This window comes from Aquarana catesbeiana, linkage group LG04 (assembly GCF_042186555.1).
Source record: "Aquarana catesbeiana isolate 2022-GZ linkage group LG04, ASM4218655v1, whole genome shotgun sequence".
NCBI lineage: Eukaryota > Metazoa > Chordata > Amphibia > Anura > Ranidae > Aquarana > Aquarana catesbeiana.
Genome location: NC_133327.1, coordinates 8,967,305 through 9,092,653, shown reverse-complemented (window position 1 = coordinate 9,092,653; position 125,349 = coordinate 8,967,305). Strand labels below are relative to the sequence as shown.

The 125,349-nt window shown below is 43.9% G+C and overlaps 1 protein-coding gene across 7 annotated transcripts; it reads left to right on the top strand.

The window, feature by feature from the left end:
- Nucleotides 1-22,354: 22,354 nt before the first annotated feature.
- LOC141139029 (uncharacterized) lies at nucleotides 22,355-95,533 on the top strand. Of its 7 annotated transcripts, XM_073624800.1 has the most exons (24): nucleotides 22,355-22,526; nucleotides 26,090-26,236; nucleotides 40,729-40,905; nucleotides 41,079-41,240; nucleotides 41,782-41,928; nucleotides 46,164-46,340; nucleotides 51,635-51,781; nucleotides 55,218-55,379; nucleotides 55,747-55,893; nucleotides 59,426-59,587; nucleotides 60,129-60,275; nucleotides 63,710-63,871; nucleotides 64,413-64,559; nucleotides 68,086-68,247; nucleotides 68,789-68,935; nucleotides 73,427-73,603; nucleotides 73,795-73,956; nucleotides 74,496-74,642; nucleotides 77,291-77,467; nucleotides 84,216-84,377; nucleotides 85,036-85,182; nucleotides 87,452-87,628; nucleotides 94,707-94,787; nucleotides 95,401-95,533. In XM_073624800.1, the coding sequence occupies exons 1-23, from the start codon at nucleotides 22,430-22,432 to the stop codon at nucleotides 94,757-94,759; spliced, it is 3,492 nt and encodes a 1,163-aa protein (XP_073480901.1). In that variant the 5' UTR covers nucleotides 22,355-22,429; the 3' UTR covers nucleotides 94,760-94,787; nucleotides 95,401-95,533. The 7 variants fall into 7 exon arrangements, with proteins under 7 accessions (XP_073480901.1, XP_073480902.1, XP_073480903.1 ...); XM_073624801.1 differs by lacking the exon at nucleotides 26,090-26,236; XM_073624802.1 differs by lacking the exon at nucleotides 41,079-41,240.
- The last annotated feature ends 29,816 nt before the right edge of the window (nucleotides 95,534-125,349 follow it).

Genomic DNA, 125,349 nt, shown 5'->3' with positions numbered 1-125,349 from the left:
AGAAAATTAAAAAAACAAACCAAGACATGTTTTATAGTTTATTAGAACATTTTGCAAACAGGTAATTTTTCTCCTTCACTGATATACGCTGATGAGGCTGCACTGATGGGCACTGATGGGCTGCACTGATAGGCACAGATAAGGTGGCACTGATAGGCACAGATAAGGCGGCACTGATAAGACAGGACTAATGAGGCGGTACTGATGGGCCCTGATGGGTGGCACCGATGGGCACTGATAGGTGTCACTGATAAATGGCACTGACAGGTGGCACTGATAGGTGGCACTGATGGGCACTGGTATGTGGCACCGATGGGCACTGATAGGTGTCACTGATAAATGGCACTGATGGGCACTGACAGGTGGCACTGATGGGCACTGGTAGGTGGCACTGATGGGCACTGGTAGGTGGCATTGATAGGCAGCACTGGTGATGAGGCACTGATTGGTGACATTTATAGGTGGCACTGATAGGTGGCACTGTGGGCACTGATAGGTGACACTGTGGCCACTGATGGGTGGTACTTTGGGCACTGGTAGGCGGTGCTGGTGGGCACTGGTAGGCGGCACTGTTGTGCACTGGTAGGTGGCACAGGTTGGTACAGATGACTGCAGAGGCTCTCTACGATAGGGACCGATGTCCCTCTCACAGCCGCCAGTGATCGGCTTTCTTTCTTTTCTCCTCACCCTGTCAGTGTGAGGAGAAAAAATAGCCGATTACCGGCTCTGTTTACATCACATGATCAGCTGTCATTGGCTGACAGCTGATCACACGGTAAGGAGTCGGGATCAGGATAGATTCGCTGATCACAGAGCGTGCCGTGAGAGCCCTGCAGGGCATCAGGGTGCGCAGGCCGCTCGAGCATGGGAGGACGTCTATTGATGTCCTCCCCGCAAAGTAGGTCCACGCTGTAGCCGTCATTCGGCTATAGCGCGGGTGGGAACAGGTTAATGATAAAGAAAGGGAAGATTTAATTCATTTTACTTTATTTATTTATATTATTTATTTTCTGTTTGTTTTTGTGAAGGATTGCATTAAAATGAACCTGTGATCTGCAACTTTATTGTAGCTCTAACAATAAGCTTTATCCTCTCCTTTCCCTCTCTCCTCCACTCCACCCATCTGGAGAGAAGAGAGTTAAAGTAGAATTCCAGGGTAGAACCAACCAAGCCCAAAACCCACACCCAGAGCGATCCGGCCTGGAAATGCGATTTCCACAGCGGCCGGTTCCAGGGGAAAAGGAGGGGAAGCCAACAACGGATGCAATACCTAGGAAGCAACGTCACCCACAGGCTTACTGTGAGGCATCTGATCCCCTTGAAGCTGGCGCTAGCCGAGACTAGAAATCCAACCACATGACCTGACCAGAACACCCCCAAAACAAGCAAGCACAAGCATCCTCCCTCCACAGGGTAGCCAGCACAGGTACCAGAAGGGGGACGGGGGCAGGGTAGTTTTAAGTCTAGCCAGCCCCAGCTTGGAATCTCAACCCTGCACTAGCCCTGTATAGGGTCCAAGTCATGTAAGCTAACACAGGGCAGCAAACTCCCTTCACAGCCTTGTGTTTAAGTCCAACTCTGGGGGAAAAAAAGTGTTCCCATGCAGTGGGGCTGTGCTCCCAATGCATGAGTTAACGGCTTTTTTTGTCCAGGAGTGACCAGAAAGTTTACACTCACCTGATCCTCCACTCCAGCGGCAAACTTGCTCCCCTACAATCCAGCGGTGGACTGTTCCTGACGTCCTGAGCAGGTCTATAAATGTGGCAATGTCAGGAACAGTCTACCACATAAGACCAAGGGGAGGCAGGAGCCACAAGAACCCTTTTGTGCTGGGAGGATTGGGGGATCAGGCAAGTATATCTCCGCTATCCAATATCCTATAAAAAAAAATGAACAGACACATAATTACATAGTTAGCCTGGTTGAAAAAAAGACAAAAGTCCATCCAGTTCAACAAACAGAAAGAAAAAAAAAAACACACACACAAACATAAACCCTCAATATATATACTCCTATACCCCCAGCCAGTGCAGGCAAACTGCATGGAAAAAAAAATGCCTGGAGTTCCACTTTAAAACTCTAGGTGCTGAGCAATGACCGAGCACCAGCACAATCCAATGGCAGGAAAGGGAGGTACATGCCCTTTGCTCTTCTCAGCCAGATGGAGAGGCAGTAGAAAGGGAAGAGTATGAGCAGCTGGTAGGTCTGCCAGTAAAGGAAATCTATGGTTCCAGCATACACTTTCATTAAATAACATCAGCATTGTAAAATCAATACAAACAATAGTAATATTAGACAATCCAATATAAGCTTACCTGAAAATTCTGCTGCTTGTCTCCTTGCTGTCTCTTTCCACAACTTCCTGGATTGTTTGTAGGCTTTGCAGCTTCTCCTCTGTTGTTTACTTCCTAAGGACTACATATCCCATGGTACCTTGCTGCCTACAAACTGAATCCTGTACTGACTCCACCCTCTGGAACTCCTCCCCTCAGCTCCTGAAGTACAGCAGGCAGGCTCTGTGTAACACAGCACAGCCCACTCACATGGCAAAGTGATAATGTGTCACAGAATCCAAGGGAGTAAATGCTGGAGAGCTTCACAAAGTAAGTTTAGAAACTTTCAGGTTCTTCAGAATAAAAGACGTAGGCTAGAAACAGTAGCAGTGCAATGTGGAAATTAAAATTAGATTATACATTTTTGACCAGAGATATCCTTTATAGTGAACGTGTTGCCTTTCCTGCATTTGCAAATCAAAGGTTCACTTCAGAGATGGGGGGGCAAATTTAACCCTCACATGGCTCTAAAATAAAATTGTATTAAGAGTGCGCTTTCAAAAAATAAAAGTTACCTCCTAAAATAAAAAATACAGTTTCTCAATCGTTTTTCCAGATTTGCCGAGTGTAATCTTGGGCAGCATGCATGTCGGTGCGATTATATTCACACCAACTCTCATTGCCTTTGTCCTGGTAGGAACTGGCTTCAATGGATTTGGTATTCCATTTGAAACACTACATGGTCAGTGAGATTATACCTGCTGTGCTTTGTTACATGTAAGTACTCGACTGTTATGCCCCGTACACAGGGTCGGATTTTCCGACGGAAAATGTGTGATAGGACCTTGTTGTCGTAAATTCCGACCATGTGTAGGCTCCATCACACATTTTCCATCGGATTTTCCGACAAAGTTTGAGAGCAGGCTATAAAATTTTCCGACAACAAAATAAGTCGGAAATTCCGATCGTGTGTACACAAATCCGACGGACAAAGTGCCACGCATGCTCAGAATAAATAAAGAGATGAAAGCTATTGGCCACTGCCCCGTTTATAGTCCCGACGTATGTGTTTTACGTCACCGCGTTCAGAATGATCGGATTTTCCGACAACTTTGTGTGACCGTGTGTATGCAAGACAAGTTTGAGCCGGGGGCATTAGTATAATGCTCATCTGAATAGAGCAGAAATAAGCCAGACAAGCAGTAGATGAGCAGAGTGTACAAAATATGAATTGAATACTATGTAGCAACCAAGTAAAAGATTGGGCATTCCAGCATTTAAGATCTGCATGGATTGTATCCAAAAATGGTGGAAAGTTTTCTTTAAAGATATCCAAAACTAACAATATAATGTAAACCCTCAAGTACTTATGTTTAGTGGTGGCCTGTAAACAGGAGGTTAGCCCGGATACGTCGAAGCCTATCCGGAGGAATGTTAACATTCACCGCTTCCGACTTTCTGACATTAATCTTAAAATTTGACAAAACAGCATATTGGCAAAGTTCCTCCAGGAGGATCAGCAGCGTGGTTTCAGGTTGGGTGATGAAGGACGTGAGATTGTCGGCGTAAGCCACAAATTTGTGAGCATTCCCGCTGCAGACCAAACCAGTAATGTCTGGGTTAGCCCTTATACGACACAGAAGGGGTTTCAAGGTCAGAATAAAAATGAACAGGGAAAGGGGGCAGCTCTGCTGTGTTCCATTACTAAGACTGAAGGAAGGCGAAAGCACCTCAATAACTTTAACTGCCACCAAAAGGCTAGAGTACAAGGCGTCAATCCATTTACATGTATGTTTGCCCAAGCCCAGATAGCGGACCGTATCTTTCTAAAAAACTCCCAATCGACCTGGTTGAAGGCCTTCTCCTCGTCTGCCGAAATCAGCAGGGTGGGAATGGCCCCTGACCGGGCCCAGTGAAGGACATACAGAACTCTAGTGGTGTTATCCTTGGCCATGCAAGTCGGCAGAAAACCCACCTGATCCCCATGAATAAGATGCTGCAAATGAGGTAACAAACGGTTAGCCAAGATTTGGTAAAAAATTTTAAGTCAATATTCAACAGGAAAATCGGGTGATAAGTTGCACAGAGCAACACATCTTTCCTTGCTTTGGGAATAAGAGACACATGAGTGTGCAAAGCATCATTGGGTTAAGTCATGCCTTCGAGGATAGAGTTATAGGTGCGAACAAAACAAGGTATAAACAGGTATGGTATGGTGCAGTAATACAGGAGAGAAAACCAGCCAGGGCCAGAGACCTGATTGGGCTTTATTCCTTTCATAACCTGATACACTTCTACCCCCGAAATTGGGGATTCCATCGCCTCTCAAGCTTCCATGGACAATTGCAACATTCCAGATTAAACGTGAAAACGCCTCTATCCCCACCTGCTGGGCCGCCAACCCGGATGGATGCAAACTGGACGACAAGTTATACAATTTGCTATAAATCTCACAGAAGATCTCACAGTCGCTATCTCTTGCGATTTGTACAGCCTATCCCCCGGAGGCGGCAGGATACACTGAATATATGACTGGGCATGATCACCCATAAGTGCTCTCGCCAAACGAAGTCCCACCTTGCTCCCGAATTCATAGTAAAATATTCTCTTACAAAGCAATTTTGATTATGCCTCATCCGTCAGCAGACACTGTAATTTACCTTTTAAATCCATCGCAAGGAATCGATTGTGCACCATCTGTAAGGCTCTGACTTAATCCACCAAAGAGTCTATCTCAGCCTGCTTTTCCTTTTTGCATTTAGCCCCTAATCTGATAAGTGTACCCAGAATCAAACACTTGTGAGCTTCCCACAAAACCATGGGAGACAGCTCTGAAGAATCGTTGATTGCAAAATATTCCCACAAATCTCTCCGCAGATCTGGTACATACTGCGGATTTTGGATAAGACTATAATTGAACTTTCAGATCCCACCTGGCTGCACCCGGTCCCCCAGGACTAAATCCAAAGCCACAGGCCTGTGGTCAAAGACAAGCATTGGATCGATGTCTGCACGCTAAACAAACAAAACTGCTGATTGGTGTTCAAGGAAGTAATCCAGACGTGTCATGAGGAAGGGAATAGAAGGTAAAATCTTTTGTGTCATTGTGCAAAATCCTCCAAAAATCCACCAACTTCAGAGACACCAAGAGTTTCTTAAAACACCAAAGGGAAGTGTACAACATGTGAGAAGAGCCTCGGGACATCTAGTAAAGGATCTGGGGCCAAACTGAAGCTACCAGACACAATCCACAAGCCCTCCACAAAATTCAAGAGCTTTTCGAAACAGGCCTCTAGGAAACTGAGCTGACCAGAGTTGGGTGCATAAATATTAGCCAGCATGACTTTATATCCAGCTATACTGCCCTTCAGGATAAGGGAACCTGCCTAAATCAGACAGGGAGTCCACAAAAGTCCATGGGACCAATCTGGAAAGAAGAATACTGACACCCCAAGACTTATGCCCTGTAAACACGATAGGATTTTCCGACAACAAATGTTGGATGTGAGCTAGTTGTCGGAAAGTCAGACCGTGTGCATGCTCCATAGAACATTTGTTGTCGGAATATCTGCCAACAAATGTTTGAGAGCAGGTTCTCAAATTTTCCAACAACAAAACTTGTTGTCGGAAATTCTAAGCGTGTGTACACATTTCTGACGCACAAAAGTCCACGCATGCTTGGATTCAAGCAGAAGAGTCGCACTGGCTATTGAACCTAATTTTTCTCAGCTCGTCGTACGTGTTGTAGGACGCGTTGTTGACGTTCTGAATTTCCGACAACATTTGTGTGACCGTGTGTATGCAAGACAAGTTTGAGCCAACATCTTTCGGAAAAAAATCCACGGTTTTGTTTTTGGAAAATCCTATCCTGTGTACAGAGCATAAGAGTCAGGACCGCAACCATGGTAGACCGCTGGGAAGTAAAAGTTGGACAGCCGTGGAATTTTGGAAACGGAAAAATGCTTTTCCTGTAAGAATATAATCTAGGCATGTTTTCCACCAAAACCTGGGAATGCTTTTTAGGGGTATGTAAGCCCCCACATTCAGGGAGAACACTACCTCCGGCAGAGTGTCACAGGAAATTAGGCCAAACCATAGGGAGTGCCCCGATGCACACCTGACAAAAAAAAAAAGGGGGGGGGGAAGAAAAATGAAGAGAAAAACAGAGAACAGAGAAAGTGAGTGAGAAACACAGAAAAAGGTTTCTAAAAAAAAAGGGGGGGGGGGTTGGAGAAGCCAGGAACAATCTATCTCAAAAACCCTCACACCATCCACCCAAATACTTACAGATGGGAGCAAGGCCTACGTGGGGATAAAGTGGAGACCACGGAGGGAAAAGGGGGCTTTTTTTGTGCTCCATAAAACACAAAAACAGTCAGAAAAGAGGAGATCTTGACCGCATGCCAGGAGGAGGAGACCAATGGGGGAGGATCCATGTAGAAAGAACAAGGAACTCACGCTGGCATCCTCACCCAGCGACAGGCAGAGAAAACAGACATAGACAATGGCATGAGGAAACCCCAATGAGCTGGGCTAAAACAGCAAAAACAGTAGCTACAACAGACAAATAAAGCGTCATTGGGTACCCCGGAAGTAGAGGAATGAGGCTGGGCAGCCACCACACAGGACAGAAATGAGAGAAATTGGTGAAATCGCCACACGATGCAATGCCCAAAGTCCAGGGCAAGATAAAACAAAGAGTATAAGTAGTCTGTGTGGACAGCAGACACAGAGCCCCCCTCCACCCTCGAGTACCAAATAGCACATGGAGTTGGATGGGCACCCGCAGGCCAAAACCAAGCAGGCCTGCACAGGCATAACAGATAACACTGTGAACAAGGATTGCACAAGCCAGCGTTTAAATAAAAAAGCACATTTGCTGGCCAGGCATCCAGGTAATGGAGGCACTGTAAGCAAAAATATCCAAGAACTATAGACTCCCAGGTGTGTGGACCACCCCCAAGACCAAGCTACACTCAACGGCCCTAAATATACACAGGCCATAGAGATACATCTGAAAAGTAGATCAATAATTAGTGCAACAACGTCTGATAATATAAAATGATGATGACGTGTAGAGGCCATCCCTGGCCCAAACTAGTGGAACGATAAAGTCAAAACAAGAAAGAAAAGGAAAAGCTAAAAGAAAAGGAAAAGCGATAATAGGTATGAAGAATCCACAGCCTGAAATATCATATCTGTCCCTGTCTGTGTAGTAGGAAACACATTATGCAAACTTACAAATGGAGGTCAATTCCATACGTCCTTCCATGTTGACAGGTCTGACAGGTCTTCTTTATGAAGAGCTTTGGGGTCTATGAGACCTCAGATGTCTCCTCTGGTCTCCAAAGGAGCAGATTAAACTGAGATTAGTTTGATCTGATGCTTCACAAGCCGTGCCCCCTGGACCCCACTTCTGTACCCCCATCATACCTCTGACACTCACATCCCCCCTCCCCTCTGTATTCCCCCCATATCATACACCCTTATGATCCCCCAGCCAGGAGAACACAGACAGACCTTAGAGGGCGGAGCTCACACTAATCATCACTCTACTGCCCCCTACAGGAACTCTTTGGCTTGTGTTGCAAGTCCAGTGCTTGCCTGGGGAAGAAGCCCCGTCCCACTCCTAGCTTTTGGCCTGCACTACCACATTCACTAGGTGGCGAGGGTGGTCCTGGTCTGTGTTGACTGTCCATGTGCCCAGGGACTTGATCCAGTAATAGCAGATCACACATTTTCTGCAAGTTGATTTACTAAAGTCACTGTGCATTCTATAGGTGCAGTTTCTCCAGAGCTTAAAAAAATGAGGGGAAGCTTCACTTTGCAAAGAATATCCAATCACATGCAAAGAAAAAAGAAAAAAAAACAAAACAGCATTTTTACTTGCACATGATTGAATGATGGAAGTCAGCAAACCTTCCCCTCATTGACTAAACTCTGGAGCAAATTTCCTTGCACAGTCTTTTAGCCTTTAGTAAATCCACCCCATTGCCTACTAACAGCTGGCGCTTACCTTGTGATGGCCACAGAGATACAACTAGATCATTGACTGATTATGGAACTGCAAGAGTTAAATCAGATGAACTTCGATGGCCAATCTTTATTTTTTAACCAAAATAGTTTCCGCACCCCCCTGAGCACTAACATACATCCACTCGCGACTGTACACATGCCGCAGGTGCGATGCTGCATTTAGCGGCAAAACCTAAACAGCGACCCGAGCATGATTAGACCCCAAGTGTCTAGCACAGGGGTCTCAAACTGGCGGCCCTCCAGCTGTTATGAAACTACATGTCCCATGAGGCATTACAAGGCTGACAGTTACAAGCATGACTCCCACAGGCAGAGGCACGATGGGGCTTGTAGTTTTGCAACAGCTGAAGGGCCGCCAGTTTGAGACCCCTGGTACTCTAGCAGGTGACAGGCCTCTTATGTGATCACAGACCCAGAAGCCTGCTTTATACAGCTAAAGAAGGGTACTGCTGGGCTGACATGATGGTTCATTCCTAGTGCGGGAGGAACGGCTGGAGAGACGGGGATTACCTGCATCATATGCCTTTGGACGCCTGAGTAGCAGATATACCATGAGCGAGTTTGACCTTCCATAATTAGAGGGTCTACCATGTGGGTAAGAGCACATCTTGACTAAACGTTGGTGACGTAATTTGGTGGAGGATTCACCGGATACCATTGCTGTGAACTGCATCACTCATTTTTGGATCGAATTTGATCATTTAGATCACTTGTTGGACTTTTGTTCTTTTCTTAATTTTTTCAACACTTAATCAGCGCAACTTTTTCTTTGTTCCAATTATTTATGTTGTGTTATATCTCACATTTCAATGTTGCTGCTTTTTTATTCATGTTATTGACATTTTTTGTTGAGTTTTCACACGAGCGCAGTATCATCCTTTTGTTTGTTTTGCTCCAAAATCTATATAATTTTTTTATTACCTTTTTACCAGGTGACACGTAGGATCTTCTTTCTCTTTACCTTTGGTGGACGGTTCTCAATGGTGAAAAATGAAAGGCCTCAACATAGGAAAGCACAATCCGCTATCACCAGGCGCAGTATTGTATGAGCCCTGTAACTTAAAGTGGAACTGATTTTATTATTTTTTTATTTTATTTATTTTCTGTGTGATTTTGCCAAAGGATAGCATTAAAATGAACCTGTGATTTGCAGACCCAACTTTAATTGTAGCTCTAACAATAACTTTATCCTCACCTTTCCCTCTCTCCTCCACCTTCACCCAGCTGGAGAGAAGAGAGTTAAAGCGGAACTAAACCCTCCTATCCTTTTCAGCCAAGGAAGCCGCCATCTTGGCCTCTGTTTGATCTGTGTAGGTGTGGCGCTGTTCTTATGTTCTGGGGTGTGGCTCCCAACTCACTCTCTAATTAGTACTTTATATGTTTTAACAGACATGAGTGCATTAATTATAAAGTGATTGGTGCCAAAACATAACTCATATGCATAATGTGCAAACAGTGCAATCATAAAAGAGTGACTAGTGCTGAGAATCAATTGATATACACGATCATTAAGTAAAAATCCAAAGTGACAAGTGTTCTTCAATCATATGTGACCTCAGTGCTTGAAATAAATATGTACAGTCCTTGGAAAGTAAATATATGCAGTCATTAAAAATATATATGAAGTCCTTAAAGGTGTATAAATATTCCAAAAGTGACAGGTGCTCTTCAATCATATATCCCTTATGCTGGTGCTCCTTATAGTGCCCCTAGAGGTAATGCACTCACCAGAAATACTCACCCCTCAGAGAGGTATTGCGCATTCACAGTATTTGCCACTGTGCAGCAGTATCCAGATCCATGGCTTGGTTTGCTCTTAATATGTGTGTAGCACCCTGGTGTTTAGGCAGGGTTGCTCCTAAATTTACCTGCCAGGTATAGCTACCTTGGCTAATTGTTGAGGATCAAGTGATTTCACTCTAAGTCTGTAATTGCTGCAATTCTCTCTTTTGCCACTAGGTGGCCGGGCACTTGGTGGCATTAGATAAGACAAGGGCACTGCATGGTCAGATTATGGGTATATGGGTTATCTCAGCTAATGGACAGCGGTTTTCTTGAATCCCTTGGCCTGCTGGGAGAACCTATATATTTGGGTGAAGTCAGGTGATCGGTATCCTGTGCCACCTGGATGGCTGTCTGGGTGGACGTGTGTTGTATTACCTGGGCTGCTAGGCCGGAGATTGGAAATATGCCGGGGGCGTTTGTCTGCTAGGCTGTCTGAGGGCCTATCCAGAAGCAAGAGAGCAGTGTAGGGTTGGATTGTGGCTTGCAGTCCAACCAGAAGTGACAGTTCTCCTGGCCGGAGAACCTGTAGTGGTCGGAGGTAGAGGGGAAGCTGACACCACTAAGGGACCATCCACCTTATTACCAGGGACCACAGTGAGTAACTGAAGCAAGTACTGGAGCAGCATTCTCACCAACCCGGGGATGGTGAAGAATCGGGAAACATCAGTGGGTATCAAGCCAGGGACCCAGCCAGCGGAGGAGACGCTTGCAGAGCAGCCTTGTGTGTCAAGCCAAGGACCGAGCAGGCCAGCGGGGGTGAAGCCTGAGGGGTATCTTGAGTGCCAAGTTAGGACCCAGCAGAGAAGCGGGGGTGACGCTTGAGGAAGATACTACCATGAAGATTGGAAGAGCTCAAGGGATTCAGTGGCAGAGGATCATCTAGTCTATGGAAAAGGAAGCGTAGCGCTTAAAAAATAAAAAATTCATAATAAAGTCCATCAAAAAACGTTCGATCGATCAGCATAAAGTCCATTTAAAATGTCTTCATATATGGAAGGTAAGAAAGACCATCACCATCACCCAATAGTACTGACTCTTACCATCAGTGTATAGGGTATACACTTTTAAATGTACCGAATAGCGGCACAATCGATCCTTCCCGCAAAAACACTATTTCACTCCACATGTGGTTAAAGCTGCTCCAACTCATGTAAGATCATTAAGGGTAAGGAAATCACTCCACATCCAGAAAAGACCTACTACAGGCAAGCTCCAGCATCCACATATATGTAAAAATAGAAAGGAACGCTAATTGCGCAATGATCGATACAAGACAATTTATTGAAAATAAAATAAAAATGGATCCACTCACATTTAATGTAGGTAAAACAGGCATGTAGAAACGTCCAGCGTTTCAAAACACTAAGGTGGCCGCCACGTCACCGCCCGCGATCTGCATCTCGCGTCCCAATCATCTAGTCTAGTGAGAGAGACAGGGAGCTCAGTGGGGTGAAGAACTACAAGGAGTGATTGTAGTGGAAGTGAAGGAAATGTTACACTTTGTGTTAGAAACTGTTAACTGCTTGCCGCCCGCCCACCGTCAAATGAGGGCGGGGCAGTGTGGTGCGGCTCTCGTTCTGGGACGCCTTCATATGACGGCATCCCAGAGCAGCCGCTCTCGCGTGCCCGCAAGCAAACAAGGGAGTGCCAGTAATCGGCGTTCCTCGCCTCACACTGACAGAGTGTGTGGCGAGGAGAGCCGATCAGCGGCATCTCCAAGCGGGGGGACATCTAGGAATGTAATCATCAGTGCCCTGATTACAATATTGCAAAATAGTGTCACAAGTCAGTGCCCACCATTGCCCACCAATGCCAGCTATCAGTGCCCACCAGTGGCAGCAATCAGTGCCCACCACTGCCTACCAATCAGTGACCATTAGCGATGCCAGTCAGTGCTGGTAATCAGTGCCGCCTATCAGTGCTGCCCATCAATGCCCATCACTGCTTTCAATCAATGCCCATCAGTAATGCCCATCAGTGTTGCCCATCAGTGCCACCCATCAATGCCCATCAGTACCACCTATCCGTGCCCACTATCAGTGCCCACCAGTGCCGCCTATCAGTGCCCACCGGTGCCGCCTATCAGTGCCCACCAGTGCTGCCTATTAGTGCCCATCAGTGCCACCTAACAGTGCCCATCAGTGACGCCTATCAGTGCTCATCAGTGCCACATATCAGTGCGCATAAGTGCGGCATATTAGTGCCTCCTCATCAGTGCCACCAAATCAGTGCCCATAAGTGCCACCTCATCAGTGCCCATAAGTGCCACCTCATCAATGCCAACCAGTTCAGCCCATCAGTGCCCATCAGTGCCGCCTCATCAGCGCACATCAGTGAAGATGAAAAATTACTTAGTTACAAAATTTAGTGACAGAAAAAAAGTAAAAAACCTTTTTTTTTTTAATTTTTGGTCTTTTTTTTGTAAAAAAATAAAAAACCCAGCAGTGATTAAATACCACCAAAAAAAAGCTGTATTTGTGTGAAGAAAATGATAAAAAATGTGTTTGGGTACAGTGTTGCATGACCGCGCAATTTTCATTCAAAATGCGACAGCGCTGAAAGCTGAAAATGGCCTGGGCAAGAAGGGGGTGTAAGTGCCCTGTAGGCAAGCGGTTAAAGACTGTTGCCATAGGAGACAGCGTTCCTACACATGCAGATGTGGCGTTTTGCTGGATGCCTTTCCCTGCATGGCTGTCCTCCTGTAGAAGTCTCGGAGTCTGCCAATTAATATTGCAACTGCTCAAGGGTGTCCTGGCCCCAGAGGCGGCTCTCTAATTAGGCAAATTAGGCGGTCGCCTAAGGCCTCGCCCTCACAGGGGCCTCGCGGCCGCCTAATTTGCCTGTTCTCAATCACTGAAGTTGACTCCGGCGGCTCCGCCTACCCCCACTGGGACTCTGTGGCTTAGGAGCTGACGGACAAATCAGATACTGCCCGTAGCCTGAGGAATAGCGGCCTCATCACGGAGCGTCCCAGTCCGTGGGGCCTCATGTGTAAGTTTTGCCTAAGGCCTCACAAAGCCTAGAGCCGCCTCTGCCTGGCCCTAACCCTCTCTCCCTATTAAGAGAAAAAAAATTTCTTTGCATTCACGAAGTGTCTGGCGCCCAATTAATATACCTTGTATTACACCCACTATGCCTTGCAACCCACCATATACAGGTATATATGTCCTGGAAAGATCAGGTAAGTGTATCTCCTCTCTCCAATCTCCTAAAATAAAATGAGCAGTTACATAGTTAATCTGGTTGAAAAAAGACCATCCAGTTCAACCAACATAGAAAAAGCAAAAAAACAAAACACACACACAAATAGAAAACCTCAATATATACAATTCTAGACCCCCAGCCAGCGCAGCCCCACTGCATGGGAAAAAAAATGTTTTCCCTGGAGTTCCACTTTAAAACTCTAGGTGCTGAGCAATGACCGAGCACCAGCACAGTCCTATGGTAGGAAAGGGAGGTACATGCCCCCCATACCCTTTGTTCCTGCCAGCCAGATGAAGTGGCAGCAGAAAGGGAAGAGTACGAGCAGCTGGTAGGTCTGCCAGTAAAGGAAATCTATGGTCCCAGCATACACTTTCATTAAATAACATCAGCATTGTAAAATCAATACACACAATAGTAATATTAGACAATCCAATATAAGCTTACCTGAAAATTCTACTGCTTGTCTTCTTGCTGTCTCTTTCTACAACTACCTGGATTGTCTGCAGGCTTTTTGCAGCTTCTCCTCTGTTGTTTACTTCCTAAGGACTACATATCCCATGGTACCTTGCTGCCTACAAGCCACTTCCTGTCCTGACTCCACCTCCTGGAACTCCTCCCCTCAGCTCCTGTAGTACAGCAGGCAGGCTCTGTGTAATGTGTGACACAGCACAACCTCACTCACATGGCAAAGTGACCAAATGTCACAGAATCCAAGGGAGTAAATGCTGAAGAGCTTGACAAAGTAAGTTTATAAACCTCCAGATCCTTCAGGATAAAAGGAGTAGGCTGGAAACACTAGCAGTGCAATGTGGAAATGAAAATATGATTTTACATTTTAGAACAGAGATATCCTTTATAGTGAACTTTGCTTTTCCTGCGTTTGCAAGTCAAAGGTTCACTTCATAGTTAAAGCAAAACTTTATTATTATTATTTTTTGGGGCAACAATAACCCCACACTGCTCCAAAATCAAATTGTATTAGGAGCGCACTTCCAGAAAATAAATGTTACCTAATGAAATAAAATATATATTTTTCTTAATCGTTTTTCCAGATTTTCTGAGCGTGATTCCAGGCAGCATGCATGTCGGTGCGATTATATTCACACCAACCCTCATCGCCTTTGTCCTGGTAGGAACTGGCTTCTTTATGTTCTTAATGGATTTGGTATTCCATTTAAAACACTACATGGGCAGTGGGATGAACCACTTAAGGACCGATCCTCTTTCTGAGATTTGTTGTTTACAAGTTAAAAACAGTTTTGTTTTTGCTAGAAAATTACTTAGAACCCCCAAACATTGTACATTTTTTTTTCTAACACCCTAGAGAATAAAATGGCGGTCGTTGCAATACTTTCTGTCACACCGTATTTGCGCAGCGGTCTTACAAGCACACTTTTTTTTTTGGAAAAATACACCTTTTTGAATTAAAAAAATAAGACAACAGTAAAGTTAGCCCATTTTTTTTTTTTATATAATGTTACGCCGAGTAAATTGATACCCAACATGTCACGCTTCAAAATTGCGCCCGCTCGTGGAATGGCGACAAACTTTTACCCTTAAAAATCTCCATAGGCGACGTTTAAAAAATTCTACAGTTTGCATGTTTTGAGTTACAGAGGAGGTCTAGGGCTAAAATTCTTGCTCTCGCTCTACCGATCGCGGTGATACCTCATACGTGTGGTTTGAATACCGTTTTTATATGCAGGCGCTGCTCACGTATGCGTTCGCTTCTGCACGTGAGCTCGGCGGGACGGGCGCGTTTAAAAAATTTTTTTCTTATTTATTTTACCTTTCATTTTTTTATTTTTACACTGTTTTTATATAAAAAAAAAATGTGTCACTTTTATTCCTGTTACAAGGAATGTAAACATCCCTTGTAATAGAAAAACGCATGATAGGTCCTCTTAAATTTGAGATCTGGGGTTAAAAAAGACCTCAGATCTCATATTTACACTAAAATGCAATAAAAAAAAAAAAAAAACTAAAAAAAAATTTGTCATTTAAAAAAAAAAAAAAAAAAAAAAAAAAGGCCCTTTAAGAGCTATGGGCGGAAGTGACATTTTGACGTCACTTCCACCCTGCAATGTTATGGAGACGGGTGGGGGGCCATCTTCTCCTCACTCGTCTCCATACCCAGCTAGGGTGAAGATCCGATCGCCTCCGCCGCTGCCGACAGCTCCGGTAAGCGGCGGAGGGCACCGGGGTGTGGCGGGAAGGGGGCCCTCTCCCGTCACACATAAAAGTGATCTCGCGGCGAATCCGCTGCAGAGACCACTCTTATAGGAAAGCGGACCGCCAGCCGAAGAAGAAGATACCAGGGTTATGGCAGCTAGCTGCTTCCATAACAACGATATTCCTCTCCAAACTTAGGACATATATCGGCGTGCGGCGGTCTGTAAGTGGTTAAACCTGCGGTGCTTCATTTCATGTAAGTACTCGATTGTTAGTATCATACTCATCTGAACAGGCAGAGATAAGCAAGCCAGACAAGCAGTGGATGAGCAGAGTGTACACCAAGGGTGTAACTGCAGGGGTTGCAATTGTGAACGGGCCCCATGCTCCAGGGGGCCCCTGCTGCTCCTCTGTACACCTGGATAGGAGAGGCGGTGGGGCCGCATATAGAGGAACCGATCCCCTCCATTTACCACCTGCAGCTGCTAAAAGCCTGCTTCTTCTACTCTCCATCCCACAGGCATTCGGTGGCTGCAGGAGGAATATGGAGGGCATCGGTTCCTCTACATGCCACACCCCCACAGCCCCTCCTATCCATTTTACATGTTTTCAGCTGCCCCCAGGCCCCGTCTGCTCCCCTGCCCCCCCCCACAGTTCTGACGGCTTCCCCCTCCCCTCTCCAGTCGGCTGCTGTGGGGGGATGTGTCAGGTTTGAGTGCAGGAAGGGGTCAGTAAATGTGTCATTACCCCCCTTTCTTTTCTGAATGGACACAGTGAGTGATCTGTACCAATCCCATAGTAAACTGTTTACTATGCTTTGAGAAAAACTCACCCAAGCTCTACCGCTATATAGTATAGTTGCTGTGTAGAGTAGTCGGTGCTCTGGCTAATTAAGCCCACAAAAGATCCATAGAAAGTACAGGCCGGCAACTCGACAGCTTCTCCATAGAAAATATTTATTTGAGCATTACAGCAATAACATCATCCAAAAATGCTGACGCGTTTCGGCCTTAGGCCTTCATCAAAAGCCTAAGGCCGAAACGCATCAGAATTTTTGGTTGATGTTATTGCTGTAATGCTCAAATAAATATTTTCTATGGAGAAGCTGTCGAGTTGCCCGCCTGTACTTTCTATGTTTACTATGCTTTGGTTTGTGAAGGAATGGGAAGCTCTGTACAGAGCTGTTCCTGTCCATTCATTCTGTGAAGCTGAGGCTGCAGGAGATGGAGATTGAGGGCCGTGTGCTCAATCTCCTTTCTCTGTCTCAAAGGTGGAACATCAGAGGTCTGTTTAGATCCTAATATCTTACCGAATCCCTTCAACAGGGCTACTAAAAAAAAATGAAAAATAAAAAAATAAAAAAAATAAAATGGTAAGAATAAATACTGTAAATAAATAAAATAACAAAGATAAAAAACGACTGACACCAGTAGCAGAACTACCAGGGTCCCAAAGATTGCATTGCGATCGGGCCCTGGCGTTCTGCCATCATGGGAGTGCCCCAAAACAGCAGGAAGGAGGCCCACTGGAGAACACGTGCATGTAATAAAGGTCCCCACAATGGGAGTAAAGGGCCCAGTGGGATCAGTGGTTTTGTTCCAAGGTAAGTATTTCATAATGTTCTGGTATGCATCGCATACCAGCACATAATGCAATTGTCTTACAGGTGCTGTTTTTTTTACTTTAACCACCTCAATACAGGGCAATTTTACCCCCTTTCTGCCCAGGCCAATTTTCAGCTTTCAACGCTGTCACACTTTGAATGACAATTACGCGGTCATGCATCACTGTACCCAAACGGAATTATCATTTTTTCCCATAAATAGAGCTTTCTTTTGGTGGTATTTAACCGCTTGCCGACCGCCGCAAACACAGATGTACGTCGGCAGAATGGCACAAGCAGGCAAATAGGCGTACCTGTACGTCCCTTTAAATTTGCCGCCTATCCTACGGGAGCGTGCCCACGGGTCCCGGGAACTCGATGTAAACAAGGCATTTCCCTGTTCTGCCTAGTGACACGACAGGGATCTACTGCTCCCCGTCACCAGGAGCAGTGATCGCTGTCATGTCAGATGTAGCCCATCCCCCCCACAGTTAGAATCACTCCCCAGGACACACTTAACCCCTTGATCGCCCCCAAGTGTTTAACCCCTTCCCTGTCAGTGTCATTTACACAGCAATCAATGCATTTTTATAGCACTGATTGCTGTATAAAGGACAATGGTCCCAAATTGGTGTCAAAAGTGTCCGACGTGTCCACCATAATGTCGCAGTCATGATAAAAATCGTAGATGGCCAACATTACTAATAAAAAATAAGAATGCCATAAATCTATCCCCTTTTTTATAGACGCCATAACTTTTGCGCAAACCAATCAATATATGCTTTTTGCCATTTTTTTTTTTTTTTTACCAAAAATATGTAGAAGAATACATATCGGCCTAAACTGAGAAAGAAATTAGCTTTTTTATATATTTTTTGGGGGATATTTATTATAGCAAAATGTAAAAAATATTGCATTTTTTTTTTCAAAAGGTGATCAAATACCACCAAAAGAAAGCTCTATTTTTGGGAAAAAAAAGGACGTCAATTTTGTTTGGGTGCAACGTTGCACGACCGCGCAGTTGTCAGCTCAGGCGATGCAGTGCCGAATCGCAAAAAATGCTCTGGTCAGGAAGGGGGGTGAACCTTCCAGGGCTGAAGTGGTTAAATTATTCCTGTGAGTGCACTTGTACCGACAGGTAACCTTATAATCAAGCTTACCTGTAGGTACAATGAATATCTCCTAAATGTGTGTAGTCAAAAGCCGGCTAATATTGCCTGCATGTTCAGGAGACACTCCGCAGTATTGCTACAGCGAGACTACTTTCTCCTAGTGCCCAGCCTGGACTCTATGTCATTACATCCTGAAGTCAGGGTGGATGGGAACCAAGAATAGAGCAAAGCATCTTGGGACATGTAGTCCTAATAGCCAAGTTCTACATTCAGTCGGACTGTTATGGACTACAACTCCCAGCTGGCTGGGGAAGTAGAACAGAATGATGCAAGAGGTTATAAAAAGCCTTTGTGGGGACAGAATCGCCCTCTTGGGGCCACGGCTTGGATCTCCAAGCAGTGACTTTGTGTTAGATTGTGCGGCGGCCGAGTTGTGGCCTGTTTAACAGGGAGAAAGAGTGTCATCACGAGCGGATGCAGGAGCAACCACTGCCAGCCACTTATGGTCATTCAGTGGCAGCCTGGAGGCGGCTCTTATCACATCCACATCAGATCCACCTGGGCTGTGGCGCTGTGCGACACGGGGTCGAGCGCCATCCCTTGAGCCAGATTCTGCAGAGGCATAATCACGTGCATATTCCAGGAGGTAAAGTGAGCACAGTGCACGTCATTCACCTAGGTAGTCCTTAGAAATGGAGGAGAAGCTGAAAAACACAGAGGGAATCCAGGAAGTTGTGGAAAGAGACTGCCAGCAGGCACAACATGAAAGGCGATTTTGAAAGTGATCTTATATTGGAATGTCAAAAATAAATATTTTATCCCTCTTTTGGGGGTGTTTCTGAAAAATGGCCCTCCCAAACAGGGTATTGCACTAAACCTGTAGGTAAATAGGAGAACCAGAACCTTCGCTAAGTGGAAGAGTGGGTTTGGCAATGAAGTTGGCAGTGCCTCCACCTAGGACAGGGCCTCTGCGAACAGAGGGGGTTCCCTTCCTGGGAAATTAACCAGTAATATAATCAAAGTATTAGGGAGCAGTCCAAACTACTGCAACCAGCATATAACATTGACCATAAGTATACTGCACACCAGTATGGAAATAATACAAGCTTTATATAAGAAAAGATTAATAATAGTACATACATCCACTGTACAAACAGGTATTATCAGCAAAGGGGCCAACAAAAGTCTTTGTAGAATTATGCACCATATATAGTTATTAATAGAGATGCCTCCAGGTGAATGTTGCTGCAAAGTCCAGTTACAGGGACCCTGAGGATGATCACAATGTGGCATCCATCTTTGTTAAGCAGATGTGAAGACAAGATCTGTAGTGATGGGGCGATCTTCCAACTGTTGTCCAACCAGCCTGGAACAAAGCTTCTCACCGGCAATGTGGCACTGGAACTGTGGCACTGGAACTCAAAGTCAGCCTATCATTTTTTTTAATCAGACTTTTTATTGACATAACACGTTGTATACAGGACAGCAATCACAATGACATGTCAAAGAAATAGTACATACAAGAAAAAAGTTGCAATATATATAACAAGCAGATCCAGTAAGCAATCTTAAAAGATTGATACAATACAATTTAAAACAAAACAACTTAAGCTATCTGGAATGGTATAAGAAGCGTTATTTGTGGGGAAACAAAATAATGCAAGAAGTATGTATGTGGACATATACCTTTAGCACACTGTTACTCAATTACAAGATCAGTTGTATCAAAAACCAAAGAAGATAGGAGAAGCTCAGCAGTGTTGATTCTAGAATAAGCGATAATGCAGGCAGAACACAGCACATTAATATATCATGGCCTCAAAAGGTGTCAAATTTGCAATAACTGTTGTGTCAGCCTATCTACTTTATGCTTTTGTTCCTCCCTAGTAGTTTCTAATCTGACATGCAACCAGAGCTCTAAGTACCGGAAGTGGCCATCAAAAGCCTAACCTGGCTCTAGCCTATGCTGGTTATCAAGCCCTAAGCTAAAACTAGCTAAAGAATCCCAGACCAGATGAGACAGGGTTAACTAAAATAACAGGCCATGCATATAGCTAAAATAACAGGAGCTGCATATAAACTCTTTTGCAATAAACAGGTTTGCCTACTAATATACTGGAAGGTGATCAATGGATACATACACAAGAGCGCAGACCTAGCTATCTGGCATTGTGCATGTGAGAAAATAGCAATAGGACAGAGACTTTTCTGTCACTAGATTTTAGATTAATAAATTATGGGCAGCTACAGTTAGAGAGTTAGAACACAAAAACAGTTACCTAATAGTCTCTGCTTCTCGTCTGGGTAAAATACAGTATTGCAGTAATGAAGCTTCTGTGTGTAGACATGTGGTGTCAAACGTAAATGTTACCTGAGCCTGGGACAATGCACACAACAGACTTGATGAAGGTGTAGACACCGTGACCATGAACTGGGGGGGCGCAGAGCGCTAGTAGATGACGAGCAGAGGTACAGCTGATAATGCACTGTGAAAAAGCCAGGTCAAGTTGAGGATGGAGTCAGGTCCCACACCTGGATAAGTGACAGCTGAGTGGAAGGACACCAGTATGTAAGCAGCATCAGAGTCAGAAACAGGTGGAAGTTGTCAACAATCAAGCAGCTAGTTACAGATTCACTGGACAGAAGCGTGGTCAGTAGTCCAGGCCAGGGTCGGGTAGCAGAAGCTGACAGCAAACATGAACAGGCAAGGGTAATCCAAGAACAAGATCAGAGAGGAGGCCGTGTCAGTAACGGGATCAACAATGCATGTCAGGAACTGGATCACAGAAACAAGGCTGAAGACCACACAGCGAGGAACCAGTTCAGAGTTCAAGTTTAAATAGGCCTCTTGACGACAGTGGAAGTGCATGCACATTTGCGCATGCTCAGAAGTGGCAATGATGTACGTGCAGTCTATCTTCTAACCAGGGCTTTTTTTCATGGGGAACTTGGTGGAACTTACTTCCACCACCTCTGGCTCAGACCCTTTGGTGCCTGCTCACCACAATCACTTGTAAACACAGAAGTCTGGTAGTTTGACAGCTCTGCACTCTGTGTGTAACCCCCTTGAACTCTGCACTCTGTATGTAATGCAATCCTGATATTTAATGCCCCTTTGGATTTGGAGGGTGTGTGTGGGGGGAGGAATTTTGGGGGGTCGTGGTTGAGTTCCAGCACCTATTGTTTGAGAAAAAAAGCCCTGCTTCTAACTATGTTCATAGTGTGGGCAATGATGTATATGGACTCCATCTTGCATGCTCATAGTGTGGGCAATGATGTACATGCAGTCCATCTTTTATGCTTATAGTGCAGGCAATGAGGTACATGCACTCTGTCTTCTTTGCTCATAGTACAGGCAATCATGTGCATGCATTTCGACTTCTGTGCTCATAGAAATGTGCACGTCTATGCCTATGCTCACGCGCATTAGCCAGGCAGCGAGTTTTATCCTGACAGCTGGCATAGTGTTCCTGACACCCCTCCTAACATCAGTCACCCCTTCACATCAGAGCCTCCATCACAGAGCCTCTCAGTCACACAGCCACCTCATAGCCCTCAAACCACATAGTCCCTCATCACAGAGCCATTGGTTGTTATGGTGCTAGCGGCTGCACTATGGCAACTCATAACATTGATCCTGGGCAAAGAGAACTCAAGAGCCCAGCCAAACACTAGTTAATTTATAGGGGTACAGACATGATGGATTCTTTCCTGTTGGCCAATTACCTTTTGGAGGTGGTACCCAGCCAAGTGTGAAGAAAGTTCTTATAAGGATCAGAAGGTTCTGATGACTGGGCCAGAGTCAGGATTCGTGACACCAGCACCTCATTCCGATCCCAGTGAGTCCAAACAGATCAGTACATTCATTTATCGTAGGTGGGTTTATGATTGTTTTGTCAGCATTGCCCTTTCCCCAATCAGAAGGCAGAAGAGAAGCCCCTCCTGCTTGACCGCCTGTCGCTACACCGTAAGGGGCAACTCCAACTACCCCCCACTACAGTTCAATGGGGAGAAAAGTAGAAGAAAAAGTGATATTTGTTTTTCGGAATGGAAGTCAGAAAATTATTTTACATAACAAGTGATGAGTGATAGGGGAGTTGAAACAAGTTTAAACAAAAAGTGATGTTGTAAGTGGTTTGACTGGTTTTTTGAAACAATATGTTCTGCTCCCTCCCGGATCCAATTGTGAGACTCTATAAATCACAGCTTATATTTTTCATCAACAGACTCTTCCAGCAAAGGCCATGTCTCCAGTGACCAGCGTCCTCCCGATCCTGTTCCTGTGCTACACAGCCCTCTACGCTGACAACTCAAAAGAAACCACTAAATCTAAAGATATAGGTAAGAACTAAAAATGACCGACTGACCATGATAGCTCTTATTAACATTTTCATTATTGAAAGACGATCCAGTCCACAGGTCACCTGCCCTAAATGTGCTTTTTACTTCTCCACGCTGTGATTTTTTATTTTTTTTGGCCACTCACCCCTAATTTACTTGGTCCTTCTGAATTGTCTTCAGACCATTTCAGGTATAATTGGGGCATTGGTTATTTGTATAAAAAGATAGAGGGAGATCTACTCACAGAGATGCCTTGTAGACAGGGGCGGACTGATAACTCATGGGGCCCCCAGGCAATCAGAGATTATGGGGCCACACAGTATACACACACACACAGTATACGATCACACAGTATACACATACATGTACACACAGTATACACAGACAGATGTAAAAAAAACACAGATTTATACATACTGTCCCTGGTTTTACTGTGGCTGGCAACCCTGATGGGGCCCCCTAGTGGCCCAGGGCCCTCGGGCAGTGCCCGAGTCGCTCAATGGTCAGTCCGCCCCTGCTTGTAGACCTGTATAGTACTTTCTGCCTAAGGTCCACAAAGATCTGGATTTCCCTGGACGCCTGGTCATGTAAGTCACCACATCGATTGCAGAACCTATGTTCAAATGGTTAGATGATTTTTTAAGACCTTACTTTGATCAACTAATTTCCTATTTGAAAGACACGTGAGACGTACTGAAAAAATAGAAAATGTTTCAGATTTAAAATTGAACAATGTGGTCAGTTTTTACAGCCATATCTCACATAGAACAGGGATAGAAGATGTTAAAAAGGTCATTATACATAGTCAAAGAGGTGTTGGATTATGTGCAGTTTATAGGTTAGTGTATGAGTTTCGTCCTTGAAAGTGATTTGTTCCTCTTTTATTGTAAGTGGTCACCGAAAAAGAGGTAATGATATGGGAAATAAGTAACGTCCTCATTGTTAAAAGCAATTTGTTCCTTCTTGATAGTAAGTGATATCACCAAAGAGGGGGTACTACTACGAGAACTTAAATGACCCCCTCATTCTAAAAAGTAATTTGCTCCACTTTGAAAGTAAGTGAAATCACCAAATAGAGGGTACTGCTTTGGGAACTTAGGTGACCCCCTCATCCTTGAAATTAATTTGTTCATCTTTGATAGTACGTAACCTGCAGTGTTAATTTTGAAAGCGAATTTCGATTTTGGTTAAGACTGGGTTCACACCATTATACCGCATCCAATTCGCAGGACATTTCAAAATACATTCATTTTAATGAGGCTAGTATCACATATCTGCGGTGCTATCGCACTTTGCATTGCACAAAAAACGTGTGCGTTTTCTAGGCAGTGCGGTCCGGCTCAGGTGCGAATTCAGGCCCATTATCTTCTATGGGCACGCATCTGATTGGCAGATGTGTTCCGTTGTGAACAGGATAAAATACTGATGCAATCCTGACCTGATACTGATCAAAAACGGACGTGAAATGCTGAACAACTGATTTTTCTCTTCGCAGGGAAAACGGAGCTGGAATTCGCACCTGAGTGGTGTGAACCCAGCCTTATGCTATGTACACACGATCGGACATTCCGACAACAAAACCATGGATTTTTTTCCAACGGATGTTGGCTCAAACTTGTCTTGCATACGCACGGTCACACAAATGTTGTCGGAAATTCCGAACGCCAAGAACGTGGTGACGTACAAGACGTACGACGAGCCGAGAAAAATTAGGTTCAATAGCCAGTGCGGCTCTTCTGCTGGATTCCGAGCATGCGTGGATCTTTGTGCGCCGGAATTGTGTACACACGCTCGGAATTTCCGACAACAAGTCTTGTTGTCGGAAAATTTGAGAACCAGCTCTCAAATTTTGTTTGTCGGAAATTCCGACAAAAAATGTCCGATGGAGCATACACGCCTCACATCCAACATTTGTTGTCGGAAAATCCTATCGTGTGTACGGCCTATTAGTCTAAAGGCCCATACAGACGATAGGACTTTTTGACAACAAACATACAATAGAGCTGTTTTAAGGCAACATCCTACCGTGTGTACGATCCATCGGACAAACTTTTTCGGTTTTCATCGGACAAATGTTGGCTGTGCAAACAGACAAACTTTCTGGCAACAAAAGTCCTATGGTGAAAAATCCTATCGTGTGTACACAAGTCCATAGGACTTTAGTCGAAAGTACAAACATGCATGCTCAGAACCAATGCAAAAGATCAGACAACAATACAGAAGTTGACCAAAGGGTGGCAGTAAAGAGCTGAAAAACCACATGATTTGGTGAAAGTTGCCGTGTGTATGCTTAATTAGTTTACGGCCAACGCCCTTTGTACTAAAATCCACAGGAAAGTTTGTACAAAGTCCGATCGTGTGTACGAGGCTTTAGTCTTTTGATTAAATTCCATTTTAGTTTTAGTCCCATTCTAGTCATCTGCAATTGTTTTAGTTTTAATCGTATTTAGTCGACTAAATCTGCAGTACATTTTAGTTGACTAAAATATAATGGGTTTAGTTAAATTGTAATGCATTATTTAAGCATTTCTCTAAGATTTCCAAATGTATTATATACTACTGGAGTAAAAAATTCTAGTATGTTATTATTTATAGTATTAAGGTTCAAACAAAGATACACAGATACAGATTTAGCCTCTCTGGATGGTCTGAGGAGGCCTGTATGCTGCATAGGGCTTTGGACGGTAGTCTGAGGAGGCCTGTAATGCACAGTGCTCTGGATGGTGGTCTGAGAGGCCTGTAATGCTGCACAGTGCTGGATGGTGGTCTGAGAGGAGGCCTGTAATGCACAGTGCTCTAGATGCCGGTGGTAAGAGGAGACCTGTAATGCACACAGTGCTCTGGACGGTAGTCTGAGGGGAGGCCTGTAATGTACACACTCACAGTGCTCTGCTCTGGATGGTCATGAGTCGGGACTCTCATCGGCAGACCTGTAATGCTCAGTGCTCTAGATGCTGGTGGTAAGAGGAGGCCTGTAATGCACACAGTACTCTCAGTGGTCTGAGGGGAGGCCTGTAATGTACACACTCACAGTGCTCTGGATGGTCATGAGTCTGGGGACTCTCATTGGGAGGCCTGTAATGCACAGTGCTGCTCTGGACGGTTGTTTGAGGAGGCCTGTGATTCTGCACAGTGCTAACTTTTAAGCATGGAGCTCTGTGGAAACCAGAAGTTCACAAAAGGTAAATGTCCCTCCCTCACATTTTCGTTTCGTTTTCGTCCGTTACCGGAATTGATTTTCGTCATAGTTTTCGTCAGTGGAGAAAAACGTGGTGTACTTTTTGTTTCGTTTTCGCTACTGTAAAAAGGCCACTGATGAAAATATTGATGAAAATGTTTTCGTTGACGAAATTAACACTAGTGATCTGACCCAATAATGAGAACTGCTATGGAAACATAGATGGCCCTCTCACTCTTGAAAGTAGGTTGTTTCTCTTTCATAGTAAATGTTATCAAATGTTACCAAATAGGTGGTACTGCTGTGGGAACCTAAGTTGGCACCATGTGATATTAATATTTAAATAGAGATATCAGAACCTGGCACAATGTTTCTTCCATCCTAGATAAACCCGGATCCTGTCCAGTGCCGCCTGAAAGATGTTTTAAAGCCCCACGACTCGACGGCATCTGTACCAAAGACCAACAATGTCCCGGACACCAGAAGTGTTGTGTCCGCGAGTGTGAATATGCGTGCATAGAGCCTGAAAAACGTGAGTTACCGGAATCTAACACAGAGGAACTAAAGTAGAATTCCAGGGAGGATACATGTTCCATGGGTCTTGTTTGCAGAAAGCATTCCCTATTTGCTTGCTGTTCCATATCTAAATCCCCCCTTTAGTGGTCATCATTTTATATGATTTGCAACTTTTCTTAACCACTTCAGCCCCGGACCATTATGCTGCCTAAGGACCAGAGGACTTTTTCCAATTTGGCACTGCATCGCTTTAACTGCTAATTGCGCGGTCATGCAATGCTGTACGAAATTTGCATCCTTTTCTTCCCACAAAGAGAGCTTTCTTTTGATGGTATTTTATCACCTCTGCCGTTTTTATTTTTTGCGCTATAAATGGAAAAAGACCAAAAATTTTGAAAAAAAATGATATTTTCTACTGTTTGTTATAAAAAAAATCCAATAAACTCAATTTTAGTCATACATTTAGGCCAAAATGTATTTGGCCACATGTCTTTGGTAAAACAAAAGTCAATGAGCGTAAATTTATTGGTTTGCGCAAAAGTTATAGCGTCTACAAACTAGGGTACATTTTCTGTAATTTACACAGCTTTTAGTTTATGACTGCCTATGTCATTTCTTGAGGTGCTAAAATGGCAGGGCAGTACAAACCCCCCCCAAATGACCCCTTTTTGGAAAGTAGACACCCCAAGGAAATTGCTGATAGGCATGTTGAGCCCATTGAATATTTATATTTTTTGTCCCAAGTGATTGAATAATGACAAAAAAAAAAAATATTTACAAAAAGTTGTCACTAAATGATATATTGCTGTGTGGAATTGCACCCCAAAATACATTCAGCTGCTTCTCCTGAGTATGGGGATACCACATGTGTGGGACTTTTTGGGAGCTTAGCCGCGTACGGGACCCCGAAAACCAAGCACCGCCTTCAGGATTTCTAAGGGCGTAAATTTTTGATTTCACTCCTCACTACCTATCACAGTTTTGAAGGCCATAAAATGCCAAGATGGCACAAAACCCCCCAAATGACCCCATTTTGGAAAGTAGACACCCCAAGCTATTTGCTGAGAGGCATGTTGAGTCCATTGAATATTTATTTTTTTTGTCCCAAGTGATTGAATAATGACAAAAAAAAAAAAAAATATTTACAAAAAGTTGTCACTAAATGATATATTGCTCACACAGGCCATGGGCATATGTGGAATTGCACCCCAAAATACATTTAGCTGCTTCTCCTGAGTACGGGGATACCACATGTGTGGGACTTTTTGGGAGCCTAGCCGCGTACGGGGCCCTGAAAACCAATCACCGCCTTCAGGATTTTTAAGGGTGTAAATTTTTGATTTCACTCTTCACTGCCTATCACAGTTTCGGAGGCCATGGAATGCCCAGGTGGCACAAACCCCCCCCCAAATGACCCTATTTTGGAAAGTAGACACCCCAAGCTATTTGCTGAGAGTCATGGTGAGTATTTTGCAGCTCTCATTTGTTTTTGAAAATGAAGAAAGACAAGAAAAAACTTTTTTTTTTTCTTTTTTCAATTTTCAAAACTTTGTGACAAAAAGTGAGGTCTGCAAAATACTCACTATACCTCTCAGCAAATAGCTTGTGGTGTTGGGTAGGGGTACTCGGGAGGACATAAAGAAAAATGCCTCTCATGCAGCCGACTGCATTTGGTTGGGGATGTGAATGGGGGAAGTACGGGCGCTGCAGAAGCGGTGGGTTCCCAATTAGGATTGGCGAATGCAGCAGGAAGGGCACTATGGGCACGACGGGCCTGTGTTTGTCTTCTTCTTGGTGGCAGCGGGACACTACTTGTGCTTGCCACCTCACCAGCTTGAACTGTACTTATGGGACTCGCCACGTCACCAAGTGTTACTACAGTGCTGGTTTGACTACGACCGGGATGTACTAGCCTGCTGGTGCTTGCCAGTTCACCAAAACGCTACCAAAAAAAACTGTTAGCGATCGCAGGGATCCGGCCTGACTCTGCGAACGCTGCAGTTATGCGTGTAGTGTTTTGTAAGTGACAGTGATCGATCGATACTGCACTTGGGTGGGCTGGGCTGGGCTGGGCGGAGGGGCAAAACGCAGGTGCTAGCAGGTATCTGGGCTGATCCCGCTAACACTGCGTTTTTGGGAACCCTAAACTGCTGGGGACGCTAGTATAGATCTGATCGGATCAGATATTGATGCGTTCAGATACTATACCACTAAGGGAGGCGTATGCTGCGTGCGTGGGTGTTAGCGGTACTGGTGCTAACCTGACGCTGCCTGGGGTGACGCATATCACTGCCGGGCGATCAGGGGCTAAACCTTTATTCGGTAATAAACGGCGGGTGCCCTGACACTATAAAAAATAAACAAACTAACCAGCGTCACCCTTAACAGTTACACGGTGATCAGTGGTGAAAGGGTTAACTAGGGGGCAATTAAGGGGTTAAAATATTAATTAGGTAGTATATGGGGGTCCCTGACGCTATAAAACGCTGACGGCAAACCTAAATATTTACCTCCCTAACTAGCGTCACCTGTGACACTAATACAGCGATCAGAAAAATGATCGCTTAACAAAACTGGCGACAGGGGTGATCAAGAGCTCAGCGAAGCTGACCCCCCTACAATCAGCACAAATAAAAACTCAAGTGTGTTTCTTTAGTGCTACGTTTGTGCTGTTTTGTGCCGTAAAAATTTACATTTGTGCTGCTTTTATTTTTAAGATATTAGCAATTGTTTTTTCCAGACTATGACATCACCTAGCCCCCCTACAACGCCCAAATGACACAAAACTGGTCTTGTTGGTTAGTGCTACGTTTGTGCTGTTTTGTGCTGCTAAAAATTCCATTCTATCTTTTATCGTTTTTGCGTTATTAATGATTTATTAAAGGTCACCAAAGGTCAGTCAGCCCCCCTACAACGCCCAAATGACACAAAACTGGTCTCGTTGGTTAGTGCTACGTTTGTGCTGTTTTGTGCTGCTAACATTTCCGTTCTATCTTTTATCGTTTTTGCGTTATTAATGATTTATTAAAGGTCACCAAAGGTCAGTCAGCCCCCCTACAACGCCCAAATGACACGAAACTGGTCTCGTTGGTTAGTGCTACGTTTGTGCTGGTTTGTGCTGCTAAAATTTTTATTTGTGCTGTTATGGTTTTTAAGTTATAACAGTTTTTTTTTTTTTTCAAACCCCACTCACTTTGCCCACCCTACAATCAGCACAAATAAAAACTCAAGTGTGTTTCTTTAGTGCTACATTTGTGCTGTTTTGTGCTGCTAAAATTTCCGTTCTACCTGTTATCGTTTTTGCGTTATTAATGATTTATTAAAGGTCACCAATGGTCAGTCAGCCCCCCTACAACACCCAAATGACACAAAACTGGTCTCGTTGGTTAGTGCTACGTTTGTGCTGTTTTGTGCTGCTAAAAATTCTGTTCTATCTTTTATCGTTTTTGCGTTATTAATGATTTATTAAAGGTCACCAAAGGTCAGTCAGCCCCCCTACAACGCCCAAATGACACAAAACTGGTCTCGTTGGTTAGTGCTACGTTTGTGCTGTTTTGTGCTGCTAACATTTCCGTTCTATCTATTATCGTTTTTGCGTTATTAATGATTTATTAAAGGTCACCAAAGGTCACTCAGCCCCCCTATAATGCCCAAATGACACAAAACTGGTCTCGTTGGTTAGTGCTACGTTTGTGCTGTTTTGTGCTGCTAAAATTTCCGTTCTATCTTTTATCATTTTCGTGTTATTAATGATTTATTAACGGTCACCAAAGGTCAGTCAGCCCCCCTACAACACCCAAATGACACGAAACTGGTCTCGTTGGTTAGTGCTACGTTTGTGCTGCTAAAATTTTTATTTGTGCTGTTATGGTTTTTAAGTTATAACAGTTTTTTTTTTTTTTCAAACCCCACTCACTTTGCCCACCCTACAATCAGCACAAATAAAAACTCAAGTGTGTTTCTTTAGTGCTACATTTGTGCTGTTTTGTGCTACTAAAATTTCCTTTCTACCTTTTATCGTTTTTGCGTTATTAATGATTTATTAAAGGTCACCAAAGGTCAGTCAGCCCCCCTACAACGCCCAAATGACACAAAACTGGTCTCGTTGGTTAGTGCTACGTTTGTGCTGTTTTGTGCTGCTAACATTTCCGTTCTATCTTTTATCGTTTTTGCGTTATTAATGATTTATTAAAGGTCACCAAAGGTCACTCAGCCCCCCTATAATGCCCAAATGACACAAAACTGGTCTCGTTGGTTAGTGCTATGTTTGTGCTGTTTTGTGCTGCTAAAATTTCCGTTCTATCTTTTATCGTTTTCTCGTTATTAATGATTTATTAAAGGTCACCAAAGGTCAGTCAGCCCCCCAACAATGCCCAAATGACACGAAACTGGTCTCGTTGGTTAGTGCTACGTTTGTGCTGGTTTGTGCTGCTAAAATTTTTATTTGTGCTGTTATGGTTTTTAAGTTATAACAGTTTTTTTTTTCAAACCCCACTCACTTTGCCCACCCTACAATCAGCACAAATAAAAACTCAAGTGTGTTTCTTTAGTGCTACATTTGTGCTGCTAAAATTTATGTCCTACCTTTTATCGTTTTTGCATTATTAATGATTTATTAAAGGTCACCAAAGGTCACTCAGCCCCCCTACTACACCCAAATGACACAAAACTGGTCTCGTTGGTTAATGCCTCATTTGTGCTGGTTTGTGCTGCTAAAATTTTTATTTGTGCTGTTATGTTTTTTTAGTTATAACAGCTTGTTTTTATATTTGTGCTTTTTTGTGTCATAATAATAAAAATTTGTGCTGCTTTTTTTTAAGATAATAGCAATTTGTTTTTTTCCAGATGATGACATCACCCCGCTCTCCTGTCACGTACCTGGTTAGTGAGCTCCTGGTTAGAAAGCAGTCATGGGAGCACAGTGAGGTATGAGTGCCTGTGATCAGTCCAGTAGACTGCGTGGTGGCAGCAGTCAGCAGGTGGATGTGGCGGCAGAACCAGCTGGTGGCAGATGAGCTGGCACTGAGCTTGGCTGGTGGCAGACTGTGGGTAAGCAGCTGGAAGCAGGAGACAGATGAGACCTTGCTGGGCTGAAGAGCTGTAGCAGGCTGGATGAGCAGGATGCAGGGTCAGATGAGCCGGGTCCATAATGGCCAGGCAGATCAGGCATAGACGGCACACAACAGGATAGTCGGGTCACAAACCAAGTCAGCAACAGGAGGTAGATCAGGCAAGAAGAGAAGGCAGAAGCAGAATCCAGAGACAAGCCAAGGTCAGGGCTGGTAGCAGTCAAACGGAGGTCAGGAGTAGGGATGAGCCGAACACCCCCCTGTTCGGTTCGCACCAGAACATGCGAACAGGAAAAAAGTTCGCTCGAACACGCGAACACCGTTAAAGTCTATGGGACATGAACATGAATAATCAAAAGTGCTAATTTTAAAGGCTTATATGCAAGTTATTGTCATAAAAAGTGTTTGGGGACCCGGGTCCTGCCCCAGGGGACATGGATCAATGCAAAAAAAAGTTTTAAAAACGTTTTTTCAGGAGCAGTGATTTTAATAATGCTTAAAGTCAAACAATAAGAGTGTAATATCCCTTTAAATTTCGTACCTGGGGGGTGTCTATAGTATGTCTGTAAAGGGGCGCATGTTTCCTGTGTTTAGAACAGTCTGACAGCAAAATGACGCTTCGAAGGAAAAAAAGCCATTTAAAACTACCCGCGGCTATTGCATTGCCGACAATACACATAGAAGTTCATTGATAAAAACGGCATGGGAATTCCCCACAGGGAAATCCCGAACCAAAATTAAAAAAAAAAAATGACGTGGGAGTCCCCCTAAATTCCATACCAGGCCCTTTAGGTCTGGTATGGATATTAAGGGGAACCCCGGCCAAAATTTAAAAAAAAAATGACGTGGGGTTCCCCCTAAATTCCATACCAGACCCTTCAGGTCTGGTATGGATTTTAAGGGGAACCCCGCGCCAAAAAAAACAAAAACAAAAACAAAGGCCGCAGGAAAAGAGGGGGGACGAGAGTGCGGCCCCCCCCCCTGAACCGTACCAGGCCACATGCCCTCAACATTGGGAGGGTGCTTTGGGGTAGCCCCCCAAAACACCTTGCCCCCATGTTGATGAGGACAAGGGCCTCATCCCCACAACCCTGGCCGGTGGTTGTGGGGGTCTGCAGGTGGGGGGCTTATCGGAATCTGGAAGCCCCCTTTAACAAGGGGACCCCCAGATCCCGGCCCCCCCCTGTGTGAAATGGTAAGGGGGTACTTACCCCTACCATTTCACTAAAAAACTGTCAAAAATGTTAAAAATGACAAGAGACAGTTTTTGACAATTCCTTTATTTAAATGCTTCTTCTTTCTTCCTTCATCTTCTTCTGGTTCTTCTGGTTCTTCTGGCTCTTCTGGTTCTTCCTCCAGCGTTCTCGTCCAGCATCTCCTCCGCGGCGTCTTCTATCTTCTTCTCCTCGGGCCGCTCCGCACCGATGGCATGAGGGGAGGCTCCCGCTCTTCTCTTCATCTTCTTCTTCATCCTCTTCTCTCCTTCCTTCTTCTCTTCTTCTCTTCTTCATTTTCTTCTCCGGGCCGCTCCGCACCCATGCTGTCATGAAGGGAGGCTCCTGCTGTGTGACGGCGTCTCTTCGTCTGACGGCTCTTAAATAACGGGGGGCGGGGCCACCCGGTGACCCCGCCCCCCTCTGACGCACGGTGACTTGACGGGACTTCCCTGTGACGTCACGGGGAATGCCACAGGGAAGTCCCGTCATGTCCTGTGCGTCAGAGGGGGCGGGGCCACCCAGTTATTTAAGAGCCGTCAGACGAAGAGACGCCGTCACAGAATGGAAAGTAAATAGGCACAAATCAACACAAACGTGGCACTAACCAACCAGCCTGTTTTCATTTTGTTTGGCTGCTGTAGGGGGTGTCAGGGAAGGCTTTCGCATAGCACAAATGATGTCTCCCTGTACATACATATGCGCATGCGCAGACTGGCAACTGGCTGGGCAGATGAGCGTGAGCCTGTCACCAATGCTGGCACCAGACAGACTATTTAAACAGGCTGCAATTTGGTGTGCCGCTTCTGAGTGTTCATTCCTGATTCCTGTGTTTGACCTCTGATCCTAACCCAGCTTGCTCCTGACCTCCGTTTGACTGCTACCTGTCCTGACCTTGGCTTGTCTCTGCATTCTGCTTCTGCCTTCTCTTCTTGCCTGATCTACCTCCTGTTGCTGACTTGGTTTGTGACCCGATTATCCTGTTGTGTGCCGTCTATGCCTGATCTGCCTGACCATTATGGATCCGGCTCATCTGACCCTGCATCCTGCTCATCCAGCCTGCTACAGCTCTTCAGCCCAGCAAGGTCTCATCTGTCTCCTGCTTCCAGCTGCTTACCCACAGTCTGCCACCAGCCAAGCTCAGTGCCAGCTCATCTGCCACCAGCTGGTTCTGCCGCCACATCCACATGCTGACTGCTTCCACCATGCAGTCTACTGGACTGATCACAGGCACTCATACCTCACTCTGCTCCCATGGCTGCTTTCTAACCAGGAGCTCACTAACCAGGTATGTGACAGGAGAGCGGGGTGATGTCATCATCTGGAAAAAACAAATTGCTATTATCTTAAAAATAAAAGCAGCACGAATTTTTATTATTATGACACAAAAAAGCACAAATATAAAAACAAGCTGTTATAACTAAAAAACCATAACAGCACAAATAAAAATTTTAGCAGCACAAACCAGCACAAATGAGGCATTAACCAACGAGACCAGTTTTGTGTCATTTGGGTGTTGTAGGGGGGCTGACTGACCTTTGGTGACCTTTAATAAATCATTAATAACGCGAAAACGATAAAAGGTAGAACGGAAATTTTAGCAGCACAAAACAGCACAAATGTAGCACTAAAGAAACACACTTGAGTTTTTATTTGTGCTGATTGTAGGGTGGGCAAAGTGAGTGGGGTTTGAAAAAAAAAATAAACTGTTATAACTTAAAAACCATAACAGCACAAATAAAAATTTTAGCAGCACAAACCAGCACAAACGTAGCACTAACCAACGAGACCAGTTTCGTGTCATTTGGGCGTTGTAGGGGGGCTGACTGACCTTTGGTGACCTTTAATAAATCATTAATAACGAAAAAACGATAAAAGATAGAACGGAAATGTTAGCAGCACAAAACAGCACAAACGTAGCACTAACCAACGAGACCAGTTTTGCGTCATTTGGGCATTGTAGGGGGGCTGACTGACCTTTGGTGACCTTTAATAAATCATTAATAACGCAAAAACGATAAAAGATAGAACGGAATTTTTAGCAGCACAAAACAGCACAAACGTAGCACTAACCAACGAGACCAGTTTCGTGTCATTTGGGCGTTGTAGGGGGGCTGACTGACCATTGGTGACCTTTAATAAATCATTAATAACGCAAAAACGATAAAAGATAGAACGGAATTTTTAGCAGCACAAAACAGCACAAACGTAGCACTAACCAACAAGACCAGTTTTGTGTCATTTGGGTGTTGTAGGGGGGCTAGGTGATGTCACAGTCTGGAAAAAACAATTGCTAATATCTTAAAAATAAAAGCAGCACAAATGTAAATTTTTACGGCACAAAACAGCACAAACGTAGCACTAAAGAAACACACTTGAGTTTTTATTTGTGCTGATTGTAGGGGGGCCAGCTTCGCTGAGCTGTGATCAAGGGGTTAAAACTTTATTAGGGGGGGTTAGGGGGGTACCCTAGACCTAAAGGAGGCTAACAGTAACTGCCCTAACACAGTCACAAACTGACACAAACTGACACCATGCAGTAATCAGAAAAAAAAAAAAAAAAAATAAATAAACTGCTTGGTGTCAGTGTGACGGGGGGGGGGGAGGGGGGATTGGGGGGGGATCGGGGGGGATCGGGGGGTAAAGGGGGTTGTTTTGTGTGCATGGCGTGTTCTACTGTGTGTGTAGTGTTTTACCCTCACATTGAAGTCTTCTCTCCTCAGCACCAGAGCGGAAAATACCGAGCCGAGGAGAGATGACATAATTTCCTTTGCTGCTGTTTAGCATACAGCAGCAAAGGAATGATTTGATTGGCCGGCGGCGATCGCGAGGGGGGCCACGAACGGATGGTCTCCCCCTCATCTCTGATCGCCGCTGGTCAGAAGAGGACCGCCTCGGGCACCGGGGGGGTCCGATCGGACCCTCCGCCTGCGGGAGGCAGATCACGTATATGTACGTGATTCTGCCTGCCCATGCCACCTTGCCGACGTAAATCGGCGTGAGGCGGTCCTTAAGCGGTTAAAGTGATCCCGGCTTCCATCCAGCCAGAAATGTTCAACTAATTTTGGATTAAGCTGGAGAGGGTTAACCCATTTGAGCCTTACCCCATCCTCCATTTCTCGTTCTGGAGACCTATCCCCAAACCATTCTTCTTGTCTGTTATGGTTATTTTCTGCCTACCAAATGCAGCCTAAAATCTGAAACCTAAGTCTAAATCTAGCGAATTTCGACCCATTATAATCACTAACGATATGCTTGAAGTAGAACTAAAGGCAAATTTTGCCTGAATTTCATCGGGGAGACTTCCCCTCACTTCCTGTGCCATAGCCAAAACAAGGAGTGAGAGGGAATCCCTCCAAAGTGAGGGAAGCCCTGGTTGTCACCAGAACTAGTGTCCCCATTAGAAGATTTCCACTGTATTCCTGTTCTGATGATAACCGAACATTTGGAATTTCCATTCACTTTTGCTCTCAGTAATAATGGTGAATATAAAAATAGAGAGGGTGAACCTCCCTGATGGATAGACAGCAATAAAAACCTGTTAGGGTTGGTTAAGTTAAGTTGAAGTATAACCTTTAGCTATACTGTAAGCCCTGAAGAAGGAGGAGGCCTTTCCCTAAAACACGTTGGCTCTATTTGAAGTTCTTAAAGTGGAACTTTGCCCAGAATTAACAATCTTTGCAGGCAGGAAAGATTTTTTATTAAACAAGAGATATACAGGGGTCTATTTACCATGGGTCCGTGGCGGCCTTGGTCCGGACTGCAAAAGGGTCCTGTGTGTCTTTGGGTCTGGTTGCATTGCACCTGAACCGGTGAACAGACAAGCACCCAAGGCACGAAACCCAGGGTTGCACATATGTGAACCCGGCCTTAGACTTTTTTTTCACTTCTGAATGAATACTCTTTCATTATAGACAGTGATTCAATACTGCATTATGGCCACTAGATGGAGCTGAGGAGAATAGGAAATACAGTGCATACATCTTTGTAACAAAAGATATAACAATTATAGAGAAGCATTGGTTACATTTATTTGGTAATTCCCATTGGTGACTTCTAGAATTGTTACATTGTATCTCTTATTACAGAGGCATAAAAGTACCTGTTGATCCTGCCAGAACTCGTCAGCTGATAACTTACTGTGATCTCTGCCTTTGTGAACTGTTATCAATTACAATGTCTCCAGTTCGCCTCTGTGTGATACAAAACCCATCCTCCGCTATTTAGTGGAGATGACGCCTGTCCTAGGGTGACAATGCTGCTCCTCCATACATACAACACAGTAAGTGAGCGTTATCACCCCAGGACAAGAAGCGTGTTATTGGTAGGATCACCAGGTGAAAAAAGCCTGAAAAGAAAACAAATGCAGCCGCCACATCTGAGGACTGGTAAGCTTCAGTATATGACATCTCTGTTCTCTTGTTTCGTTACACTCTAATGCCCCCTACACACGATCGGACATTGATCGGACTTTCCGACAACAAAATCCCATTTTTTTTTTCTGAAGGATGTTGGCTCAAACTTGTCTTGCATACACAGGGTCACACAAATGTTGTCGGAAATTCCAAACTTCAAGAACGCGGTGACGTACAACACATACGACAAGCCCAGAAAAATGAAGTTCAATAGCCAGTGCGGCTCTTCTGCTTGATTCCGAGCATGCGTGGCACTTTGTGCGTCGGAATTGTGTACACACACTCGGAATTTGCGCAAATGGATTTTGTTGTTGGAAAATTTGAGAACCAGATCTCAAATTTTGCGCGACGGGAATTCCGATGGAAACTGTCCGATGGAACCTACACACGGTCGGAATTTCCGACAACAAGCTCTGATCGCACATTTTTTACGTTGGAAAGTCCGATCGTGTGTACGGGGCATAATCCTTATTGTTACCGCAAAGGAGCTCACAATCCTTTAACCACTTTGCGCAAATCGCCTTACCCGTACGTCAGTACTTTGACGCTAAATACTATTGTTATGGCAGCAGCTAGCTGCCATAACCCCGGTATTTTCGGGAACGGCATCTTTGAGATAAAAGTGGTCTCTGCAGCGGATTTGCCGCGAGATCACTTTTATCGGAGGCGGGAGAGGTAAAATTACCCCTCCCGCCGCGTTCCGGTCGTCTTATCCGCTTACCGGAGAATTAGCGGCGGAGACGATCGCGTTCGCTCCCCTCACTGCCTAGATGCCGAGTAAGGGGAAGATGGCCCCCGCTCGGCTCCATAGCATTGGAGAGTGAAAGCGACGTCAAACGTCCCTTCCACCCAGTGCTCCTAAAGGAGATTTTTTATTTTTTTACATTTTAGTGTAAATATGAGATCTGAAGTCTTTTTGACCCCAGATCTCATATTTAAGAGGTCCTGTCATGCTTTTTATCTATTACAAGGGATGTTTACATTCCTTGTAATAGGAATAAAAGTAACCCTTTTTAAAAAAAAAAAAAGACAATGTCAAAATAAAAACTAAAATAAATAAGAATTTTTTTTTTTCAATTTAAAGCGCCCGTCCCAACAAGCTCGCACGCAGAAGCGAATGCATACGTGAGTAGCGCCCGCATATGAAAACGATGTTCAAACCACACATGTGAGGTATCGCCGTGGTCGGTAGAGCGAGAGCAATAATTTTTTGCCCTAGACCTCCCCTGTAATTCAAAACTGGTAACCTGTAGAAATTTTTAAACATCGCGGATGGAGATTTTTAAGGGTTAAAGTTTGTCGCCATTCCACGAGCGGGTGAAATTTTGAAGCGTAACATGTTGGGTATCAGTTTACTCGGCGTAACATTATCTTTCACAATATAAAAAATTGGGCTAACTTTATTCTTGTCTTATTTTTTAATTCAAAAAAAGTGTATTTTTTCCAAAAAAAGTGCGCTTGTAAGACCGCTGCGCAAATACAGTGTGACAGAAAGTATTGCAACAACCGCCATTTTATTGTCCAGGGTGTTAGAAAAAATATATATAATGTCTGAGGGTTCCAAAAAAATTATTTTAACTTTAATTATCTTAACTTAAACACCGAGTCTGAAAAATAGGCCCGGTCCTTAAGTGGTTAAGCAAACAACTGGCAATCCAAGTACAACATCTCATCAGCTGATTACATAGAAAATAAATCCTTTTGAGTAAATTGTTTTAATCGTAGATAAGCTGATGATGACAGGGGTTTTACTCCTTCCCTACTCTATCCAAAAACTAAATAAAAAAAAAAAGAAGGTTTGAGTTTTAGTTATACCCTAATAATTGCTAAAATAAGCTCACTTAATCCACCTACAGACTTTCGATGGATCTGGCCATAGCTCCCAACTGTCCCTGATTTTGAGGGACTGTCCCTGATTTGGAGCAATGTCCCTCTGTCCCTCTTTCCCCTTCATGTGTCCCTCATTTTGCTCTGATCTATAGGATAGGATAGGATGCATGAAAAAACACGAGGGTTTACAACCCCTATAACAGCCTGTGAGGCGGACGGCGATAGGCAGAGAGTCGCTGATTGCCGCCATTACTAGTAAAAAAAAAAAATAATATGTCCCCGGATTTCATTTTAAAAATCTGGTCGCCTTAAGGTAAGGGGCTTGTTTTTCTTCCCACTATTGTACTTCTTTCTGTGCTACCCATCCCTTTTCACTTATGTTTTTCCACCTCTGATCTTTTATAATGGACGTTACTGAGAGAAATATCAAATGTGGCACAAATGGGGGGCTGTACAGAACACAAATAGGGAAGCATTGATTTGTTATGGACTGTAATAGCAGTGATTTCTAGCGGTCTCGTGTAGTGTTGCACCAAAAAATTCAGGATGTACTTTGCCGAAAAGGACAGTTTTAAAAAAAAATATGTACCCTATATTACCAACAGTATTGGGACGGCTGCCTTTACACGCCCATGAACTTTAATGGCATCCCAGTCTTAGTCCATAAGGTTCAATATTGAGTAAGCCCACCCTTTGCAGCTATACCAATACTTTTGGTAATGTAGTGTATATTTTTTATATAGAACTATTATATTTGACTTTTTAATTAATATCATAATTTTAAATGAATATGAATTTATTTTTCGGCCATTATCGGCAACAACAACCCTATTTTCAGCCAAAAATTATCAGCACCTTTTTTTTTCTATCGGCAAAACACTGATAACCCTATTATTAGACGATGATTTTCAGCAGCCAATATATCGGTACATCCCTAGTCTCATGTAATGTGTCTCTAGTCCAGCCTTCCTCAACCTTTTCAACACAGAGGAACCCTTGAAATAACTTTCCAATCTCAGGGGTACCCCTGCTAAAACCTACTATAGCTACAACTCATAATACATCAGTGGGAAGAATGCTATTTACACTTGTGGACATTGGCAATAATTATCCCCTTAGACATAGCTAAAATGTCTCTGCTCTGGTCCTGCCTCCCTTTGGGGGAGCCCCACCTAGTACTTGGTTGGTCTGTTTTGGCAGGCCTCTCAGAGAATGGAGTCCACCTGGTTTCGGCCAGGTGGGCCAGTGAGTACCCCGTCCTTGTCAGGAGCCTTGCATCCTGGGGGATCAGGGTAAGGGTCCTTTCTCTTCGGAGGAGGACCATGTGTACACCCTGTGCACTTTTTTGTGTTCTCACTTTTTGTGTGCACCGGATGTTAAAGAGGAACTTCAGTCTGCTCACATAATTTGTAATAAAAACATCTTTGCCATTCTGCAGCTTCCCTCCAACCACTTTGCATGTTATTTTATATATACTGTGATTCTGTACTTGCCAAATCTCCTGCAGAAATCTCCCTCCACTGAGTCTGGCTGCAGTCATTTTAACTGTGGGCAGCTGAAGCTGCTGCTTGTTCACTTCCTTGATTTTCACAGACACACAGAGGCACACCTCCAGCTCTGCAGCCCTGCAGCTTTCATTGGCGCTCTTATGACTCATCTCACCTCCCTTCCTGGCAAACTCTCACAAGAGTGAGAGAGAGAGCTGTGCATGATGTCATAAGCCTAGGCCAATGACCAGAGAAGAAACAGGAAGTGGGCTATATAAGGTATTTCCTGGCAGAAAAAAAGTTTTACTATCCAAAGTTAAAACAACTACAAGGGCAGAAGATTTAATAGATGGAAAGTTGAAAAGATGACTGAAGGTCCACTTTAAGTTTTCACAACACCACAGGACTTAAAAAAAAAACAAAAACTGCCAAGCTAGAGTTATGTGGCCCAATGAATGAATTCCTGTCAAAAATATGTTTCTGTTTCTTCCAGTTGAAAAAAGTGGGCAGTGTCCTCATGTGGGGCCACCTGGTACCCTTATGCTGTATAAATGTCCATCTGTCAACACAACCGCATGTGTAAATGATGTGGACTGCGAAGGTCACCAGAAGTGCTGCAGCGAGTCGTGCGTCAACAAATGCCGGGACCCTGTGGGTGAGCCAACCGTAGGTAGGTCTGCCATGTGCCATACAGAGATAATAAGGTATTCTGATGGGGAGATGGCAGTAGACTAACTGCCCCTATGTGACAACATATTAAAGGAATATTTTTGGGTTTCAAATATTTTCTAAATTCCAAGCTTAATTAATTAAAGGCAAAATATTTGTTTATGTTTTTTCCAGTTGAAAAAAGTGGTCAGTGTCCTCATGTGGGGCCGCCTGGTGCCGTCATACGGTATGCTTGTAAATCTGTCAACACAACTGCCTGTGTGAATGATGTGGACTGTGAAGGCCACCAGAAGTGCTGCAGTGAGTTTTGCGTGAACAAATGCCAGGAACCCATGGGTAAGCCAACCATAGTAAGTCTGTCATGTGCCATACAGTGATTAGATATTATCAGTTAGATTGAGGGATGTTGGGCTGTGGCAGTGCCAAACGGACACCCATGGCTCAAATTTTTGGCTGGTTCTTAAGGAGTCAGCTAAAATTCACTCTGTGTGTGGCCAACTTTAATCTGTAAGTGTTTAGCTCAAAGTAAGAGGTCAGAGTGTTTAGCTTGGGGCACATCTGTACAAAAACCTCACACAGGGACCACCAGGCTCCACATGGTCCGTACTGGGTTTCAATGTCCACTTCTAGGGACACAATTCAGAGGATATTAATTATTTATTTATCTAAGTGTTTAGATCAAAGTAAGAGGTCAGAAGGTAAAGGTGGGGCACATCTATACACTTGTTTTTGGTGGCAAAAAACCTCACACAGGAACCACCATTCTCCACATGGTCTGTACTAGGTTCTTCTGTCTAGTTCTAGGGACACCATTCAGATGATATTAATTATTTATATAGAGATATCAGAACCTGACACAATGTTTCTTCTATTCTAGATAAACCTGGATCCTGTCCCGTGCCACCTGAAAGATGTTTGAAAGCTCCACGACTCGACGGCATCTGTACCAAAGATCATCAATGCCCCGGACACCAGAAATGTTGTGTCCGCTTGTGTGAATATGACTGTGTAGCCCCTGAAAAATGTGAGTCAGCCCAATCTAAACATAGAGAAACAACTACAATACAGGCAGACAATTTCCAGGGAGAATACATCTTCCGTCATTCTTGTTTTTCAGAAAGAATTGCTTATTTGCTTGCTGTAACATATTTAAGTTCTTCCTTTAGTGGTCATCATTTTCTGTGATTTGCAACCTTTCTTAAAGTGATCCTGGCTTCCACCCAGCCAAAAATGTTTAATCAATTCTGGATTAGGCTGGAGAGGGTTAGCCCATTTGAGTAGCGTGAAAAAGGAATAGAACTTCTGATATTTTTTGTTATCACTGTCCATGCCTTACCCCACCCTCCATTTCTCGTTCTGGAGACCTATCCTCAAACCACTCTTCCCGTCTGCTATGGTTATTTTCTGCCTACCAAATTCAGCCTTAAATTTGAGACCTAAGTCTAAATCTAGTGAATTTTATTTCTAATCACAAACAATATGCTTCAAGTAGAACTTAAGGCAATTTTTGGATTTGCATTTTGCATTTTGGATAGAGTAAGGGAGGGTTATTGCCTCTGGCAGCTTTTATTTTTGCCATCTGTGTTCTATCAGGGAGATTTACCTTCACTTCCTGTCCCATAGCCAAAACAGGAAGTGAGAGGGAATCCCTCCAAAGTGAGGGAAACCCTGGTTGTCACCAGAACTAGTGTCCCCATTAGATGTTTTCCACTGTATTCCTGTTCTGGTGACAGCCCAACATTTGGGATTTACATTCACTTTTACTCTCAGTAATAATGGTGAACATAAAAAATTGAGAGGGTGAACCTCCCTGATGGATAGACAGCAATAAAAACCTGTTAGGGTTAGTTAAGTTAAGTTGAAGTATAACCTTTAGCTATACTGTAAGCCCTGAAGAAGGAGGAGGCCTTTCCCTAAAACACGTTGGCTCTATTTGAAGTTCTTAAAACGGAACTTTGCCCAGAATTAACAATCTTGCAAGCAGGAAGGATTTTTTTAAATCAAGAGATATACAGGGGTCTATTTACCATGGGTCTGTGGCGGCCTGGGTCTGGATTGCTGAAGGGTCCTGTGTGTCTTTGGGTCTGGTTCAGGTGCGAATTCAGACAAAAATCTGGACCTGAATTGCACCTGTACCGGTGAATAGACACGCACCAGACCCCAGGCACGAATCCATAGCCGCACATATGTGAACCCGGCCTTAGACTTTTTTTTTTCACTTCTGAATGAATGCTTTTTTATTAAAGAAAAAGGGATTGTCCCCCATAAGGGGCTTTCTAGGCAGCAGAAGGTTGAAAAAATACTACATGAAGTATAGTTAATTGAGGTTTTATTATGACATAGTATCAAAAATTTGATAAAATCGGTCAAAACATGAGCTGTGGTACAAAAGATAAAAACAACAAAATCACTAATGTGGCTGTAAAAACAACAACATCACTAATGTGGCTGTACACAATAATACACAGTGTGCAGGCTGACGCGTTTCGACGCCACTGGGTCTTCTTCAGAGGATTTTGTAAGCTGTAGGAAAGTTTACATATGTTCGGAATTCATAATTATAGACAAATAGTAAAAAGAACAATAATAGGCAGTTTGATATAGTTATGAGGTAACTATATCAAAATGCCTATTATTGTTCTTTTTACTATTTGTCCTATAAAATCCTCTGAAGAAGACCGGGTGGGGTTGAAACGCGTCAGTTTTGCATTTCATCTCTACTTTAGTGCCTGCGCATTGTGTATTATTGTGTACAGCCACATTAGTGATGCTGTTGTTTTTACAGCCACATTAGTGATGTTGTTGTTTTTATCTTTTGTACCACAGCTCATGTTTTGACCGATTTGTCAAATTTTTGATACTGTGTCATAATAAAACCTCAATTAACTATACTTCATGTAGTATTTTTTCAACCTTTTGCCGCCTAGGAAACCCCTTACGGGGGACAATCCCTTTTTCTTTGACATTACCTGGGGTGTGCAGTCATTTTCTTTTCTTCCTTAAGTGTCTTCCCTTTCTGCTCTTTTATTATAGACAGTGATTCAATACTGCATTATGGCCACTAGATGGAGCTGAGGAGAATAGGAAATACAGTACATATGTCTTTGTAACAAAAGATATAACAATTATAGAGAACCATTGGTTACATTTATTTGGTAATTCCTATTGGTGATTTCTAGAATTGTTACATTGTATCTCTTGTTACAGAGACATAAAAGTACCTGTTGAGCCTGCCAGAACACTTGTCAGGTGATAACTTCCTGTGATCTCTGCCTTTGTGAACTGTTATCAGTTACATTGTGTCCAGTTCTCCGCTGTGTGATACAAAACCCATCCTCCGCTATTTAGTGGAGATGACGCCTGTCCTAGGGTGACAGTGCTGTTCCTCCGTAGATACAACACAGTAAGGACAAGAATTGTGTTATTGATAGAATCCCCAAGTGAAAAAAGCCTGAAAAGAAAACAAATGTAGCCGCCACATCTGAGGACTGGTAAGCTTCAGTATATATATACTTTTGGAAATATCAGTTTGTAAATGGACTGAAAACTGGCTAAAAGACAGAATTCAGAGAGTAGTGTTTAATGACTCTTACTCTGAATGGTCTAAGGTTATCAGTGGTGTACCCCAAGGATCAGTGTTGGGACCCTTACTTTTTAATATCTTTATAAATGATATTGGATTCTGGGATTAAAAGTATAATTTCAGTGTTTGCAGATGACACCAACCTATGCAGTGAAAAAAACATCCTTACAGGATGTCTCCAATTTACAAGCTGACCTCAATGCACTGTCTAATTGTGTGACTATGTGGCAAATGAGGTTTAATGTTAAAAAATATAAAGTTATGCACTTGGGGGCTAAGAATATGCATGCATCATACATACTAGGGGGAGTACTACTATAGGAATCCATGGTGGAGAAGGATCTGGGGGTTTTGGTAGATCATAAGCTCAATAATAACATGCAATGCCAAGCTGCAGTTTCCAAAGCGAGCAAAGTCCTTTCTTGTATTTAGAGAGGTATGGGCTCCAGAGAGAGAGAGAAAACATTTTGCTCCTGTACAAATCATTAGTAAGACCTCATCTGGAATATGCAGTTCAGTTTTGGGCTCCAGTTCTCAAAAAGGATATCAGGGAACTGGAGAAAGTGCAGAGAAGGGCAACCAAACTGATAAGAGGCATGGAGGAGCTAAGCTATGAGGAAAGATTAGAGGAACTGAATTTATTCTCTCTTGAGAAGAGGAGATTAAGGGGGAATATGATCAATATGTACAAATATATATAGTTCCATATAGTGAACTTGGTGTTGAGTTATTAACTTTACGGTCAACACAGAGGACAAGGGGGCACTCTTTATGTCTAGAGGAAAAGAGATTTCATCTCCAAATACGGAAAGGTTTCTTTATAGTATGAGCTGTGAAAATGTGGAATAGACTCCCTCCAGAGGTGGTTCTGGCCAGCTCAGTAGATTGCTTTAAGAAAGGCCTGGATTCTTTCCTACATGTACATAATATAACTGGATACTGACATTTATAGGTAAAGTTGATCCAGGGAAAATCCGATTGCCTCTCTGGGATCAGGAAGGAATTTTTTCCCCTGCTGTAACAAATTGGATTATGGTATTCCCCCGTTTTTTTGCCTTCCTCTGGATCAACTATGGGTATAGGATTGTGTATATGGGATTGTATGATATTATTTTTTATTTATTAATTTATTTTTATGGTTGAACTAGATGCACTTGTGTCTTTTTTTAACCTGATTACCTATGTAACTATGAAGGGCCTGCCATTGTTTTGCACTATGGCACTATGCACTTATCCACTTCCCCTTCCTTCTTTTTATGTGTGTTTTGTCACTTTGCACTGTGCGCTTTCTCACATTCCGATTAGTAGGGTATAAGTCCTCGGGCCTGCCCTGAAAGTCTTGGGAGGGGGTACGTTGCTTACTGGTCTGGTCCTCCCTCTCTCATGGGGTCTCTCTTTGGGGAAGCCCCACCTAGTACTTGGTTGGTCTGTTTTGGCAGGCCTCTTAGAGAATGGGGTCTGCCTGGTTTCGGCCAGGAAAAAAAATGTTTTACTATCCAAAGGTAAAACAACAAGGGCAGAAGATTTAATAGATGGAAAGTTGAAAAAATTACTGAAGGTCCACTTTAAGTTTTCACAACACCACAGGACTTAAAAAGAAAAAATAAACTTCCAAGCTAGAGTTATGTGGCCCAATGAATGAATTCCTGGCAAAAATATGTTTCTGTTTCTTCCAGTTGAAAAAAGTGGGCAGTGTCCTTATGTGGGGCTGCCTGGTACCTTTATGCTGTTCAAATGTCCATCTGTCAACACAACCGCATGTGTAAATGATGTGGACTGCGAAGGTCACCAGAAGTGCTGCAGCGAGTTGTGCGTCAACAAATGCCGGGATCCTGTTGGTGAGCCAACCGTAGGTAGGTCTGCCATGTGCCATACAGTGATAAAGATGGTTGCCCAATGGGGAGATGGTCAAAGACTAACCACCTGTATGTGACTCTATATCAAAGAGACATTTTTGGGTTTAAATTTTGTTTCTAATTCCCGAGCTAGAGTCTTGTGTCCCAGTCAGTGAATTCATTGCAAAAATATGTTTCTCTATAGTAAAGCTGAAAAAAGTGGGCAGTGTCCTCATGTGGGGCTTCCTGGGTCTGTCATACGGTATGCATGTAAATCTGCCAACACAACCACCTGTGTGAATGATGTGGACTGTGAAGGCCACCAGAAGTGCTGCAGCCAGTTTTGCACCAACAAATCCTGGGACCCTGTTGGTGAGTAGGGATGAGCTTCGAGTTCGAGTCGAACTCATGTTCGACTCGAACATCGGCTGTTCGCAAGTTCGCCGAACAGCGAACAATTTGGGGTGTTCGTGGCAAATTCAAATGCTGCAGAACACCCTCTAAAATTCTAAGGGAGAAATCAAAAGTGCTAATTTTAAAGGCTTATATTCATGGTATTGTCATAAAAAGTGTTTGGGGACCTGGGTCCTGCCCCAGGGGACATGGATCAATGCAAAAAAAAAGTTTTAAAAACGGCCATTTTTTCGAGAGCAGTGATGTTAATAATGCTTAAAGTGAAACAATAAAAGTGTAATATCCCTTTAAATTTCGTACCTGGGGGGTGTCTATAGTATGCCTGTAAAGGGGCGCATGTTTCCCGTGTTTAGAACAGTCTGACAGCAAAATGACATTTCAAAGGAAAAAAAGTCATTTAAAACTACTCGCGGCTATTAATGCATTGCCGGTCTGACAATACACATTCATATCAAGTTCATTGATAAAAACGGCATGGGAATTCCCCACAGGGGAACCCCGAACCAAAATTTAAAAAAAAAATGACGTGGGGGGGGGGTCCCCCTAAATTCCATACCAGGCCCTTCAGGTCTGGTATGGATATTAAGGGAAACCCCGGCCAAAAAAAAAAAAATAAAATGGCGTGGGGTCCCCCTCAAAATCTATACCAGACCCTTTAGGTCTGGTATGGATTTTAAGGGGAACCCCGCGCAAAAAAAAAAAAAAACGGCGTGGGGTCCCCCTAAAAATCCACACCAGACCCTTATCTGAGCACGCAACCTTGCAGTCTGCAGGAAAAGAGGGGGGATGAGAGAGCGCCCCCCCTGAACCGTACCAGGCCACATGCCCTCATAATTGGGAGGGTGCTTTGGGGTAGCCCCCCAAAACACCTTGTCCCCATGTTGATGAGGACAAGGGCCTCATCCCCACAACCCTGGCTGGTGTTTGTGGGGGTCTGCGGGCGGGGGGCTTATTGGAATCTGGAAGCCCCCTTTAACAAGGGGACCCCCAGATCCCGGCCCTTCCCCCCTGTGTGAAATGGTAAGGGGGTACAAAAGTACTTTTAAATGCTTCTTCTTTCTTCTATCTTCCTTCGGTTTCTTCCTCCATCTTCTTCTTCTGGTTCTTCTGGTTCTTCCTCCGGTGTTCTCGTCCAGCATCTTCTTCCGCGGCATCAGCGTCTTCTTCCCTTCTTCTCCTCGGGCCGCTCCGCATCCATGATGGCATGGAGGGAGGCTCCCGCTCTTCTCTTCATCTTCTTTTCTTCATCTTCCTCTCTTCATCTTCTTGTCTTCATCTTCTTTTCCAGCCGCTCCATGGCATGGAGGGAGGATCCCGCTGTGTGACGCTTCTCCTCTTCTGACGGTTCTTAAATAACAGGGGGGCGGGGTCACCGGGTGGGGTTTTCTGACGCATGGGATTTGACGGGACTTCCCTGTGGCATTCCCCGTGACGTCAGAGGGAAGTCCCGTCAAGTCACCGTGCGTTAGAGGGGGGCAGGGTCACCGGGTGCCCCCCCCCGTTATTTAAGAACCGTCAGAAGAGGAGAAGCGTCACACAGCGGGAGCCTCTCTCCATGCCATCATGGATGCAGAGCAGCCCGAAAAGAAGATTAAGGGATGAAGATGAAGAGAGGAAGATGAAGAGAAGAAGATGAAGAGAAGAGCGGGAGCCCCCCTCCATGCCATCATGGATGCGGAGCGGCCCGAGGAGAAGAAGGGAAGAAAACGCCGATGCCGCGGAGGAAGATGCTGGACGAGAACACCGGAGGAAGAACCAGAAGAAGAAGATGGAGGAAGAAACTGAAGGAAGATAGAAGAAAGAAGAAGCATTTAAATAAAAGGAATTGTCAAAAACTCTCTTGCATTTTTAACATTTTTGACAGTTTTTTACACAGGAGGGAGGGCCGGGATCTGGGGTTTCCCCTTGTTAAAGGGGGCTTCCAGATTCCGATAAGCCCCCCGCCTGCAGACCCCCACAACCACCAGCCAGGGTTGTGGGGATGAGGCCCTTGTCCTCATCATCATGGGGACAAGGTGTTTTGGGGGGCTACCTCAAAGCACCCTCCCAATGTTGAGGGCATGTGGCCTGGTACGCTTCAGGAGGGGGGGGGGGGGGCGCTGCCAGGTTGCGTGCTTGGATAAGGGTTTGGTATGGATTTTTAGGTAGACCCCACGCTGTTTTTTTTTTATTTTTGCGCGGGGTTCCCCTTAAAATCCATACCAGATCTGAAGGGTCTGGTATAGATTTTGAGGGGGACCCCACGCCATTTTTTTTTTAAATTTTGGCCGGGGTTCGCCTTAATATCCATACCAGGCCTGAAGGGCCTGGTATGGAATTTAGGGGGACCCCTACGTCATTTTTTTTTTTAAATTGTGGTTCGGGGTTCCCCTGTGGGGAATTCCCATGCCGTTTTTATCAATGAACCTTTATGTGTATTGTCGGACCGGCAATTCATTAATAGCCGCGAGTAGTTTTAAATGACTTTTTTTCCTTTAAAATGTCATTTTGCTGTCAGACTGTTCTAAACACGGGAAACATGCGCCCCTTTACAGGCATACTATAGACACCCCCCCAGGTACGAAATTTAAAGGGATATTACACTTTTATTGTTTCACTTTAAGCATTATTAAAATCACTGCTCCCGAAAAAACGTCTGTTTTTAAAACTTTTTTTGCATTGATCCATGTCCCCTGAGGCAGGACCCAGGTCCCCAAACACTTTTTATGACAATAACTTGCATATAAGCCTTTAAAATTAGCACTTTTGATTATTCATGTTCGTGTCCCACTTTAACGGTGCTCGCGTGTTCGAACAAATTTTTTGCCTGTTCGCATGTTCTAGTGCGAACCGAACAGGGGGGTGTTCGGCTCATCCCTATTGGTGAGCCAACTTTAGGTAGGTCTGCCATGTGCCATACAGAGATAGTAAGGTATTCTGATGGGGAGAAGGCAGTAGACTAATTGTGACACCATATCAAAGGAACATTTTGGGGTTTCAAATATTTTTCCAAATTCCGAGCTAGAGTCATGTGACTCAGTGAATGAACTAATGGCAAAATATATGTTACTTCCAGTTGAAAAAAGTGGGCAGTGTCCTCATGTGGATCTGCCTGGTACCGTCATACGGTATGCTTGTAAATCTGTCAAAACAACTGCCTGTGTGAATGATGACTGTCAAGGCCACCAGAAGTGCTGCAGTGAGTTTTGCATGAACAAATGTCGGGAACCCATGGGTAAGCCAACCATAGTAAGTCATACAGTGATTAGATGGCTATCGGATGCTACCAGTTAGATTGAGGGATGTTGGGCTGTGGCAGTGCCGAAGGGACACCCGTGGCTCAAATTTTTGGCTGGTTCTTAGGGAGTCAGCTTAAATTGACTCTGTGTGTGGCCAACTTTAATCTAAGTGTTTAAATCAAAGTAAGAGGTCAGAGCGTATAGGTGGGGCACATTTCTACGTTTGTATTTGGTGCCAAAAACCTCACACAGGGACAACCAGGCTCCACGTGGTCTGTACTGGGTTTCAATGTCCACTTCTAGGGACACCATTCAGATGATATTAATTATTTATTTATCTAAGTTTTTAGATCAAAGTAAGGGGTCAGAAGGTATAGGTGGGGCACATTCATACACTTGTTTTTTTGGTGGCAAAAAACCTCACACAGGGATCACCATTCTCCATGTGGTCTGTACTGGGTTCTACTGTCCAGTTCTAGGGACACCATTCAGATGATATTAATTATTTATATAGCGATATCAGAACCTGACACAATATATATATAATGGAGAGTCCGCGCTTAGGTATAGGCTAGGCTGCAGCCTCCCCTAGGATACCCCAACTGAAGCACCTGAGATATATGATAAAAGTGAATTGGGGATTAGGAGTGAAAACCTAAATCCCCCTACACAGATTTTGATTAAAGTGAAAAAACACAGTTAAACCAGTAGTGAATGTTTTGAACCTCCTGCAGACCTGCAGTTACATTAATCAGTGCGTAAGTGCTATACTAGACCACCATTAACTATATCAGATGTGATAAAAATAAAATGATATATTAAGAATAAGTGAAAAAATAAAAGTCCACTTTACACGACATGTGTAACCCACACTCAAATGGTTAAATGTGATCCACCTGTTGCTAGGTTTTACGTACACTTCCACAGTGATTGCAAGTGTTTTGAGTGTTTTACCAAGCAATGTGCAAAAAACAGAAAATTTATATACATATATGTATGATAACACTGAAGTTAATTATTATGCAGGAGGCAGTCCAATAAAAATCATATCATAATTTTCAAGTGACTTGTGCTGTTTCAAGGTGACTTGTGCTTGTATTTGCTTCCAATCCTGGTGCCAAGGTGAAAAAAGTGACTGTTGTGCTCCCCCCTTTTGGATCCCCACTCACCAGATCTTTGCACCCCTACAGGGGTAACTCGCATGTGGTGAGTTTGCGACAAGCTGCTGAACCGATCGATCCCTCCTTCCGATCGTCCTAGGAGATCCAAGGCCTCCAGGCTTTCTGGGAATGGTTCCTGGTCTCCTGCTGTCACTGGATCATGGGACAAAGATTTTGTGGCCCCAGTAATGTGTCCTCCTCGTGGTACAAAAAAGTATCACGAGGAGGACACTCATTTCAGTGTGGGTTACACATGTCGCGTAAAGTGGACTTTTATTTTTTCACTTATTCTTAATATATAATTTTATTTTTATCACCTCTGATATAGTTAATGGTGGTCTAGTATAGCACCTACGCACTGATTAATGTAACTGCAGGTCTGCAGGAGGTTCAAAGCATTCACTACTGGTTTAACTGTGTTCTTTCACTTTAAAATGAAAGGGGGATTTAGGTTTTCACTCCTTAGTTCATCCCCAATTTACTTTTATCAGAACCTGACACAATGTTTCCTCTATTCTAGATAAACCTGGATCCTGTCCGGTGCCACCTGAAAGATGTTTTAAAGCTCCACGACTCGATGGCATCTGTACCAAAGACCATCAATGCCCAGGGCAGCAGAAGTGTTGTGTCCGCTTGTGTGAATATGACTGTGTAGCCCCTGAAAAATGTGAGTCAGCACAATCTAAACATAGAGAAACAATTACAATACTGGCAGACAATTTCCAGGGAGAATACATCTTCCATCATTCTTGTTTTGCAGAAAGAATTGCTTATTTGCTTGCTGTAACATATTTAAGTTCTTCCTTTAGTGGTCATCATTTTCTGTGATTTGCAGCCTTTCTTAAAGTGATCCCGGCTTCCACCCAGCCAAAAAATGTTCAATCCATTTTGGATTAGGCTGGAGAGGGTTAGCCCATTTGAGTAGCGTGAAAAAGGAATAGAACTTCTGATATTTATTGTTATCACTGACCATGCCTTACCCCACCCTCCATTTCTCGTTCTGGAGACCTATCCCCAAACCACTCTTCCTGTCTGCTATGGTTATTTTCTGCCTACCAAATTCAGCCTTAAATCTGAAACCTAAGTCTAAATCTAGGGAATTTCAAGAAAATTGTTTTATTCCTGGATAAGCTGACGATGACAGGCGTTTTACTTCTTCCCTACTCCAAAAAAAAAGGTTTGGGCTTTAAATATACCTTCATATACCTTAAGGTATACCTTAATAATTGCGAAAATAAGCTCACTTATTCCCCCTGCAGACTTTGGATGGAGGGCGGCCATGTATGAAGCATCTGGCATTTAAAGAAAAGATAATTTTATGAATAGGCATGCTTGAATGGGAAGAGCACCCAAGCTTGTGGCCCTGAGGAATAAGGGGGAGCACTATATACAATGCTGTGAAAAAAGTATTTGCCCCCTTTCTGATTTCTTTTTTATTTTGCATATTTGTCACACTTAAATGGCTCGGGTCATCAAACAAATTTTATTAATACACAAAGATAACCCGAGTAAATCCAAAATGCAGTTTTTAAATGATGGTTTCATTTATTAAGGCAAAAAAGCTGTCCAAACCTGTCTGGCTTCATATGGAAAAAGTAATTGCCCCCTAAACCTAATAACTGGTTGTGCCACCCTTGGTGGCAACAACTGCAATCAAGCGTTTGCGACAACTGGTAAGGAGTATTTCACATTGCTGTGGAGCAATTTTGGCCTACTCTTCTTTAGAGAATTGTTTTAATTCAGCCACATTGGAGGGTTTTCCAGCATGAACGGCCTGTGTAAGGTCATGATAAAACATCTCAATTGGATTTAAGTCCGGGCTTTGACTAGGCCACCCCGAAACCAAAATTTTGCTTTGTTTGAACAATTTGGAGGTGGACTGTTGTGTTTTGGATCATTGTCCTGCTGCATAACCCAAGTGCACTTGAGCTTGAGGTCACAAATTGATGGCCGGACATTCTCCTTTAGGATTTTCTGGTAGAGCTCAGAATTCATGGTTCCATCAATTATGGTAAGTCATCCAGGTCCTGAAGCTGTAAAGCAGCCCCAGACCATCATGCTACCACCACCCTGTCTGACTGTTGGGATGATGTGCTTGTTATAAAATGCTGTATTAGTTTTATGCCAGATGTAACGGGACGCACACCTTCCAAAAAGTTACATTTTTGTCTCATCAGTCCACAGAATATTTGCCTAAAAGTCTTGGGGATAATCAAGATTTTTCTTGGTAAATGTGAGAGGAGCCTTTGTGTTCTTTTTGGTCAGCAGTGGCTTTGGCCTTGGAACTCTCCCATTGATGCCATTTTTTGGCCATTTTTTTCTCATTGTGAAATCATGAACACTGATCTTACCTGAGGCAAGTGAGGCCTGCAGTTCTTTAGATGTTGTTCTGGGTTCTTTTATGATCTCCTGGATGAGTTGTCGTCATGCTCTTGGAGTGATTTTTGTAGGTCGGCCACTCCTGGGAAGGTTCACCACTGTTCCAAGTTATCTGCATTTGTGGATAATGGCTCTCCCCGTGGTTCACTGGCTTTCCAAAGCCTTAGAAACCCTTCCTAGACCGATACATGTACATTGCTTTGTTTCTAATCTGTTCTTGAATTTTTTTTAGATTGTGGCATGATGTGTGGCTTTTTGTGATCTGTTAGAGTGCTTCACTTTGTCAGACAGCTTCTATTCATGTGATTTCTTGATTCAACAGGTTTGGCAGTAATCAGGCCTGGGTGTGGCAAGTGAAATTTAATTTAGTTTTCCACAAAATTGTGGTTAATCACTGTTCATTCATGATTCAGCATGGGAGGGGGCAATTACTTTTTCACATAGGGCAAGGCAGGTTTGAACAGCTTTTTTTCCCTTAACAAATGAAATAATAATTTAAAAACTGTATCTTGGACTTATTCGGGTTATCTTTGTGTAATATTAAAATTTGTTTGATGATCTGAATCATTTAAGTGTGAGAAATATGCAAAAAAATAAAAAAAACAGGAAGGGGGCAAATACTTTTTCACAGCACTGTATATATCCCCAGGACCTGCCTCTGTCAGATGGAAGAGTGAAGCCAGCTAGGGACATCCACCCCAGACAATTGACTTCTCCTTTGAAAAGACTCCGCCATAGGTAGGTCTTCTATGTGCCTGAGATAGGATGGTTGTCTGATGGGGAGATGCTTGTAGACTGACCACCCGAATATGACTCTATATCCCTGGTGCCCAACCTGTGGCCCTTGACTGCTATCGTAGTTTTTTCTGTGCTCTGCATCCCTTTTCACTTATGTTTTTTTTCACCATCTTTTATAATGGACCTTACTGAGAGAAATATCAAATGTGGCACAAATAATTTTAAAGGGGGCTGTGCAGAACACAATTAGGGAAGCATTTATTTCTTATGGGCTATAATAGCAATGATTTCTAGCAGTCTCGTGTAGTGTTGCACCAAAAAATTCAGGATGCGCTTTGCCGAAAACTGAAAAGGACAGTTTAAAAAAAAATATATACATTATATTACCAAAAGTATTGGGGCGCCTGACTTTACAAGCACATAACCTTTAATGGCATCCCAGTCTTAGTCCATATGGTTCAGTGTTGAGTTGGCCCACCCTTTGCAGCTATAACAGCTTCAACTCTTCTGGGAAGGCTCTCCACAAGGTTTAGGAGTGTGTCTATGGGAATGTTTGGCCATTCTTTCAGAAGCAAATTTGTGAGGTCAGGCACTGATGTTGGACGAGAAAGCCTGGCTCACAGTCTCACATCCCAAAGGTGTTCTATGAGGTTGAGGTCAGGACTCTGTGCAGGCCAGTCAAGTTCCTTAACCCCAAAAATTCACTCATCCATGTCTTTATGAACTTTGTTTGTGCACTGGAGCGCAGTCATGTTGGAACAGGAAGGGGCCATCCCCAAACTGTTCCCACAAAGTTGTCCAAAATGTCTTGGTATGCTGACACCTTAAGCGTTACCTTCACTGGAACTAAGGGGCCAAGCCCAACCCCTGAAAAACATCCCCACACCATAATCCCCCAGTTTCAAATAGTTTTCTAAATTCCGAGCTAGAGTCATGTGACTCAATGAATTAATTAATGGCAAAATATTTGTTTATGTTTTTTCCAGTTGAAAAAAGTGGGGAGTGCCCTCATGTGGGGCCGCCTGGTACCTTCATACGGTATGCTTGTAAATCTGTCAACACAACTGCCTGTGTGAATGATGCGGACTGTGAAGGCCACCAGAAGTGCTGCAGTGAGTTTTGCGTGAACAAATGCCGGGAACCCATGGGTAAGCCAACCATAGTAAGTCTGTCATGTGCCATACAGTGATTAGATGCTACCAGTTAGATCGAGGGATGTTGGGCTGTGGCAGTGCCAAAGGGACACCCATGGCTCAAATTTGTGGACGGTTCTTAAGGAGTCAGCTAAAATTCACTCTGTGTGTGGCCAACTTTAATCTGTAAGTGTTTAGCTCAAAGTAAGAGGTCGGAGTTTATAGCTTGGGGCACATCTGTACAAAAACCTCACACAGGGACCACCAGGCTCCACGTGGTCTATACTGGGTTCTTCTGTCTAGTTCTAGGGACACCATTCAGATGATATTAATTATTTATATAGAGATATCAGAACCTGACACAATGTTTCCTCTATTCTAGATAAACCTGGATCCTGTCCGGTGCCACCTGAAAGATGTTTGAAAGCTCCACGACTCGACGGCATCTGTACCAAAGACCATCAATGCCCAGGGCAGCAGAAATGTTGTGTCCGCTTGTGTGAATATGACTGTGTAGCCCCTGAAAAATGTGAGTCAGCACAATCTAAACATAGAGAAACAACTACAATACAGGAAGACAATTTCCAGGGAGAATACATCTGCCATCATTCTTGTTTTGCAGAAAGAATTGCCTATTTGCTTGCTGTAACATATTTAAGTTCTTCCTTTAGTGGTCATCATTTTCTGTGATTTGCAACCTTTCTTAAAGTGATCCCGGCTTCCACCAATCCAAAAATATTCAATCAATTTTGGATTAGGCTGGAGAGGGTTATCCCATTTGAGTAGCATGAAAAAGGAATAGAACTTCTGATATTTTTTGTTATCACTGACCATGCCTTACCCTATTCTCCATTTCTCGTTCTGGAGACCTATCTCCAAACCACTCTTCCTGTCTGCTATGTTTTTTTTCTGCCTACCAAATTCAGCCTTAAATCTGAAACCTAACTCTAAATCTAGGGAATTTCAAGGAAATTGTTTTATTCCTGGATGAGTTGACGATGACAGGCGTTTTACTTCTTCCCTACTCCAAAAAAAAAAGGTTTGGGCTTTAGTTATACCTTCATATACCTTAAGGTATACCTTAATAATTGCAAAAATAAGCTCACTTATTCCCCCTACCGACTTTGGATGGAGGGCGGCCATGTATGAAGGATCTGGCATTTAAAGAAAAGATAATTTTACAAATAGGCATGCTTGAATGGGAAGAGCACCCATGCTTGTGGCCCTGAGGAATAAGGGGGGGGCACTATATACAATGCTGTGAAAAAAAGTATTTGCCCCCTTTCTGATTTCTTTTTTATTTTGCATATTTGTCACACTTAAATGGCTCAGATCATCAAACAAATTTTATAATTACACAAAGATAACCCGAGTAAATCCAAAATGCAGTTTTTAAATGATGGTTTCATTTATTAAGGAAAAAACGCTGTCCAAACCTGTCTGGCTTCATGTGGAAAAAGTAATTGTCCCCTAAAACTAATAACTGGTTGTGCCACCCTTGGTGGCAACAACTGCAATCAAGCGTTTGCGACAACTGGTAAGGAGTATTTCACATTGCTGTGGAGCAATTTTGGCCCACTCTTCTTTACAGAATTGTTTTAATTCAGCCACATTGGAGGGTTTTCCAGCATGAACGGCCTGTGTAAGGTCATGATACAGCATCTCAATTGGATTTAAGTCCGGGCTTTGACTAGGCCACCCCAAAACCGAAATTTTGCTTTGTTTGAACAATTTGGAGGTGGACTTGCTGTTGTGTTTCGGATCATTGTCCTGCTGCATAACCCAAGTGCACTTGAGCTTGAGGTCACAAATTGATGGCCGGACATTCTCCTTTAGGATTTTCTGGTAGAGCTCAGAATTCATGGTTCCATCAATTATGGGAAGTTGTCCAGGTCCTGAAGCTGTAAAGCAGCCCCAGACCATCATGCTACTACCACCCTGTATGACTGTTGGTATGATGTTCTTGTTATAAAATGCTGTATTAGTTTTATGCCAGATGTAACGGGACGCACACCTTCCAAAAAGTTACATTTTTGTCTCATCAGTCCACAGAATATTTGCCTAATATTTGGGGATAATCAAGATTTTTCTTGGTAAATGTGAGAGGAGCCTTTGTGTTCTTTTTGGTCAGCAGTGGCTTTGGCCTTGGAACTCTCCCATTGATGCCATTTTTTGGCCATTTTTTTCTTATTGTGAAATCATGAACACTGATCTTACCTGAGGCAAGTGAGGCCTGCAGTTCTTTAGATGTTGTTCTGGGTTCTTTTATGATCTCCTGGATGAGTCGTCGTCATGCTCTTGGAGTGATTTTTGTAGGCCGGCCACTCCTGGGAAGGTTCACCACTGTTCCAAGCTTTCTCGAATTGTGGATAATTGCTCTCCCCGTGGTTCACTGGCGTTCCAAAGCCTTAGAAACCCTTCCTAGACCGATACATGTACATTGCTTTGTTTCTAATCTGTTCTTGAATTTTTTTAGATTGTGGCATGATGTGTGGCTTTTTGTGATCTGTTAGAGTGCTTCACTTTGTCAGACAGCTTCTGTTCATGTGATTTCTTGATTCAACAGGTCTGGCAGTAATCAGGCCTGGGTGTGGCAAGTGAAATTTAATTTAGCTTTCCAAAAAATTGTGGTTAATCACAGTTCTTTCATGATTCAGCATGGGAGGGGGCAATTACTTTTTCACATAGGGCCAGGCAGGTTTGAACAGTTTTTTCCTTAACAAATGAAATAATAATTTAAAAACTGTATCTTGGATTTATTCGGGTTATCTTTGTGTAATATTAAAATTTTTTGATGATCTGAATCATTTAAGTGTGAGAAATATGCAAAAAAATAAAAAAAACAGGAAGGGGGCAAATACTTTTTCACAGCACTGTATATGTCCCCAGTACCAGCCTCTGTCAGATGGAAAAGAGTGGAGCCAGCTAGGGACATCCACCCCAGACAATTGACTTCTCCTTTGAAAAGACTCCGCCATAGGTAGGTCTTCTATGTGCCTGAGCTAGGATGGTTGTCTGATAGGGAGATGCTCGTAGACTGACCACCCGAATATGACTCTATATCCCTGGTGCCTAACCTGCAGCCTGGGTGCTGTATTTAGCCCTTTGCTACTTTTTCTGCAGCCCTTGGGGCCCCTGCTAGTTTGTTTTACCTCGACTGGGTGAATGCTCAGAACATTAAAGGTAAAATATTCTTTAGATTGGTTTCTAGAAGGTAAATGGCTTGTTTTGTTTCTTCCCGCTATCGTACTTTTTTCTGTGCTACCCATCCCTTTTCGCTTATGTTTTTTTCACCTCTGATCTTTTATAATGGACCTTACTGAGAGAAATATCAAATGTGGCACAAATAATTTTAAAGGGGGCTGTGCAGAACACAAATAGGGAAGCATTGATTTGTTATGGGCTGTAATAGCAGTGATGCCGAAAACCGAAGAGGACAAAAAAAAATATACACTATATTACCAAAAATATTGGGGCGCCTGATTTTACAAGCACATAACCTTTAATGGCATCCCAGTCTTAGTCCATATGGTTCAGTGTTGAGTTGGCCCACCCTTTGCAGCTATAACAGTTTCAACTCTTCTGGGAAGGCTCTCCACAAGGTTTAGGAGTGTGTCTATGGGAATGTTTGGCCATTCTTTCAGAAGCAAATTTGTGAGGTCAGGCACTGATGTTGGACGAGAAAGCCTGGCTCACAGTCTCACATCCCAAAGGTGTTCTATGAGGTTGAGGTCAGGACTCTGTGCAGGCCAGTCAAGTTCCTTAACCCCAAAAATTCACTCATCCATGTCTTTATGAACTTTGTTTGTGCACTGGAGCGCAGTCATGTTGGAACAGGAAGGGGCCATCCCCAAACTGTTCCCACAAAGTTGTTCAAAATGTCTTGGTATGCTGACACCTTAAGCGTTACCTTCACTGGAACTAAGGGGCCAAGCCCAACCCCTGAAAAACATACCCACACCATAATCCCCCAGTTTCAAATAGTTTTCTAAATTCCGAGCTAGAGTCATGTGACTCAATGAATTAATTAATGGCAAAATATTTGTTTATGTTTTTTCCAGTTGAAAAAAGTGGGGAGTGCCCTCATGTGGGGCCGCCTGGTACCTTCATACGGTATGCTTGTAAATCTGTCAACACAACTGCCTGTGTGAATGATGCGGACTGTGAAGGCCACCAGAAGTGCTGCAGTGAGTTTTGCGTGAACAAATGCCGGGAACCCATGGGTAAGCCAACCATAGTAAGTCTGTCATGTGCCATACAGTGATTAGATGCTACCAGTTAGATCGAGGGATGTTGGGCTGTGGCAGTGCCAAAGGGACACCCATGGCTCAAATTTGTGGACGGTTCTTAAGGAGTCAGCTAAAATTCACTCTGTGTGTGGCCAACTTTAATCTGTAAGTGTTTAGCTCAAAGTAAGAGGTCGGAGTGTATAGCTTGGGGCACATCTGTACAAAAACCTCACACAGGGACCACCAGGCTCCACGTGGTCTGTACTGGGTTTCAATGTCCACTTCTAGGGACACCATTTAGATGATATTAATTATTTTTTTATCTAAGTGTTTAGATCAAAGTAAGAGGTCAGAAGGTAAAGGTGGGGCACGTCTATACACTTGTTTTTAGTGGCAAAAAACCTCACACAGGAACCACCATTCTCCACGTGGTCTATACTGGGTTCTTCTGTCTAGTTCTAGGGACACCATTCAGATGATATTAATTATTTATATAGAGATATCAGAACCTGACACAATGTTTCTTCTATTCTAGATAAACCTGGATCCTGTCCGGTGCCACCTGAAAGATGTTTGAAAGCTCCACGACTCGACGGCATCTGTACCAAAGACCATCAATGCCCAGGGCAGCAGAAATGTTGTGTCCGCTTGTGTGAATATGACTGTGTAGCCCCTGAAAAATGTGAGTCAGCACAATCTAAACATAGAGAAACAACTACAATACAGGAAGACAATTTCCAGGGAGAATACATCTGCCATCATTCTTGTTTTGCAGAAAGAATTGCCTATTTGCTTGCTGTAACATATTTAAGTTCTTCCTTTAGTGGTCATCATTTTCTGTGATTTGCAACCTTTCTTAAAGTGATCCCGGCTTCCACCAATCCAAAAATATTCAATCAATTTTGGATTAGGCTGGAGAGGGTTATCCCATTTGAGTAGCATGAAAAAGGAATAGAACTTCTGATATTTTTTGTTATCACTGACCATGCCTTACCCTATTCTCCATTTCTCGTTCTGGAGACCTATCTCCAAACCACTCTTCCTGTCTGCTATGTTTTTTTTCTGCCTACCAAATTCAGCCTTAAATCTGAAACCTAAGTCTAAATCTAGGGAATTTCAAGGAAATTGTTTTATTCCTGGATGAGTTGACGATGACAGGCGTTTTACTTCTTCCCTACTCCAAAAAAAAAAGGTTTGGGCTTTAGTTATACCTTCATATACCTTAAGGTATACCTTAATAATTGCAAAAATAAGCTCACTTATTCCCCCTACAGACTTTGGATGGAGGGCGGCCATGTATGAAGGATCTGGCATTTAAAGAAAAGATAATTTTACAAATAGGCATGCTTGAATGGGAAGAGCACCCATGCTTGTGGCCCTGAGGAATAAGGGGGGGGCACTATATACAATGCTGTGAAAAAAAGTATTTGCCCCCTTTCTGATTTCTTTTTTATTTTGCATATTTGTCACACTTAAATGGCTCAGATCATCAAACAAATTTTATAATTACACAAAGATAACCCGAGTAAATCCAAAATGCAGTTTTTAAATGATGGTTTCATTTATTAAGGAAAAAACGCTGTCCAAACCTGTCTGGCTTCATGTGAAAAAAGTAATTGTCCCCTAAAACTAATAACTGGTTGTGCCACCCTTGGTGGCAACAACTGCAATCAAGCGTTTGCGACAACTGGTAAGGAGTATTTCACATTGCTGTGGAGCAATTTTGGCCCACTCTTCTTTACAGAATTGTTTTAATTCAGCCACATTGGAGGGTTTTCCAGCATGAACGGCCTGTGTAAGGTCATGATACAGCATCTCAATTGGATTTAAGTCCGGGCTTTGACTAGGCCACCCCAAAACCGAAATTTTGCTTTGTTTGAACAATTTGGAGGTGGACTTGCTGTTGTGTTTCGGATCATTGTCCTGCTGCATAACCCAAGTGCACTTGAGCTTGAGGTCACAAATTGATGGCCAGACATTCTCCTTTAGGATTTTCTGGTAGAGCTCAGAATTCATGGTTCCATCAATTATGGGAAGTTGTCCAGGTCCTGAAGCTGTAAAGCAGCCCCAGACCATCATGCTACTACCACCCTGTATGACTGTTGGTATGATGTTCTTGTTATAAAATGCTGTATTAGTTTTATGCCAGATGTAACGGGACGCACACCTTCCAAAAAGTTACATTTTTGTCTCATCAGTCCACAGAATATTTGCCTAATATTTGGGGATAATCAAGATTTTTCTTGGTAAATGTGAGAGGAGCCTTTGTGTTCTTTTTGGTCAGCAGTGGCTTTGGCCTTGGAACTCTCCCATTGATGCCATTTTTTGGCCATTTTTTTCTTATTGTGAAATCATGAACACTGATCTTACCTGAGGCAAGTGAGGCCTGCAGTTCTTTAGATGTTGTTCTGGGTTCTTTTATGATCTCCTGGATGAGTCGTCGTCATGCTCTTGGAGTGATTTTTGTAGGCCGGCCACTCCTGGGAAGGTTCACCACTGTTCCAAGCTTTCTCGAATTGTGGATAATTGCTCTCCCCGTGGTTCACTGGCGTTCCAAAGCCTTAGAAACCCTTCCTAGACCGATACATGTACATTGCTTTGTTTCTAATCTGTTCTTGAATTTTTTTAGATTGTGGCATGATGTGTGGCTTTTTGTGATCTGTTAGAGTGCTTCACTTTGTCAGACAGCTTCTATTCATGTGATTTCTTGATTCAACAGGTTTGGCAGTAATCAGGCCTGGGTGTGGCAAGTGAAATTTAATTTAGTTTTCCACAAAATTGTGGTTAATCACTGTTCATTCATGATTCAGCATGGGAGGGGGCAATTACTTTTTCACATAGGGCAAGGCAGGTTTGAACAGCTTTTTTTCCCTTAACAAATGAAAGAATAATTTAAAAACTGTATCTTGGACTTATTCGGGTTATCTTTGTGTAATATTAAAATTTGTTTGATGATCTGAATCATTTAAGTGTGAGAAATATGCAAAAAAATAAAAAAAACAGGAAGGGGGCAAATACTTTTTCACAGCACTGTATATATCCCCAGGACCTGCCTCTGTCAGATGGAAGAGTGAAGCCAGCTAGGGACATCCACCCCAGACAATTGACTTCTCCTTTGAAAAGACTCCGCCATAGGTAGGTCTTCTATGTGCCTGAGATAGGATGGTTGTCTGATGGGGAGATGCTTGTAGACTGACCACCCGAATATGACTCTATATCCCTGGTGCCCAACCTGTGGCCCTTGACTGCTATCGTAGTTTTTTCTGTGCTCTGCATCCCTTTTCACTTATGTTTTTTTTCACCATCTTTTATAATGGACCTTACTGAGAGAAATATCAAATGTGGCACAAATAATTTTAAAGGGGGCTGTGCAGAACACAATTAGGGAAGCATTTATTTCTTATGGGCTATAATAGCAATGATTTCTAGCAGTCTCGTGTAGTGTTGCACCAAAAAATTCAGGATGCGCTTTGCCGAAAACTGAAAAGGACAGTTTAAAAAAAAATATATACATTATATTACCAAAAGTATTGGGGCGCCTGACTTTACAAGCACATAACCTTTAATGGCATCCCAGTCTTAGTCCATATGGTTCAGTGTTGAGTTGGCCCACCCTTTGCAGCTATAACAGCTTCAACTCTTCTGGGAAGGCTCTCCACAAGGTTTAGGAGTGTGTCTATGGGAATGTTTGGCCATTCTTTCAGAAGCAAATTTGTGAGGTCAGGCACTGATGTTGGACGAGAAAGCCCGGCTCACAGTCTCACATCCCAAAGGTGTTCTATGAGGTTGAGGTCAGGACTCTGTGCAGGCCAGTCAAGTTCCTTAACCCCAAAAATTCACTCATCCATGTCTTTATGAACTTTGTTTGTGCACTGGAGTCGTGTTGGAACAGGAAGGGGCCATCCCCAAACTGTTCCCACAAAATTGTCCAAAATGTCTTGGTATGCTGACACCTTAAGCGTTACCTTCACTGGAACTAAGGGGCCAAGCCCAACCCCTGAAAAACATCCCCACACCATAATCCCCCAGTTTCAAATAGTTTTCTAAATTCCGAGCTAGAGTCATGTGACTCAATGAATTAATTAATGGCAAAATATTTGTTTATGTTTTTTCCAGTTGAAAAAAGTGGGGAGTGCCCTCATGTGGGGCCGCCTGGTACCTTCATACGGTATTCTTGTAAATCTGTCAACACAACTGCCTGTGTGAATGATGCGGACTGTGAAGGCCACCAGAAGTGCTGCAGTGAGTTTTGCGTGAACAAATGCCGGGAACCCATGGGTAAGCCAACCATAGTAAGTCTGTCATGTGCCATACAGTGATTAGATGCTACCAGTTAGATCGAGGGATGTTGGGCTGTGGCAGTGCCAAAGGGACACCCATGGCTCAAATTTGTGGACGGTTCTTAAGGAGTCAGCTAAAATTCACTCTGTGTGTGGCCAACTTTAATCTGTAAGTGTTTAGCTCAAAGTAAGAGGTCGGAGTGTATAGCTTGGGGCACATCTGTACAAAAACCTCACACAGGGACCACCAGGCTCCACGTGGTCTGTACTGGGTTTCAATGTCCACTTCTAGGGACACCATTTAGATGATATTAATTATTTTTTTATCTAAGTGTTTAGATCAAAGTAAGAGGTCAGAAGGTAAAGGTGGGGCACATCTATACACTTGTTTTTAGTGGCAAAAAACCTCACACAGGGACCACCATTCTCCACGTGGTCTGTACTGGGTTCTTCTGTCTAGTTCTAGGGACACCATTCAGATGATATTAATTATTTATATAGAGATATCAGAACCTGACACAATGTTTCTTCTATTCTAGATAAACCTGGATCCTGTCCGGTGCCACCTGAAAGATGTTTGAAAGCTCCACGACTCGACGGCATCTGTACCAAAGACCATCAATGCCCAGGGCAGCAGAAATGTTGTGTCCGCTTGTGTGAATATGACTGTGTAGCCCCTGAAAAATGTGAGTCAGCACAATCTAAACATAGAGAAACAACTACAATACAGGCAGACAATTTCCAGGGAGAATACATCTGCCATCATTCTTGTTTTGCAGAAAGAATTGCCTATTTGCTTGCTGTAACATATTTAAGTTCTTCCTTTAGTGGTCATCATTTTCTGTGATTTGCAACCTTTCTTAAAGTGATCCCGGCTTCCACCAATCCAAAAATATTCAATCAATTTTGGATTAGGCTGGAGAGGGTTATCCCATTTGAGTAGCATGAAAAAGGAATAGAACTTCTGATATTTTTTGTTATCACTGACCATGCCTTACCCTATTCTCCATTTCTCGTTCTGGAGACCTATCCCCAAACCACTCTTCCTGTCTGCTATGTTTTTTTTCTGCCTACCAAATTCAGCCTTAAATCTGAAACCTAAGTCTAAATCTAGGGAATTTCAAGGAAATTGTTTTATTCCTGGATGAGTTGACGATGACAGGCGTTTTACTTCTTCCCTACTCCAAAAAAAAAAAGGTTTGGGCTTTAGTTATACCTTCATATACCTTAAGGTATACCTTAATAATTGCAAAAATAAGCTCACTTATTCCCCCTACAGACTTTGGATGGAGGGCGGCCATGTATGAAGGATCTGGCATTTAAAGAAAAGATAATTTTACAAATAGGCATGCTTGAATGGGAAGAGCACCCATGCTTGTGGCCCTGAGGAATAAGGGGGGGGCACTATATACAATGCTGTGAAAAAGTATTTGCCCCCTTTCTGATTTCTTTTTTATTTTGCATATTTGTCACACTTAAATGGCTCAGATCATCAAACAAATTTTATAATTACACAAAGATAACCCGAGTAAATCCAAAATGCAGTTTTTAAATGATGGTTTCATTTATTAAGGAAAAAACGCTGTCCAAACCTGTCTGGCTTCATGTGGAAAAAGTAATTGTCCCCTAAAACTAATAACTGGTTGTGCCACCCTTGGTGGCAACAACTGCAATCAAGCGTTTGCGACAACTGGTAAGGAGTATTTCACATTGCTGTGGAGCAATTTTGGCCCACTCTTCTTTACAGAATTGTTTTAATTCAGCCACATTGGAGGGTTTTCCAGCATGAACGGCCTGTGTAAGGTCATGATACAGCATCTCAATTGGATTTAAGTCCGGGCTTTGACTAGGCCACCCCAAAACCGAAATTTTGCTTTGTTTGAACAATTTGGAGGTGGACTTGCTGTTGTGTTTCGGATCATTGTCCTGCTGCATAACCCAAGTGCACTTGAGCTTGAGGTCACAAATTGATGGCCGGACATTCTCCTTTAGGATTTTCTGGTAGAGCTCAGAATTCATGGTTCCATCAATTATGGGAAGTTGTCCAGGTCCTGAAGCTGTAAAGCAGCCCCAGACCATCATGCTACTACCACCCTGTATGACTGTTGGTATGATGTTCTTGTTATAAAATGCTGTATTAGTTTTATGCCAGATGTAACGGGACGCACACCTTCCAAAAAGTTACATTTTTGTCTCATCAGTCCACAGAATATTTGCCTAATATTTGGGGATAATCAAGATTTTTCTTGGTAAATGTGAGAGGAGCCTTTGTGTTCTTTTTGGTCAGCAGTGGCTTTGGCCTTGGAACTCTCCCATTGATGCCATTTTTTGGCCATTTTTTTCTTATTGTGAAATCATGAACACTGATCTTACCTGAGGCAAGTGAGGCCTGCAGTTCTTTAGATGTTGTTCTGGGTTCTTTTATGATCTCCTGGATGAGTCGTCGTCATGCTCTTGGAGTGATTTTTGTAGGCCGGCCACTCCTGGGAAGGTTCACCACTGTTCCAAGCTTTCTCGAATTGTGGATAATTGCTCTCCCCGTGGTTCACTGGCGTTCCAAAGCCTTAGAAACCCTTCCTAGACCGATACATGTACATTGCTTTGTTTCTAATCTGTTCTTGAATTTTTTTAGATTGTGGCATGATGTGTGGCTTTTTGTGATCTGTTAGAGTGCTTCACTTTGTCAGACAGCTTCTGTTCATGTGATTTCTTGATTCAACAGGTCTGGCAGTAATCAGGCCTGGGTGTGGCAAGTGAAATTTAATTTAGCTTTCCAAAAAATTGTGGTTAATCACAGTTCTTTCATGATTCAGCATGGGAGGGGGCAATTACTTTTTCACATAGGGCCAGGCAGGTTTGAACAGTTTTTTCCTTAACAAATGAAATAATAATTTAAAAACTGTATCTTGGATTTATTCGGGTTATCTTTGTGTAATATTAAAATTTTTTGATGATCTGAATCATTTAAGTGTGAGAAATATGCAAAAAAATAAAAAAAACAGGAAGGGGGCAAATACTTTTTCACAGCACTGTATATGTCCCCAGTACCAGCCTCTGTCAGATGGAAAAGAGTGGAGCCAGCTAGGGACATCCACCCCAGACAATTGACTTCTCCTTTGAAAAGACTCCGCCATAGGTAGGTCTTCTATGTGCCTGAGCTAGGATGGTTGTCTGATCGGGAGATGCTCGTAGACTGACCACCCGAATATGACTCTATATCCCTGGTGCCTAACCTGCGGCCTGGGTGCTGTATTTAGCCCTTTGCTACTTTTTCTGCAGCCCTTGGGGCCCCTGCTAGTTTGTTTTACCTCGACTGGGTGAATGCTCAGAACATTAAAGGTAAAATATTCTTTAGATTGGTTTCTAGAAGGTAAGTGGCTTGTTTTGTTTCTTCCCGCTATCGTACTTTTTTCTGTGCTACCCATCCCTTTTCGCTTATGTTTTTTTCACCTCTGATCTTTTATAATGGACCTTACTGAGAGAAATATCAAATGTGGCACAAATAATTTTAAAGGGGGCTGTGCAGAACACAAATAGGGAAGCATTGATTTGTTATGGGCTGTAATAGCAGTGATGCCGAAAACCGAAAAGGACAAAAAAAAATATACACTATATTACCAAAAGTATTGGGGCGCCTGATTTTACAAGCACATAACCTTTAATGGCATCCCAGTCTTAGTCCATATGGTTCAGTGTTGAGTTGGCCCACCCTTTGCAGCTATAACAGCTTCAACTCTTCTGGGAAGGCTCTCCACAAGGTTTAGGAGTGTGTCTATGGGAATGTTTGGCCATTCTTTCAGAAGCAAATTTGTGAGGTCAGGCACTGATGTTGGACGAGAAAGCCTGGCTCACAGTCTCACATCCCAAAGGTGTTCTATGGGGTTGAGGTCAGGACTCTGTGCAGGCCAGTCAAGTTCCTTAACCCCAAAAATTCACTCATCCATGTCTTTATGAACTTTGTTTGTGCACTGGAGTCGTGTTGGAACAGGAAGGGGCCATCCCCAAACTGTTCCCACAAAATTGTCCAAAATGTCTTGGTATGCTGACACCTTAAGCGTTACCTTCACTGGAACTAAGGGGCCAAGCCCAACCCCTGAAAAACATCCCCACACCATAATCCCCCAGTTTCAAATAGTTTTCTAAATTCCGAGCTAGAGTCATGTGACTCAATGAATTAATTAATGGCAAAATATTTGTTTATGTTTTTTCCAGTTGAAAAAAGTGGGGAGTGCCCTCATGTGGGGCCGCCTGGTACCTTCATACGGTATGCTTGTAAATCTGTCAACACAACTGCCTGTGTGAATGATGCGGACTGTGAAGGCCACCAGAAGTGCTGCAGTGAGTTTTGCGTGAACAAATGCCGGGAACCCATGGGTAAGCCAACCATAGTAAGTCTGTCATGTGCCATACAGTGATTAGATGCTACCAGTTAGATCGAGGGATGTTGGGCTGTGGCAGTGCCAAAGGGACACCCATGGCTCAAATTTGTGGACGGTTCTTAAGGAGTCAGCTAAAATTCACTCTGTGTGTGGCCAACTTTAATCTGTAAGTGTTTAGCTCAAAGTAAGAGGTCGGAGTGTATAGCTTGGGGCACATCTGTACAAAAACCTCACACAGGGACCACCAGGCTCCACGTGGTCTGTACTGGGTTTCAATGTCCACTTCTAGGGACACCATTTAGATGATATTAATTATTTTTTTATCTAAGTGTTTAGATCAAAGTAAGAGGTCAGAAGGTAAAGGTGGGGCACGTCTATACACTTGTTTTTAGTGGCAAAAAACCTCACACAGGGACCACCATTCTCCACGTGGTCTGTACTAGGTTCTTCTGTCTAGTTCTAGGGACACCATTCAGATGATATTAATTATTTATATAGAGATATCAGAACCTGACACAATGTTTCTTCTATTCTAGATAAACCTGGATCCTGTCCGGTGCCACCTGAAAGATGTTTGAAAGCTCCACGACTCGACGGCATCTGTACCAAAGACCATCAATGCCCAGGGCAGCAGAAATGTTGTGTCCGCTTGTGTGAATATGACTGTGTAGCCCCTGAAAAATGTGAGTCAGCACAATCTAAACATAGAGAAACAACTACAATACAGGCAGACAATTTCCAGGGAGAATACATCTGCCATCATTCTTGTTTTGCAGAAAGAATTGCCTATTTGCTTGCTGTAACATATTTAAGTTCTTCCTTTAGTGGTCATCATTTTCTGTGATTTGCAACCTTTCTTAAAGTGATCCCGGCTTCCACCAATCCAAAAATATTCAATCAATTTTGGATTAGGCTGGAGAGGGTTATCCCATTTGAGTAGCATGAAAAAGGAATAGAACTTCTGATATTTTTTGTTATCACTGACCATGCCTTACCCTATTCTCCATTTCTCGTTCTGGAGACCTATCCCCAAACCACTCTTCCTGTCTGCTATGTTTTTTTTCTGCCTACCAAATTCAGCCTTAAATCTGAAACCTAAGTCTAAATCTAGGGAATTTCAAGGAAATTGTTTTATTCCTGGATGAGTTGACGATGACAGGCGTTTTACTTCTTCCCTACTCCAAAAAAAAAAAGGTTTGGGCTTTAGTTATACCTTCATATACCTTAAGGTATACCTTAATAATTGCAAAAATAAGCTCACTTATTCCCCCTACAGACTTTGGATGGAGGGCGGCCATGTATGAAGGATCTGGCATTTAAAGAAAAGATAATTTTACAAATAGGCATGCTTGAATGGGAAGAGCACCCATGCTTGTGGCCCTGAGGAATAAGGGAGGGCACTATATACAATGCTGTGAAAAAGTATTTGCCCCCTTTCTGATTTCTTTTTTATTTTGCATATTTGTCACACTTAAATGGCTCAGATCATCAAACAAATTTTATAATTACACAAAGATAACCCGAGTAAATCCAAAATGCAGTTTTTAAATGATGGTTTCATTTATTAAGGAAAAAACGCTGTCCAAACCTGTCTGGCTTCATGTGGAAAAAGTAATTGTCCCCTAATAAACCTAATAACTGGTTGTGCCACCCTTGGTGGCAACAACTGCAATCAAGCGTTTGCGACAACTGGTAAGGAGTATTTCACATTGCTGTGGAGCAATTTTGGTCCACTCTTCTTTACAGAATTGTTTTAATTCAGCCACATTGGAGGGTTTTGCAGCATGAACGGCCTGTGTAAGGTCATGATACAGCATCTCAATTGGATTTAAGTCCGGGCTTTGACTAGGCCACCCCAAAACCGAAATTTTGCTTTGTTTGAACAATTTGGAGATGGACTGTTGTCTTTCGGATCATTGTCCTGCTGCATAACCCAAGTGCACTTGAGCTTGAGGTCACAAATTGATGGCTGGACATTCTCCTTTAGTATTTTATGGTAGAGCTCAGAATTCATGGTTCCATCAATTATGCGAAGTTGTCCAGGTCCTGAAGCTGTAAAGCAGCACCAGACCATCATGCTACCACCACCCTGTCTGACTGTTGGGATGATGTGCTTGTTATAAAATGCTGTATTAGTTTTATGCCAGATGTAACAGGACGCACACCTTCCAAAAAGTTACATTTTTGTCTCATCAGTCCACAAAATATTTGCCTAATATTTGGGGATAATCAAGATTTTTCTTGGTAAATGTGAGAGGAGCCTTTGTGTTCTTTTTGGTCAGCAGTGGCTTTGGCCTTGGAACTCTCCCATTGATGCCATTTTTTGGCCATTTTTTTCTTATTGTGAAATCATGAACACTGATCTTACCTGAGGCAAGTGAGGCCTGCAGTTCTTTAGATGTTGTTCTGGGTTCTTTTATGATCTCCTGGATGAGTCGTCGTCATGCTCTTGGAGTGATTTTTGTAGGCCGGCAACTCCTGGGAAGGTTCACCACTGTTCCAAGCTTTCTCCATTTGTGAATAATGGCTCTCCCCGTGGTTCACTGGCATTCCAAAGCCTTAGAAACCCTTCCTAGACCGATACATGTACATTGCTTTGTTTCTAATCTGTTCTTGAATTTTTTTTGATTGTGGCATGATGTGTGGCTTTTTAGAGTGCTTCACTTTGTCAGACAGCTTCTATTCATGTGATTTCTTGATTCAACAGGTCTGGCAGTAATCAGGCCTGGGTGTGGCAAGTGAAATTTAATTTAGCTTTCCAAAAAATTGTGGTTAATCACAGTTCATTCATGATTCAGCATGGGAGGGGGCAATTACTTTTTCACATAGGGCCAGGCAGGTTTGGACAGCTTTTTTTCCCTTAACAAATGAAATAATAATTTAAAAACTGTATCTTGGACTTATTCGGATTATCTTTGTGTAATATTAAAATTAGTTTGATGACCTGAATCATTTAAGTGTGAGAAATATGCAAAAAAAAATAAAAAAAACAGGAAGGGGGCAAATACTTTTTCACAGCACTGTATATGTCCCCAGGGCCTGCCTCTGTCAGATGGAAAAGAGTGGAGCCAGCTAGGAACATCCACCCCAGACAATTGACTTCTCCTTTGGAAAGACTCCGCCATAGGTAGGTCTTCTTTGTGCCTGAGATAGGATGGTTGTCTGATGGGGAGAAGCTCGTAGACTGACCACCCGAATACGACTCTATATCCCTGGTGCCCAACCTACGGCCAGGGTGCTGTATTTGGCCCTTTGCCACTTTTTCTGCAGCCCTTGGGACCCCTGCTAGTTTGTTTTACTTCGACTGGGTGAATGCTCAGAACATTAAAGGTAAAATATTCTTTAGATTTGTTTCTAGAAGGTAAGTGGCTTGTTTTATTTCTTCCCACTGACGTACGTTTTTCTGTGCTACCCATCCCATTTCACTTATGTTTTTTGCACCTCTGATCTTTTATAATGGACCTTACTCAGAGAAATATCAAATGTGGCACAAATAATTTTAAAGGGGGCTGTGCAGAACACAAATAGGGAAGCATTGATTTGTTATGGGCTGTAATAGCAGTGATTTCTAGCAGTCTCGTGTAGTGTTGCACCAAAAAATTCAGGATGTACTTTGGCGAAAACCGAAATGGACAGTTTTAAAAAAAAAATATATATTACCAAAACTATTGGGACGCCTGCCTTTACAAGCACATAACCTTAATAGCATCCCAGTCTTATGCCCCGTACACACGATCGGACATTGATCGGACATTGATCGGACATTCCGACAACAAAATCCATGGATTTTTTCCGACGGATGTTGGCTCAAACTTTCTTGCATACACACGGTCACACAAAGTTGTCGGAAAATCCGATCGTTCTGAGCGCGTTGACGTAAAACACGTACGTCGAAACTATAAACGGGGCAGTAGCCAATAGCTTTCATCTCTTTATTTATTCTGAGCATGCGTGGCACTTTGTGCGTCGGATTTGTGTACACACGATCGGAAATTCCTACAACGGATTTTGTTGTCGGAAAAATTTATAGCAAGCTCTCAAACTTTGTGTGTCGGAAAATGCGATGGAAAATGTGTGATGGAGCCTACACACGGTCGGAATTTCCGACAACAAGGTCCTATCACACATTTTCCATTGGAAAATCCGACCGTGTGCACCGGGCATTAGTCCAACTAATATAGCTGCCAATATATCGGTACATCCCTAGTCTCATGTAATGTGTCTCTAGTCCAGCCTTTCTCAAGCTTTTCAACACAGAGGAACCCTTGAAATAACTTTCCAGTCTCAGGGGTACCCCTGCTAAAACTTACTATTGATACAACTCATAATACATCAGTGGGAAGAATGCTATTTACACTTGTGGACATTGGCAATAATTATCCCCTTAGACATAGCTAAAATGTCTCTGGTCTGGTCCTCCCTCTCTTTGGGGGAGCCCCACCTAGTACTTGGTTGGTCTGTTTTGGCAGGCCTCCCAGAGAATGGGGTCCGCCTGGTTTCGGCCAGGTGGGCCAGTGAGTACCCCAGTCCCTGTCAGGAGCCTTGCACCCTGGGGGATCAGAGTAAGGGTCCTTTCTCTTCGGAGGAGGACCATGTGTACACCCTGTGCACTTGTTTGTGTTCTCACTTTATGTGTGCACCGGATGTTAAAGAGGAATTTTATATATACTGTGATTCTGTACTTGCCAAATCTCCTGCAGAAATCTCCCTCCACTGAGTCTGGCTGCAGCCATTTTAACTGTGGGCAGCTGAAGCTGCTGCCTGTTCACTTCCTGGATTTTCACAGACACACAGGGGCACACCTCCAGCTCTGCAGCCCTGCAGCTTTCATTGGTGCTCTTATGACTCATCTCACCTCCCTTCCTGGCAAACTCTCACAAGAGTGAGAGAGAGAGCTGTGCATGATGTCATAAGCCTAGGCTAATGACCAGAGAAGAAACAGGAAGTGGGCTGTATAAGGTATTTACTGGCAAAAAAAAAAAATGTTTTACTATCCAAAGTTAAAACAACAACAAGGGCAGAAAATGTAATAGATGGAAAGTTAAAAAATGACTGATGTTCCACTTTAAGTTTTCACAACACCACAGGACTTAAAAAGACAAAAACCCGCCAAGCTAGAGTTATGTGGCCCAATGAATGAATTCCTGTCAAAAATATGTTTCTGTTTCTTCCAGTTGAAAAAAGTGGGCAGTGTCCTCATGTGGGGCCGCCTGGTACCTTTATGCTGTTTAAATGTCCATCTGTCAACACAAGCGCATGTGTAAATGATGTACACTGTGAAGGTCACCAGAAGTGCTGCAGCGAGTCGTGCGTCAACAAATGCCGGGAACCTGTGGGTGAGCCAACCGTAGGTAGGTCTGCCATGTGCCATACAGAGATAATAAGGTATTCTGATGGGGAGATGGCAGTAGACTAACTGCCCCTATGTGACAACATATCAAAGGAACATTTTTGGGTTTCAAATATTTTTCTAAATTCTGAGCTAGAGTCATGTGACTCAATGAATTAATTAATGGCAAAATATTTGTTTGTTTTTTTCCAGTTGAAAAAGGTGGGGAGTGTCCTCATGTGGGGCCGCCCGGTACCGTCATACGGTATGCTTGTAAATCTGTCAACACAACTGCCTGTGTGAATGATGTGGACTGTGAAGGCCACCAGAAGTGCTGCAGTGAGTTTTGCGTGAACAAATGCCGGGAACCCATGGGTAAGTCAACAATAGTAAGTCTGTCATGTGCCATACAGTGAGTAGATGCTACCAGTTAGATCGAGGGATGTTGGGCTGTGGCAGTACCAAAGGGACACCCATGGCTCAAATTTGTGGCTGGTTCTTAAGGAGTCAGCTAAAATTCACTCTGTGTGTGGCCAACTTTAATCTAAGTGTTTAGCTCAAAGCAAGAGGTCAGGGTGTATAGCTTGGGGCACATCTGTACAAAAACCTCACACAGGGACCACCGGGCTCCACATGGTCTGTACTGGGTTTCAATGTCCACTTCTAGGGACACCATTCAGATGATATTAATTATTTATTTATCTAAGTGTTTAGATCAAAGTAAGAGGTCAGAAGGTATAAGTGGGGCACATTTATACACTTGTCTTTGGTGGCAAAAAACCTCACACAGGGACCACCATTCTCCACATGGTCTGTACTGGGTTCTGCTGTCCAGTTCTAGGGACACCATTCAGATGATATTAATTATTTATATAGAGATATCAGAACCTGACACAATGTTTCTTCTATTTTAGATAAACCTGGAACCTGTCCGGTGCCACCTGAAAGATGTTTTAAAGCTCCACGACTCGACGGCATCTGTACCAAAGACCATCAATGCCCCGGACACCAGAAATGTTGTGTCCGCTTGTGTGAATATGACTGTGTATCCCCTGAAAAATGTGAGTCAGCGCAATCTAAACATAGAGAAACAACTACAATACAGGCAGACAATTTCCCAGGAAATACATCTTCCATCATTCTTGTTTTGCAGAAAGAATTGCCTATTTGCTTGCTGTTCCGTATTTAAGTTCTTCCCATGGTGGTCATCATTATATGTGATTAACATCCTGTCCTCCATCCAGCCAAAACTTTTATCTAATTTTGGATAGAGTGGGAAAGGGTTATCTCTCCTTAGGCTTAGGGTATATTGCTGTCTCAGTCCTTTTAGTAAAAAGTCTCCTCACTTTCTGTCAGGAAAAATCTCTTACAATCTTATATCTGGCCTTCTAGTGAATACAGTTTGGTTATAATCACAAATAATTTTGTAAGCCCTGAACAAGAAGGAGACCGTTCTCTGAAACATGTTGGCTCAATTTGATGGTTTTAAAGAATAATTAAAAAAAGAAAATTTACAGAGCCCCCCCCCCAGCCCCAAAGCCCCCCATGTTAAGAGTACGTGGCCTTGTTAGGTTCAGGAGGGGGGCCCTAACTCGCCCCCCCCTTTCCTGACCTGCCAGGCTGCATGCTCGGATAAGGGTCTGGTATGGATTTTGGGCAGACCCCACACCATTTTTTTCTTAATTTTGGGACGTGGTATACTTGGATTTTGCAAAAGTGTTCGAAACAGTTCCCCACACACGACTAATGTGTAAGGTAAAGTCTACAGGCTTGGAAAGATCAGTTTGTAAATGGATAGAAAACTGGCTAAAAGACTGAATTCAGAGAGTAGGGGTTAATTATTCTTACTCTGAATGGTCTAAGGTTATCAGTGGTGTACCCCAAGGATCAGTGTTGGGACCATTACTTTTTAATACCTTTATAAATTAAATTGGGTCTGGGCTTAAAAGTACCAGTTCAGTCTTTGCAGACGACACCAAGCTATGCAGTGGAATAACGTCCTTACAGGATGTCTCCAATTTACAAGCTGACCTCAATGCACTGTCTAATTGTGCGACTATGTGGCAGATGAGGTTTAATGTTGATAAATGTAAAGTTATGCACTTGGGAGCTAAGAATATGCATGCATCATACATACTAGGGGGAATACAACTGGGGGGGGGATCAATGGTGGAGAAGGATCTGGGGGTTTTGGTAGATCATAAGCTCAATAATAACATGCAATGCCAAGCTGCGGTTTCCAAAGCGAGCAAAGTCCTTTCTTGTATTGAGAGAGGTATGGACTCCAGAGAGAGAGATATCATTTTGCCCCCCCTGTACAAATCATTAGTAAGACCTCATCTGGAATATGCAGTTCAGTTTTGGGCACCAGTTCTCAAAAAGGATATCGGGGAACTGGAGAAAGTGCAGAGAAGAGCAACCAAACTGATGAGAGGCATGGAGGAGCTCAGCTATGAGGAAAGATTAGAGGAACTGAATTTATTCTCTCTTGAGAAGAGGAGATTAAGGGGGATATGATCAACATGTACAAATATATAAGGGGTCCTTATAGTGAACTTGGTGTTGAGTTATTCATTTTATGGTCAACACAGAGGACAAGGGGGCACTCTATATGCCTAGAGGGAAAGAGATTTCATCTCCAAATATGGAAAGGTTTCATCACAGTAAGAGCTGTGAAAATGTGGAATAGACTCCATCCAGAGGTGGTTCTGGCCAGCTTAGTAGATTGCTTTAAAAAAGTCCTGGATTCTTTCCTAAATGTACATAATATAACTGGGTACTAACATTTATAGGTAAAGTTGATCCAGGGAAAATCCGATTGCCTCTTGGGGGATCAGGAAGGAATATTTTCCCCTGTTGTAGCAAATTGGATCATGCTATGCTCGGGTTTTTCGTCTTCCTCTGGATCAACTGTGGGTATAGGATTGTGTATATGGGATTGTATAATGTTATTTTTTATTTATTTTTATGGTTAAACTAGATGCACTTGTGTCTTTTTTTAACCCGATTAACTATGTAACTATTAAGGGCCTGCCATTGTATTGCACTATGCACTTATCCACTTCCCCTTTTCTCTTTTTATGTGTGTTTTGTCACTTTGCACTGTGCTCTTTCTCACATTGCGATTAGTAGGGTAATTTGTAATAAAAACATCTTTGCCATTCTGCAGCTTCCCTCCAACCACTTTGCATATCATTTAATATATACTGTAATTCTCTACTTGCCAAATCAACTGCAGAAATCTTCCTCCACTAAGTCTGGCTGTAGCCACTTTAACTGTGGGCAGCTGAAGCTGCTGCCTGTTCACTTCCTGGATTTACACAGACACACAGAGGCACACCTCCACTCTGCAGCTTTCATTTGCCCTCTTATGACTCATCCCAACTCCCTTCCTGGCAAAATCTCATGAGGGTTAGAGAGAGAGCTGTGCATGATGTCATAAGCCTAGGCTAATGACCAGAGAAGAAACAGGAAGTGGGCTGTATAAGGTATTTACTGGCAGAAAAAAAAATGTTTTACTATCCAAAGTTAAAACAACTACAAGGGCAGAAGATTTAATAGATGGAAAGTTGAAAAAATGACTGAAGGTCCACTTTAAGTTTTCACAACACCACAGGACTTAAAAAGAAAAAAAAAACTGCCAAGCTAAAGTTTTGTTGCCCAATGAATGAATGAATACCTGTCAAAAATATGTTTCTGTTTCTTCCAGTTAAAAAAAGTGGGCAGTGTCCTCATGTGGGGCCGCCTGGTACCTTTATGCTGTATAAATGTCCATCTGTCAACACAACCGCATGTGTAAATGATGTGGACTGCAAAGGTCACCAGAAGTGCTGCAGCGAGTCTTGTGTCAACAAATGCCGGGACCCTATGGGTCAGCCAACCGTAGGTAGGTCTGCCATGTGCCATACAGAGATAATAAGATATTCTGATGGGGAGATGGCAGTAGACTAACTGACCCTATGTGACAACTAGGGATGAGCTTCGTGTTCGAGTCGAACCCATGTTCGACTCGAACATCGGCTGTTCGATCGTTCGCCGAATTGCGAACGTTATGGGCCGTTCGCGCTAAATTCGTGTGGCGCGTCACGGCCCATAATTCACTGCGGCATCGCAGTGCATTGCTGGCTGATGATTGGCCAAGCATGCACTATGACCCGCATGCTTGGCCAATCACAGCGCTGTCAGTAGAGAGAGCTGTAATTGGCCAAAGCCAGGGTGGCTTTGGCCAATTATGGCTCAGGGGATTTAGTACACACCCCACACTATATAAGGCCGCCTGCACGGCGGCCCTGTGTAGTGTGTGTTCCGGTGTGCTGAGAGATAGAGAGAGAGAGAGACAGTGTCATTTGATTTGAGTTAGATAGATTAGGCAGAACAGTCAGTCAGTTAGCTGCACTTACAGTGTATTGTGTATATATATGCATCCCAGGTGTTGCATATATATATATACACTGTATTCAGTTTAGCTAGATCTGTTCCTGTTATCTTCTATCTAGACTATTTACATTTAATGCAGTGCGTCCTGCTCACAGTGTTCAGCTAGATCCGTTCCTGTTAAATTCCTACTGACCGGCAGGCTTGTCTGGTTACAGTATATAAAGCTACCTGAAGAAAATTACAGGTGTTCTATTTGATCCTATTAGTACCACGGTCAGGCAGCTAGACTATTTACATTTAGTACAGTGCGTCCTGCTCACAGTGTTCAGCTAGATCCGTTCCTGTTATCTTCCTACTGACAGGCAGGCTTGTCTGGTTACAGTATATAAAGCTACCTGAAGAAAATTACAGGTGTTCTATTTGATCCTATTAGTACCACGGTCAGGCAGCTAGACTATTTACATTTAGTACAGTGCGTCCTGCTCACAGTGTACAGCTAGATCCGTTCCTGTTATCTTCCTACTGACAGGCAGGCTTGTCTGGTTACAGTATATAAAGCTACCTGAAGAAAATTACAGGTGTTCTATTTGATCCTATTAGTACCACGGTCAGGCAGCTAGACTATTTACATTTAGTACAGTGCGTCCTGCTCACAGTGTACAGCTAGATCCGTTCCTGTTATCTTCCTACTGACAGGCAGGCTTGTCTGGTTACAGTATATAAAGCTACCTGAAGAAAATTACAGGTGTTCTATTTGATCCTATTAGTACCACGGTCAGGCAGCTAGACTATTTACATTTAGTACAGTGCGTCCTGCTCACAGTGTACAGCTAGATCCGTTCCTGTTATCTTCCTAATGACAGGCAGGCTTGTCTGGTTACAGTATATAAAGCTACCTGAAGAAAATTACAGGTGTTCTATTTGATCCTATTAGTACCACGGTCAGGCAGCTAGACTATTTACATTTAGTACAGTGCGTCCTGCTCACAGTGTTCAGCTAGATCCGTTCCTCTTATCTTCCTACTGACAGGCAGGCTTGTCTGGTTACAGTATATAAAGCTACTTGAAGAAAATTACAGGTGTTCTATCCCAGCTTAGTGCAGCTACAGGCCATTAGTATGTCTGGAAGGCCAAGAAGGAGAGGCAGACAGTCACAAGCCAATAAGAGAGGGCAAGCAGGCTCTGTGTCTAGTGCTGGTCGTGGAGACGGTGCATCCTCATCAGCACGTGGCCATGGGACACGCTTGGCCTTTTTTTCGGCAGCTGGCCATGTTGAGCCGCAACATGCGGAAGACTTGGTCGAGTGGATGACCAAGCCGTCCTCATCCTCCTCATCCTCTCTCACCCATGCCCAGGGTGCTTTGTCTGGCAAAGCAGCGGCCTCTTCCCTCAGCTCAATGTCATCAGTGACTCCTTCCCTAGCTCCACCATGTCCTCATGAGGATTCCCTCGAACTGTTTGACCACAGTGTTGGGTACATGCTCCAGGAGGATGCCCAGCGTTTGGAAGGCTCTGATGACGATACTGAGCTCGATGAAGGCAGTAACATGAGCGCGGACAGAGGGGGTGCCCAAGAAGGACAGCAATCTGGCAGTCATGCTCCCCCTGCTGCAGCATACTGCCAGGTTTGCTCCAGTGATGAGGAGGGAGGGGATGATGAGGTCACTGACTCAACGTGGGTGCCTGATAGGAGAGAGGAGGAGGAGGAGGAGGAGGAGGAGGAGGAGGAGGAGGAGGAGGCGGCAGCACATCACCAACGAGGCAGGATGCCCTCCAGGGGCCAGCCTAAGGGCAGCACATTGACTGCATCACACCCCAAAGCTCCACATGTGCAGGGCGCTGCAGTCTCTGCGCGTTATTCAAAAAGTTCTTTGGTGTGGGCCTTTTTTGAGACGAGTGCATCAGATCGCACCGCTGCTATTTGCAACATATGTCTCAAGCGTATCTCGCGTGGCCAAAATATCTCCCGCTTGGGTACCACATGCTTGACCAGACATATGTTGACCTGCCATGCAGTTCGTTGGCAAGCGTATCTAAAAGACCCACACCAAAGAACAAAGAGGATCTCTCCTTGCTCCTCATCAGCTGAGATTTCCAACCCCACTAGACCTTCAGTCCTCTCTGAGACCTGCAGTGAGAGGAATGAAGGTGTAGAATTAGGTGTGTCACAGCCAAGTACTTGTGGGCAATCTGCTTTTGGTACACCGACATCAGATTGTACCAGGCAAATTTCCCTGCCCCAGCTGCTGCACCGCCGAAAGAAGTTTGCTCCCAGCCATCCACATGCCCAGCGGTTGAATGCTAGCTTGGCAAAATTGCTAGCACTTCAACTGCTGCCTTTTCAGTTGGTAGACTCTGCCCCCTTCCGTGAGTTTGTGGAATGTGCGGTTCCTCAGTGGCAGGTACCCAAACGCCACTTTTTCTCACGGAAGGCGATTCCGGCTCTCTACCGGCATGTGGAAGGCAATGTCCATGCCTCGCTGGACAGGGCGGTCAGCGGTAAGGTGCATATTACCGCTGACTCATGGTCCAGCAGGCATGGACAGGGACGTTACCTAAGTTTCACGGCGCATTGGGTGACTCTGCTGGCAGCTGGGAAGGATGCAGGACAAGGTGCAGTAGTGTTGGAGGTTGTTCCGCCACCACGCCTCCAAAATGCTGATTGTGACACACCTCTCTCCTCCACCCCCTCCTCTTCTTCTTCCTCCATGGCCTCTTCCTCGGAACCAGCGGTGCTCCGTAGGCGTTCAAGGGGCTACGCAAGTACGCAGGCCAAAAGATGCCATGCGGTGCTTGAGCTGGTGTGCTTGGGGGACAGGAGCCACACTGGGGCAGAGGTTCTGTCAGCTCTGCAGGGGCAGGTTCAGAGGTGGTTGACGCCACGCCAACTTAAGGCAGGAATGGTGGTTTGCGACAATGGCACCAACCTCCTCTCTGCCCTCCGACAGGGACAAATGACCCATGTGCCCTGTTTGGCTCACGTCCTTAACTTGGTGGTGCAGCGGTTCTTGGGCAGGTACCCGGGCTTACAGGATGTCCTGAGGCAGGCCAGGAAAGTCTGTGTGCATTTCCGCCGGTCATATAATGCCAGTGCTCGGCTGACGGACCTCCAAAAGGAGTTTAACCTGCCCAAGAACCGCCTAATCTGTGACATGCCCACCAGGTGGAACTCAACGTTGGCCATGCTGCAGCGGCTGCACACGCAGCAGAGGGCCATAAATGAGTACCTGTGCGACTATGGCACCAGGACAGGGTCAGGGGAGCTTGGTTTTTTTTCCCCACGCCAGTGGGCCATGATCAGGGATGCATGCACTGTCCTGTCACCATTCGAGGAGGCCACGAGGATGGTGAGCAGTGACAGTGCATGCATCAGTGACACTGTCCCCCTTGTCCACCTGTTGGAGCACACGCTGCGTGGAATAATGGACAGGGCACTTGAGGCAGAACAGAGGCAGGAAGAGGAGGACTTCCTTAGCTCTCAAGGCCCCCTTTATCCAGACAGTGTTCCTGCGTGCCCGCCGATCACACAGGAAGAGGACGAGGAGGAAGAGGAGGAGGAGGAAGATTGTGTCAGTATGGAGGTGGAGCCTGGCACTCAGCATCAGCAGCAGTCTTTAAGGGATCAGTCCCAAGAAACACATGGACTTGTACGTGGCTGGGAGGAGGTGGCTGCGGACCATGTCGTTCTTAGTGACCCAGAGGACTCCGGACCGAATGCCTCAGCAAACCTACGCTGCATGGCCTCCCTGATCCTGCAAAGCCTGCGTAAGGATCCTCGTATTCGTGGTATCAAGGAGAAGGACCAATACTGGCTGGCAACCCTCCTTGATCCACGTTACAAGGGTAAGGTTGCGGACCTTATCTTGCCATCGCAGAGGGAGCAGAGGATGAAACATCTTCGGGAGGCCTTGCAGAAAGGTCTGTGCAACGCGTTCCCAGAGACTGGGAGGTTACAAACTCCTGTTTCTGGACAACGTGTTGCTGAGGCTTCGGTCAGTCAAAGAAGGAGCGGTGGAGAAGGTGGCCGTCTGACCGATGCGTTCAGACAATTTTTTGGTCCGCAGCCCCAAGGTATGATCGGTTCCAGCAACCATCGCCAGCGTCTGTTTTACATGGTGCAGGAATACCTAGGGGCAAGATCAGACTTGGACACCTTTCCCACCGAAAATCCTCTGGGTTACTGGGTCTTGAGGATGGATCACTGGCCAGAGCTTGCACAGTATGCAATTGAGCTACTGGCCTGTCCTGCATCCAGCGTTCTTTCGGAACGCACATTCAGTGCTGCTGGAGGCGTGGTAACCGATCACAGGGTGCGTCTGTCCACCGACTCGGTCGATCGGCTGACCTTCATAAAAATGAATGAGTCTTGGATCACCACCAGCTACCAAGCACCTGATGCTGATGTAACCGAATAATTTTTTTTGAAATCTCAGATCCCTTCAAAGACTGCCTATGCTGATGCTGAGTGACTATCCCTGAGTAATTATCCTCTTCCTCCTCAATCATCACGCTGATAGCTTGTTGCAGTGTTGTGGCACCAGCACCAGTGCCTAAGGCCCAATTTTTCTGCCCCTGTCTAACAGGGGCGTGTAATTACAATTTTTGATGCAATACTTTGCAGCAGGGCTCGTTCCTGCGTTCCAACTAGAGTGTCTGTGAGGGGTTGCAGTGTTGTGGCACCAGCACCAGTGCCTAAGGCCCAATTTTTCTGCCCCTGTCTAACAGGGGCGTGTAATTACAATTTTTGAAGCAATAATTTGCAGCAGGGCTCGTTCCTGCGTTCCAACTAGAGTGTCTGTGAGGGGTTGCAGTGTTGTGGCACCAGCACCAGTGCCTAAGGCCCAATTTTTCTGCCCCTGTCTAACAGGGGCGTGTAATTACAATTTTTGAAGCAATAATTTGCAGCAGGGCTCGTTCCTGCGTTCCAACTAGAGTGTCTGTGAGGGGTTGCAGTGTTGTGGCACCAGCACCAGTGCCTAAGGCCTAATTTTTCAGCTCCTGTTCAACAGGGGCATGTAATTACAATTCTTGATCTAATATTTCACAGCAGGGCCCTGTGAGGGCTTACAGTGTTGTGGCCACAGCAACACCTAAGGCCCAAATTTCTGCTGAGTATATAGGGCAGGACCCTACTTTCAAACATCTAACTTACAAACGACTCCTACTTGCAAACGGAAGGAGACAACAGGAAGTGAGATGAAATCTACCCCTAGGAAGGGAAATTCTCTCCTGTAAGAGTTAATATGGGAAAACAAGTTCTCCTTTCCACTGATGCTTTCCAATCCTTGTTCCACAAAAAAACCCAAATTTTCAAAAAACATTTTTCATTGGGACAAAAAAGTGAGGTGAAATCTTCTGAAGAGGAGGAAAGACAGCAAAACAAATGTCACAGGGGTGATAACCCTTCCCTATGTTTTCCAAAAAGCTTAGAAAAGATTTTTTGGCTGGAGCTAAACACGTTAAAAATGTTCAAAATTACAAACAGATTCTACTTAACAACAAACCTACAGTCCCTGTCTTGTTTGCACCGCCTGTATACTGCTGTTCAGAGTATATAGGGCCTGGTGGCCCCACACCTTTCCTTATTTTAATTTGGGTGCGGGGTTCCCCTTAATATCCATACAAGACCCAAAGGGACTGGTAATGGACTGGGGGGTACCCATGCCGTTTGTCTCACTGATTTTCATCCATATTGCCATGACCCGACATGACATTAAACCCGCAAGCAGTTTTAAATGAGATTTTTTCCTTTAAAAATGACATTTGGTGCAGGGACTGTTCTAAACATGGGAAACACGCGTCACTTTACAGGCATACTATAGACACCCCCCAGGTACGATATTTAAAGGAATATTTCACTTTTTTTTTTTTACTTTAAGCATCATTAAAATCACTGCTCCCGAAAAAACGGCCGTTTTTAAAAGTTTTTTTTGCATTGATACATGTCCCCTGGGGTAGGACCCGGGTCCCCAAACCCTTTTTAGGACAATACCATGCAAATTAGCCTTTAAAATGAGCACTTTTGATTTCGAACGTTCGAGTCCCATAGACGTCAATGGGGTTCTAACGTTCGTGCGAACTTTCGGTCCGTTCGCGGGTTCTGGTGCGAACCGAACCGGGGGGTGTTCGGCTCATCCCTAGTGACAACATATCAAAGGAACATTCTTGGGTTTCAAATATTTTTCTAAATTCCGAGCTAGAGTCATGTGACTCAATGAATTAATTAATGGCAAAATATTTGTTTATGTTTTTTCCAGTTGAAAAAAGTGGGGAGTGCCCTCATGTGTTGCCGCCCGGTATCGTCATACGGTATGCTTGTAAATCTGTCAACACAACTGCCTGTGTGAATGATGTGGACTGTGAAGGCCACCAGAAGTGCTGCAGTGAGTTTTGCGTGAACAAATGCCGGGAACCCATGGGTAAGTCAACCATAGTAAGTCTGTCATGTGCCATACAGTGATTAGATGTTACCAGTTAGATCGAGGGATGCTGGGCTGTGGCAGTGCCAAAGGGACACCCATGGCTCAAATTTTTGGCTGGTTCTTAAGGAGCCAGCTAAAATTCACTCTGTGTGTAGCCAACTTAATCTAATGCCACGTACACACGAGCGGTTTTGCCGTCGGAATAATCTCTGAAGGTCCGACGGAATTCCGTTCAAGCTGTCTTGCATACAATTCCAACTGTCCAGAACGCAGTGTGTATGCAACATAAGTGTTTAGCTCAAAGTAAGAGGTCAGAGTGTATAGCTTGGGGCACATCTATACAAAAAACTCACACAGGGACCACCAGGCTCCACATGGTCTGTACTGGGTTTCAATGCCCACTTTAAGGGACACCATTCAGATGATATTAATTATTTATTTATCTAAGTGTTTAGATCAAAGTAAGAGGTCAGATGGTAAAGGTGGGGCACATCTATACACTTGTTTTTGGTGGCAAAAAAACGTACACAGGGACCACCATTCTCCACGTGGTCTGTACTGGGTTCTACTGTCAAATTTTAGGGACACCATTCAGATTATATTAATTGTTCATATAAAAATATCAGAACCTTACACAATGTTTCCTCTATTTTAGATAAACCTGGAACCTGTCCAGTGCCACCTGAAAGATGTTTGAAAGCTCCACGACTCGACGGCATCTGTACCAAAGACCATCAATGCCCCGGACACCAGAAATGCTGTGTCCGCTTGTGTGAATATGACTGTGTAGGCCCTGAAAAATGTGAGTCAGCACAATCTAAACATAGAGAAACAACTACAATACAGGCAGACAATTTCCAGAGAGAATACATCTTCCGTCATTCTTGTTTTGCAGAAAGAATTGCCTATTTGCTTGCTGTTCCGTATTTAAGTTCTTCCTTTGGTGGTCATAATTATATGTGATTAACATCCTGTCCTCCATCCAGCCAAAACTTTTATTTAATATTGGATAGAGTGGGAAAGGGTTATCTCTCATTAGGCTTAACGTATATTGCTGTCTCAGTCCTATTAGTAAAAAGTCTCCTCACTTTCTGTCAGGACAAATCTCTTCAGTGGGGACACGCACATTTTGAGTAGTTTGGTAACCTCTGAAAATGTTTTATCGCTGTCTATGCCCTACCGTACCCACCATTTCTTGTTCTGGTGTCACAGGGCTCCCCAAATCACTCTCCTTGTCTGTTGGTTCATTTCTACCTATTATTTACCCAAAATGCAACCTTAAATCTGGCCTTCTAGTGAATACAGTTTGGTTATAATCACAAATAGGCATGAGCCGAACACCCCCCTGTTCGGTTCGCACCAGAACATGCGAACAGGAAAAAAGTTCGTTCGAACATGCGAACACCGTTAAAGTCTATGGGACACGAACATGAATAATCAAAAGTGCTAATTTTCAAGGCTTATATGCAAGTTATTGTCATAAAAAGTGTTTGGGGACCTGGGTCCTGCCCCAGGGGACATGGATCAATGCAAAAAAAAGTTTTAAAAACGGCCGTTTTTTCAGGAGCAGTGATTTTAATAATGCTTAAAGTCAAACAATAAAAGTGTAATATCCCTTTAAATTTCGTACCTGGGGGGTGTCTATAGTGTGCCTGTAAAGGGGCGCATGTTTCCTGTGTTTAGAACAGTCTGACAGCAAAATGACATTTTGAAGGAAAAAACTCATTTAAAACTACCCGCGGCTATTGCATTGCCGACAATACACATAGAAGTTCATTGATAAAAACGGCATGGGAATTCCCCAAAGGGGAACCCCGAACCAAAATTAAAAAAAAAAAATGACGTGGGGGTCCCCCTAAATTCCATACCAGGCCCTTCAGGTCTGGTATGGATATTAAGGGGAACCCCGGCCAAAATTTAAAAAAAAAAATGACGTGGGGTTCCCCCTAAATTCCATACCAGACCCTTCAGGTCTGGTATGGATTTTAAGGGGAACCCCGCGCCAAAAAAAAAAAAAAAACGGCGTGGGGTCCCCCCAAAAATCCATACCAGACCCTTATCCGAGCACGCAACCTGGCAGGCCGCAGGAAAAGAGGGGGGGACGAGAGTGCGGCCCCCCCTCCCTCCTGAACCGTACCAGGCCACATGCCCTCAACATTGGGAGGGTGCTTTGGGGTAGCCCCCCAAAACACCTTGTCCCCATGTTGATGAGGACAAGGGCCTCATCCCCACAACCCTGGCCGGTGGTTGTGGGGGTCTGCGGGCGGGGGGCTTATCGGAATCTGGAAGCCCCCTTTAACAAGGTGACCCCCAGATCCCGCCCCCCCCCTGTGTGAAATGGTAAGGGGGTACATAAGTACCCCTACCATTTCACGAAAAAAGTGTCAAAAATGTTAAAAATGACAAGAGACAGTTTTTGACAATTCCTTTATTTAAATGCTTCTTCTTTCTTCTATCTTCCTTCATCTTCTGGTTCTTCTGGCTCTTCTGGTTCTTCTGGTTCTTCCTCCGGCGTTCTCGTCCAGCATCTCCTCCGCGGCGTCTTCTGTCTTCTTCTCCTCGGGCCGCTCCGCACCCATGGCATGGGGGGGAGGCTCCCGCTCTTCTCTTCTTCTCTTCTTCTTTTCTTCTTTTCTTCTTTTCTTCTCTTCTTCTCTTCTTCTTCATTTTCTTCTCCGGGCCGCTCCGCAATCCATGCTGGCATGGAGGGAGGCTCCCGCTGTGTGACGGCGCTCCTCGTCTGACAGTTCTTAAATAACGGGGGGGGCGGGGCCACCCGGTGACCCCGCCCCCCTCTGACGCACGGTGACTTGACGGGACTTCCCTGTGACGTCACGGGGAATGCCACCTGTGGGTGAGCAAACCTTAGGTAGGTCTGCCATGTGCCATACAGAGATAAGATGGATGTCTTATGAGGTGATTGTAGACTGCCCCCTAGAATGTGACTCTACATCCAAAAGACATTTTTGGGTTTCAAATAATTTTCTAAATTTTCTAATTTTCTAAATTACTAAGCTAGAGTCAAGTGATCCAATAAATTAATGTCAAAAATATGTTTCTGTTTATTCCAGTTCAAAAAAGTGGGCAGTGTCCTCATGTGGGGCTGCCTGGCACCGTCATGCAGAACACATGTCAATCTGTCAACACATCTGCTTGTGTGAATGATGTGGACTGCGAAGGTCAGCAGAAGTGCTGCAACGAATTGTGTGTCAACAAATGCCGAGACCCCATGTGTAAGCCATCTTTAGGTAGGTCTGACATGTGCCATGCATACATAGGGTAGTTGTTTGATTGGGGGATGGTCATAGACTGACCATCCGTATGTGACTCTATATCAATGAGACATCTTTGGGTTTAAAATATATTTCTGGTGAAGGTCACCAGAACTGCTTACCAAGATAAGATGGTTGTCTTATGGGGAGATAGTCATAGATTGATCCTTTGTACAGAATATAAATTGTTCTGTAGGCTTAGACCTGACTGGTAGGCTAGTGCTGAGAGATAGGAACAGCATAGGACAATTCATGAGCAGCAATGGGAAATTCAACAAAGGGTAGGTTTTCTCTTACAGTGGAAACAAATCCTTACATGATCAGCATGTCCTTTAATTAATTCTTTTTTTTGTGCATCAGTGCAGATAATTTACCCATCGGGTCACTGGTGCTGTCACAGACAGGATGTTAGCAGATACTACAGCCCACAAAGCTAGGGAAGCACACCATCTTTGTATGGGGAAGCGATTTTCAGACACCCTTGGTCCTCATGGGGGACTTGCATAGCTTTCAGAGACACCCAATTCAGTAGCAAAATTGATGGGCAGAAGAGATGATCAAGTTCGGACAAGCCATTAACTTAAGGCAGCGCACTGGTCAGTCAGTTATCAAAGATCTTTCCAATGACGAATCTATTCATGAGCTGGAAAGGTTGTTTTAGTCACACATGAATGTCCTGAACAAATAATGTTTGGGAAAATCTATTCCAAATTATAAATTTCTTTTTCGTACATCACGGGACACAGAGCTGTATAGTAGTAACTATGTGGGTTATAGGCCTACCTTCAGGTGATGGACACTGGCACACCCAAGACAGGAAGTCCCCTCCCCTATATAACCCCTCCCATACCGGGAGTACCTCGGTTTTTTCGCCAGTGTCTAAGGTGTTGGTCACGGCTAAGGATGTGTTATGAAGAGCTCTGCTGGAAAGATCCTTTTGGATCAAACAAGCTATGCAACCAGATCCAGTGGATGGTACCCGGGCTTCGGTAAAGAAGAACAAGGTTTTGCCTGTAATGCCTCTCTTAGGAGGGCTGGATCCTGGTTTCCAGTACTTTGGTTATACACTACATACCAAAGGTTTTTTCTGGCAGGATGCGGTACAGGTCAAGGGGAGTGGAAACCCTGTCTAGGAACTGTTGACATGGCCCGCCGTAATGGGTGAAGATTGGGTCTGTTTGATTTTCAACAGAATCCTGCGACAGGAGAGGTAAGCGAAGGTTCCTAAAAGAACTTAGATCACTTAGGAAACCTTCTTTGAGCTGATGTTGTCATGCCTGTAAGTTACCACTAGAGGGTGTAAGTATAAATAATTTCACATGTCTCCTCTGTGTGCTGGGAGGATTCGTCTGCAGCTCCCTTGTTAGCCAGGATGATCGCAGCCACTGGTGGTAGTGAGAGGATAGTTTCTGGGGGTCCCCATAGTAACGGAAACCCGCTCTCAAGGTCACTCACGGCTGCCCTACGGTAGTGGTATGCATGTTCCCCTGTGGCTTCCGATCCTCGAGCGACTTGCGGCTCTCGTTTTCGCTCCCTCCTCCTTCCCTCTTCCCCCACACCATATCCCACAGCGGCACCAGCACGTGCTGCCGGAATGCTGTTTTAAATAAGCAGGCGTTCCGGGAAGGGGAGAAAAGGAGGTGTGGCTTAGCGCAGCGGCCGATACGTGCCTGAACGTCCATGTTGCTTGGCGGCCCTACCCCTTAAAAGCCTCTAATTTCTGAACAGTCTGGCTGATGGAGGGACACAGCAGCGCTGGGGCAGGCATGTAAGCTGGTGTATGGAGGCATTTCCAAAAGATACATCTTGCTCAGCATCAGGCTGAACTTTATTAGCAGCTTTTTTTGCTGGACTATAGCTCAGCAGTAGTGTTTTTTGTAAGTACCTCTGCTTTTGTGCTTAGGACTATGCCTTCCAAGACTTCGGGGACTAAGTTTCCAAAGAAGTCTCCAAAGGTATCACCATCAGGCTCTGAGGATCCTGGTCATTCCTCCCCAGTACCATCCTCCCCTGATAAATCAGATGTGGTTGCCCAGGGTGAGCCATCAGGACTGTCAGGTGCTGCAGCAGCCCCCATCCCACCTGCCCCTGTTTATGTTACTGAAGAAGTTTTTGCTTCAGCCCTGGGAGGGTTGGAGGAGAGGTTGACAGCATTAATCGCATATTCTTCCCCGGCCTGGAAAGAAGCGCGGCAGATCTCCCTCTTCCCCCTCGGGCTCTTTAGCAGGAGAGCAGCAGTGGCCAGAGGAAGTTGAGTTACCCTCAGGGGACCTGGAAGAGGGACATTTTGATGTCTCCTCTTCTGAGGAGTCAACAGTAGAAGAACCCTTTTCAGCCTCACAGTCTGAAAAATTGATGGTGCAATCCCTTACTGAGATGGTTTGTTCGGCATTTAAATTGCCCTTAACACAGCCAGCTGGAAGGCCTGTCTCTTCCTTAGGTTCTTTGAAGGCTCCTCAAACTATGTACAGTACTCCTTTCCTGCCCATCCTTTGTTGGAAGAGCATATCTATGAGGATTGGGATCATCCGCATAAGCATTTTCTTCCTCCTAAAAAGTTCTCTGCACTTTATCCCATGGAGGAAAAATTCACCAAAAAGTGGAGTGTGCCAGCAGTTGACACTGCTATCTCCTGTGAATAAGAGTGTAACTTGTCTGGTGGACAATGTACAGATGTTCAAGGATCCATCGGGTAAGAGGTTGGAATCTTTATTAAAGACCTCTTTTTCCTTGGCAGGTGCTGTAGCAGCAATAGGCATTTGTCAATCCCTGAAGGACCAGATGAAGCAGGTTCTCAAGGTTATCCCTGCTCAGCAAGCGTGGGGCTTAGCCGAGCTGCCAAGGCTGTTATGTTTTGCAGTTGACGCTATTAAGGATTCTATTCATCAGGCCTCGCGCCTTTCATTCCTGTTGCTACATATGCGTAGAATCCTGTGGTTGAAAAATTGGTCAGCCGAGGCACCTTGTAAAAAGCTCTTGGCTGGGTTTCCGTTTCACGGGGAATGGTTGTTCTGTGATGATTTGGACAAATATACCCAAAAAATTTCTAATGGGAAGAGTACTCTTTTACCAGTTAAAAGAAGGAGTAGGCGCCCTTCCTTTAAACGGTCTTCCTCTCCAGTGCCAGGGACATCAGTCTATAGGCAGTCTCGATGGCCTCCGCTGTCAGGTTCTAGAGGAAGAGCTCAAGGTCAAGCCCAGGGACACAAAAAGCCCTGAGGGTGAAAACCGACTAAGCAGAGCCCCAAGGCCCCCTTATGAAGGGGCGCCCTCACTCAATCGAGTGATTCTCAAGAACCTGGCTGGAGGAAATCCAGGAGAGATGGGTCATCTCTACTGTATCTCTAGGTTACAAACTGGAGTTGCAAGAATTTCCACCTCTTCGTTTTCTGAAATCAAGCGTTCCCAAAGATCCAGTAAAGAGAAAAACTCTGTTTCTGGCACTAGACCAGTTATTGTCCCAGGGGGTAATCATAAAGGTTCCCGCAGAGGAGCACGGCTTGGGGTTTTATTCAAATCTCTTCACAGTTTCAAAACCAAACGGAGATGTCAGGCCCATTCTAGATCTCAAGGGTCTAAATCAATTCTTAAATGTCTCCTTTCACATGGAATCAATCTGGTCAATAGTCTCCACCCATCAGGGGGGAAAATTGCTAGCGTCAATAGACATCAAAGACGCACATCTGCATGTGCCTATTTTCCCCGCTCACCAGAAACTCTTACGGTTCGAAGTGGAGTAGCACCATTATCAGTTTGTAGCCTTGTCCTTCGGTTTGGCTACTGCACCCCGGGTGTTTACAAAAGTTCTGGCCCTGCTTCTGGCCAGACTAAGAGCTCAGGATGTAACAATAATGGCATACTTGGACGATCTACTACTGGTGGATCAGTCGGTAGACCGCCTGAACCATGGTGTACTCAGCACAGTCAGGTATCTGGATCCTAGGCTTGGATTCTCAATCTGGAGAAATCGGCCCTACGTCCAGTAAAAAGGCTGGAGTACTTGGGTCTGGTCCTAGATACAGAGCAGAGGAAGGTATTTTTGCCCCAGGCGAAAGTTGCTTCTATAAGAGGACTGATCCAGGTGGTCAGGGAAGATGGTGGCTTCATTCGAAGCTGTCCCATATGCCCAATTTCATTCAAGACTGTTGAAAAACATTATTCTGTCCGCTTGGAACAAGAAGGTTCAAGCTCTGGACTTTCCGATGTGTCTGTCCCAGAGGGTGCGTCAAAGCCTCTCTTGGTGGTTGATGCCCAGAAATCTGCAGAAGGGGAAATCTTTCATTCCAGTTACCTGGAAGGTGGTGACAACAGACACCAGCCTTTTCGGTTGGGGAGCAGTCCTGGGAAGGATGACTGTCCAGAGCAGGTGGTCTGTACTCGAGAAGACCCTGCCCATCAACATGTTGGAAATTCGGGCGGCTCACCTGGCCCTGAGGGCCTGGACGCTTGAGTTACAGGGTTCTCCTGTCAGGATTCAATCCAACAATGTCACTGCAGTGGCCTATATCAATCACCAAGCGGGCACCAGGAGTCACGCTGCCCAGAGGGAGGTGAACCAGATCCTGGCCTGGGCAGAGAAGCATGTACCTTGCATATCTGCGGTCTTTATTCCAGGAATAGAGAATTGGCAGGCAGACTTCTTAAGTCGCCAGCAGTTGGTTCCGGGTGAGTGGGCTCACATCTGACATCTTCCTGACCATATGTCAAAGATGGAGGACCCCGGACATAGATCTGATGGCGTCCAGGTTCAACAAGAAAGTGATCAACTTTGTGTCACGAACAAGGGACCCACTCGCATATGGGATGGATACGTTGGTAACTCCTTGGGATCAGTTTTCACGAATTTATGCTTTCCCCCCCAATTCAGCTATTACCATGGTTTCTTCGCAGGATCAAGGTGAAAAGGAAGCTGGTGATTCTTATAGCCCTGGCATGGCCCAGGAGGTCCTGGTATGCAGAAATCATAAGGATGTCTGTGGGGGACCCATGGACCCTTCCACTTCGTCCAGACCTGCTCTCACAGGGCCCAATATTCCACCCTTCCTTACAAACTCTAAATTTAACGGTTTGGCTATTGAATCCCACGTACTAAAGAATCGGGGGCTTTCTAGGTCAGTAGTGTCTACCCTGATTAATGCAAGGAAGCCGGCTTCCAGAGTCATATATTATAGAGTCTTGAGGGCCTATTTGTCTTGGTGCGAAACCAAGGGTTGGCATCCTTATAAGTATATCATAGGTAGAATTCTTGCCTTTCTACAATTGGGCGTGGAAATGAAGCTGGCCTTAAGCACTATCAAAGGTCAGGTCTCGGCCTTGTCGGTATTGTTTCAAAGACCACTGACTATGCATTGTTTGGTTCGGGTCTTTATACAGGGAGTAACTCGGTTCAAACCGCCAGTTAAGTCACCCTTGTGTCCATGAGACTTGAACCTGGTTCTGTCAGCATTGCAAAAGCAGCCCTTTGAGCCTTTGCGCCATATTCCCTTAGTCCTTTTGACTAGGAAATTGGTGTTTCTGGTGGCTGTATCCTCTGCTAGAAGGGTATCAGAATTGGCTGCTCTTTCTTGTAAAGAGCCATATTTGATTGTTCATAAGGATAAAGTGGTATTATGTCCTCATCCAACCTCTCTGCCTAAAGTGGTGTCAGGATTTCATTTGAACCAAGATGTCCAGAACCTAGTTCTGATGAAGAGAAGTCATTACATTCTTTGGATGTAGTGAGAGGAGTTAAGGTCTATCTGAAGGCTACTGCTCAGATAGCCTTTGGATCTGAGAAGGCCCTTCTCAGATCCGGAAGACGGATGTTTTGTTTGTGCTGCCAGAAGGGCCCAGGAAGGGGCAGGCAGCATCGATATCTACTATTTCCAAGTGGATTTGGCAAGTTATTGTTCAGGCTTATGGTTTAAAAAGAAGAGTTCTGCCTTTTCAAATTAGAGCACACTCTACCAGAGCAGTTAGTGCTTCTTGGGCAGTGCATCACCAAGCCTCCATGGCTCAGGCCTGCAAAGCCTTAACCTGGTCTTCGGTACATACATTCACTAAATTCTATCAGTTGGATGTAAAGAGGCATGAGGATATCGCCTTTGGGGCGCAGTGTGCTGCGGGCTGCAGTATAGGTCCTCACGTCTGATGGCCCCCTACTTTATTTTTGGTGTCTCCCTTCCCTCGTTTGGCATTGCTTTGGGACATCCCACATAGTTATTACTATGCAGCTCTGTGTCCCAAGATGTACAAAAAAGAAAATAGGATTTTTATAACAGCTTACCTGTAAAATACTTTTCTTCAAGTACATCACGGGACACAGAGCTCCCGCCCCTCTTCTTGGGATACTTATTGCTTTGCTACAAAAACTGAGGTACTCCCGGTATAGGAGGATTTATATAGGGGAGGGGACTTCCTGTCTTGGGTGTGCCAGCGTCCATCACCTGAAGGTAGACCTATAACCCACATAGTTATTACTATGCAGCTTTGTGTCCCGTGATGTATGAAAAAGAAATTAATAATTTGGAATGGATTTTCCCAAACATTATTTGCTCAGGACATACATATTCATGTGTGGCTAAAACAATCTTTCCGGCTCATGAATAGATTTAATACTATGCAGCTCTGTGTCCCGTGATGTACTCGAAGAAAAGGATTTTACGGGTAAGCTGTAAAATCCTATTTTTCTCCAAAGATTGGTTGGCAATGTGATGTCTATAGAGGTGATATAATTATTTCCTGATATGAACATTATCTGGTGGTCATCATGTTATATGCATGATGGAGAGACACATAATTTTCCTCTATACAAAGAATTAGTATGACCTCATCTGGACTATGCAGACCAGTTTAGGGCCCCAGTTCACAAAAAAGGATTTTGGGTAACTGGAGAAAGTGCAGAGAAGAGCAAATAAAAGAATAATGGGCATGGAGGACTTTGGATATGATGAAAGATTAGCTGAACTGAATGTATTCCCCTTTGAGAAGAGTTGATTAGGGAGGATATGATTACTATGTATATGTATATAAATCATCCATATAGTAAACTTGGTTTTAATATGTTCACTTTAAGGTCGTTGCAAAGGACAAAAGTGCACTCTTTGCACCTTGAGAAAAAAAGGTTAACCTCCACATACGGAAAGGCTTCTTTACAGTAAGTGTACAAAACGTTTCTAGAGGAGCTAGATTTAGACATTTCTGTAGATTGCCAAATACAAAAAATATAACTGGCTAATAATATTTATAGTAAGGCAGTTGATCCAGTGAGTATCTAAAGGCTTTGCTTTCCCTATTGAAGCAAATAAGACAATGCTTTTCCTTCCTCTGGAAAACTGCAAGTTAAGGGCACATTTACTTCTTTTTGGTGAGTTTACACACATTAGATTGAATGTTATGTGCATCATTGCATTAAGGCAGGCCATTGAAAATAATGGGCTGCCAATGTACCCTAAATCAAATAAATAAATAAAAACCATATGACTTTTTTTTAATAATAATGCACCATTGCCATAATAAGTTGGGGAACTATTCACAATTAATGGCACCAAGGTACAGTAATGCATATTATTTGCGGTATCTCAACGCAGAAGTTTTTATGGGCCGTTAAAGCATCTGAGGATGTAGGTTTTTCATTTATTTATTTTTGTATTTGGTTTGAACATGAACAAGATGTCTTTTTATCAACATATCTATGCTAACTGATTACTTATAAGTTACTATACGAAACACTGGGTATATTACTGTAATGATTTTTCTCTTTCTTGCAGCTCCCCCCAGAAGCCTATGGATGGTTGAACCCAGTCTGATCAGATCAATTTTATGACTAATCGCCTCCAAATACATCCTCTGATAGTGCTCTGTTAATTATTAAGAGAATTAATAAAACACAGATTGACCTTATTCCTACATTATGTGCATTATTTCTATACAGTGCATCCAGGAAAGTATTCACAACGCTTCACTTTTTCCACAGTTTGTTATGTTACAGCCTTATTCCAAAATACATTCAATTAATTATTTTCCTCAAAATTGTACAAACAATACCGCATAATGACAACGTGAAAGAAGTTTGTTTGAAATCTTTGCAAATTTATATACAAAAAAAATAGAAAAAAAATCCAATGTACATACAGTAAGTATTCACAATGGTTTGTAGCAAGAGATATACAAATAAACCGCCCCTGAATCTCTCTTACTCAACTGCGCCAAAGAAAAGTGCAAAGCTATATAAAAGATGTGTAAATTAATACAAAATATGTGTACATACACAGTGTACAGTGAAAAAAAAACAAAAAAAAAAAACAGGTGTGGTTCAATTGCTGTTTTGCTGAACACGAGAGTGGGAGGCTATACAATCTGGTGAGTGCGCTCTTCAGAGGGAGTATTGTCACTATCACAGTGGTGTGGTGGAAGAGTAGAAGATTTTTCACACAAGAAGATTGAAAAACAACTGTTGAACTTGATTATTCATTTCTTGTAATTTATTATTTATAGTGACACTTTTCACTGGGTGTTCAAGAATTTCTTTTCATGATAAAATTAATATTTTTCATGACACTATTATTATTATTATTTTTATGCATAAGTAGAGGGTCATAGGCATTATGCTGCTCTGACCCATTATTTTACACAATTTATATTAGCGCCGCTATCTTTATCTGTACACGTGTGAGAGGTATAGTTTTGGGATTCTGATCAGAGTAAGTATTCACAGCCTTTGCTCAATAAATACTTTGTTGAAGAACCTTTGGCACCAATTACAGCCTCAAGTCTTTTTTTGAGTATGATGCTACAAGCTTGACACACCTATTTTCGGACAGTTTCTCCCATTCTTTATTACAGGACCTCTCAAGCTCCATCAGGTTGGATGGGGAGTGTCAGCGCACAGCCATTTTCAGATCTCTCTCAGAGATGTTCAATTGGGTTCAAGTCTGGGCTCTGGTTGGGCAACTCAAGGACATTCACAGAGTTGTAGCCACTCCTTTGTTATCTTGGCTGTGTGCTTAGGGTCGTTGTCCTGTTGGAAGATGAACCTTCACCCCAGTCTGAGGTCCAGAGCACTCTGGAGCAGGTTTTCATCAAAGATGTCTCTGTACATTGCTGCATTCATCTTTTGCTAGATCCTGACTAGTCTTCCAGTTCCTGCCGCTGAAAAACATCCCCACAGCATGATGCTGCCACCACCATGCTTCACTGTAGGGATGTAATTGGCCAGGTGATGAGCGATGCCTGGTTTTCTCCAGACATGACGCTTGCCATTCAGGCCAAAGAGTTCAATCTTTGTTTCATCAGACCAGAGAATTTAGTTTCTCATGGTCTGAGAGTTGTTCGGGTGCCTTTTGGCAAACTCCAGGCGGGCTGTCATGTGCCTTTTACTGAGGAGTGGCTCTGTCCGGCCATTCTACCATACAGGCCTGATTAGTGGAGTTTTGCAGAGATGTTTTTTCTTCTAGAAGGTTCTCCTCTCTCCACAGAGAAACACTGAAGTTCTGTCAGAGTGACCATCAGGTTTTTGGTCACCTCCTCGACTAAGGCCCTTCTCTCCCGATCGCTCAGTTTGGCCGGTTGGCCCGCTCTAGGAAGAGTCCTGGTGGTTCCAAACTTCTTCTGTTTATGGATGACGAAGGCCACTGTGCTCATTGGGACCTTCAATGCTGCAGAAATGTTTCTGTACCCTTCCCCAGATCTGTGCCTTAATACAATCCTGTCTTTGAGGTCTACAGACAATTCCTTGGACTTCATGGCCTGGTTTGTGCTCATGTCCAATCAACTAAGTTTACCACAGGTGGACTGCAATCACGTTGTAGAAACATCTCAAGGATGATCAGTGGAAACAAGATGCACCTGAGCTCAATTTTGAGTGTTATGGCAAGGGCTGTGAATATTTATGTACATGTGATTTCTTTTATTTTTTATTTTTAATAAATTTGCAAAGATTTCAAACAAACTTCTTTCACGTTGTCATTATGGGGTATTGTCTGTAGAATTTTGAGTAAAATAATGAATTTAATCATTTTGGAATAAGCCTGTAACATAACGAAATGTGTAAATTAATGTATAATACATGACATATAATAATGCAGGTAACAACAAAATAGTGAGGGGCAACCAGATATTTGCTAACCAAAGAGTACCAACATTTATGAACGACCAAGGCCAAAAACACCTCCCCCACAGGAAAAAACAGTAGGTGCACAGGAAGCAGCCCCACCCAAAAAAACTGAAGAAAATGTGTAAACAATAAGGAACAAGGGGGAAAAAAGAAAATGGGGGAGGAAAGGGGGGGGGGGGAATAAATAAGATGGTGAGGGGGGAGAAAAGAAAATAAGATGAGGAGAAAATAAAGGGGGGGGGGCGGAAAAATCCAAAAGGGGAAAATAGGTGCTAGGTATAAAAATAGGGGCTGACCCTAATTAGGATGGAATAATGTGAACTGTCAGGGGGTACAAATACAGATGGCCCCTTGGGACGTGGTCGACAGATCACCAATCATTCACACCAGAAACGGTAAAGTAAATAATCTCAAAGAATAAGGGATACCAGGATGAAACAGCCTGGCATGGAATACAATGATAATTCGAAAGGTTTAATAAGAGCAAACCAAAAATGCTAGTTTGAGGGAACAACCCATATCATATACGCATATAGGTGGAAGCATGTATCAAATATACCAACTAATTGAAATATAAGGAGCACAGATCCCAAAATAGGGCAAGGACACTCCCACAAGAGTAATCAGCTGCCAAACCTTTAGGCTTTAGGACGAGGTACCACCTTTTTCTGTGCAGGTTGTGACTTGGGGGATGTTTAGCTCTTGTGATGCATTTGTGAAGTGAGCTCACGTCAGACAGGAACTATAGTTAAGGGCTCGGCAGCCCACTTTTATTAAAATGCAAAAAGAAAGTTTGTTAACTTGACCACACAGGGCTTCTTTAGCCTTGGATGCAGCAGTCTGCTGTATGGGCCCACTCCTGGCCTCCTGATAGGGTTCTCCCAGCACCCTGGGCTTTTCTACTTCTCAGGAACAGAGGGCTTTCTCCAGGCCCCTCTGTGGACTTACTAGTCAACTCAGATTTCTCTGACTCTCAAGACTCAGTTTTTGTAGCTGCTGACTTTTAATTTTTACATAGGTGACTGGAGCTCCTCTTTCATCTCCAGTTTTTGGATCCTGCCATGTAGAATCCCGCCAAATGCAAGCATTTTACATATTAAACCAGTCACTTGAGAATCGGCATTACAAAAGAAATTAATCGCTGTTATTTTGGAACACCACATTAGCTTGACCCAGACTCTTCAAGGCCGCACTGTAAAAAACATGGAGATTGCTATGTTTTCACATTGCAACAATAACATGTTCTAACAACATATTTCTGCAAAGTTATTCAAGTAAGTGAACCTGTTATTATATGGGGAAGCTGGAATTAGCATATAAGCACCCAGTATTTAATTTATTCATTAGAGAAGCATATCATTTTTTTCCATCAGCTCCCTTCTTTTGTTTACTTTACAAACACTTTTAAGTCTTAGGAACAGAAACAATTCACCAGCACAGGACATGTAGACTAAGGTTATAGCCCTGGCTACTTTTACGAGCCCTTTGACCCACACAGATAATAAAAGGATGAAAAATTCAAAACACAGCATATATAGACACCTAAAGAAGAAGAATAGCCACAATTTGCTTTTAAAAATATGTGTAACAACCTATCCCTGAACATTGATCCCACTGGCCCTCACCCAAGTGTCTAACTGCCTGATCCATTTCTCAATTATATAGGTTCACCTTACTCATCATGTACATTCCACATCCTGTCCATGAAAGGCTCACTGTTAAAAGTACATATATTCTAGTAAAAAATGTTTATTTTAACTGAAAGGCCATAGAAGTACTGGGAGATATTAGGGCTTTCCTTTACAGATATGGCAGTTAGGACACAACCTAAAGTACAGAAATCCATGGTATTAAAATGGAGATAATTAGGGCATTCTTGCCACACAAGAAGTAACAACGAGGGATCTGTTGGACCAGTGGGAACTAAAAGTTTTGAAATCATGACATGTTAGAGCCATTGTGTAAAGAGCACGTTTAGGCTTCCTTCATACTGATGATAGTCTGCGGTGGGTTATTTTTAAAAGGGTGGTATAGTAGTGACTGACAGGCGTTGGGAGACTCCTGTTGTTTGTTTTTGCTATATGGTCCTATTGAATTCAGTGGGTGCCACCTGTTAAACTCTGAATCCTGAGTTAAAAAATTATGCGGCTGCAATATGTATACAGCCCTCTCTGATTGTACTATTATGCTGCGTACACACGAGCAGACTTTGACGGACTGAACTTCGAAGGACTTTGACGGAGTTCCAACGAAACTGACTTGTCTACACACGATCACACCAAAGTCCGACTGATTCGAATGTGATGACGTACGACCGGACTAGAATAGGGAAGTTCATAGCCAGTAGCCAATAGCTGCCCTTGCGTCATTTTTGGTCCGTCGGACTAGCATACAGATAAACTGATTTTTCGATAGGAATCGAGTCCATCGGAAAGATTTGAAACGTGTTCTATTTCTAAAGTCCGTCAGATTTTTCAACAGAAAAGGTACGATGAAGCCCACACACGATCGAATCGTCCGACCGATTCGTTCCGTCGGACCTTTGCTGTCTAAAAGTCCGGTCTTGTGTACACAGCATTAGGATTCAGGTCGGCAGACGGGGGGGAGCTGGGCATTAGAACCATGGATCAGCTGCCTGTTTTTACTAACCCCCTCCAGCTGCCTGTGTGAAGGGGCCTTTACTCTTGGCAAAGCGAGTGAAAATCCCCTTGTCATTATTGTAATTTTAGAACTGTGTGAAGTTTTTTTTTTCTAAAACCAAAATGATAGTACCTGTCCCAACCTGTGTTCAATCAGAGTCATTGTAGGGAACCTCAATCAGGAAAAGTCCCTTAAAAATAGGAACATTGCCAAACACCCAGCAGTTCAAAATCTCTTGAAGTGGCATTGTTTTGTTGCAGTGTCAGTCCACAGAGTTTTAGCAATAGCTGGGAAAAGGCCTTAATATGCCCGATTCTCTTCTCTATCATCAGGAGATTCAGCTTACAAGGATAGTTGACTGGTGCAGACATACCTCACATAAGCAATAGACTATATGAAATTCTTAGCTCTTCATCTCCAAGGGCTGCTATGGTCCTCCTTGAAATATTATCTTTCCCCAGCTGAACATCTGACTAATGGACCTATTTGTAGTGCACAAATATTTGTCAGAGCCTCATATCTTCTCATATCCTCTCAATGCCCCATACACACTATCAAATTTTCTGCTGATTTTTTTCCTTCATATTTACCAAAACAATATAACATGAGGTCAAACCTTAATGAGTTTCAATTAGTATGCAATCAGGCAGGCCCTTGCACTACATGGTTTTGGTAAATCTGAAGACAAAAATCAGCAGAAAATCTGATAGTGTGTATGGGGCTTAACAGACCCTACCTTTCATCTATGGTTGTCAGAACCACCCATTTTATTGATGTAGCCACATGGAGCCCACCAATGCATCTTTACAAATTGCTCAGGTTTTTACCTTTCCTCTTTCTTTTTCTTTCTCACATAGACTGATAAGATTTCAAAATCTCTGTCATGATCCTGGAACGCCTAGAGGTACCCTGTAACATACCCGACTGTGAAGCCCAAGATGACGAGGGTGGTCTTTTGTCCAATTCCCATCCAAGCACCTTAGGTAGTGGGGACAGGGACTGCTACGGCAGCGGGAGGGTGCAGGTGCCAGGAAGTCAGAGCAGTGAACTTGAGCTGTGAAGCACAAAGATCCACTGTGTGGAAATATGGAGTCAGGTCACCACCTGGGCTCGGCAGCAGCCAGGAACATAGGAACAAAATCACAATCAGGTTGCAGGTCATAGGCAGGCAAGGGTTGGCATTGTGCTGACAGCAAACTACAAAGTCACGAGGCAGAGTTGTGGTCAAAAGTCCAGTCCAGGGTTGGTAACACAGATGAGAAGCAGGCATAACCGACAAGAAAAATCCGAAGAGAAGCGTCAGCTGAGTCAGTAGCAAAAACAGTGGGTTTTCAGGAATATAGAACACAAGGATCAGAGCTGAAGACAATCCAGCGTTGATGCTAGGCAGACCTCAGATTTAAATAGGCCACCGTGTACCAGGATTTGCTCATGTATGCACATGTGTTCCATGGCCAATGTTTCCACATGCACATTCTCATTCTTCTACGTCTTCTCAAACAGCTATGCTTATGAGTATGTGCACCTCCTTGCGCACACGTACAAGCATGGAGCAAGAGCAGAATATGTCCTTTACACCAAACACGAAATCCATTTATTTGTGCCATCTACTTTGACAAGAAGGCCTCAAATGCCAGCAGCTACTAAGAGACACATTTCTAACCAAACAGTACCAGTCGCCCATGTTCCTACACAAAATCTTCCCTTTGGTCCCTAGTACTGTACATGCTGGTAATGTCAAAAACTGGGGCATGACCAATATACATGGAGCATGGCCCCTTCAAGCTCAAACCTTTCTGGTCTACAGCTAAGTAGATAACCTGCAGACTGACTGGACTCTCTCTCCAAGGTGATCCCCTGACACTACTTTTTCATCTCACTCCTCTATCCAGGAAGGCCAAAAAAACTCATTGGTCAGTCATTTACATAGTTACATAGTTACATAGTAGATGAGGTTGAAAAAAGACACACGTCCATCAAGTCCAACTCATGTTTGTGATTATATGTCAGTATTACATTGTATATCCCTGTATGTTGTGGTCGTTCAGGTGCTTATCTAATAGTTTCTTGAAACTATCGATGCTCCCCGCTGAGACCACCGCCTGTGGAAGGGAATTCCACATCCTTGCCGCTCTTACAATAAAGAACCCTCTACGTAGTGTAAAAGATTTGCATCAAATGTAGAGCTTGAAGGACACCGCCACTCGCTGGTTCTTCTTTTTAAGGGCTTTGTTTGCCCATTTTTATTAAAAGAAAGTTCAACAAAGATACGTTTCCTTCACAGGGGTTTCAGCATTCCTTTTCATCAACAAAACTACATTCAGCCTAGTTGGCTCTCACTTGTAGCACTGCAGCTCTGGCCTTACACTCCAGGCCCTTGTCTGTCTCATACAGACTGTTTCACTGACCACCTTGGTGCACACAGCTTTGAAGCCCTTCAACGCACACAGCTTCTAGCTTCCTGGACGCACACAGCTAACAGCCTCTTGCTGCACTGGCTCCCACGTGGAGCCCTCCTGACTCCTGGTACTCAGACTTCCTATCTGCAGGGTGGAGCCCAGAACTGTGGTCAGGTTACTACTAAAAGCCCAGCACACACCTGACCAATCAGTATGCTGGCTGTTTTCAAAATCAGGACCCAGGACTGGGGATTTCATCCCACCCGGATCTCTCAGAAATCCCTGAGCTCCAGGTCCCAAAGTGGACTTTACAAAACACTGAGGAAACTGAAAGGCCAGTTTCTTCTTCATGTTACATGCTCCCTGAAGCCCCTCAACTCGTCTGGTTGAGAATTCTGGGTCACATCCTCCTTCTAGACCCTGGCAGGGCAACGCTCTTCCACAGTAGTTTAAGGTTAAACCTCTTTTCTTCTAATTTTAATGAGTGGCCACGAGTCTTGTTAAACTCCCTTCTGCGAAAAAGTTTTATCCCTATTGTGGGGTCACCCGTATGGTATTTGTATATTGAAATCATATCTCCCCTCAAGCATCTCTTCTCCAGAGAGAATAAGTTCAGTGCTCGCAACCTTAACTAATATCCTCCAGACCCTTTATTAGCTTTGTACTCGCTCCATTTCCATTACATCCTTCCTGAGGACTGGTGCCCAGAACTGGACAGCATACTCTAGGTGCGGCCGGACCAGAGTCTTGTAGAGCGGGAGAACTATTGTTTTATCTCTGGAGTTGATCCCCTTTTAATGCATGCCAATATTCTGTTTGCTTTGTTAGCAACAGCTTGGTATTGCATGCCATTGCTGAGCCTATCATCTACTAGGACCCCGAGGTCCTTTTCCATCCTACATTACCCTAGAGGTTCTCCCCCCAGTGTATAGATTGCATTCATATTTTTGCCACCCAAATGCATTATTTTACATTTTTCTACATTGAACCTCATTTGCCATGTAGTTGCCCACCCCATTAATTCGTTAAGATCTTTTTGTAAGGTTTCCACATCCTGTTTAGCTTAGTATCGTCCGCAAATACAGAGATTGAACTGTTTACCCCATCCTCCAGGTTGTTTATGAACAAATTAAATAGGATTGGTCCCAGCACAGAACCCTGGGGGACCCCACTACCCACCCCTGACCATTCCAAGTACTTCCCATTTATCACCACCCTCTGAACTTGCCCCTGTAGCCAGTTTTCAATCCATGTACTCACCCTATGGTCTATGCCAACGGACCTTATTTTGTCCAGTAAACATTTATGTTGAACTGTGCCAAATGCTTTTGCAAAATACAGATACACCACGTCTACGGGCCTTCCTTTATTTAGATGGCAACTCACCTCCTCATAGAAGGTTAATAGATTGGTTTGTCAAGAACGATTCTTCATTAATCCATGCTGATTACTGCTAATGATACCGTTCTCATTACTAAAATCTTGTATATAGTCCCTTATCATCCCCTCCAAGAGTTTACATACTATTGATGTTAGGCTAACTGGTCTGTAATTCCCAGGGATGTATTTTTTGGTCCTTTTTAAATATTGGTGCTACATTGGCTTTTCTCCAACAATCTGGTACCATTCCAGTCAGTAGAATGACAGTAAAAATTAGGAACAATGGTCTGGCAATTACTTGACTGAGTTCCCTAAGTACCCTCGGGTGCAAGCCATCTGGTCCCAGTGATTTATTAATGTTAAGTTTCCCGAGTCTAATTTTAATTCTGTCCTCTGTTAACCATGGAGGTGTTTCCTGTGATGTGTCATGAGGATAAACACTGCAGTTTTGGTTACTGAAGCCCCCCGATTCCTTCATGAGGACTGAGGAGAAGAATACATTCAATACCTTCGCCATCTCCCCATCCTTTGTGACCAGATGTCCTTCCTCATTCTTTATGGGGCCAATATGGTCTGTCCTCCCTTTTTTACTGTTTACATACTTAAAGAATTTCTTGGGATTTTTTTGCTCTCCTCCGCTATGTGTCTTTAATGTTCTATCTTAGCCGTCCTTATTGCACCCTTATGCCCCGTACAGACGGTCGGATTTTCCGATGGAAAATGTCCGATCGGAGCGTGTTGTCGGAAATTCCGACCGTGTGTGGGCTCCATCGGACATTTTCCATCGGATTTTCCGACACACAAAGTTGGAGAGCAGGAGATAAAATTTTCCGACAACAAAATCCGTTGTCGGAAATTCCGATCGTGTGTACACAAATCCGACGGACAAAGTGCCACGCATGCTCAGAATAAATAAAGAGATGAAAGCTATTGGCCACTGCCCCGTTTATAGTCCCGACGTACGTGTTTTACGTCACCGCGTTTAGAACGATCTGATTTTCCGACAACTTTGTGTGACCGTGTGTATGCAAGACAAGTTTGAGCCAACATCTGTCGGAAAAAATCCTAGGATTTTGTTGTCAGAATGTCCGAACAAAGTCCGACCGTGTGTACGGGGCATTACATTTCTTGTTGCATTCTTTAGAAAGTCTGAATGCTGATTCCTCAACCCTGTATTTTTTTAAGGCCTTCTACTTTGCTTTTATTTTTACATTGGAGTTAAGTCATCCAGGACTTTTGTTTGCTCGTTTAAATTTATTACCCTTTGGGATGCATTGGCTAATGCCCTTATTTAATATGCTCTTAAAGCAAACCAATCTCTCCTCCATGTTCTTTGTTCCTAAGATTTTATCCCAATTTATGCCTTCTAGCAAGGCTTGTAGTTTAGGGAAGTAGACTCTTTTGAAATTCAGTGTCTTTGTATTCCCCTTATGTTTCCTATTTGTGTGATCTATACTGAAGCCAATTGACCTGTAATCGCTGTTACCTAAATTGCCCCGTATTTCCACATCCGTGATCAGGTCTGTATTTTCGGTAATCAGTAAATCCAGTAACGATTTATTTCTAGTTGGTGCGTCTACCATCTGACCCATAAAATTGTCCTGCAAGACATTTAACTGGCGAGCCTTAGATGAATGCACGGTTCCCTCCGCCCAGTCTATGTCTGGATAATTAAAATCCTCCATTATGATAACACTTCCCATTTTTACTGCTAATTCAAATTGTGATAGGAGATCTGTCTCCCCTTCCTCCCTCAGGTTAGGGGGCCTATAGCTTACTCCCAGTATTATTTTCCCCTTAGCTTCATCCCTTTGGAGCCCCACTCATAAGGATTCCACCTCCTCTCTAGCTCTCTTAGTGATGTCATCTCTCACATTCACTTGTACATTATTCTTGATATATAGGCATACCCCTCCCCCTTTTTACCCTCTCTATCCTTGCGATAAATGGTATACCCTTGAATGTTTGCCAGTCAATCATGAGAGCTGTTGAACCAGGTCTCTGAAATTCCCACAAAATCCAAATCCTCCTTGTACAACAGTATCTCTAGTTCACCCATCTTGTCCGCCAGGCTCCTGGCATTTGTGAACATGCCACGTAGTTTAGACCAGTCGCATATTATCCTCTTATTGGGTGTTCAGAGATTGCAACTAGGACTTGCTACTATACTTACCTTGGGTTTATGTGCTTTGGTCAACCTACCACTAATGCCCCCAATACTACCCTCTGAAATATGTTCTGCGCTGACTATCTCTACCTCTGGACCCTCCCCCCCTCTAACTTTTTGGCCATCTTCATTCCCAGCTGATCTGTACCCTCCTCATTTAGGTGCAGTCCGTCCCTTCTATAGTACCAGTTATCGACTGAGAAGTAGGCCCAGTCCTCAAGGAACCCAAACCCCTCCTTAATACACTAGCTCTTCAGCCACTTGTTTACTTCCCTAATCTCCCTCTGCCTTTCTGGTGTGGCTCGATGTACCGGTAGTATTCCTGAGAATACTACCTTGGAGGTCCTTTTCCTCAATTTAGCACCTAAGTCCCTAAAATCGTTCTTTAGGACACTCCATCTGCCTCTGACATTGTCATTGGTGCCAATGTGCATCATGGCAGATGGGTCTTCCCCAGCTCCTCCCAGTAATCTGGAAAAATTGAATGATTCGCGCTATATAAATTGATAAATGTGTGGCTGTTTAGTCACACCAAAAAACACTAAATGCAACCTGTGTAAATAAATACGTAACCATACGTGCAATAGTGTATCTTAATCAATACAAACAAATGTGGAAAATAAAGTCCAAACAAAAATAAACGTATTAAAAAGTCATTTGTGAATGGAAAAAAATTTATAAAAAATAGTCCATGAGAAGAACCCAAAGAAAGTGAAAATAGCAATCACGGGTTTTTCAACCACATGGAGCCTCAGATATGTGGGACCACCACCGACAGTAAGAGCCTGGCCGCTTACCAGAACCCCATGACCCCCCGTTACAGAGGGTCTAAAGGGCTTTTGAGATCCTAGTAATCCAATCCCTGGCTGAGCGGTATCATCGCACCACCTCCCATTGCTGTTGTACATCTAACAGGACGAGCTATCTGTGGTCATCCGGCCGGTGCCACAGTCTGTTCTTCCGTCTGATGATGCTGATTGTCTGATGATACTGATTATCTCATTTTACATGTGAGTGTTTATATTATTTTTTATAATAAATTACAACCGGATTTTACACTATGGGAACCCTCCCTTTCTTCTTTCCTATGATAATAATGCCTTGCTGAGGGCTGAGCCCCCTTCCTGTGGACCCATCCATCTTCACTCCAGCACCTGATGCTCCTTCCAGTTTCCATCTCCATCCCTGTTCCTGGACAGTTTGGATTACTAGGATCTCAAAAGCCCTTTAGACCCTCTGTAACGGGGGGTCATGGGGTTCTGGTAAGCGGCCAGGCTCTTACTGTCGGTGGTGGTCCCACATATCTGAGGCTCCATGTGGTTGAAAAACCTGTGATTGCTATTTTCACTTTCTTTGGGTTCTTCTCATGGACTATTTTTTATAAATTTTTTTCCATTCACAAATGACTTTTTAATACGTTTATTTTTGTTTGGACTTTATTTTCCACATTTGTTTGTATTGATTAAGATACACTATTGCACGTATGGTTACGTATTTATTTACACAGGTTGCATTTAGTGTTTTTTGGTGTGACTAAACAGCCACACATTTATCAATTTATATAGCGCGAATCATTCCATTTTTCCTACTTATGTTATGTGTTTGTGTCACATTTAGATTTCGCTGCTCCTTTTCACATTTTAGATATTTTGAAGCGCAATTATTTTTTCCTTTTTTTCTGCCTCCCAGTAATCTGTCCACCAGATCTGTGATGTGCCGAAGCCGAGCACCCGGTAGACAACATACTGTTCGGCGCTTCAGGTCTTTGTTGCAGATTGGCCTATCTGTCCTTCTAAGAATTGAGTCCCCTACCACCAGAATCTGTCTTTCCTTTCCCTTCGATTCCCCCCCCCACTCTCACTGGAGGAGTTCTTCCCCCGGCAGCTAGAAGAGTCCCTCAGCTCCAGCAGTGCTGGTCCCTAACTGGTTTCACCAATGTCACTCAATGGAGCGTACTTTTTGGGATGCTCCAGCCCTGGATCGGCCTCCCTGGCAGATCCCCCTCTACCCTTCCTGACTGTCACCTATCTACTCATTTACTCATTACAGCCAAGGTGTGTATACCTTCCCAATGGAAGAACTCCCCTCCAACAGCTGAGCAGTGGTTCTCAACAGCTAATGACATAACGACAGTAGAGGACCTTACATCCTCTTTGCAGAACCAGGACAAATAATTTTCACAAACATGGTTCTACTAGGGAGGGTTGAGCTACTACTCACGGAGATTTCTTTATTGCTTCAGCAGAAGTTCTCTTACAATTTACCATGGGGCATCACAGTGTGCCACAGTATTGTGTTCCCACTCCCCACGTGACAAGGGAACACAATTGAGCCACAACATCCTGGAATTGTTCTGCATGTTATCCACCGGCATAGTGGCTCTCTCTCAGGCCCAACATGCACCTATCGCTCCCACCACCTTCATGTTAGCCCCCTCTCTAACCAGTCACTAAGTCTGGGTAATCTCTATTCAGTCCCTGCAGACATCGAGGACACCCTTTCAGCAGCTATTTTAGACCTACGTCCCAATATTCAAGACACTCGTACGTTTCAGCTTTGTGAGCTACACAGACACCTGGAAGACCTAAACAGAGGTCGTAAGCACAATTTGCGAGTTTGTGATCTTCGAGAATCGATCAAGCCAGATCAACTGTCCCAGTCTGTTATAGCTGTCTTTAACAATTTACTTGACTGTCCAGCCGAGACCTAGATCGATATACAATGCATACACCAAGCTCTATGACCCTGAGGCAAAGACTCAGACCCACCATGGGGTATGCTGCTTCTTGAGCTTCCAACTCATGGAAGAGATACTCCGGAAGGCATGAGATAGGAACCACCTTATCTATAACAGGATGGAAATCAAAATCCTTTTTAAGATTTATTTAATATCTCTCTACAACATTTCCAAGCGCTCTGTCCCCTGCTTGACCTCCTTCGCTCCCCGGGTGTACGTTGTCGCTGGAAGTTTTCATTTTGACTCTCAGCCTCAGCTATGGGACATTTACAAGTCCCAGAAGACCTACTGCATTTTTGTGAAAGGTTTCTAGAGGAGCTAGATTTAGACATTTCTGTAAATTACCAAATACACAAAATATAACTGGCTAATAATATTTATAGTAAGGTTGTTGATCCTGTGAGTGTCTATTTGCTTTGCTTTCCCTATTGAAGCAAATAAGACAATGCTTTGCCTTCCTCTGGAAAACTGCAAGTTAAGGGCACATTTAATTCTTTTTGGTGAGTTTACACACATTAGATTGAACATTTTGTGCATCGTTGCATTAAGGCAGGCCATTGAAAATAATGGGCTGCCAATGTACCCTAAATCAAAAAAATAAATGAAAACCATATGACTTTTTTTTTTTTTTTATAATAATGCACCATTGCCATAATAAGTTGGGGAACTATTCACAATCAATGGCACCAAGGTACAGTAATGCATATTATTTGTGGTATCTCAACGCAGAAGTTTTTATGGGCCGTTAAAGGATCTGAGGATGTGGGTTTTTTTTTTATTTTTGTATTTGGTTTGAACATGAACAGATGTCTTTTTATCAACATATCTATGCTAAATGATTACTTATAAGTTACTATACGAAACACTGGGTATATTACTGTAATAATTTTTCTTTCTTGCAGCTCCCCCCAAGAAGCCTATGTATGGTTGAACCCAGTCTGATCAGATCAATTTTATGACTAATCGCCTCTAAATACATCCTCTGATAGTGCTCTGTTAATTATTAAGAGAATTAATAAAACACAGATTGACCTTATTCCTACATTATGTGCATTATTTATATACAGTGCATCCAGGAAAGTATTTAGAACGTTTCACTTTTTCCACAGTTTGTTATGTTACAGCCTTATTCCAAAATACATTCAATTCATTATTTTCCTCAAAATTGTACAAACAATACCACATAATGACAACGTGAAAGAAGTTTGTTTGAAATCTTTGCAAATTTATATATAAAAAAAATCGAAAAAAAATCCCATGTACATAAGTATTCACAGCCTTTGCTCAATACTTTATTGAAGCACCTTTGACACCAATTACAGCCTCAAGTCTTTTTAAGTATGATGCTACAAGCTTGACACACCTATTTTCGAACAGTTTCTCCCATTCTTTATTACAGGACCTCTCAAGCTCCATCAGGTTGGATGGGGAGTGTCAGCGCACAGCCATTTTCAGATCTCTCTCAGAGATGTTCAATTGGGTTCAAGTCTGGGCTCTGGTTGGGCAACTCAAGGACATTCACAGAGTTGTAGCCACTCCTTTGTTATCTTGGCTGTGTGCTTAGGGTCGTTGTCCTGTTGAAAGATGAACCTTCACCCCAGTCTGAGGTCCAGAGCACTCTGGAGCAGGTTTTCATCAAAGATGTCTCTGTACATTGCTGCATTCATCTTTTGCTCGATCCTGACTAGTCTTCCAGTTCCTGCCGCTGAAAAACATCCCCATAGCATGATGCTGCCACCACCATGCTTCACTGTAGGGATGTAACTGGCCAGGTGATGAGCGATGCCTGGTTTTCTCCAGACATGACGCTTGCCATTCAGGCCAAAGAGTTCAATCTTTGTTTCATCAGACCAGAGAATTTAGTTTCTCATGGTCTGAGAGTTCTTCGGGTGCCTTTTGGCAAACTCCAGGCGGGCTGTCATGTGCCTTTTACTGAGGAGTGGCTCTGTCTGGCCATTCTACCATACAGGCCTGATTAGTGGAGTTTTGCAGAGATGTTTTTTCTTCTAGAAGGTTCTCCTCTCTCCACAGAGAAACATTGGAGTTCTGTCAGAGTGACCATCAGGTTTTTGGTCACCTCCTCGACTAAGGCCTTTCTCTCCCGATCGCTCAGTTTGGCCGGTTGGCTCACTCTAGGAAGAGTCCCGGTGGTTCCAAACTTCTTCTGTTTATGGATGACTAATGCCGCGTACACACGGTCGGACTTTCCGGCGGACTTGGTCCGGCGGACCAGAGTGTGCCGGACAATCCGCCCGTGTGTAGGCGCCAGCGGACTTTTCCGGCGGACTTTTTCCCCAAAGTCCGCCGGACCAAGATTTGAAACCTGTTTTAAATTTATCCGCCGGACTCAGTTTCAGGCGGAAAGTCCGCTCGTCTGTGTGCTGGTCCGACGGAAAGCCCGCTCGTGTGTATGCTGGTCCGACGGACCAGATACGACGCGAGGGCAAGGTATTGCATCTCGCGCTCGCTGCAATAGGAAAAACAGATTTTCCTATTGCGGTGAGCGCGGGGCATACCAGGCCCTCAGGTCTGGTATGGATTATGAAGGGGAACCCCCTACGCCAAAAAAACGGCGTGGGGTCCCCCCTAAAATCCATACCAGACCCCAATCCGAGCACGCAGCCCGGCCGGTCAGGAAAGGGGGTGGGGACGAGCGAGCGCCCCCCCCTCCTAAACCGTACCAGGCCGCATGCCCTCAACATGGGGAGGTGCTTTGAGGGAGGGGGGCGCCCTGCGGGGCCCCCCACCCCAAAGCACCTTGTCCCCATGTTGATGAAGACAAGGGCCTCTTCCCGACAACCCTGGCCGTTGGTTGTCGGGGTCTGCGGGCGGGGGGCTTATCGGAATCCGGGAGCCCCCTTTGATAAGAGGGCCCCCAGATCCCGCCCCCCCACCCTATGTGAATGAGTATGGGGTACATGGTACCCCTACCCATTCACCTAGGGAAAAAGTGTCAATAATAAAACACACTACACAGGTTTTTAAAATAATTTATTAAACAGCTCCGGGGGGGTCTTCCTCCGGCTTCGGGGGTTCCTCCGGTTAATCTTCTCCCGGCGTCCGGTTGGTTCTTCTCCGCTCTCTTCTCCCGGTGTTCCAGTTCTTCGGCCGGCTCCTCTGCTGTCTTCAGGTAGCTCTCTTGCCAGCAGAGGTCCGGGCTTCTGGGCTTCTGGGCTTCTTGGCTTCTTCCCTCTTCTCTTCTCCAGATGTTGACACGACGCTCTCTCCGGCTGGACTGCTCTCTGAGGGCTCCGTTGTGACTTATATAGGCGGAGACCCTGCCCCCTAATGATGTCACAGTCATTGGGCATGCTGGGACTGTGACGTTTTAGGGGGCGTGGTCAACATCGCCCGGTGACCACGCCCCCTAAAACGTCACAGTCCCAGCATGCCCAGGGACTGTGACATCATTAGGGGGCGGGGTCTCCGCCTATATAAGTCACAACGGAGCCCTAAGAGAGCAGTCCAGCCGGAGAGAGCGTCGTGTCAACATCTGGAGAAGAAAAGAGGGAAGAAGCCCAGAAGCCCAGAAGCCTAGAAGCCCGGACCTCTGCTGGCAAGAGAGCTACCTGAAGACAGCAGAGGAGCCGGCCGAAGAACTGGAACACCGGGAGAAGAGAGCGGAGAAGAACCAACCGGACGCCGGGAGAAGAGGAACCGGAGGAACCCCCGAAGCCGGAGGAAGACCCCCCCGGAGCTGTTTAATAAATTATTTTAAAAACCTGTGTAGTGTGTTTTATTATTGACACTTTTTCCCTAGGTGAATGGGTAGGGGTACCATGTACCCCATACTCATTCACATAGGGTGGGGGGGCGGGATCTGGGGGCCCTCTTATCAAAGGGGGCTCCCGGATTCCGATAAGCCCCCCGCCCGCAGACCCCGACAACCAACGGCCAGGGTTGTCGGGAAGAGGCCCTTGCCTTCATCAACATGGGGACAAGGTGCTTTGGGGTGGGGGGCCCCGCAGGGCGCCCCCCTCCCCCAAAGCACCCCCCCATGTTGAGGGCATGCGGCCTGGTACGGTTTAGGAGGGGGGGCGCTCTCTCGTCCCCACCCCCTTTCCTGAACGGCCGGGCTGCGTGCTCGGATTGGGGTCTGGTATGGATCTTTGGGGGAACCCCACACCGTTTTTTTTTCGGCGTAGGGGGTTCCCCTTTATAATCTATACCAGACCTAAGGGCCTGGTATGCCCCGCGACGGGGCTCGCAAGGTGTCAATTTTGCCGATAAAAGCGGCAAGATTGATTTCCTTTTATAGTCCCGTCGCACATGAGTCACGTTCAAGATGAACGGACTTGTCCGTGTGTGGGCAAGTCCGTTCATTCTGAAAGTCCGCCGTACCTCCGGCGAAAGTCCATCGGAAAGACGGGCGGACTTAGCCCGCCGGAAAAGTCCGGTCGTGTGTGGGCAAGTCCGTCCGTGTTAAAGTCCGGCGCACCTGGCGGACAAAGTCCGTCAGAAAGTGTGCCGGACCAAGTCCGCCGGAAAGTCCGACCGTGTGTACGTAGCATAAGGCCACTGTGCTCATTGGGACCTTCAATGCTGCAGAAATGTTTCTGTACCCTTCCCCAGGTCTGTGCCTTAATACAATCCTGTCTCGGAGGTCTACAGAAAATACCTTGGACTTCATGGCCTGGTTTGTGCTCTGACATGCACTGTTAACTGTGGGACCTTATATAGAAGGGGTGCACCTTTGCAAATCATGTCCAACCAACTAAGTTTACCACAGGTGGACTGCAATCACGTTGTAGAAACATCTCAAGGATGATCAGTGGAAACAAGATGCACCTGAGCTCAATTTTGAGTGTTATGGCAAGGGCTGTGAATATTTATGTACATGTGATTTCTTTCATTTTTTATTTTTAATAAATTTGCAAAGATTTCAAACAAACTTCTTTCACGTTGTCATTATGGGGTATTGTCTGTAGAATTTTGAGTAAAATAATGAATTTAATCATTTTGGAATAAGCCTGTAACATAACGAAATGTGTAAATTAATGTATAATACATGACATATAATAATGCAGGTAACAACAAAATAGTGAGGGGCAACCAGATATTTGCTAACCAAAGAGTACCAACATTTATGAACGACCAAGGCCAAAAACACCTCCCCCACAGGAAGAAACAGTAGGTGCACAGGAAGCAGCCCCACCCAAAAAAAACTGAAGAAAATGTGTAAACAATAAGGCACAAGGGGGAAAAAAGAAAATGGGGGAGGAAAGGGGGGGGGGAGAAAAAATAAGATGGGGGGGGGGGCGAAAAATCCAAAAGGGGAAAATAGGTGCTAGGTATAAAAATAAAGGCTGACCCTAATTGGGATGGAATAATGTGAACTGTCAGGGGGTACAAATACAGATGGCCCCTTGGGACGTGGTCGACAGATCACCAATCATTCACACCAGAAACGGTAAAGTAAATAATCTCAAAGAATAAGGGATACCAGGATGAAACAGCCTGGCATGGAATACAATGATAATTCGAAAGGTTTAATAAGAGCAAACCAAAAATGCTAGTTTGAGGGAACAACCCATATCATATACGCATATAGGTGGAAGCATGTATCAAATATACCAACTAATTGAAATATAAGGAGCACAGATCCCAAAATAGGGCAAGGACACTCCCACAAGAGTAATCAGCTGCCAAACCTTTAGGCTTTAGGACGAGGTACCACCTTTTTCTGTGCAGGTTGTGACTTGGGGGATGTTTAGCTCTTGTGATGCATTTGTGATGTGAGCTCACGTCAGACAGGAACTATAGTTAAGGGCTCGGCAGCCCACTTTTATTAAAATGCAAAAAGAAAGTTTGTTAACTTGACCACACAGGGCTTCTTTAGCCTTGGATGCAGCAGTCTGCTGTATGGGCCCACTCCTGGCCTCCTGATAGGGTTCTCCCAGCACCCTGGGCTTTTCTACTTCTCAGGAACAGAGGGCTTTCTCCAGGCCCCTCTGTGGACTTACTAGTCAACTCAGATTTCTCTGACTCTCAAGACTCAGTTTTTGTAGCTGCTGACTTTTAATTTTTACATAGGTGACTGGAGCTCCTCTTTCATCTCCAGTTTTTGGATCCTGCCATGTAGAATCCCCCCAAATGCAAGCATTTTACATATTAAACCAGTCACTTGAGAATCGGCATTACAAAAGAAATTAATCGCTGTTATTTTGGAACACCACATTAGCTTGACCCAGACTCTTCAAGGCCGCACTGTAAAAAACATGGAGATTGCTATGTTTTCACATTGCAACAATAACATGTTCTAACAACATATTTCTGCAAAGTTATTCAAGTAAGTGAACCTGTTATTATATGGGGAAGCTGGAATTAGCATATAAGCACCCAGTATTTAATTTATTCATTAGAGAAGCATATCATTTTTTTCCATCAGCTCCCTTCTTTTGTTTACTTTACAAACACTTTTAAGTCTTAGGAACAGAAACAATTCACCAGCACAGGACATGTAGACTAAGGTTATAGCCCTGGCTACTTTTACGAGCCCTTTGACCCACACAGATAATAAAAGGATGAAAAATTCAAAACACAGCATATATAGACACCTAAAGAAGAAGAATAGCCACAATTTGCTTTTAAAAATATGTGTAACAACCTATCCCTGAACATTGATCCCACTGGCCCTCACCCAAGTGTCTAACTGCCTGATCCATTTCTCAATTATATAGGTTCACCTTACTCATCATGTACAGTCCACATCCTGTCCATGAAAGGCTCACTGTTAAAAGTACATATATTCTAGTAAAAAATGTTTATTTTAACTGAAAGGCCATAGAAGTACTGGGAGATATTAGGGCTTTCCTTTACAGATATGGCAGTTAGGACACAACCTAAAGTACAGAAATCCATGGTATTAAAATGGAGATAATTAGGGCATTCTTGCCACACAAGAAGTAACAACGAGGGATCTGTTGGACCAGTGGGAACTAAAAGTTTTGAAATCATGACATGTTAGAGCCATTGTGTAAAGAGCACGTTTAGGCTTCCTTCATACTGATGATAGTCTGCGGTGGGTTATTTTTCAAAGGGTGGTATAGTAGCGACTGACAGGCGTTGGGAGACTCCTGTTGTTTGTTTTTGCTATATGGTCCTATTGAATTCAGTGGGTGCCACCTGTTAAACTTTGAATCCTGAGTTAAAAAATTATGCGGCTGCAACATGTGTACAGCCCTCTCTGAGTGTACTATTATGCCGCGTACACACGAGTGGACTTTGACGGACTGAACTTCGAAGGACTTTGACGGAGTTCCAACGAAACTGACTTGTCTACACACGATCACACCAAAGTCCGACTGATTCTAATGTGATGGCGTACGACCGGACTAGAATAAGGATCCAGTAGCCAATAGCTGCCGTTGCATCGTTTTTGGTCCGTCGGACTAGCATACAGACGAACGGATTTTTCGATAGGACTCGAGTCCGTTGGAAAGATTTGAAACATGTTCTATTTCTAAAGTCCGTCAGATTTTTCGACAGAAAAGGTCCGATGAAGCCCACACACGATCGAATCGTCCGACCGATTCGCTCCGTCCGACCTTTGCTGTCGAAAAGTCCGGTCGTGTGTACACGGCATTAGGATTCAGGTCGGCAGACGGGGGGGAGCTGGGCATTAGAACCATGGATCAGCTGCCTGTTTTTACTGACCCCCTCCAGATGCCTGTGTGAAGGGGCCTTTACTCTTGGCAAAGCGAGTGAAAATCCCCTTGTCATTATTGTAATTTTAGAACTGTGTGAAGTTTTTTTTTTCTAAAACCAAAATGATAGTACCTGTCCCAACCTGTGTTCAATCAGAGTCATTGTAGGGAACCCCAATCAGGAAAAGTCCCTTAGAAATAGGAACATTGCCAAACACAAAGCAGTTCAAAATCTCTTGAAGTGGCATTGTTTTGTTGCAGTGTCAGTCCACAGAGTTTTAGCAATAGCTGGGAAAGGCCTCAATATGCCCGATTCTCTTCTCTATCATCAGGAGGTTCAGCTTACAAGGATAGTTGACTGGTGCAGACATACCTTACATAAGCAATGGACTATATGAAATTCTTAGCTCTTCATCTCCAAGGGCTGCTATGGTCCTCCTTGAAATATTATCTTTCCCCAGCTAAACATCTGACTAATGGACCTATTTGTAGTGCACAAATATTTGTCAGAGCCTCATATCTTCTCAATTCCCTCACTCCCATTATTGGACATTTAGCATTTCTGACAGGCTTTAAGCCCCATACACACTATCAAATTTTCTGCTGATTTTTTCCTTCATATTTACCAAAACCATATAACATGAGGTCAAACCTTAGGGGTTTCAATTAGTATGCAATCAGGCAGGCCCTTGCACTACATGGTTTTGGTAAATCTGAAGACAAATATCAGCAAAAAATCTTTTATAATGTGTATGGGGCTTAACAGACCCTACCTTTCATCTATGGTTGTCAGAACCACCCATTTTTTTGATGTAGCCACATGGAGCCCACCAATGCATCTTTACAAATTTCTCAGGTTTTTACTTTTCCTCCTTCTTTTTCTTTCTCACATAGACTGATAAGATTTCAAAATCTGTCGTGATCCTGGAACGCCTAGAGGGACCCTGTAACATACCCGACTGTGGAGCCCAAGATGACGAGGGTGGTCTTTTGTACAATTCCCATCCAAGCACCTTAGGTAGTGGGGACAGGGACTGCTACGGCAGCGGGAGGGTGCAGGTGCCAGGAAGTCAGAGCAGTGAACTTGAGCTGTGAAGCACAAAGATCCACTGTGTGGAAATATGGAATCAGGTCACCACCTGGGCTCGGCAGCAGCCAGGAATATAGGAACAGGATCACAATCAGGTTGCAGGTCATAGGCAGGCAAGAGTTGGCATTGTGCTGACAGCAAAGTACAAAGTCACGAGGCAGAGTTGTGGTCAAAAGTCCAGTCCAGGGTTGGTAACACAGATGAAAAGCATGCATAACCGACAAGAAAAATCCGAAGAGAAGCGTCAGCTGAGTCAGTAGCAAAACTAGTGTGTTTTCAGGAATATAGGACACAAGGATCAGAGCTGAAGACAATCCAGCATTGATGCTAGGCAGACCTCAGATTTAAATAGGCCACCGTGTACCAGGATTTGCTCATGTATGCACATGTGTTACATGGCCAATGTTTCCACATGCACATTCTCATTTTTCTACATCTTCTCAAACAGCTATGCTTATGAGTATGTGCACCTCCTTGCGCACACGTACAAGCATGGAGCAAGAGCAGAATATGTCCTTTACACCAAACACCAAATCCATTTATTTGTGCCATCTACTTTGACAAGAAGGCCTCAAATGCCAGCAGCTACTAAGAGACACATTTCTAACCAAACATTACCAGTCGCCCGTTTTCCTACACAAAATCTTCCCTTTGGTCCCTAGTACTGTACATGCTGGTTATGTCAAAAACTGGGGCATGACCAATATACATGGAGCATGGCCCCTTCAAGCTCAAACCTTTCTGGTCCACAGTTAAGTAGATAACCTGCAGACTGACTGGACTCTCTCTCCAAGGCGATCCCCTGACACTACTTTTTTATCTCACTCCTCTATCCAGGAAGGCCAAAAAAACTCATTGCTCAGTCATTTACATAGTTACATAGTTACACAGTAGGTGAGGTTGAAAAAAGATACACGTCCATCAAGTCCAACCCATGTTTGTGATTATATGTCAGTATTACATTGTATATCCCTGTATGACGCGGTCATTCAGGTGCTTATCTAATAGTTTCTTGAAACTATCAATGCTCCCCGCTGAGACCACCACATGTGGAAGGGAATTCCACATCCTTGCCGCTCTTACAGTAAAGAACCCTCTACGTAGTTTAAGGTTAAACCTCTTTTCTAATCTAATCTAATCTCTAATTTTAATGAGTGGCCACGAGTCTTGTTAAACTCCCTTCTGGGAAAGTTTTATCCCTATTGTGGGGTCACCGTATGGTATTTGTATATTGAAATCATATCCCCCCTCAAGCGTCCCTTCTCCAGAGAGAATAAGCTCAGTGCTCGCAACCTTTCCTCGCAACTAATATCCTCCAGACCCTTTATTAGCTTTGTTGCCCTTCTTTGTACTCACTCCATTTCCAGTACATCCTTCCTGAGGACTGGTGCCCAGAACTGGACATCATACTCTAGGTGCGGCCGGACCAGAGTCTTGTAGAGCGGGAGAATTATTGTTTTATCTCTGGAGTTGATCCCCTTTTAATGCATGCCAATATTCTGTTTGCTTTGTTAGCAGCAGCTTGGCATTGCATGCCATTGCTGAGCCTATCATCTACTAGGACCCCCAGGTCCCTTTCCATCCTAGATTCCCCCAGAGGTTCTCTCCCCAGTGTATAGATTGCATTCATATTTTTCCACCCAAATGCATTATTTTATATTTTTCTACATTGAACCTCATTTGCCCACCCCATTAATTTGTTCAGATCTTTTTGCAAGGTTTCCACATCCTGCGGAGAAGTTATTGCCCTGCTTAGCTTAGTATCGTCCGCAAATACAGAAATTGAACTGTTTACCCCATCCTCCAGGTTGTTTATGAACAAATTAAATAGGATTGGTCCCAGCACAGAACCCTGGGGGACCCCACTACCCACCCCTGACCATTCCGAGTACTTCCCATTTATCACCACCCTCTGAACTAGCCCTTGTAGAAAGTTTTCAGTCCATGTACTCACCCTATGGTCAATGCCAACAAACCTTATTTTGTACAGTAAACGTTTATGGGGAACTGTGTCAAATGCTTTTGCTTTTGCAAAATCCAGATACACCACGCCTTCCTTTATCTAAATGGCAACTCACCTCCTCATAGAAGGTTAATAGATTGGTTTGGCAAGAACGATTCTTCATGAATCCATGCTGATTACTGCTAATGATACCGTTCTCATTACTAAAATCTTGTATATAGTCCCTTATCATCCCCTCCAAGAGTTTATATACTATTGATGTTAGGCTAACTGGTCTGTAATTCCCAGGGATGTATTTTGGGCCCTTTTTAAATATTGGCGCTACATTGGCTTTTCTCCAATAATCTGGTACCATTCCAGTCAGTAGAATGTCAGTAAAAATTAGGAACAATGGTCTGGCAATTACTTGACTGAGTTCCCTAAGTACCCTCGGGTGCAAGCCATCTGGTCCCAGTGATTTATTAATGTTAATTTTCCCGAGTCTAATTTTAATTCTGTCCTCTGTTAACCATGGAGGTGTTTCCTGTGATGTGTCATGAGGATAAACACTGCAGTTTTGGTTACTGTAGCCCCCCGATTCCCTCGTGAGGACTGAGGAGAAGAATAAATTCAATACCTTTGCCATCTCCCCATCCTTTGTGACCAGATGTCCTTCCTCATTCTTTATGGGGCCAATATGGTCTGTCCTCCCTTTTTTACTGTTTACATACTTAAAGAATTTCTTGAGATTTTTTTTGCTCTCCTCCGCTATGTGTCTTTCATGTTCTATCTTAGCCGTCCCTATTGCACCCTTACATTTCTTGTTGCATTCTTTATAAAGTCTGAATGCTGATGATGATCCCTCAACCCTGTATTTTTTTAAGGCCTTCTCCTTTGCTTTTATATGCATTTTTACATTGGAGCTAAGCCATCCAGGACTTTTGTTTGCTCTTTTAAATGTATTACCCATTGGGATGCATTGACTAATGCCTTTATTTAATATGCTCTTAAAGCAAACCAATCTCTCCTCCATGTTCTTTGTTCCTAAGATTTTATCCCAATTTATGCCTTCTAGCAAGGCTCGTAGTTTAGGGAAATTGACTCTTTTGAAATTCAGTGTGTTTGTATTCCCCTTATGTTTCCTATTTGTGTGATTTATACTGAAGCCAATTGACCTGTGATCGCTGTTACCTAAATTGCCCCGTATTTCCACATCCGTGATCAGGTCTGTATTGTTGGTAATCAGTAGATCCAGTAACACTTTATTTCTAGTTGGTGCGTCTACCATCTGACCCATAAAATGTTCCTGCAAGACATTTAGGAACTGGCGAGCCTTAGATGAATGCACGGTTCCCTCCGCCCAGTCTATGTCTGGATAGTTAAAATCCCCCATTATGATAACACTTCCCATCTTTGCTGCTAATCAAAATTGTGATAGGAGATCTGTCTCCCCTTCCTTCCTCAGGTTAGGGGGCCTATAGCATACTCCCAGTATTTTCCCCTTAGCTTCATCCCTTTGGAGCTCCACCCATAAGGATTCCACCTCCTCCCTAGCTCTCTTAGTGATGTCATCTCTCACATTCACTTGTACATTATTCTTGATAGATAGGCATACCCCTCCCCCTTTTTACCCTCTCTATCCTTGCGATAAAGGGTATACCCTTGAATGTTTGAATGTTTGAATGTTTGCCAGCCAATCATGAGAGCTGTTGAACCAGGTCTCTGAAATTCCCACAAAATCCAAATCCTCCTTGTACAACAGTATCTCTAGTTCACCCATCTTGTCCGCTAGGCTCCTGGCATTTATGAACATGCCATGTAGTTTAGACCAGTCGCATATTATCCTCTTATTGGGTGTTCAGAGATTGCAACTAGGACTTGCTACTATACTTACCTTGGGTTTATGTGCTTTGGTCAACCTACCACTAATGCCCCCAATGCTACCCTCTGAAATATGTTCCGCGCTGACTATCTTTACCTCTGGACCCTCCCCCCCATCGCCTAGTTTAAAAACCGCTCTAACTTTTTGGCCATCTTCATTCACAGCTGATCTGTACCCTCCTCATTTAGGTGCAGTCCGCCCCTTCTATAGTACCGGTTATCGACAGAGAAGTCGGCCCAGTCCTCCAGGAACCCAAAACCCCCCTTAATACACCAGCTCTTCAGCCACTTGTTTACTTCCCTAATCTCCCTCTGCCTTTCTGGTGTGGCTCGATGTACCTGTAGTATTCCTGAGAATACTACCTTGGAGGTCCTTTTCCTCAATTTAGCACCTAAGTCCCTAAAATTGTTCTTTAGGACACTCCATCTGCCTCTGACTTTGTCATTGGTGCCAACATGCACCATGGCAGATGGGTCTTCCCCAGCCCCTCCCAGTAATCTGTCCACCAGATCCGTGATGTGCCTAACCCGAGCACCCGGTAGACAACATACTGTTCGGCGCTTCAGGTCTTTGTCACAGTTTGGCCTATCTGTCCTTCTAAGAATTGAGTCCCCTACCACCAGAATCTGTCTTTCCCTTCCCTTCGATTCCCCACCACTCTCACTGGAGGAGTTCTTTCCCCGGCAGCTAGGAGAGTCCCTCAGCTCCAGCAGTGCTGGTCCCTAACTAGTTTCACCAATGTCACTCAATGGAGTGTACTTATTGGGATGTTCCAGCCCTGGATCGGCCTCCCTGGCACTTCCCCCTCTATCCTTCCTGACTGTCACCTATCTACTCATTTACTCATTACAGCCAAGGTGTGTATACCTTCCCTATGGAAGAACTCCTCTCCAACAGCTGAGCAGTGGTTCTCAAGAGCATCCTCTTTGCAGAACCAAGACAAAACATCCTTTGAGGGGTCATGATTTGGCCTCAGGCTAAGATGGCCGCCTAAGACATGAGCTACTACTCACGGAGATTTCTTTATTGCTTCAGCAGAGGTTCTCTTACAATTTACCATGGGGGATCACAGTGTGCCACAGTATCGTGTTCATGCACCCCACGTGACAATGGAACACAATTGAGCCGCAACATCCTGGAATTGTTCCGCATGTTATCCACTGGCATGGTGGCTCTCTCTCAGGCCTCAACACGCATCTATCGCTCCCACCACATGTTAGCCCCCTCTCTAACAAGTCACTAAGTATGGGTAATCTCTATTTAGTCCCTGCAGACATCGAGAACACCCTTTCAGCGGCTATTTTAGACCTACGTCCCAATATTCAAGACATTCATACGTTTCAGCTTTGTGAGCTACACAGACACCTGGAAGACCTAAACAACAGAGGTCGTAAGCACAATTTGCAAGTTTGTGGTCTTCGAGAATCGATCAAGCCAGATCAACTGTCCCAGTCTGTTATAGCTGTCTTTAACAATTTACTTGACTGTCCAGCCGAGACCTAGATCGATATACAATGCATACACCAAGCTCTTTGACCCTGAGGCAAAAACTCAGACCCACCATGGGGTATGCTTCTTGGTGAGCTTCCAACTCATGGAAGAGATACTCCAGAAGGCATGAGATAGGAACCACCTTATCTATAACAGGATGGAAATCAAAATCCTTTTTAAGACTTATTTAATATCTCTCTAAAACATTTCCGAGCGCTCTGTCCCCTGCTTGACCTCCTTCGCTCCCCGGGTATACATTGTCGCTGGAAGTTTTCATTTTGCCTCTCGACCTCAGCTATGGGACATTTGTCTCACTTACAAGTCCCAGAAGACCTACTGCATTTTTGTGAAAGTCTGAATCTCTCCATGGTCGAACACCTGGACTGGTAAAGCTCTTTTTATCCGCCATCCACCTGGACCTCTGCTCATCTCATGATGGCTACATAGATTTGCAAAGTAACAGGCCTTGTCGCAGCAGATATTTTCCTCTAGGCTCCGCACCACCTACTCTTCACAGGGTTGAGCCTGGTACAAACCCCACCGCGTCTCCTGCACACCGGAGTGCCTGCCATGATGCCTAACATCAATCCACATTTATTCCACCTGGACAGATAAGTGACTAAGCTGGGGGGTTTTTCTTTCATGTCCTGTTTTGCAATATTCTTAGGAAATAAATAGCTCCTTACTGTTAGCTGACATTCCTCTGTGCTGGCTTTTTATGTACACACCCTGTTGCCATTACTATGAGGATATACAGCTACTGATTCTGGGAGTTCCCCTTTCGCATGCAAAACCTAATAATTATACTTCAGTTGACACCTTGTGAACTCCTCTCTGTAGAATATTCACATTTGAACTGATTATCTGCTTACACAATAAGCTCCCTCAACCACTGAGGATCATAAGTCTACCTGGATGCAGCCCTCTTCTGAATTTACTAACTGTTGGGAATAATGTTCTGAGGACATGCGGACTCCCCCTGGCTGTACAAGAATGTTACACATATTATCCTGACCTGTTTCAAACTGTTAATACACACATTGATTGTGCCCATCACACATTTTGTCTCACTTTCAAGATCTTAGCCAGCAGATACCTATTTTTGCCTCCTTCCAATGTTCCCATATAGCATCAATGAAACATATGGTGCTATGATACACTGATGCCATACTCCCTTTCTTACGAAAGAGGATATATTCACATGACATACTTGACAATCTTCTCTGAATCTTTAAGCATTTTTACAGTTTTTTGCTCCTGGCTAAGCTCATGAAGCTCTGTATTTATTACTGTTTGTTATTGTTGACCTAAATAATGGGAGAACATGTAGTTATAGTGGCAGTGGCTTGAGGGGGGTCACTCTTTCTTTTACCATATACCAGCCTCTTTGTTGCATCTCCAATCGCCCTTATCTCTTTCAGGTAGTACCGAACCATTTCAGAGGCCTGACATACTGGCCTAATCCTTAACAACACCATTTGGATAGTGTGTTCCATGTAGGCCCTTTATCAATGATTGGAAGGTCTACAGTTTGCTGTATTGAACTGTAAGGCCCATTTCTATGTATCTTAATTATCAATCTATCACAAATCCTACCCTACATTGTGGCAAGCTATGTGGGTGCTTTCTAGCTAGAGCTACTGTATATTATTGCTATTACATAGGTATATACATATGCAACTCCGTTGTTAGTGGATGGCACAATGCTATACCCAGATATCCCTTGGGTGGTGGTTTGTTGTATATGCACGTGTCCCTATATCCACTGTGTCTGCGTCTAAGTGTGGTTCTGGGTCCCTGCACTAACTTAGAATATGGATATTATTATTGTTAGGTGACATGTATGTATGTATGTATTCAATACATGTTTTGTACTATTTTTTACTCTGTGCTTTTATCTGTCTAGAATATTTACTCAAGCTCTCGAGGAAGGGATTTGTCGCGAAACATGTTGAGCTCCAACAAGCTACATCAACCTACGCCAACCCCCCTTTGGACAGTAACAGCCTTATACTGTCTGACTGATTTAATAACATCTGTTTAGGATTGGTTTAGAAAAAAGGTAAACCCCTAGGGGTGGGACTTTAAAGGCACTACCAATGATAGAGTTGTAGTAAGAAAAATAGTTTATTCAAAAAGAAATATACACATAAAACAGTAAACATGGTCACAAACAATTAAAAAAATCACAGTAAGACAGATGACTTGGACCCCATACGTAGACTTCTTA

Bases quoted from the DNA above. Each gene is read 5' to 3' on its own strand.
- LOC141139029 (XM_073624800.1), top strand. From the start codon at position 22,430: ATGTCTCCAGTGACCAGCGTCCTCCCGATCCTGTTCCTGTGCTACACA. The intron at 59,588-60,128 runs GTAAGCCAACCA...CTTCTATTCTAG, and splicing joins CAAATGCCGGGAACCCATGG to ATAAACCTGGATCCTGTCCG. The intron at 85,183-87,451 runs GTGAGTCAGCAC...TGTTTATTCCAG, and splicing joins CTGTGTAGGCCCTGAAAAAT to TTCAAAAAAGTGGGCAGTGT.